Here is a 129,881-nt window from a genome sequence, read left to right as displayed (position 1 = left end):
ACACAGGGAGAGGAGCACCGCAGAGTAAATCTTTGCTGTAAGAATCTGCAGACCAGCTTCGGTGAGACTTACGTCAGTAGCCAGAGTTGATGCTCATAGACCAAGAGACAATGAGAAAGGCCTCACCTAAGCTTTTGTGATGGACTTGGATAGGTTCAGAAGCTTACACCATTAAGCTTAAGCCCGCTGCCAAGCCATTTTCTCTTGAGTGCCACGATGGGTCCTACTGCCACTCATGGGAAAAGTAAAAACAAAGAGCTGGAAAGGATGAAAATTTTATGGGTCATCAGCCATGTGGAGGAGCCTACGGTCATGTGTTGTGGCATTGTTGTAGCCCCAAAAAAGGACATCGACCAAGTGCACATATGCATGGATATGACCCCATTAAATGAGTCAGTGTGCAGAAAAAAGTTCATCCTACCCTCTGTAGACCAAACACTTGGCATGCTCACAGGTGCACAATATCGAGCTACATGCAAATATGGGCTTCTGGCAAATACTCCTGTGTAAAGAGTCTGCTCTCTACACCACCTTCATTGCGTCATTTGGGATTTCCACTTTAACATTTCAGTATCTCCTCAGCCCCAGAACTTATTCAAAACATGATGGTTACTGCAGGCCTAGGTGGGGTCATCTGCCACACAGATAGACGATATCCTCAGCTGGGGGACAACAAAGGAGCAACATGACGAGGGTGCATATTGTCTGGAGCAAGAAGAAAAGGCTGGGATCACACTCAACATGCCAAAGTGCAAATTTGGGGTAAGAGAAGTGAAGTTTCTTGGCTACATTGTCTCAGTGGATGGCATGAAGCCAGACGCAGAGAAAACCAGGGCAGTGCAGGAAATGAAGGAGCCATTGAACATGAGCCCAGGAGCTTCCTGGGTATGGTAAATCAGAATCCGAATCAGAATCCTTTTATTGTCATTTTACAGCGTATGCAATTCAAAGTATAATGAAATTTTTTTTTTAAGTAGCAGTGGTTGCAGTGGTTGATGATAAATAAGCAGTGGTTGATGATAAATAAATGATAGAATTGAAATAAAATAGAATAGAATAATAACAATAAAGGAAAGCAAAAACTGTACACAATATACAAATCAGGAAGGGAAATCTGTACCGTATTTGACTGAGAAAGACAAACCACTTAGAGATTTGCTGTCTATAAAGAATCAATAGTATCGGAGCAGAAAACTTTGGTCAGCCTCACGCAGGAGCTCTCATCCACACAAACAACTAAAAATATCAGCCGATGCATCATGCTACGGGCTAGGGCAGAATAATCACAAGATTAACACCTGAAATAAACTAACACATGAAAAGAGTAATCAATGATCACCCTGCAAAAAGAACTGAACCATAACTAAAAACTAATTCCAGGAGCATAAGTACAAAGTCAACATGGACTTAATAGAGAACAAACACCAGATAAACCTACTGAAACACATAATGAAAACTGATGAGCAAGAAAACATAAGGACATGGTGACCCGAGAAGGACATGATCACAACATAAACACTTCAAGAACTAATAATGACCAAAGCCAAAAACCAGAACTTAAGCAAAAAAGCAATGTGGAACTCCAACATGTGGAGGAGTGCAACAGGAAGACAAACAAGACAGACAGGTGAGGAAGCAGGGGTGGAACACAGGGGACCCAGACCACAACTGAATACAGAAAAGTGCACAGACAAGCATACCCACAACAATTTTGCATATTTGTTGTGTATGTTATGTCTCTTTGTGGGCCATGTTGTTGTGTTGCCTTCTTGGCCAGGTCACTCTTTGAAAAGAGATTTTTAATCTCAGTGAGGTTTTAACTGGTTAAATAAAGGATATATCTATCTATCTATGTATATACAACCCCAATTCCAATGAAGTTGAGACGTGTGAAATGTAAATTAAAACAGAATACAATGATTTGCAAATCCTATTCAACCTTTATTCAATTGAATACACTACAAAGACAAGATATTTAATGTCAAACTGATAAATGTTTTGTTTTTGTGCAAATATTTGCTCATTTTGAAATGGATGCCTGCGACATGTTTCAAAAAAGTGGGACAGTGGCAACAAAAGACTGGGAAAGTGATGAATGCTCAAAGAACATCTGTTTGGAGCATTCCACAGGTGAACAGGTTAATTGGAAACAGGGGAGTGTCATGATTGGGTATAAAAAGAGCATCCCCAAAAGGCTCAGCCATTCACAAGGAAAGATGGGGTGTGGATCACCACTTTGTGAACAACTGTGTGAAAAAAATAGTCCAGCAGTTTAGAACAATGTTTCTCAACGTTCAATTGCAAGGAATTTAAACATTCCATCATGTACAGTCATATATAATCAGAAGATTCAGAGAATCTGGAGAACTTTCTACACGTAATGGCAAGGCTGAAAACCAACATGAATGCCCCTGACCTTGGATCCCTCAGGCAACACTGCATTAAAACCAACATCATTGCGTAAAGGATCTGACCCGTGGGCTCAGGAACACTTCAGAAAACCATTGTCAGTTAACACAGTTCGTCACTTACATCTACAAGTGCAAGCTAAAACTCTACCATGCAAAGTGAAAGCCATACATCAACAACATCCAAATCCCGCCACCTTCTCTGGGCCTGAGCTCATTTGAAATGGACAGATGCAAAGTGAAAAAGTGTCCTGTGGACTGATGAGTCCACATTTCAAATTGCTTTTGGAAATCATGGACATTTTGTCCTCTGGACAAAAGAGGAAAAAGACCATCCAGATTGTTACCAGCGCAAAGTCAGCATCTGTGATGGTATGGGGATGTGTTAGTGCCCATGGCATGGGCAACTTACACATCTGTGATGGCACCATCAATGCTGAAAGGTACATCCAGGTTTTGGAGCAACACATTCTGCCATCCAAGCAACGTCTTTTTCAGGGACGTCCCTGCTTATTTCAGCAAGACAATGTCAAGCGACATTCTGCAGTGTTACAACAGTGTGGCTTCATAGTAAAAGAGTACGGATACTAGAATGGCCTGCCTGCAGTCAAGACCTGTCGCCCATTGAAAATGTGGGGCACATTATGAAGCACAAAATACGTCAGCTGAGACCCCAGACTGTTGAACAACTGAAGTTGCACATCAAGCAAGAATGGGAAAGAATTCCACCTACAAGTCTTCAACAATTAATGTCCTCAGTTCCCAAAAGCTTGTTGAGTATTGTTAGGTGATGTAACACAGTGGTAAACATACCAATGTCCCCGCTTTTTTGAAAAATGTTGCAGGCATCCATTTCAAAATGAGCAAATATTTGCACAAAAACAATAAAGTTTATCAATTTACAACTCAAGGATTTGAACCCCCCTTTGATATTCCCCCCTTTCACATTCCAATATACGGCCCTGCATATATATATATATATATATATATATATATATATATATATATATATATATATATATATATATATATATATATATATATAGTGAGGAAAATAAGTATTTGAACACCCTGCGATTTTGCAAGTTCTCCCACTTAGAAATCATGGAGGGGTCTGAAATTTTCATCTTAGGTGCATGTCCACTGTGAGAGACATAATCTCTATAAATAAATAAATTAAAAAAATCCGGAAATCACAATGTATGATTTTTTTTAATAATTTATTTGTATGTTACTGCTGCAAATAAGTATTTGAACACCTGTGAAAATCAATGTTAATGTTTGGTACAGTAGCCTTTGTTTGCAATTACAGAGGTCAAACATTTCCTGTAGTTTTTCACCAGGTTTGCACACACTGCAGCAGGGATTTTGGTCCACTCCTCCATACATATCTTCAGACCTCCATACAGACATCCATCCTCCCTTCAATACGGTGCAGTCATCCTGTCACCCTTAGCAGAAGAGCACCCCAGAGTATGATGTTTCCACCCCCATGCTTCATAGTTGGGATGGTTTTCTTGGGGTTGTTCTCATCCTCTAAACATGGTAAGTGGAGTTGATTCAAAAAAGCTCTATTCTGGTTTCATCTGATCACATGACCTTCTCCCATGCCTCCTCTGGATTATCCAGATGGTCACTGGTGAACCTCAAATGGGCCTGGACATGTGCTGGCTTGAACAGGGGGACCTTGCTGCCCTGCAGGATTTTAAACCATGACAGCATCATGTATTACTAATGTAATCTTTGTGACTGTGGTCCCAGCTCTCTTCAGGTCATTGACCAGGTCCTCCTGTGTAGTTCTGAACTTTCTCAGAATCATCCTTACCCCACAAAGTGATATCTTGCATGGAATCCCAGACCGAGGGATTGACAGTCATCTTGTGTTTCTTCCACTTTTATAAATAATCATAACAGTTGTCTTCTTCCAAGCTGCTTGCTTGTTGTCCTGTAGTCCATCCCAGCCTTGTGCAGGTCTACAGTTTTGTCCCTGGTGTCCTTAGACAGCTCTTTGGTCTTGGCTATGGTGGACAAGTTGGAGTGTGATTGATTGAGTGTGTGAACAGGTGTCTTTTATACAGGTAACAAGTTCAAACAGGTGCAATTGATACAGTAAGAGCAGAATAAGAGGCATTCTTAAAGAAAAATTAACAGGTCTGTGAGAGCCAGAATTCTTGCTGGTTGGTGGGGGTTAAATACTTATTTGCAGCAGTAACATACAAATAAATTATTAAAAAATCATACATTGTGATTTCCGGATTTTTTTTTTTTTTTTTTTTTTTAGATTATCTCACATTGGACATGCACCTAAGATGAAAATTTCAGACCCCTCCATGGTTTCTAAGTGGGAGAACTTGCAAAATTGCAGGGTGTTCAAATACTTATTTTCCCTATATATTAACCAAATAATGTATGTGTCAGGTAGGTAGGTAGGTAGGTAGGTAGGTAGGTAGATAGTAGATAGATAGATAGATAGATAGATAGATAGATAGATAGATAGATAGATAGATAGATAGATAGATAGATAGATAGATAGATAGATAGATAGATAGATAGATAGAGATAGATAGATAGATAGATAGATAGATAGATAGATAGATAGATAGATAGATAGATAGATAGATAGATAGATAGATAGATAGATAGATAGATAGATAGATAGATAGATAGATAGATAGATAGATAGATAGATAGATAGATGGATGGATGGATGCTGGCTGTTGCCACCTAGGGGCACTGGGATGAATACTAATTAAAGGGCTAAGAAAGAGTACCATTGATGACAGAGCACAATGGAGAAGCAACACGGGCAAAACCGGAAGAATCCTGTTATTTCATCTGTTTTCCGTATTGAAGTGTTTGTGTGACCACCGCCTGCTGTCACTGTGTGGGGACCTTGGCTCTCACAATGCAGCCCTTGTGCCCAGGGGCGCCAGCAGCTAGCAGAGTAAACCAGAACAACTGTTTCCTCTGCCACTGATTCCTGAGTGTGATAGGCAACAGCAACGATGGCTGAATGTGCACTGTAGTCTTGATTGGCAACAGCCTGCTAGGAAACATTGCAATACATAAGGCGGCTAGGTGCACATAAGGTCAGTGATGGGGGTCAGTACATGCACTGGATGAAAATATGTTTGATGGCTGGTGCCTATATAGCAAGCAGCATGCAAATAATTTATTGATTGATAAGATCAAAAAATTTTGTAATAATTTACAAAAACTGAGAAAACAAATTTGGTTGCATTTAAAAAAATTAAGACAAATAGAAAGGACAAGGATAAAAGAGACAAAAGAGATCGGAACTGCTGATTTTAAAGTAAAGTCAGTACAAAAGGAAAAACAACCAAGCAGGGCAAATCTGATGACAACATTCACGGTGTTCTGCCCCAGGATCAGGCAGAGCATAATCAGGTTTGAAGCTTGAAAGTTCAATGTTGTCATCAGGTAGAAGCACTGATTATCAAAGAGATCACCTATGGGATGAAAGATCTGGAGCTAACCCCTTCTGTAGGTGAATTGTGCTCATATGACATGTATGGTTTGAGAACAATGGATTAATTTTAGCAGGCAGAAAGGAAGCCAACATTACAGCCAAAGAGCAGTATTCAGAAAGTATAAAGCTTTTCCAAGAATTATGATGTTTGGAAATAAATTACCCTTACAGATAGGATGAGGACCTGATGAAGATAAAAGTTTTTCAGAAAGCATTTTAGCCCTTAGAGCGCGCCTAAGGTGAGACATTGTGTGTTTTAGCACTTACGAGGTCTGTTAGAAAAGTATCGGACCTTTTTATTTTTTCAAAAACCTGATGGATTTGAATCACGTGTGCTTGCATGAGCAAACCTTGAACCTTAGTGCGCATGCGTGAACTTTTCCACGCCTGTCGATTGCATCATTTTTTGGTAAGCAGTCTTTGTGTGTGATGTGTATCGTGCGCTCTGCGTTTTTTCATTCCAAGGAAAAAGACGGAATGACTGGAGCAGCGCCGCATCAAATTTTGCCAGAAAGTGGGCGACAGCCAGGTGGAAACCATTCAGATGATTCACACGGCTTTCGGTGACGATGCTATGAGCATCAAACAGATTAAGGAGCGGTACAACTGGTTTAAAGACGTCCGCACAATGGTGGAGAGCGAGGACCAAGCGCCGACCGTGGCTCCGGTTCTTCTTCTTTAACATCTTGGTCTACCCTTTACTTGGACTCAGTGTAGGTGGTCTTGTTCCCATCAATAGTGACTGTGCATTTAAACATTCAAATAATTTTGTCTGAGTTATATATATACACACACACACACACACACACACACACATATATATATATATATATATATATATATATATATATATATATATAGTGCATCTGCATCAATCAATCACACCTTTGCAAATTAATGTGTCATAAGTAGCAGTGACGTCAACAACTGCTCCTCAACAAGGTAAAGGTTTTTGTTTTAGGATATGTAGAAGTTCTCAGAGTATTCTCAGAATGTTTGTGCAACCAACCCAGGAAACCAGTTGGTACTTTGCAACTAGCTATCTCTGGGCCAGGTGGGATTGATGGACATGACTGTTGGGAAAGTGTCGGTACACGGACCCACAACAGGGGGCGCAAATGAACGGACAATGGAGGAAGTCAAATAACAACACTTTACTGTTGTGAATGGGCACAACAAATACAACAGATTACAACAATAGACAAAAAGCCAAATCACAAAAGGTGTCGTGTGGGCAGGCTCGAAGATAGAAGACGTCTGTCCAAAGTAGAACCGGAACCACACGATTTCCTCCGCCACCAGACCCCGGGAATACTGGAGCCGCCAAGTCCCGAACTCCCAGGTGACCACTGCCTCCGCGTGTCGGACCTGATACTGCTGGCGAGGAACAAAAAAACAATTAAATGTGGGCGCGTTTGCACCCAGCAATCCACACGGCAGGAAAACTACCTCCACCTCTCGTTGGAAAAAGAGTCTGCTATATAATGCACAAAGTCACAAAAGGTTACTGTAGAATGATCCCACAATCAGCTGAGAACGTTACCTTCCAGGTAGAGCGATATCTCGGCAAAGAGGTGGAGACGTCGTCCTGCTGATGTACCCCTGCTGATCAGGTGATTGGTAACAGCTGTTGCAGGTGATGCGTGACAGCTGTCACCCTGGCTGCTCCTGTGAGACGGCTGCGCCTCTGGTGCCTGGAGCCCGCACTCCAGACAGGGCGCCCTGGTGGTGGGCCAGCAGTACCTCCTCTTTGGCGGCCCACAAAAACATGAAACAATAATAAGACCAACCATTAAAGGTGTGAGAAGAAAAAACTTGGAAAAGTAATGTCTTTCAAGTTCCACAGTGGCTCCAATATGGAGCAATATGTTCTGGCGGCCCACACAACAGGACCCCCCCCTCAACGGGCGCCTCCTGGCGCCCGAACAGGCTTGTCCGGGTGGCGGCGGTAGAAATCGGCCAGGAGTTCTTCGGGACCGTACCCCTCCCAGTCCACCAAATACTGGAAGCCCCGGCCCATCCTACGGACATCCAAGAGCTAGCGTACAGTCCAAGCCGGCTCGCCATCGATGATCCGGGCAGGAGGCGGCGCCGGACCCGGAGTACAGAGGGGTGAGGTGTGATGCGGTTTGACTCGGGACACATGAAACACAGGATGGATCCGCAGTGAGGCCGGAAGCTGAAGCCTCACTGCAGCTGGACTGATGACCTTAAGGATCTTGAAGGGGCCGATGTAACGGTCCTGTAGCTTGCGGGAGTCCACTTTGAGGGGAATGTCCTTTGTGGATAACCACACCTCTGCCCTGGCCGATACGCAGGGGCCGGGGTCCGCCGACGGTCTGCATGGGCTTTTGCCCTCGTCCGGGCCTTTAGCAAAGCAGAACGGGTGGCACGCCACACCCGACGGCACTTCCGTAGGTGGGCCTGGACCGAGGGCACACCGACCTCTCCCTCAACCACCGGAAACAACGGGGGCTGATACCCCAGACACACCTCAAAAGGGGCGAGGCCGGTGGCTGAAGCCACCTGGCTGTTATGGGCATACTCGATCCAGGCCAAATGGGTACTCCAGGCCGCCGGGTGCGCGGCAGTCACGCAGCGCAAGGCCTGTTCCACCTCCTGGTTTACCCGTTCTGCTTGCCCGTTGGTCTGAGGGTGGTACCTGGACGAGAGACTCACCGTGGCCCCCAGTTCCCGGCAGAAGCTCCTCCAGACTTGCGAGGAGAACTGGGGACCGCGATCGGAGACGATGTCTGTTGGAATCCCATGCAGCCGGACGACGTGGTGGACCAGGAGGTCCGCTGTCTCCTGGGCTGTTGGGAGCTTCGGGAGGGCCACGAAGTGGGCCGCCTTGGAGAATCGGTCCACTATAGTGAGGATGGTGGTGTTACCCTGGGACGACGGGAGGCCCATGACAAAATCCAGGCCGATGTGGGACCAGGGGCGATGAGGCACAGGCAGAGGCTGGAGTAGTCCTGATGCCCTGCGATGGTCAGCCTTGCCCCTGGCGCAGGTGGTGCAGGCCTGGATATAATCCCGGACGTCGGCCTCTAGGGACGCCCACCAGAAGCGCTGCCGGACAACTGCCACGGTTCTTCGCACCCCTGGATGACAGGAGAGCTTGGAGCCGTGACAGAAGTCCAGGACTGCAGCCCTAGCTTCTGGTGGGACGTATAGTTTGTTCTTCGGCCCAGTTCCGGGGTCCGGGCTTCGTGCCAGGGCCTCCCGGACGGTTCTCTCTACGTCCCAGGTGAGGGTGGCCACGATAGTGGACTCCGGGATGATGGGTTCCGGTGGATCTGACAACTCCTCTTTGACTTCATCTTCATGTACCCGGGACAAGGCATCCAGATCTCTGGTTTTTGGTCCCGGGACGGTAGGTGATCCGGAAGTCAAAACGGCCGAAGAACAGTGACCAGCGGGCTTGCCTGGGGTTCAGCCGCTTGGCGGTCCTGATTACTCCAGGTTCCGGTGGTCAGTGAAAACGTGAATGGCACGGACGTTCCCTCCAACAGATGTCTCCACTCTTCAAGAGCCTCTTTCACCGCAAGGAGTTCTCGATTGCCGACGTCATAGTTCCGTTCGGCCGGGGTCAACCTGCGGGAAAAATAGGCACACGGGTGAAGGACCTTATCGGTCCTCCCGGTCTGGGAAAGCACAGCTCCTATCCCTGAGTCCGAGGCGTCCACTTCAACCACTAACTGGCGACTAGGATCGGGCTGCACCAGAACGGGTGCAGACGAGAAGCGCCGTTTCAACTCCTTGAACGCGGCATCGCAACGATCCGACCAGGTGAAGGGGACTTTTGGTGAGGTCAGGGCTGTCAGGGGGCTAACTACCTGACTGTAGCCCTTAATGAACCTCCTGTAGAAATTTGCAAAGCCGAGGAACTGTTGCAGCTTCCTACGGCTAGTGGGTTGGGGCCAGTCTCTCACCGCCGCAACCTTGGCCGGATCAGGAGCGACGGAGTTGGGGGAGATGATAAACCCCAGGAAGGACAAAGATGTGCGGTGAAACTCACACTTCTCGCCCTTCACAAACAGCCGGTTCTCCAACAACCGCTGCAGGACCTGACGTACATGCCGGACATGAGTCTCAGGATGGAGAAAAGATGAGTATATCGTCTAGATATACGAAGACGAATCGGTGCAGGAAATCCCGCAAGACATCATTAACTAATGCTTGGAACATCGCGGGGGCGTTTGTGAGGCCGAACGGCATGACCAGGTACTCAAAGTGACCTAAGGGGGTGTTAAATGCCGTCTTCCACTCGTCTCCCTTCCGGATCCGAACCAGGTGATACGCATTTCTAAGATCTAGCTTAGTGAATATTTGGGTTCCATGCAGGGGCGTGAACACTGAATCCAACAGGGGCAACGGGTATCGATTACGAACCGTGATTTCGTTCAGCCCCCTATAATCAATGCATGGACGAAGTCCGCCGTCTTTTTACCCACAAAAAAGAAGCCTGCACCCATCGGGAGGTGGAATTCCGGATCAACCCGGCGGCTAAAGAGTCCCGGATGTAGGTCTCCATTGATTCGCGCTCAGGTCGTGAGAGGTTGTACAGCCTGCTGGACGGGAACTCAACGCCTGGAACCAAATCAATGGCACAATCGTACGGACGGTGGGGTGGAAGGGTGAGCGCCAGATCCTTACTGAACACATCCGCAAGGTCATGGTACTCCACCGGCACCGTCCCTAGATTGGGCGGGACTCTGACCTCCTCCTTAGCCTGGGAACCGGGAGGAACCGAGGAACCTAAACATGCCCGATGGCAGGTCTCGCTCCACTGAACCACTACCCCGGACGGCCAATCGATCCGGGGATTGTGTTTTAACATCCAGGGGAACCCTAGAATCACACGGGAGGTGGCAGGAGTCACAAAAAACTCGATCTCCTCCCGGTGATTTCTGACACCACCAGAGGTTACTGGTGGTGTCTTATGCGTGATTAGAGGGAGTAGGGAGCCATCTAGTGCCCGCACCTGCACAGGCGAGGTAAGCTCCACCAGAGGGGGCCTATCTCCCTGGCCCATCTGCTGTCTAACAGATTCCCTTCAGAGCCCGTGTCCACCAGTGCTGGGGCCTTCAGGGTTAAATCCTCATAAAGGATTGTCACTGGGAGTCGTGTGGCAATATGGGTATGTCCCACGTGAATGTTTTGGCCCACCCCTAACCCAGTGTCTAGGGGCGGGCGTTGGTGTTTAACCGCTCGGGGCAGTCCCTCACTTGATGCTCTATTGAGCCACAAACAAAGCACGCTCCGCGGGCCAGTCTCCTCTGTCTATCTGGTGCCCTAAATGTGGCCCTGCTCGTGTCCATAGCTTCGTCAGCAGGGGGAGCTGTCACCACACGGAGCGTAGAGGCCGTGGAGCGTGGGGAGGGCGGAACTCGGTCGGAACCGGAAGGGAGAGGGACGGCGCGTGCCCGGCCACGCCCTTCGTCTCGTTCCCGACGGCGTTCTTCTAACCGATTGTCTAATCGTATAACGAGATCAATAAGCCCGTCTAAATCCCGCGGTTCGTCCTTGGCCACCAGGTGCTCCTTCAGGACCAACGATAGTCCGTTTACGAAGGCGGCGCGGAGGGCAGTGCTATTCCAGCCGGACCTCGCAGCCGCGATGCGGAAGTCGACTGCATAAGCAGCTGCGCTCCGGCGCCCCTGTCTCATTGACAGCAGCACGGCTGAAGCGGTCTCTCCTCTATTTGGGTGATCGAACACTGTTCTGAACTCCCTCACAAACCCATCATATGTCAGAAGGAGCCGTGAATTTTGCTCCCAGAGCACTGTAGCCCAAGCGCGTGCCTCGCCGCGAAGCAGATTAATCACATAAGCTATCTTACTAGCATCAGTCGCGTACATGACAGGACGTTGTGCGAAGACGAGCGAACACTGCATAAGAAAGTCCGCGCATGTCTCCACACAACCCTCGTACGGTTCTGGAGGGCTTATGTATGCTTCAGGGGAAGGTGGGAGGGGTCGTTGAACGACCTGTGGAACGTCACTATTGCGCACAGGATCGACAGGAGGGGGAGCCGCAGCAGCGCCCTGAGGGTGCGCTTCCACCTGCGCGGCGAGAGCCTCCACCCTGCGGTTAAGGAGGACGTTCTGCTCGGTCATCAGATCCAGCCGAGCCGTAAAAGCGGTGAGGATTCGCTGCAACTCACCGATCATTCCTCCTGCAGACGCCTGTGCGCCCTGCTCTTCCATTGGCCGTTCAACGCCGGTTGATGCCCCTCGGGGTCCATGACGTTGGCCGAGATATCCTGTTGGGGAAAGTGTCGGTACACGGACCCACAACAGGGGCGCAAATGAACGGACCAATGGAGGAAGTCAAATAACACACTTTACTGTTGTGAATGGGCACCAACAAATACAACAGATACAACAATAGACAAAAAGCCAAATCACAAAGGTGTCGTGTGGGCAGGCTCGAAGATAGAAGACGTCTGTCCAAAGTGAACCGGAACCCACACGATTTCCTCCGCCACCAGACCCCGGGAATACTGGAGCCGCCAAGTCCCGAACTCCCAGGTGACCACTGCCTCCGCGTGTCGGACCTGGTACTGCTGGCGAGAGGAACAAAAAACAATTAATGTGGGTGCGTTTGCACCCAGCAATCCACATGGCAGGAAAACTACCTCCACCTCTCGTTGGAAAAAGAGTCTGCTATATAATGCACAAAGTCACAAAAGGTTACTGTAGAATGATCCCACAATCAGCTGAGAACGTTACCTTCCAGGTAGAGCGATATCTCGGCAAAGAGGTGGGAGACGTCGTCCTGCTGATGTACCCCTGCTGATCAGGTGATTGGTAACAGCTGTTGCAGGTGATGCATGACAGCTGTCACCCTGGCTGCTCCTGTGAGACGGCTGCGCCCTCTGGTGCCTGGAGCCCGCACTCCAGACAGGGCGCCCTCTGGTGGTGGGCCAGCAGTACCTCCTCTTCTGGCGGCCCACACAACACATGACAACAATAATAATGACCAACCATTAAAGGTGTGAGAAGAAAAAACTTGGAAAAGTAATGTCTTTCAAGTTCCACAGTGGCTCCAATATGGAGCAATATGTTGATTTGGCACGTGTTCTACTGGATACCCTTTCTAGTACAACCCCAGTCATACATGGAGAATGGGGCAGTGGTGGCCTCAAACTGGGGAACCTTGTGATTGTGAATCCATTGCACTCACTGCTTGCATAACTGTTAACTATTCTGGCAACTGTTAATTGTCACTTTGTATTAAGCAAAGAAGACAGAGGTGAAAAAAACATAATGGGAGATGATAATCCCCTCTCCAAACTGAGAGAAAAGAGAGCGAGACAGAGAGAGAGAGAGAGCGAGACAGAGAGAGAGAGAGCGAGACAGAGAGAGAGAGAGATAGAGAGAGAGAGAGAGAGAGAGAGCACAGAGAGAGAGAGATTGGGTGCCATTCATGCTGAATACCAAACAGAGACACAGATAAAGTGTGGCTTGTGAATGCAGGTTTCAAGAACAATTCTCTGATCGTCAGCTTGAGAACATCTTACACCATGTGGAATAAGGCAGCAGAGTGAACGGATGGCACCGAAGACCTGAAACAAATTTTGCATGAAAAACATCTTTGTAAATATCCCATTCATCTCTGGTTTGGGATTGACATGTTGTGGAAAAAAAACAGTAAGTACATGGAACTTCCACTAACTGACAGTCTGATGTCGTTTGGTGTTAGAACAAAGATGAAGTTTGATTTGCTTGCCATTCAGAATCTAATCTGAGAATCCTGCACTGTGTTTCAGTTGTAGTTGCTGAGTGACATCATTCAAAATGAACAGTGTTGTGGTGTTCCTATTAACGGCAAGCTGCTTCACCTGTTCTTCAACGATACATACAGGTAGACTCCAAACAAAGGCATGCTACTCACAGTGATAAAGGTTGAGTAAAGTTGCCTTTAACAGGGGCCTAATGCTGCATTCAAGATGACAATAAACTCTGGAAACCCAAGTTGGGATTTCCAAATTCCAAAAAGCATGTGTTCATTGTTGACTTTACAAAGAAGACTGTGTGCAACTTGGGGATTAAGGACCACACCAAAATTTTTAATGGATTTGAAGTAAACATCGCTCATCTGTAGGTCACCACAGATGACCACTCGACCACCAGGCAAGATAGAGGACACTATGATTGTAGTTGCTATTATGTTTACAAAAACTGAGAGCAGGAAATTCAGTCTAATCTCAGGGAGAAAGAGATTCAGTTAGAACAACGTAAACTGGATATGGAAGAGGCACAGAGATGCGAGGCGGCGCATGTGTCTGGCATGCAGACCGTTAATCCTGGTGAAGCAGACGTTAACAAGTGTATTCGATTTATTCCACTGTTTATTGAGAGAGACGTGGATAAACATTTTGTTTTGTTTGAGCGCGTGGCATCGATGTTAAAGTGGCCGAGGGAGGTTTGGCCACTGCTGTTGCAATGTGTGTTTACAGGTGAAGCTCAGGAGGCGTATATGCTTTGTTGTCATTTGAAGATAGTTTGGTTTATGACAAAGTGAAATGTGCTGTGGAGAGCGCACATGAGCTTGTGCCAGAGGTATATAGACAGAAATTTTGGCGTTACAAAAAACTTGATCATCAAAATTATGTGGAGTTTGGACGTGATAAAACTGCGTTGTTTGATCATTGGTGCGCTGCACAAAATGTTAAAAATTTTGATCAGCTGCGAGATTTGATTTTGATGGAAGAGTTCAAGAACTGTGTACCAGAGAGGATTGCAACTTATATTAGTGAGCAAAAGGCTGCAAATATTTCGGATGCTGCTGTTTTGGCGAATGAATACATATTGACTCATAGGTCTTTTTCACAAAATGTGACTCCAAACCTGTGTCTTGGTTCCAGTGTGCCAAGAGAGGGGCGCTCTAAGGGCTTTGGTCGGTCTAGTTGGATGAAACGGGGAAGTAAAAAACTCGGTTTTGTCTGTTAGTGATCGGCTGTGTCATTATTGTCATAGGCACAGGCATAGCAGAGCGACGGCTTTCCATCCCGAGTCGCAAGGCACTTTGGAGCATTTTCACTAGTCCTTGAAGTCGCTGTTGCGTGCTTACTGTACTGAGTTGGGTGGCAACTGGGAAGAAGGTTTGCCTTGGCTGATGCTGGCTGCTCGTGAAATCACTCAAGAAAGTACTGGGGTTAGCTCAAATGAGTTGGTCTTCGCACATACAGTGAAAGGTCCTTTGGCTGTACTGGCAGACAGATTAAAGGAGCCAAACCCACCTAAAAATCTGTTAGATTATGTCAGTGGGTTCAGACGGCGCTTGTATGTTGCAAGAGATTTGGTCAAGTTGAAAATGACTGCTGTGTAGAATAAAATGAAGTCTCTGTTTGACAGGTGTTCGGAGGTGCGTTCGTTTTTGCCTGGTGATCAAATGTTGGCCCTTTGTCCGGTTATCACGTCACCTTTTCAAGCGAAGTTTAGTGGTCCGTACACTGTGCTTGAACAACTTTCTGATCAAAATTATTTAATCTCAATGCCTGAAGACAGGAGAGAGCAACAAACGTGTCATGTCAATTTGTTAAAACCTTACTATTCCAGAGAACTGTCACAGCAAACGGAGGGTGCTGAGGCTTCTGCTGTATGTATGGCAAGTAGATCTATTGGGATGCTTCACAGTTCTGGTACCTTGGACACCTCACTACGGGGGGGGGGGGGGGGGGGGGGGTGACAGTGAGGCTGGTACGTTTGGACAGTGCTCTTACACAGGGGCGTCTTAAGAACTCAGAAGTCTTGCCAAATTTGGATGTGTTGTTTGGTCAGGTTAGCTTTCTTACACAGTGATGCAGTTTGGACTTAGAAATGCGCCAGCTATGTTCCAAAGGTTGATGAATGCTGTTGTGGGCGATGCGTCTGGTTGCGCGGTGTACGTGGATGACGTGGTGGTTTAGTCTGACACCTGGGAAGAACATTTGCAGCGCATGGAGGAGCTTTTCACTCGTCTGGCGGGGGCGAGGCTGACTGTCAATCTTGCAAAGTGTGAGTTTGCAAGGGCAACCGTTACCTATTTGGGTCGTGTAGTTGGTCAGGGGGAAGTCCGTCCTGTTGCAGTTGAAGTTCAAGCCGTCAAGGAATTTCCGGTTCCTAGTACTAAAAAAGAACTTATGCTTTTTCTTGGTCTGGTCGGTTATTATCGTTGTTTTTGCAAGAACTTTGCTTCAGTTGTTGCACCGTTAACTAATCTGTTGTGCAAAGATGCTAAATTTGTCTGGTCTTGTCTTTGTCATCAGGCATTTGAAAGTGTGAAAAAGCTCCTCTGTGCAGCTCCGGTGTTGGCCACCCTACATTTAAACCAACCATTTCAGTTGTACGTGGATGTGAGTCACATGGGGGCTGGAGCGGTTCTGACGCAGTCTGATAATTTTGGTTTGGATAGAGCTGTTAGGTATTTTTCAAAGAAATTTGACAAACACCGGCTAAATTATTCAACCGTTGAAAAAGAGACACTTGCGTTGATTTTGGCCTTAAAGCATTCTGAATTGTACTTGTGTGGTGGTGCCAAAATTATTGTTTGTACGATCTCTGTTAAGGCGCCTAATCTGCATTTGGTGCAATGGTCTCTGTACCTCCAAATGTATAATTTGGACATAATACATATTAAAGGAGCAGAAAATCTTTGTTGCGTGCCCCTTTATAGGAGCCACATTGCACAGGGTCCTGGTAGGACCTGTGTTTTGGGGGGGGGGGGGGTGACGGCTCTTGTTGCCATCTGAATGTGTTTGTTGTGCTGCTGTCTTAATGTGTGTGTTGTGTGTCCTGAGGTCTCAGCCACCGGGAGGCGCTGGTCCTGTTTCCTGTCCCTGGGTGCTATAAAAGGGGGGAGTTCTGTTCTCTCCCTCGCACTCTTCCTCCTCTGGATTGCGGCGTGGGAACCGGCTGCGTGCGCTTGGTCCTGGCTTGGTCTTTTGTCTTATTCCGCTACGCCTTCCTTTCCTTTTCTTTTCTTTTTATTTTTTAAAATAAATGTCCTACCAAGGATTTGAAAAGTCTGTCGCTTCCGTGTGTGCCTTACTTTTTTTGTGGCTTCTGAGCCTCAGTCGTAACAGTCGGATAAATTAGAGCACTGACTTTCTACCCAAGTTTAGGTAAACAGGTAAAAAAAAAAGCAAACATCCCAACCATTAGTCTTATAGTATACAAATAATGGATGTTTATGAGTTCAATGGTAAAAACATTCATTATTTGTTTTATGTAATGGCTAAAATAGATCATTGCCATTTGATATTTATTAATTTATAAACAATAGAAAAGGGACTTGCATTTTGGTGTTCCACTGCTGCTAAAGTCCAAATTGTGACGTGTAGTCCAGTGATGCTGTGCACTGACTCCAGACTTCCATTAAAAAAAAAAGAAGACTGTGTAGTTCCTCACTCCAGCCAAAAATCACATCAGCTTTTCATCTGAACAGGTCTTCATGCATCCAGACAGCTTAGTGTGTATGTGTGTGTGTGTGTGTTACAAGAATTAACAGCGTCAGTTAGCTCAATCATATTGTCTCCGTAGAGTCGTTGTCCCCCGCGCATGCACACACACAATCGGATCGGCCCTTGGGCGCGCGCGTACTACCCAAAAAAAAAAAAAAAAGACTGTGTACATCTTCAGTGCAGCGAAAAAAAATCATGTCAGAAATTAGTCCAGCTTTTCATTCCAACTTCCTGCCAACAGCCTCCAGACAGCACAGTGGATTTGTTTTGTGTGTGCGTGTGTGTGTGTGTGTGCACGTGTGCAGAGTGCAATGGTACCAAACGTATGGAACCAAATTTGCACTCTAAATGGAACCAAACTGCACTCGAATGCAACATAAATGGGACAAATTAATCCATGTCATGTGACATCAAATGACAAGTATCCACTCAGCCATTATATAATACACGATTATCAAACCTGGTTTTGAGACTACCTTTTCAGTTACTCTGTGTCATCTTGGAATTGAAAGCATTTCTACTCAGTCTCAGACTAGAATGATATACTTATTAATTAAAAATGATAACAACCATATTAATACATTAATTCACATTATGTGACTGGAGGTATATTGGATGAGAAAAACCATCATGCAATGCTTTATTGAATCTGTTGGTCTCACTGCGCTCCAACAATGAATGAATGAATCCGGTTTCGTCAATCACACAAACATCATTTACAGCACAAATTTGAAAAAGAGGCACAGTGCAGAATGTAAGGTCAGACTTGTTTTTTTTTTTTATGTTTCAGTCTCCCCCTCCTGTAAAGACTCTGTATTGACTTGGTCTCGCCCACTCACAATCCCAAAATGTTGCTCTACCCTTTACTCGGACTCGACTTTACTCAGTCTTGTTCCCATTCCTAGTGACCATGCAGTCAAATAATTTTGTCTGAGTTGGACCTCAAAATTTCAAACTTTATGAAAGTAACCAACACCAAACCCACCACAGGGAGTTTGGATGCCATCCCCAGAAAATGTTGAAACTCAACATACACGCCATATGCCCTTCATGACACTTTTTCCGATGTACACAGAGATTGGGGCACAGGTTGGCTCTCACCAGGCGAGAGCACCATCACTGCACAGCATCATGCCAACCAACTAAAAAATATGCAAAGTCAAATATTTCTGAAAATGGAGGTTTACATTAAAACTAAAACTAAAATCATTAGTTCACGACATCTGACAATAAACACAGAGGTGTCACTGTTAATGGTACTGAGCTCCAAAATTTCGAAGCACATCATTTCATTCATGTTCTGTTGACAGGCTTTAAGGGTGCTTTTTTTTAACATTTTAAATTCTCTTGCCTTCAACTTATTCCTCTGTCATTTCTATATTCACACTCTAATCACAGTGGAGTTATTCAACCAAAGATGTTTCAAAACAATTTGTTATACACTATTAATATGCTAACAATTTATTTTCAATGACCTAATGTAAAGTCTATCAGTAAGATCCTTTTGGCTCATGCATCATTGGCACTTATGTATAAGAATGTGAGAAATCACTTTTGTGTCATTGTTCAACCTTGAGTTGATCAGTTTTAAGAAAAAAATAAATTTAAATTTTAATTGCATGTGACCAATCTATGTTATCTTATCTTATTAGACCCTACTTTCAACAAATAACAGAAAATTCACCTTCCAAGTGTTGTGTGTTGGGGGGGTGTGGCTGGACATTTTGGTGTTCTTTTCTTTTCTTTGCTCTCCAGGTGGTATGCAAACTGATTTATTGTCTGTGGAGAAGGTGCTGGCAGAAGAGTCCTTCACCCTCATCAACATGATGTGCAGCACCTGTGGATGGTGCTCACATGCAACCTTAAGACTTTCAGCGTGAAGCAGATAATGAGATGGCGTTCTGCATTTAAGTCGTGTGATTCAAGCAGAATTGCCGGGAACTCGACCTTGTGATGTTCGTTTGTGAGACGCTGAGGACCGTGCCTGGGTTTGACACATCGTGCCTGTGAAGGAGGAAGGGTGAGGGACACATGCTGTCAGCACACATCAGAGGTGATTGATTATCTGAATAATTGTTAACAGTAACTTGGTATTTTGTTACGCAGTATATTTGAACTTTGATGAGAGTTGTGCAGCTCACTTCTCACTGCCGTGGCATGCGGACTGATGATCCTCCACCTGTTGTGAGAAGCTGCTCATTTACATAAAGCTTGAATTCGGACCTGAATGTGTTGCTGATAGTGTGTGCCTTTTGAAGGATATTAGTTGTAGCTGCTGACTTACCTCACCTTTTCTATCCTTCGCAGAGTCGGTTTGTCGTGTCCACCTGGGGGGTGTTTGGCGGTGAACGTGGGTCCAGAAGCGCCGGGCTTCGATCCTTTTGGGCGCTGGAGAGCGTGCCGTCCTTCACTCCGCCAGACCGACGCAGTTTTTTGTTTGTACACTTTGTTATGCACCAAAGGGGGAAATAAATTGTTTTGTTATGGAACCGCTTTCTGGTGTTTTAGCGCTGGGTTCCGTCAGACGCAGGTCGCTCCTCAACCCGCGTCGACACATAACACCAAGCACAGCATTGTGATGCTCACCTGCAAACGCTCACTCTTATCCGGGTCATGGCACCAGTGTAACCTGCCAGCCAACATGACACATGCCCACCTACAGTCAGTTTCCTAATCTACATGTCTTTGGAAGTGAGAAGAAGCCAGATCACATGGAAAGAACCCAAATACAGGGTGGGTCAATTAAATGTTACCATTTTTTTAATTCGTACAATTCGAGAGTGTACTACAACAACCCACAGACCATTGAGGCCTGGAAGACCAACATCTGTCAGGAAATTCAGAGAATCCCTCTTGAGATGTGTGGCAGTGTCATCACAAACTTCAATGTGCATGTTGCAGCTGTAATCCAAAAAAGAGGAGCATGGATTGAACATGTCATCAGTTACTGAACTGTGCGGAAAACAAGAGACAAAGTGGGAAACCTTTGGTATCAAATGTTAATTTGATGCTTCTGTTACAAGTCTGTAAATAAAATTTTCAAATAAGTTCTCATTTCAAAAACTTGTGTTTGATCAAAACGTGGTAACATTTTATTGGCCCACCCTGTAAACAAGGGGAGAACATACAAACTCCATACAGAAAGGACAAGGTGGGAAGTGAACCTGGGACATTCTCACTGTAAGGCAGCTGCTCTAACCACTAAGCCACCCATGCTACACCTGCAGTACACACAGTACACACTCTGGCCACTAATTACCTGCTCTGCTGAGGTTTTTCCTGAAATTGTCAGCTCTTGATTCTTGTTAAGTTAAAATGAAATTCAAGCATATTGGGCTGTTTTTTTTTTTATCACATGAAAATTACAGCAGCATTGGCCATTTGATGCTAACGTAATTTTGACAACACTGACTGAGAGTTGAAAGCAAGAGCAAACAATATAAACCCACACGAAAATGTGACCGTATTTACTGTAATGCCATGATGTGTTTCACCTGCAGCTCCAGTCAACTGAAATATTCATCGAGCCACCTGTGTACGCAGAGGTCGTTGGCCGCAGAGGGGAAAACATCACCTGCCTGCATCTTGAAAACTAAACCCAGGAATTACAAAGTCAAATGGATCAAGCTGGAAGAAGACCTCACAGCACCAGTGAACACTGTCATGATATCCAATGCACATGCCTTCAAACGTTACGGCCACCTAGGACAGCGGGCTTCACTTCGGAATGCTCACACCATGGATGCATCGCTGCAACTCAGCCATTTGGAACTGGAAGATGGTGGCACATATAGATGTGAGCTAATCAGTGTATAGAGGATGAAAATGTTCTCATCAAGTTGAGGATTGAAGGTAATAAGCAAAATGACAAACCTTTTTTTTAAATGAAAAAACATCAGACAGGAGGAAGGCAGAGATCTCAGAGATCAAGTGTAATATTGCAGAACTCTCAACCTTTATTCAAATGTCAAATGAGACTTGTGTCAAGGCAAGCAAAATTATTTAAGACACGCGCGTCACAGTGGTCAGTTGTTAGTCCATGTCCGTCCAAACACAGTACTGTCCAGCTGGGATGCCCAGAATGACAGATCAGGGTGGGGCGAGGAGTAGCATTAGGTTATGGTTAAGGTTAGGGTTGGGGGTAGGAGTAGGGTTAGGAATAGTGAGTTTAAAAAACCCCATCACGAAAATTTGACTCATTTCGTGAAAGTAGCACGAAAAAAATGTGAGACTGGGCTGAATGGCCACACATTTTCAAAGTGCCAAACAAGCAGTGTTCGATGTTCGTGCGTGTTAGCTGGAATTTGTCTGACACCTGCTGCGAGAGTGTTCAATGGCTCTCACAGCGCACACTCTGTCTCTGCTGCTGGTGTGTGCAAATAGTTGTAGCAACAGGTGTACAAGGCGTTAGAGGCAGCTACGAAATTACACAGTTTGTATACGATTCCTGCTTCATGTGCACTTAATGTACTATTCAACCAAATTTGCACTGTGTTTTTAGGGGCCCTTACCAACATCTTGCTCAAAATGATTTTGAGCAAATAACAGTTAGAACTGCATCATTATGGTTTTTGAAGTTATCTAGATTATTAATTCGTTGTTTCGCAGTTGTGAATCTCGCGCTGTCTCGCTGTCTGTGACTTACGTGAGAGGTCGGTTTTAGCAGAGTTCTGATTTAGGGCACAGCGTAAACACACCTTGTGAAGTATGGACAACAAGACAACATCGAGGCACGGCAGAAGCTCATCACAGATCACAGGTACTACACCTGTTCTAGGTAACCCTCTCAACTTGGGAGAACTTGTCATCATCATAATCGCTTGTGAACTTGCTGAATCAATGTCATCCACATCCTCATTAGCTATTGTTTACATTGCATTGAAAGGCTGGAACTTTGCTGGTGCAGTGGTGCATTTTGGGAAGTGCAGGGAGATTAGAGGAAATGTTAAACCAGTGAATGGAAATAACAGTATGTCGATAAGATTAACCAAAATACATTGCTCCTCATCCATTAAAGTTGCACCAGATGCTCTTCCGGAAAAATAGGTGTCTTCAGCTATGCCATATCATTGGTGCACACCCAGTAAGATGACCACATTCTGGTTGTAACAGGTAGCATCCATATTTTGAAGTCAGCTTAGTTTGGTTCAAATCGCTATTCTTCATGGTGATAGTGTGAAGTCACATATCACTGTCAAAATTCAAACACTTAAAATACGTCTGCTGTTTTTTAGGAGTTGTGTTCCCATATGAGAGTCAAAAAGGCCACTACAAATTTACTTTCCATGAGGCTAAGGAGGCTTGTGCGGAACAAGATGCCACATTAGCCACATACAATCAACTATACAGAGGTACTTCATGAGCTTTTAACTTTTATTTTTTATGAGGGGTGATTCAAAAGTTTTGAGCCTGACCCAGAAAAGTAGGATGTGGTTCTCCATCTCTGCATTCTGAGAACCCAACATTTCCCTTCAGAATGTGTGAAATTTTGACTCATTTCAGTGAAGTGAGTAAGGGTGTGTCAGCTTGGCAAAATGGACAAAGCTGGTGGCTGTGCTGCTATTGAGTATCTCACGAAAAAGAGAATGTCCCTGAAGGAGATCTATGAGGACACGGCAATGACATCAGGGGAGGATGCTCCATCTTACACTTAAACACTGGTCAGCAGAATTCAAGAGGGGCAGAACATGATTAGCAAGACCCATGACTGTCATTTTGTCCGATATGACCTAGAAGATCCATGATATGGTCCTCGCTGACAGAAGCATAAGTAACCGTCACAACAAGTACTGTAGGCATTTCCCAGAAGAGAGTTCATTCGGTTCTGGTGGAAGAACTGGGAATGATGAAACATTCAGCATGACGGGTCCCAAGGCTTCTCATGGCCGATCAGAAATCCACAAGGCTCCAGACGTCCAGGCAGAACCATTGGCTTTTGAGGCAGAGCCGGATAACTTCATGTGATAATTCATGACAAAGGATGAGACCTGGGTCCATCACTTCAAACCAGAGTCCAAACAACAGTGGAAACAATGGAAGCATTTGGGTTCCCCTGCTGAAGAAAGCCAAAGCTGTCTCATCTGCTGAGAAGGTAATGGCCTGTCTTCTGGGATGCTGAGGCATCATAATGAAGGACTATTTCCAGTAGGGACAGACCATCAATGGACCTATTACATTTCCCTTTTGTGACAACTGCAGGAGAAAATAAAGCAGAAGCAGTGTGAATTGCTCAGATGAGATGTTCTGTTCTGCCGGCCACTAGGGTTAGTGTCCGGAGATCACCGTAATATTTCTTCTGTTTTCTTGTTGGTTAATGCTGACAAATTATACCATATTTGTTGTCTTTCCAATGCCTGATTCTGTTTTTTTTCTCTCTGTTTGAGGTGCTGCACCATCCAGAGATGGGAGTGGTGTCTCCTTCTGCAACCCACCGTCCTGTACTCCGACAAAATTTCCTGTATATTCATTTTGTAAATTGTTTTTGTCAATTGTGTCTGTAGCATGGCCCAAGCAGAGGGTCACCCCTTTGAGTCTGGTCTGCTTGAGGTTTCATCCTCAAATCATCAGTGGGAGTTTTTCCTTACCACTATCGCCTGTGTGCTTGCTCTAGGGGTTGGTAGGGCCCTCTCCACTGGCATTTAGGAGGATTTGCGCATGAAATGAGGAGACAAAAGCTGAGCATCCGCAACAAAGGTGGGCGGAAATGACAAATGTCCCGGGGTGGATCAGCGAATACATGAGGAAGAAAAGCGGATATAACAGGGAACAGAAGCGAAGGCGACCGCGGAGGCGCCCACATGAGGGGCACAGCGGTCGTGATGCACTTGCTTCATCCGTGCCCACTCTGTCTGCATTAGAGGATGACATTTTTCGTGAATTCCCGTGGGTCACATGATTCCTGCGTGATTCCTGCGGGATGGAGTCAAAATTTTATCAATCCCGTGATTGGGATGGACGGGAATAAAAATGAACGAGAGCGGACAGGAGCGGGAATGCCAAAAATAGATGATGATTTTCATCTATTTAATGCTGCGTTCACACCGGGCGCGATCAGACGCTACAATTCGCGGGGTCACGTGGCGACGGACGCGCCTCCTTCGCCCGGGTGTCGCTCTGCTTTTGCTGCGAAAATTTGCCCCGGTGCGTCATCAAATAGGAGGAGCTTCCATTCCGCTCGCCAGCTCCGGTTGTCAGTCAAGTTAACATGATGGACCTTGATCACACGGACGAGTTGTGAAAAGCTCCCAATACAGAGAGTATCATTTGCTGCAGGAGCTGAGTCTGGATGACGGCTTTCAGTGGTCCTTCCGCCTCTGCAGGACCCAGTTTGAGGACCAACTGTCCCGTTCACGGCGCACATGTAAACAATAAAAAAAAAAAAAAAGAAACTCCGCTGCTTGCTGCAGCTCGCTCTTCCACCAAAAAACTCTGTCATAATTGTTTAGAAACCAGTCACCATTTGTTATTATACATCTGTGTAGTTAATAAGTAAAATAACCTCCATTCACGTGCGCGCGCACGTAACATAAAAGAAAAAGAAACTCCGTTCCTGCTGCTGCTCGCTCCAAAAACTCTGTCATAATGTGAAATAAAGGCCAAAAGAGACATAAGTCCTGCTCACAGGCTGCTACCAGAGACAGGACTGTTCACATCTTCAGTCAAACTCCAGACATCTCCACGTCACTATATTCAGTCCCTGATGATCATCACGGCATGAGACATACGGGAGTGGGATGGAGTGGGGACTGATTTTGAGTGGGAGCGGGATGGGATTGGGATGGGATTTATTTTTTTACTCCAGTCCAGGATTGGGACATAATGGGACTTTTTTTTCTGGGAGCGGGATGGGACGGGAGTGAAAATCTACTCCCGTGTCATGCTCTAGTCTGCATGCGCGACATACCATTTTGCAACCGTGAGTGGCCGTGCTGGGCACGCGTCATATCTGTTTTGCACACTGTCCCGGTCCGCTGCCAAGCCGCGCCGACCCATCGGTTGCGGATATCAGCGGATGACAGGGATATGCGGCGCGTTGGTTGTGTATGTCCTGCGTATGTCTTCAGTATGTGTTCAGGCAGTGATGCAGATCTCATCCGCAGCAGGATTTTTGAGCTGCTCAAAAATCCTGGCTGCGGACATGCGTGCCTCTGCGGATGATCACGGACATGTTCGGATGGCGGCCGACTCATACAGGAATGTTACACAGTTATTGCGGTTGTTTGGCGGATGTGGGCCGCTTTTGTGCGCATTCTATCCGCAAATCCTCCTAAACGCCAGTGGGACAGGGCCCTAAGGTTAGACCTTACTTGTGTGAAGCACTTTGAGGCAATTTTGTTGTGATTTGCCACTATATAAATGAAAATAAATTGAAATTCTGTTTCACCAGGACAATGTTCCAATCCACACGTCAGGCATCATAATAGCTGTCATTCATGAAAGTTGCTTCAAACTTGTTCCGCACCCACTTTACCCCCCTGATTTAGCTCCTTTGGACTTCCATCTGTTTACAAACATGAAAAGGTATCTTGCTAGAACTCATTATAATACTGATAATGATGTCATATCTGCAGTGGATGATTTCCTAGGGCTCTAGGATAAGACCTTCTATGAGAATTGTATTAAGGCACTGTGTGTGGACTTACATGGTGGTTATGTTGAAAAATAAAGCAATATGTTAATTCAGTTGTGGTTTCTTCTTAGTTGAACTCAAAACTTTTCAGTCACCCCTCGTAAATTTCCAATATCAATTGTATTAACCAGGTTAATGTCCAGTAGTCTACCGTTTGATCTTTCAGCTTGGACGGAAGGTTTGGACTGGGTGTAATGCGGGTTGGCTCCATGATGGGACTGTTCGTTACCCAATCCTCATCCTCGACCTGCCTGTGGAGCAGAGCTGTTGTCTGGCATCCGCAATTATGGTCCAAAAGATAAAAACCTGGACCGGTTGACCGCGTTCTGCTTCACCCTCACTGACATCGGTAAGCCAGGAGTTTTTCCCCTCTCTTTGTATTATGCAGATCATGTGACTGTGGATATGAGTTAGGCTATCCAATATGTAGACCTGGGTTTGATTTCTGAACATGTAGCCTGTCTATGTCCATGGACATAAGCATTGTCCCAGTCCACCCTACTATAAATGGGCACCAGCCTTGGCTGGGGGAGTAACCTGCAATGGACTGGCATCCCATCCATGGGGAGTCCCAGACTCTCACCCATTTGAAGTTATGTAATCTGGGGATAAATTGAACTACCAACAGGCCCGATCGCCTATATCGGACTACCATTTTTGTATTATAGTACAATTGCCTCTTAGCTGTGATGTTTACCTCCAGCTTTATCACTTTATCTGAAAGCTGGAAGAAATTTTGATTTTTTGTGTTGAGACTGTTCAGGTAGCTTTCTCATATCAACAAAGAGTTCTAAACAACTCTGCAAAGGTTTTTTCAAGCATTTCAGCCTTGAGACAATTTGCATTGCTATACCAAAAAGCTAGTGTACCATATTTCTCTGGACTATATGTTGCAGCGAAGTGTTACTGTAATATGTCAAACAATGCATCATGAAGAAGAAAAAAATTGCATCAGTCTATGAGTTTCTGTGAAGAGCTCTCATTTTGTCCAGGTGGTAGTTTCCATAGTAAGAAGCTTGAATCTTCGAGTGGACTGGGTAGCTTGGACGCGGGACGTTTTGATTCAAATTGCAGAAGCTTCCTCAGCTAAAATTTCTTGCTCTGGTAGTCGGATTTCTGTCTTGACTCTTGTAGAGAAGAATAAACCTAAGCCACAAAAGCTGGAGTTTTAAACCTAACCAGACCCCTCCTACTGAGAGGCAGGACTGCTATAGGCTAGTGACTAAACAATAGCTCTAATTAGCACCTATTGTGCTCTAGTTAACATCCTCCTAATGACAGGGCAGCAGTCCCTCTATTGATGGGACGGACGACTCCCCTGATGACGTGAATGACTCATTACCATGACAAAAAAGACTGAAACTGCTTTTACAATGGTGTACTCAGGTCAAAGCAGCCTTCTTCTTCTTTTATCGTGTTTAATGGTAGCCGACATCCTTATAGGTGCAGTGCTGCCACCTTCTGCATCAATCCATTATACGCAGCTCTGTCCTTTACCAGCACCAGTGTCATGCGAATCTGGAAATTCAGCTGGTGATTGACCAGTCGATCGTGATCAACTGGTTGGGCACGCCAGCTTTACACAATGATTTCGGTTTTTAATACAGTGCCACCTGAGGGATCGGAGGTCAAGGGCATTCAGTGTTGGTTTTTGGCCTTGCCGCTTATGTGCAGAAAGTTCTCCAGATTCTTTGAATCTTCTGATGATATTATGGACTGTAGATGATGGAATCCCTAAATTCCTTGCAATTGACATTGATAAACATTGTTCTTAAACTGTTGGACTATTTTTTCATGCAGTTGTTCACAAAGTGAATGACCCTCGCCCCATCTTTTGCTTGTGAGCCTTTTGGGGATACTCCTTTTATACCCAATCATGACAACTCACCGGTTTCCAATTAACCTGTTCACCTGTGGAATGTTCCAAACAGGTGTTCTTTGAGCATTCATCAACTTTCCAGTCTTTTGTTGCCCCGTCCCAGCTTTTTTGAAACTGCTGCGGCATCCATTCAAAATGAGCAAATATTTGCACAAAAACAAAAAAGTCTATCAGTTTGAACATTAAATATCTTGTTTTTGTGGTGTATTCAATTGAATATAGGTTGAAGGAGGATTTGCAAATCATTGCATTCTGTTTTTATTTACATTTCACACAATGTCCCAACTTCATTGGAATTGGGGGTGTAAGTCAGAGGCCCACCCAACCAACAGTGTGTGACATACATATAGTTTGACAGATCCAGTAGACACAGGGCATTTTATTTGTGACAACATGCTACTGCTTGGTTCTCCAGATGTTTTTGTGTCTTTGCACAGGTTCTGTGTTCTACGTAACAGGGCTTTCTCCTTTGGACAAGCAGGGCATGCATGTCAACAACAGGGAGCCGAGCTGTCATTGGTTGGACAGCTTTACCGCCGCATGCGTTTTCCAGAAACTATGACCAGTGTGGATGGTGGATGGCTGAAAGATGGAAGTGTACGCTATCCATCAGCACACCTAGGAGCGTTGCGGAGGTGTTGCTGAAGCAGGGGTGCGATCCTTTGGGTTTCCGACAAAACTACACATCTCTATGGTGCATACTGCTACCGACAGGCTGAATAGCTATTTAATTTAGCTGTGGGTCCACTTTTAGACAGTGCTTTTAAATTTCTCTTGGTTTGTGGAAAATATACGAGGTCTGTCAATAAAGTAATGGTCCTTTTTATTTTTTTCAAAAACTATATGGATTTCATTCATATGTTTTTACGTCAGACATGCTTGAACCCTCGTGCGCATGCGTGAGTTTTTCCATGCCTGTCGGTGACGTCATTCGCCTGTGAGCACGCCTTGGGAAGGAGTGGTCCCGCCCCCTCGTCGGTTTTTCATTGTCTGGAATGGCGGAATGAAAAGGACTTTTTTCCATCAGAATTTTTTCAGAAGCTGTTAGAGACTGGCACCTGGAAACCACTCTAAAAATTTATCTGGCTTTCGGTGAAAATTTTACGGGCTTCACAGAGAATAAGGTCTGTTACTACAGCTTTAAAGACCCCTTTAAGGACGCTCAGAGCGCGGCGTCCCCTCCGACGAGGGGGCGGGACCACTCCTTCCCAAGGCGTGCTCACAGGCGAATGATGTCACCGACAGGCGTGGAAAAACTCACGCATGCGCACGAGGGTTCAAGCATGTCTGACGTAAAAACATATGAATGAAATCCATATAGTTTTCGAAAAAAAATAAAAAGGACCGTTACTTTATTGACAGACCTCGTAAATAACTGTAATTAATGAAAGCTAATAATAGTGTAAATAATCTACCTTTGTGTGCTCCTGTTTACTTGGGGTCACCACACTGGATCCAGATACTTTTCCTGATGCAACTTCACACATGCAAGATGATTGGGCATGGGTGGGTTTGAACCCAGGACACCACAGAACTAAATCATTTGTAAAAAATGAGCAATATATTTCTGATTGACAAAGGCTCATTTGAACTTTCTGTCTATTAGTGGGAAGCTTATAGCTCAAAATCATTAATTTCTGCCTCCAACAGAAAATTTCCAAAACTCATTGCTCAATAATAATTGTGCTGGTTATTTGTTCAGTATAAAATAATTTTGCTGTAGGCAGATTTAGTTTCTACATGGTGCGTTTAGTATGTCGACTGTGCCAAAATAGTTTAATCTCTGAAAGACAAAATAACTGAGATGTAATGTACTTATTTTGACCGTTGCCATCTGGTGTAACAGAGGGAGGGTGCAACTTATGTGACTGCTTTTGTCCATCTGTAGGTGCAATAGGTGAAATAGTGGTGGTTGGTTGGTGTTGTTGCCATTTTCTTGAAATGGTCTTTTTGTTCTGTAATATTACAAGGTATGTAATGCTTTCATCTGTTTAACATCTGTTATGTCATAAAGAGCTAACAAAAAGTCTGAATTCTGACTGCCCTCCTGTGGTTGGTGGGAGGCAATAATGATTGGGGTTATTATGCTGGCGGACACAGAGTGCTCCTCCAATTTGTGAATGGAATACTTATGAGTCAATATCTAACGCTTGAGACACATTAAACATAAATGCCATCCTGCAGCACTAAACCTTAATAATCTACCAGTATTTTCATGCTGTTCTGTAGCACATGAACAACGTGACAGTGAATATTTGTACAATATGTGAGGATTGGTTTGAATCCACTTTTTTCTTTTTTTTTTGAGCTTGGGACTCCGACGACGTGCGGTCACATCTCATCCACTCTCCCTTATCTCAGTTTTTCTGCTTTAACCTTCAAGTCCCTACTTCACAGACTGTGAATTCCTCAATTATATTGGATTCTGGATCTATTGGACTACTATTGGATAACCATGGAATTGATCAGCTGGTCTCTGAATGCTATTGACACCATTTTTCTACAAGAAGGTCAGGACCGGGGGATCCTCCCTGCTCAGATGGAACGTATCCTGCGGGCTATGTACTCAACTCCTGGAGTTCCTGGCATGTGGCATGCTTGGTGCCTTTCTCTGTTGAGGACGTCAAGGATTTATTCATTTTTGGTCTTACGGTCTTATGGTAGCAGGGCTGGTACTTTTTGGCTTATGTGCTGCCCGATCTACCGGAAAATTGGCAAAGACGGTGGCCTCAAGAACCACGGCCCTCGCTTGTCTGTCATGATTAACGAGGTTTGCAAGGCAGTGCATTCTCAGACTGCGTTGACTCTTGAACTCAGATGCAACTGGATGACATCTTGAAGCAGATGCGTGTCTTGCAGTTTGAAGTTGCAGATTTCAGAGGCCGGTGAATATTCTTAATTCATAATTGGGATTTGGTTGTTCAAGTGGAACTGTTAAAAAGTGTTTTTCACTGCTCAAACCATTGCAGGCTTATCAAGCCTGAAGGTCAAATTGCCGACTGTTTTCCTCCAGAGGAATTTATTTGGCCTGGGGATCATTTGGCTATTTCCTATTTCAATTCACAAAGACAATAAACTGCTTTTCACAGGACTGAAGCATGCTCCATCCTCCTATCCACCATCAACACTCCCCACACCGGCGCCTGCTCAAGTCACTCCTTTCTCCCTTCTGCCGGGGTGGTGCAGTTTTAGCTGCAGCTCCTGTTACTCCCCCCTAGCCGACGGCGGCGTGGCCTTCACCCACTTGCCTCAATTCGGATAACGGACGTCTTCAAACTTACTGCACATAAACAATGCCAACTGTGTATGTGCTGTCTTTAATTCTGATGTGTGCCATTATTACGGTAAACAAGTAATAATTGTGGACTAATTGCTGTCTGAGGTAACTGGAGTGTAACATCATTTCTCCATTGTGAGATCAATAAAGTATATCTCATATGGTGTGTGAACATAGTGCAAGTTTTAGGTTTGAATTGCCTTGTAGAAGACGAACTAACAGGTGTTTTTTTTTTTTTATCGGTACCACCTGCTGTTAGAAACAGGATGTTCTGTGAGCACTGCAATCAGCTGGCAGAGCTTTGTATACATGCATGCGCAGTCAAGTAATTATTTAAGTGCTATGAATTAATAATAACATAGTATGCATATTTGTATTTAAGTATATCTTTTCATGCAACAAAAGTTTTCCATTTTGTTTTTCACATGCATCTTTTGACTTCGAAAACGTTGGATACCAGTTGCATTTCGGCGACAAGGTGTGGTATATTGAGCATGGTGACCACCCTTTCTATCAGATTACATACATTTTTCACAATCTGCTGGATCAGATCAGTTCACAAGCTTTACATTTAGGAGAAGTGCACTAACCTCTGCAGATGATTCCACTTGGAAGACCCAGGGGCATCTGTTTGCAAAACGACTCAGCCTTTAGCTATATGACCAAACATCCCTGTGGCTGCACAGCTGAGATTTGCATTATTTTCTGCGTGCTTTCATGCAGGCCTCTTTACAGCAGTAACAATGTAAATATACTGTCGATTTTTTTTTATTTTATGAACTGCTGTCACCTTTTTTTGTTGTAATTTATCAATAAAGTGTCCATATCACTTTTGGTTTTCAATTAATACCACTTACACATAACCAAATGAGGCCGAATGGCGCACGGAGGAGGATTCAAATGGCACTTGTGAAAAATCCGAGCCACACTTGAACACCTCGTACAGCAGTTGGCCACAGCACATATGCAGTCCACATTTGCGTCGCGCTCATGCTGGAACCCAATTGACGGCGGACAAAATGAGGTCGTACTGCTGTGTGACCGTGGTCGCAATATTCGTACGGCATCGTCATGGTCTCCTACTACTTCTTGCATCAAACCATCACCTGCCCTGACAATTTAAGACTGAAGACAAAACTGTCCCAAATGTGGAAAAGCTCACCCAGCAAAGGTGCAGAACGCTGCAACTGGTAGTAAAAGGAGACATTATGGGAAAGTCTGCAGGTCACATAGACAGTGAATGAGGTGGTGAGGATATGGATAGACTGTTTTGTAAGACAGATGGCTTCAGTTGAAGATCCATGGATGGCTGATACTGTATCAATCTAGGAGACAGGAAAGTGACATTCAAAGCAGACACGGGGGCTGAGGTCACAACATTCCAGAGAAGTATTCTTAAAATCAGAGCGAGGATAAAGCTGGAAAAGCACAGAAACCATTCTATGGTCTGGGAGGAGCAAAACTAATGGTTCCTGTGGTGAACTCCTGAAACACTCTCACACAGGGAGAGGAGCACCGCAGAGTAAATCTTTGCTGTAAGAAATCTGCAGACCAGCTTCGGTGAGACTTACGTCAGTAGCCAGAGTTGATGCCATAGACCAAGAGACAATGAGAAAGGCCTACCCTAAGCTTTGTGATGGACTTGGATAGGTTCAGAAAGCTTACACACATTAAGCTTAAGCCCGATGCCAAGCCATTTTCTCTTGAAGTGCCACGATGGGTCCTACTGCCACTCATGGGAAAAGTAAAAACAAAGAGCTGGAAAGGATGAAAATTTTATGGGTCATCAGCCATGTGGAGGAGCCTACGGTCATGTGTTGTGGCATTGTTGTAGCCCCAAAAAAGGACATCGACCAAGTGCACATATGCATGGATATGACCCCATTAAATGAGTCAGTGTGCAGAAAAAGTTCATCCTACCCTCTGTAGACCAAACACTTGGCATGCTCACAGGTGCACAATATCGAGCTACATGCAAATATGGGCTTCTGGCAAATACTCTGTGTAAGAGTCTGCTCTCTACACCACCTTCATTGCGTCATTTGGGATTTCCACTTTAACATTTCAGTATCTCCTCAGCCCCAGAACTTATCAAAACATGATGGTTACTGCAGGCCTAGGTGGGGTCCATCTGCCACACAGATAGACGATATCCTCAGCTGGGGGACAACAAAGGAGCAACATGACGAGGGTGCATATTGTCTGGAGCAGAAGAAAAGGCTGGGATCACACTCAACATGCCAAAGTGCAAATTTGGGGTAAGAGAAGTGAAGTTTCTTGGCTACATTGTCTCAGTGGATGGCATGAAGCCAGACGCAGAGAAAACCAGGGCAGTGCAGGAAATGAAGGAGCCATTGAACATGAGCCCAGGAGCTTCCTGGGTATGGTAAATCAGAATCCGAATCAGAATCCTTTTATTGTCATTTTACAGCGTATTGCAATTCAAAGTATAATGAAATTTTTTTTTTTAAGTAGCAGTGGTTTGCAGTGGTTGATGATAAATAAGCCAGTGGTGATGATAAATAAATGATAGAATTGAAATAAATAGAATAGAATAATAACAATAAAGGAAAGCCAAACTGTACACAATATACAACTCAGGAAGGGAAATCTGTACCGTATTTGACTGAGAAAGACAAACCACTTAGAGATTTGCTGTCCTATAAAGAATCAATAGTATCGGAGCAGAAAACTTTGGTCAGCCTCACGCAGGAGCTCTCATCCCACACAAACAACTAAAAATATCAGCCGATGCATCATGCTACGGGCTAGGGGCAGTGATGCTACAGAAAAACAGAGAGACATGGTCACCATTACTCACGCTTCCAGGTCACTGACAGCCACATAGCAACTAGACCCTCACGTGGTCATATACAGATTTAGCAACTTCATTCTTGGTCAACATTTTAAGTTGGAGACAGATCACAAGCCACAGGAGGTGATGGTCTAGTGGTTAAGGTGTTGGGCTTGAGACCAGAAGATCCTGGGTTCAAATCTCCGCCTGGCTGGAAAATCACTAAGGGCCCTTGGGCAAGGTCTTTAATCCCCTATTGCTCCCGGTGTGTAGTGAGCGCCTTGTATGGCAGCACCCTGACATCGGGGTGAATGTGAGGCATAATTGTAAAGCGCTTTGAGCGTCTGATGCAGATGGAAAAGCGCTATATAAATGCAGTCCATTTACCATTTATCACTCATGAGTCTGTTAGTAGGCCAGAATCTGGATGCCGTCCCACCTAGGATCAAGAGATTCAGGATGCACTTTATGAGGTCCTCGTACACCATCACATACATGCCAGGGAAGAACCTCACAACAGCCCCACTCAAAAATAGTGGCACACAAGTTGATGAGGACCTGATGGAGGATACCAATAGTTACGTGGAGTGTGCACTGGACAATCTTCCAATGAGTGACTGGTATCTGATGGGACTGATCAAACATTAGGGGTATGAGTTGTTCTAAATGTGCAAAATGTCCTACTACTGAGAGGCACAAGGGTAATTATAGCTGCTATTATGAGAAATGATGAACTGGAGGAATGGTTCAGATTTGAACCAAAAAGAGCAGAGCGGCTGCATTTATATCAACCTAGTGATATTCACTAATTATGCAGCTGGTTTTTATTTTATTTTTCTCCACATCAGCAGCGCGATGTGGTGCAACACGTCCTAGCTGCTTGCTTGCTTGTTCTTAATTGTGCACGACACCGTCGCATGCATGAAACCATCACAGCCGGAACATTCAAACCTGCCCGTCAGCTTGATGTTTTCGCTCATATGAGCTGTTCCGCTGTGATTTGCCCTGATTTGTACTTATTTGAACTATGTGTGAAGGGGCCCTTACACATATTCAAAGTGGTTCTTTGGAGGTTCTCACATTCAGCTTGTGCTTCATCCTAAACTGCCTATAAATGTGCTTATAAATGTGACCTTCACATTTGCATATCGCACAAATAAACAAATCAGTGCAGGAATAAGTTTCAGTCAAATAAAATACATCCACATTCAACAGAGATCGAACAAAACATTTAGCTACTCATCACGAAAGATTTAACTGCATTTAGGAAATCTCAGATTACCAGTCAATCTGTGGAATTTAGCAGCTAATCTACACTGAGAAGAAGACAAAAAGCCGAAGCCAACATTACTGGTCATTAAATGTAACACCCCGCATCTTAGGCTCCGTAGTGTCACAGCAAAGTCAAATTCAAACTATTCTTTGAGGTTAATGTGGGAAATGTCCATGTGAACTTTGGAGATGATCCAGTAATCCAAGTGATATGTGTCATGTTTAGAAGGTCATGATGGACAAACACACCTGCAGCATTTGGGCAAAGAAGAGAAGGTCTTGTTGAGCCGCGGATATGTTCATCTCATCATCCGTCAGCTGCTGGTATATAATGAGGGCAGTAGTAAAGATGAACTCTGCTGCCTCATAATGTGGAACATCAAGTGAGTACTCTTCCTCATCTGGAAGAAAAGACAGATGTAAAAACACCCACAGTTTTATATTTTCATCCCATCATTGCACATGATTTACCTGAAGAGCTGAGCTCTTCTCTGTCACTTTGAGGTGTGACGTCTGCATCTGATGAGCAGATGTTCACAAACTCACTGTCAGGATCTTCTTCCAATGCAGAACCAGGAGATACCACTTCAGGACCATCTGACACAGATTTCTCACTGTCCAAAGTAAACAAGAAACATGTGACAGAAGTCCTCGTTCAGAAATTTGAGGTATAACTTAAAGTTAAAATGAAAGGTATCAGTGGGATGATGCATTCGCTGGCTGCTCTCGGACACCTAAATCCTCAAATATCCAAACACGAGGTGTGATTACCAATCCAACAATACTACAGCAGTAATATATTATTATCTGTAAGCCTTTAGAGTCATTTGTCAATAGTTTGAGTAACACATTTGAGTTAAAATATATTATTTTTAAATGTGATATTCTACTAATATACTCACAGACCCCCAGGGGTCACTCACAGATCACCAGTGGTCTATGGACCACTCTTTGGGAAACACTACTTTCGATCATAGCCTTATTGGTGGTGATGTACAGAAAAAGCATGTTTCCTGAACCATGTTTTCCTTAACCTTGACCTTTGGCCAGATTACTCTAAAATCTGACCACCTCTTGAAATCAATCCAAGTTTTAATCCACCAGCTATGAAGGAAATATGTCCAGATGTTTTTGAGTTATCTTGTCCACAAACACGTCAGTGAAAACAACATATTTCCAATTTTCTGTCATTTTTTTTTTTTTTTTTTATGGGAAGAGTTTTCTCTTAAAAGTAGTCATATTACACATCAGACTTCTGAACAGCAGGTCATGTTTGCTGTTAAAACTACAGGTAATGGAGGTCATGTGTCCTTTAAAATAAAAATTATCTGGTGTGTACCCAGTCCTCTCTTTTTAACTGGTCAAAAATATACAAAAAAGAAAGTGTGTACTTAAAATACATCAAATTACAGGAAACATTCACTATGTTAGTTAACCTTTGCTTTGTAATTGTGTGACATGACTGCCACCTAGTGGTCATCTTTCAAACATGTAGCCTTGGAGCTTTGAGGAATTATGACAGATTTTCTAAAATGCAGAACACAAATCCAGTTTAGAAAACCCCCTGAGGACGCACAGCGGGATAGATTTCTACAGCTGCTGATATGTAAATGAGGATTGTTTTACTAGTGTGCAGAGAACAGCAGACAGGTGTGTTTATGTGGGGTTGCCAGTTACTTACTATTAATTTTACAGTTTCCTACAGTTATCTATTTACAGTATGTTACTGTAATCATAGCATCCACTGAATTACAGCATATTACTGTATTTTCTTGAATTCACAGTAAAATACTGGCGTTAGGGTTGCCAGTTAATTACTGTTTTCCCAGTTTGGTTACTGTTAAAGTAGACCTGCATTGAAATAAATGCAGTCAGATCTTTGGACCAAAAAATGACTTACATTTACACATAAGATCCTTCTGAATGTAATAAAGTAAATCTGGAAGCCCAGATCTGTCATTCAACAGAGAAATCTTCATTTAAAAATGACAAATTTACAGCTAACATTTAGCCCTCCGCAAAACTGTCCCTCTCATCATGGACGCTGCCGAGACGTCACGGAGAAGACCCTCTCCCAGCATGCATTGCGCGCCAACTGTAATTTGTGGATTTACGTCAGTTTGCATCTGCACCTTTTTCTTGTCTTATACGGAAGGATCTACTTTTTTAAAACTTCATATTGTCTTGCGGCACGTTTGGTGAGTACACATTTCTTTTATTTGTGCGTGAAAATTATTTTGGGGGACTTTTTCATACGCCCGTTTGATTGACTGGTGTCGCAATGAAAATCTACTGTCTTTCGCCTCCGGTACCATCGCGGGATATGGAGGCGAGACCTGCAAAGAATCCCAGTCATTAAAAATATATAAACCTCTCTCAGCGTCCGTGGAGCTCTGGGGCTCCGATTGCCGAGACGTGCGGTGCAAGAAGTCTGTCCTTGCAGCAACAGGTGTACCGGCCGCTTCGCATTAAAACAGCAAGTGTAATCTCAGGACTTGTGCCAAGTGTCCTGCAGCTCCATTCAGTAGACAGAGAGGTGATGCCGGTGTTGTGTGCTGAATCTGGCACAACACCGGCTGCAAAGCAGACACGGGCGGTGTGAGTGTTTCACGTCGGCGGTTAATGAGCTCGTTAACGAGCCCGCAGACTTAATAAGCGCAGAGGAGGCAGAGAGCGGGAGAGGAAGAACGGCGCCCGCTGTCGATGTCGTTGCTGATCTGAGCACACAGATCTGTATCTCACATTCATTGCAGCTTACTTTTGGATGTTGAAACCAGGACGTGTATAAGTAACATTACTAACAGAAAAAATCAATTTCAATGCAGATCGACTGAAGGCGGGAGTGCGTCGTCTTGTCCCTGACGTCATGGAAATGTTACGGCTGTACAAACTGTTTTCACAGAGGGCTAAATTTTAGCTGCAAATTTGTCATTTTTAAACGAAGATTTCTCCGCTGAATTACAAATTTGGGCTTCCAGATTGACTTTACTGCATTCACAAGGGTCTTATAAATACATATCAGCTATTTCTTTCTGAAATCTGACCACATTTATTTCAATGCAGGTCTACTTTAAGTAATTTACAGTAAATAAGTAATACTAAGTACTAAACATGACATCATGCTGTGTTTTATTTAATTTATAATATGCTAATGGCAGGATAGAAACAATATTCTTTTATCCCCATTAGCAATGGAATATGACTATAATCTCAAATACAGTACCATGCAGTATTTCCTTTGTAAATAAAGATTACTGTCAGTATTCTTGACAACCAATTAAGCACTGTTTTTACTGTAACTTTGATTAGCAATTTTAATGTGTATTCTTTATTCTATACAACATACAGGTGCTGGTCATATAATTAGAATATCATGAAAAAGTTTATTTATTTCGGTAATTCCATTCAAAAAGTGAAACTTGTATATTATATTCATTCATTACACACAGACTGATATATTTCAAATTTTTATTTCTTTTAATTTTGATTATTATAACTGACCACAAATGAAAATCCCAAATTCAGTATGATTTTCTAATTATATGACCAGCATCTGTATAACCTACTGAAATTAATTATTCAACTAAAATGAAGCCATACAAATTCTACGGAAGAGACTTTCATGATTAATTATAACATGTATTAAAGTAATGCATTACTGTCATGACCAGCCCTGTTCCAAGCCTTGATCCCTTTTTTGCCCCTTTCTTTGCAGCATCTTCTGTTCCCGCTTTGATTTGTTAGTGGTTTATTTTCATCATGTGTTTCTGCTATGTTCTATTTTGCTTTGTCACTTTCTTTCTTTGCTACTTTTATACTTTAGCCATTGTCCAGTTTTGTTCTTGTTTTGTTCAGCCATTTTGTGTTTCCATTGTTTACCATTTGTTTATTTTGTCCTTCTCATTTGTTATATTATCTGTTGTGCTTTGGTGTCAGTTTTCATTAGTCTGTTTTTATTTTTGGTTTGTTTTACCACTCTGTTTTCTTAGTCAGTCCAGCTTAGTTTTATCTTTGTCTTCTTTCAGTTTTCATGTTCATGCCTGGTTTGTCATTGTATTGTTTTCTGCCCAATGATTCCCATTGTAGCTCGGTTCTGCTTTTGCCACTTGTTTCCACTCCGCACCTCCCATCAAGTCTTCTCGTCTCATGCCCAGTTATTTATGTTACTTCACTTCACTACACCTGCCCCATGTCTTTGTCTTCCATCTTGTTTATGTCTGCTTTGTGTTTCCATTCACTCACACTCTTGCCGCCAGCTAATGTGTCTTTGTCTGTTACATCACTCCACTCTGTGTTCCCCTTCCTTCACTATCTTGCACAGTGCTTACTCTTTGTCCACTAGCCACACCCCCTTTCTAGAATCTTCCCTCCACACATGCACCTTGTTACCCAATCAGTCTATACATGCACTTCATTTACTCCACCTGTTATTTAAGCTTCCACAAAGTGACAGCTCACTGCCAGATTGTTGTCTTAGCACACTTTCCAGCGCCCATTACAGTCCTGTTTTTGTCTTGCCGTGTTTTGGAACCTTGCTCTGTTACCTTGACCATGCCTTTTGCCTTATCCCGGATGTCTGGTATTGCTCGTGCCTCTGAACCCTGCTCGTTTGTGACTACGTCTCAGCCTGATCCTGTTTGTACCTCTGCCACGCTGACTGACCACATGTGTACTGAACCTTTGCCTGAAATAAAGACCATGTTTTCTCTTACACCTAAGTCAAGTCTGGGAGTCTGTATTGCAGGTCCAACCGCTCCTGGTGATGGGCTCCCGCCTGTCCTGACAGTACAATCTGGCCTAAACATGGACTCCGCAGACTCCACTCCTGCCATGGAAACTGCTGCTGTACTCCCAGATATTGAGGTGATTAAGAGGATTTTTTCTGACCTCTCTTTTTTTTTTGTCTGTTTTCGTGACTGTTATGCTCCAAGAAAAAAGTCTGATTACCTGGATCAGGCTTGGAATCTAGTGAATTCAAACTCATGGCTGTTTGACTATTTCCCAGAGCTGCTGAGCCTGGACGATGTATTTTGTGAACAGAAGTGTCCAGATTGGATGAAGCATCCGGAGACCTATCTGCCATCAGAGGACGACGAATCTGACTGGACGGATATGGACGAAGATGAAGATTGTGAGTCCGAGCAGGTAGTTCTACAGAACATGGCTATGGAGTCTGTATTGCGGGTCCAGCCGCTCCTGGTGATGGGCTCCCGCCCGTCCTGACAATTACTTTGATCACAGGGGGTCGTTTTGACCGTTGGGGTTTTACATCATTATTGTATGGCCTTGCCTTACAATATAAAGCGCCTTGGGGCAACTGTTTGTTGTGATTTGGCGCTATATAAAAAAAAAATTGATTGATTGATTGATCAATCAGCAACTCCATCAACCAATAATTTAATGCTTTAATCTATTCTCTTTATCTATTTATCTTTTATGGTTACTGGGCAAACTGACACTCTGGATGACCAGGTCAAGCTGCCCTTTGGTCACACTGTTCATGACATATGTGAGTTGGTGGTCAAAGTCTTTCAAAACCTCCACCGTAACTACCAGAACCACAACTGGCTGAGTGAGCGTGCTATCCTTGCTCCAAAGAACTTGGCAGTGGATGACATCAATGCTAAGCTTCTGGCCCAGCTTCCAGGACAGGCCTCCAGCTACATGTCAACTGACACAGTACCTGATCCAGATGAGGTGGTTAACTACCCAGCTGAATTCCTTAACAGCCTGGCACCAGCAGGCCTCCCACCACACAGCTTGGTGCTCAAAGTTGGTGCATCAGTCATGCTCCTGCGGAATCTCAACACACCCAAGCTCTGCAAAGGAATGCGACTCACAATTAAGAAGTTGATGCCAAGAGACCTGGAGGCCACAGTAATGACAGGCAAGGCCAAGGGAAAAGATGTCTTTATACCAAGGATTCCACTTATCCCATGAGACATGCCATTTCCGTTCAGGCATCTGTAGTTCCCAGTCAAACCCAGCTTTGCAAAGTCCATCAACAAGGCTCAGGGACAGTCCCTTAAGGTGGTTGGACTGAATCTGGCAGAGCCTGTGTTCTCCCAAGGCCAGTTGTATATCGGCTGCTCCAGGGTTGGTAACCCAGAACAGCTGTACATCCACTCACCAGGTGGCATGACAAGGAACACTGTCTATCAAGAGGCTCTTCAAGACTAATGGTCAGAAAACACTAAGTGAATTTCATGAAGAAATATCTCTCCATTCTAATATTTACATTTACTGTTTAAAGCCATTTTATGTTTGTAAAATTGCAATGTAAAAACAGTGAAATACACCACTACCTCAATTTTAATTCATTGATATTTACATTTACTGTTAACTACCTTTTGTGTGTAATTTTGTTATTAAATATGATTGCAAAACAAAGTCTGCATTGAACTTGAACTTATTTATTTGGCACACAATTCGTCAATAACAAAGACTGATATACAAGACAATTCCACAGTGACATGTGTGACCAAAAAGGGGTGAGCAGAAGCAAGGCTTATAAATGCCCACCCCCTATATACATACATATATACACATTACCTACCCCCAGAGCAAGCACACAGGCGACAGTGGTAAGGAAAAACTCCCTCTGATGTATTGAGGAAGAAACCTCAAGCAGACCAGACTCTAAGGGGTGACCCTCTGCTTAGGCCATGCTACAATACATTTAACAACACAAACTCAAATCCCATTATCATAAACATATCAAGTGAACACCATGTCTTCGTCTACATACATATTTACATACATATACACCAACATACACCTTCACATACATACATAATTATATACACATATACATACACAAATGAATGTTACTGATTTCACAATTACAACTGACAACACAAAACTCACCGTACCTCATTAGATTATGCATGTATGCATGAAGGACTTCAAATGTGTGTCTTTTAACCAAGTATTTCCACTTAGTTTGGGGAGTCCACCTCTTATAGTTCTGCTGGACAAACTTTAGCCCATTAAATATTACATTTATAAGACATCTGCATTACAAAAACAAATGTTGGGCAATTGTTTTGATTAAAATGATTGGCATTTGGCTTATGTCTAAAACAGGTTAACCCCAGCTAGTAAATACATAAACTGAAGTCAAAATTCAAACATGCATTTAAAAGTGAAAACTTAAAACTGAATGTTCACACCTTAAAAGTCAAAATTCAAACATGCATTTAAAAGTGAAAACTCAAAATGAAGTTTCACACCATAATATACTGTATATATATGTGTGTGTGTGTGTGTATATATATATATATATATATATATATATATATATATATATATATATATATATATATATATACAGTGAGGAAAATAAGTATTTGAACACCCTGCGGTTTTGCAAGTTCTCCCACTTAGAAATCATGGAGGGGTTTGAAATTTTCATCTTAGGTGCATGTCCACTGTGAGAGACATAATCTAAAAAAAGAAATCCGGAAATCACAATGTATTATTTTTTAATAATTTATTTGTATGTTACTGCTGCAAATAAGTATTTGAACACCTACCAACCAGCAAGAATTCTGGCTCACACAGACCTGTTATTTTTTCTTTAAGAAGCCCTCTTATTCTGCACTCTTTACCTGTATTAATTGCACCTGTTTGAACTTGTTGCCTGTATAAAAGACACCTGTTCACACACTCAATCAATCACACTCCAACCTGTCCACCATAGCCAAGACCAAAGAGCTGTCTAAGGACACCAGGGACAAAAATGTAGACCTGCACAAGGCTGGGATGGACTACAGGACAACAGGCAAGCAGCTTGGTAGAAGACAACAACTGTTATGATTATTTACTAAAAAGTGGAAGAAACACAAGATGACTGTCAGTCTCTCTTGGTCTGGGATTCCATGCAAGACCTCACTTTGTGGGGTAAGGATGATTCTGAGAAAGTTCAGAAGTACACAGGAGGACCTGGTCAATGACCTGAAGAGAGCTGGGACCACAGTCATGAAGATTACATTAGTAACACATGATGCTGTCATGGTTTAAAATCCTGCAGGGCAGCAAGGTCCCCCTGCTCAAGCCAGCACATGTCCAGGCCCGTTTGAAGTTCACCAGTGACCATCTGAATGATCCAGAGGAGGCATGGGAGAAGGTCATGTGGTCAGATGAGACCAGAATAGAGCTTTTTGGAATCAACTCCACTTACCATGTTTAGAGGATGAGAACAACCCCAAGAAAACCATCCCAACCGTAAAGCATGGGGGTGGAAACATCATACTCTGGAGGTGCTCTTCTGTAAAGGGGACAGGACGACTGCACCGTATTGAAGGGAGGATGGATTGGGTCATGTATTGCGAGATTTTGGCAAACAACCTCCTTCCCTCAGTAACAGCATTGAAGATGGGTTATGGCTGGGTCTTCCAGCATGACAATGACCCCAAACACAGCCAGGGCAACTAAGGAGGGGCTCCGTAAGAAGCATTTCAAGGTCCTGGAGTGGTCTGGCCAGTCTCCAGACCTGAACTCAATAGAAATCTTTGGAGGGAGTTGAAACTCCAAACCTGACAGATTTGAAGATCTGTATGGAGGAGTGGACCAAAATCCCTGCTGCAGTGTGTGCAAACCTGGTGGAAAAACTACTGCAAAAGTTTGACCTCTGTAATTGCAAACAAAGGCTACTGTACCAAATATTAACATTGATTTTCACAGGTGTTCAAATACTTATTTTCCTCACTGTATATATATATGTATATGTGTGTGTGTGGGGGGGGGGCCTTCAATCTCACTCAGAAGATTTTCTTACAGAAGTTATTCATCACTTTAATCTGATTCATTTAATCTATTGGCCCAAGTTATTCAGTAGTGAAATCTTTTTGACTACTTGTTGGCCTGTGGTTCAGCATACAAATAATGAATGTTTATGAGTTCAATGGTACGAATATTTCATGAGGTGAAAGCTGGAACATACCATTCAAGGAGGCAAAGATGAGTTGAACGGTTTCTTCCAGCTTTCACCGATTTAAATATTCGTTCCATTGAAAGAATGTAAAAACATTCATTATTTGTTTTATATAATGGCTAAAACAGATACTTGTCATTTGATATTTTATTAATTTTACTCATTTTATTAATTTATAAATTAAACAACAGAAAAGGGACTTACATTTTTGTGTTCCACTGCAACATGTAGTCCAGTGATGATGTGCACTGACTTCGGACCTCCATAAAAAAAGACTTTGTGTAGTTCCTCAGTCCAGCCAACAATCACATCAGCGTTTCATGTGAACAGCTCTTCATGCATCCAGACAGCTGATCGTATCGTTGTCCCCCGTGCGAGCGCACACACACACACACACACACACACACACACACGCACAGCCGGGTTGGTCGACTGTGCACGCCCTCAGTGCAGCGAAAAAAAAATCACGTCAGAAATGTTTCCAGCTTTTCTTCTCTCTTCCTGCTAACAGCCTCCAAACAGCACAGTGGATTTGTTTTGTGTGTGTGTGAATTAGCAACGTCAGTTAGCTCAATCAAATTATTTCTCGGGAGCGTCATTGTCCCCCCCCGTGCACACACGGAACCTGGTCGGCACTTGTACATGCACTATCAAAAAATGACTGTGTACATCCTCAGTGCAGCGAGAAAAAAAAATCACATCAGAAATGAGTCCAGCTTTTCTTTCTCCCTGCTAACAGCCTCCAGACAGCACAGTGGATTTGTTTTGTGTCTGCATGCGCGTGTGTGTTGTGTGTGCGCGCACACGCAGATGTGTGGGTGCGCACATGTGCGTGTGCGATAACGTGCACAATCGCGTGCGTGCACGTGCATGTACAATTATGTGTGCGTGCCTGCATGAGGACGTGTGGCACATGCATGAGGACGTGTGCATGTGCGTGTGTGTGCAGAGTGCAGAGTGCAATGGTACCAAACATATGGAACCAAATTTGCACTCTAAATGGAGCCAAGCCGCACTCTAAATCCAATGCAACACAAATGGGATGAATTAATCTATGTCATGTGACATACAAAGTACCAATCAAATGACAAGGATCCACTCAGCTGTTCTATTATCTGGTTGTTAAGTGTGCTGTAATGCATCATGTGATTTTCAACGTCCCGGTCCAAACAAAAAGGTGCGCTGTCAGTAACATTGAGAACTGCACTGGGATGCTCTGATCAGGCTGCACTTAAACCATTGCACACGGACAACAGCATGAACATCGCAACATAAAACTCTTTGTATATTGTGCCTAAAACTCTCCTGGATATATTAACTGGGTTTTTAGATGTTGTTATTGTGTTTAAGTAAAAATGCCAGAAGCTCAGGCCGTTTCTCCATTATTTTCAATGGGAGTTGCTGTGAGCTGCGATTCCTGTTCATGTCGTTCGGTGGGAAAGTGAAGTTTGCACTTAAACATCCTGTTTATTGTCCTTTACAACACTGTTTGTCCTCTTTGTTCCAGAGTAATATATATAAGATGTTTGAAATTCGGTTTGCGTTTTATTACAACCCCTGACAATAATTATGGAATCGCCGGCCTCGGAGGATGTTCATTCAGTTGTTTAATTTTGTAGAAAAAAAGCAGATCACAGACATGACACAAAACTAAAGTTGTTTCAAATGGCAACTTTCTGGCTTTAAGAAACACTATAAGAAATCAAGAAAAAAAGATTGTGGCAGTCAGTAATGGTTACTTTTTTAGACCAAGCAGAGGAAAAAATATGGACTAAATTATGGAATCACCCTGTAAATTTTCATCCCCAAAACTAAAACCTGCATCATATCAGATCTGCTCGTTAGTCTGCATCTAAAAAGGAGTGATCACACCTTGGAGAGCTGTTGCACCAAGTGGACTGACATGAATCATGGCTCCAACACGAGAGATGTCAATTGAAACAAAGGAGAGGATTATCAAACTCTTAAAAGAGGGTAAATCATCACGCAATGTTGCAAAAGATGTTGGTTGTTCACAGTCAGCTGTGTCTAAACTCTGGACCAAATACAAACAACATGGGAAGGTTGTTAAAGGCAAACATACTGGTAGACCAAGGAAGACAACAAAGCGTCAAGACAGAAAACTTAAAGCAATATGTCTCAAAAATCGAAAATGCACAACAAAACAAATGAGGAACGAATGAGAGGAAACTGGAGTCAACGTCTGTGACCGAACTGTAAGAAACCTCCTAAAGGAAATGGGATTTACATACAGAAAAGCTAAACGAAAGGCATCATTAACACCTAAACAGAAGAAAACAAGGTTACAAAGGGCTAAGGAAAAGCAATCGTGGACTGTGGATGACTGGATGAAAGTCATATTCAGTGATGAATCTCGAATCTGCATTGGGCAAGGTGATGATGCTGGAACTTTTGTTTGGTGCTGTTCCAATGAGATTTATAAAGATGACTGCCTGAAGAGAACATGTAAATTTCCACAGTCATTGATGATATGGGGCTGCATGTCAGGTAAAGGCACTGGGGAGATGGCTGTCATTACATCATCAATAAATGCACAAGTTTCCCATCTCATCAATTGAAAGGATGTTTGGGGATGACAAAATCATTTTTCAAGATGATAATGCATCTTGCCATAGAGCAAAAACTGTGAAAACATTCCTTGCAAAAAGACACATAGGGTCAATGTCATGGCCTGCAAATAGTCCGGATCTTGAACCAATTGAAAATCTTTGGTGGAAGTTGAAGACAATGGTCCATGACAAGGCTCCAACCTGCAAAGCTGATCTGGCAACAGCAATCAGAGAAAGTTGGAGCCAGATTGATGAAGAGTACTATTTGTCACTCATTAAGTCCATGCCTCAGAGACTGCAAGCTGTTATAAAAGCCAGAGGTGGTGCAACAAAATACTAGTGATGTGTTGGAGCGTTCTTTTGTTTTTCATGATTCCATATTTTTTTCCCTCTGCTTGGTCTAAAAAAGTAACCGTTACTGACTGCCACAATTTTTTTTCCTGATTTCTTATAGTGTTTCTTAAAGCCAGAAAGTTGCCATTTGAAATGACTTTAGTTTTGTGTCATATCTGTGATCTGCTTTTTTTCTACAAAATTAAACAACTGGATGAACATCCTCCAAGGCCGGTGATTCCATAATTTTTGCCAGGGGTTGTAAGTTCCATGCAGGTTAAACGTAGCAGGCACAAGTTTTCAGGGTCTCATAGATGCAGTCTCTTATTAATGTGATGAAAAGCATAAAAATTACATTTTAGTAGTACAGTGGAACCTTGATTTACGAGTTTAATTTGTTAATTAAATTAAATTAGATTAAATTTAATTAAATTAGAGGTCAGCTCCAGAATGGCTCCATATCTGAAAATAAACATTAATTTAGAATACAGTAGTGTTCAGAATAATAGTAGTGCTATGTGACTAAAAAGATTAATCTAGGTTTTGAGTATATTTCTTATTGTTACATGGGAAACAAGGTACCAGTAGATTCTCTCAAATCCAACAAGACCAAGCAGTCATGATATGCACACTCTTAAGGCTATGAAACTGGGCTATTAGTAAAAAAAAAAAAAAAAGTAGAAAAGGGGGTGTTCACAATAATAGTTGTGTGGCATTCAGTCATTGAGTTTGTCAATTTTGTGGAACAAACAGGTGTGAATCAGGTGTCCTCTATATAAGGATGAAGCCAGCACCTGTTGAACATGCTTTTCTCTTTGAAAGCCTGAGGAAAATGGGACGTTCAAGACATTGTTCAGAAGAACAGTGTAGTTTGATTATACGCAGGTGCAAAAAATTATAGGCTGTTCATCTACAATGATCTCCAATGCTTTAAAATGTACAAAAAAAAAAACAGAGACGCGTGGAAGAAAATGGAAAACAACCATCAACATGGATAGAAGAATAACCAGAATGGCAAAGGCTCACCCATTGATCAGCTCCAGCATGATCAAAAACAGTCTGGAGTTACCTGTAAGTGCTGTGACAGTTAGAAGATGCCTGTATGAAGCTAATTTATTTGCAAGAATCCCCCACAAAGTCCCTCTGTTAAATAAAAGACGTGCAGAAGAGGTTACAATTTGCCAAAGAACACATCAACTGGCCTAAAGAGAAATGGAGGAATATTTTGTGGAGTGATGAGAGTAAAATTTTTCTTTTTGGGTCCAAGGGCCGCAGACAGTTTGTGAGACGACCCCCAAACTCTGAATTCAAGCTACAGTTCACAGTGAAGACAGTGAAGCATGGTGGTGCAAATATCATGATATGGGCATGTTTCTCCTACTATGGTGTTGGGCCTATATATCGCATACCAGGTATCATGGATCAGTTTGGATATGTCAAAATACTTGAAGAGGTCATGTTGCCTTATGCTGAAGAGGACATGCCCTTGAAATGGGTGTTCCAACAAGACAATGACCCCAAGCACACTAGTAAAGGAGCAAAATCTTGGTTCCAAACCAACAAAATTAATGCCTTGCAGATGTTAAGAAATCATGAAAAACTGTGGTTATACAACTAAATACTAGTTTAGTGATTCACAGGATTGCTAAAAAAGCAGTTTGAACATAATAGTTTTGAGTTTGTAGCATCAACAGCAGATGCTACTATTATTGTGAACACCCCCTTTTCTACTTGTTTTTACCGATTTCATAGCCTTAAGAGTGTGCATATCATGAATGTTTTGTCTTGTTGGATTTGTGAGAATCTACTGAATCTACTGGTACCTTGTTTCCCATGTAACAATAAGAAATATACTCAAAACCTGGATTAATCTTTTTAGTCACATAGCACAACATCATGAGATAGAAAACATGCATTAAATGGTCCTTGTTTTCCTGTATTTCTTCAGTGGCATAGACGGCCACAATGAGGAGAGGGTGGAGAGTGAAGTGAGCAGATTCCAATCAGAGGAAGGTGATGTTGCTACTTCAGCAGGTATAAGAAGCCAAATGAAAGGAGCTGTTAACTTTAATTATGTTACAAGTAGAAGCCAAGAAAAGTAGCTGTTAAATTTGGGTTTATCAATTAATTTATGAATTGGTGAGTTTATATGTTAACTGTCTCTCACAGTAGAGGGGTTGTCTATGTCTGAGAAGGATGATGACAGCAGAAGCCCAATTGAGGAAGGCGATGCTCTTTCAGAGCAAGAATCCCTTCCAAATGAAGACATCCCACCAATGCTGGATGAAGAAGGTACGAGTAGAAGCCAAGAAAAGTAGCTGCTATATTTAGGTTTATCAATTAATTTATGAATTGGTGAGTTTATATATTAACTCTCTCACAGGAGAGTGGTTAACTTTATTTGAGGAGGATGAGGACAGCAGAAATGAGGAAGATGATGCTCCTTCAGACGAAGAATCCCTTCCAAAATGAAGACACTCCACCAATGCTGGATGAAGAAGGTACGAATAGAAGCCAAGAAAAGTAGATGCACCTTTAATTTTCTGCCAGGCAGTGAAAGGGAATATTCGTCACTCACCCACGGACAACCACACGGTCTCTCCCCAGCACAGAAACCGACGTCCTTTTGCTTTTTTTTTTTTTTTTTTTTTTAGCAATTTCATACAGGATTTCTTGCAATAATATATGTTGCATGTTGAAAAGAATGTTGCAGTAATTAAACCAAATTTGCAAAGATCATGCATTTGATTCTGTTAATCAATTAATTATGTTTTTTAAAAAAATAATTTATTCTACTTTAAAGTGCAGCAGCGAACATGAATATATCAATAACACAGGCACACCTGCACACCTGTAATGCAGTGAGAGGGCATAGTCGTCTCACACACACACACCAACAACCACACAGTCTCTCCCATGCAGTGAGCGAAACAATAATGAGATAAAATTACTGAAACGTGCGGCGCTGTGGATTTTGCTGCAAGAAGTCTGTCCTTGCGAGCAACAGGTGTCACTGGCCGCTCTGCATTAAAACGGTGAGCGTAATCTCTGGATTTGTGCCAAGTTGGCTGCACCTCCATTCAGTAGACAGGGGGTGTGAGTGGCCCGCAGCAGCATTTAACGAGCGCATGCACTCGGTAAGCACATCAGGGGCAGTGAGAGCGAGGCGTCGGGGAAGAACGGCGCCCGCAGTTGATGTCGCTCGCTGTTGATCTGAGCATGCAGACCGGGCATGCAGAGCTATATCTCACATTCAATGCAGCTTACTTTTGGATGTTGAAACCAGGATGTGTATAACAATAACATTACTAACAGATAAAATCAATTTCAATGCGGGATCGGACTGAAGGCGGGAGCGCATCGTCTTGTCCCTGACGTCATGGAAATGATACGGATGTACAAACTGTTTTCACAGAGGGCTAAATTTTAGCTGCAAATTTGTCATTTTTAAATGAAGATTTCTCCGCTGAATTACAAATTTGGGCTTACAGATTTACTTTACTGCATTCACAAGGGTCTTATAAATACATATCAGCTATTTCTTTCTGAAATCTGACCACATTTATTTCAATGCAGGTCTGCTTTAAGCTAGGTTGCGTTGGCTTTGCTGATTTGATGTAGCTTTAAACGCTAAACTTAAACGCTTTAATAAATAGTAACGGTTTGAGTAGAACTTTTGTGTGTGTGTGTGTGTGGGGGGGGGGGGGGGGGGGGGGGGGGTTCTCTTGTATGGGGGTGGGGGGGGCCTCCCTAACCAGTTATGCTTAGGGCCTCCAAAACCTTAGCAGCGGCCCTGATTAAAGCGCACCTTACCAGAACCGTAAGTTGGTTCCACTCCTCCAGCCAATGCAAAGGAGTCGGTATCGGGTTATTTCTGACATTTTGCTGATTGGCTGAGACCCGCCGCTCTCTGATTAGCAGCAGCCTTTGTTTACAACGTTAGCACTGGTACCACAGTCTCTGGAGGAGTGGAACCAATTTACATTTTTGGCGGTTACGCCACAGCCAATCACAGAGCATGGCATGATAGCCAATAGCGGCCGACATATCAGATGGACCAATCACAGCCGTGTTTTCAAAAACATGCTACCTCTTTGTATAAGAGACTGTGGTACCTGTGCTACCAGCACCGAAGGCGTCCCTCTTTTGCTGGGAATGTGCACCTTCCTCCTGCATATGCTTCTGTGTGTCTCATTAATTAAAGACTCCCCACTACAACAGGTAACGCGGAACTAATAAACTCATTTTCAAATTCGCACTCAAAGCAGCTTAACGCAACACAGAAATAGCCCTTATGACTATTTTAGACAGAGAATATAGGAAGTTAGTTTTAAGAATGTTCATAAGAATAAAATAGCCAAATAATGTCAAATAAAATATCTGCTCAGCTACATACCCCCCAAACTTCTCAAAACAGTACAAGAATTAATCAATAGTTTTACAACAGGTAACATTAACCACTATGCGACACAAATGTCTCCAACCAAGAGGGAAAGCAAAACAAAAGAAGCTGGCCAGACTCCTAAATTTCACTTGCCAAAGAATTGACAATACACACTTCCAAACCGATGACTGAAAAACTGTTACCCAGTGTGTATTTGGTCTCACACACACACACCACACACACCACACACACACACACCACACACACACACACACACACACACACACACACACACACACACACCACACACACACACACACACACACACACACACACACACACACACACACCTAACCTTACTAAGCCCCAGAGCAACAGTGGTAAGGAAAAACTCCCTCTGAGGAAGAAACCAAGCAGACCAGACTCAAAGGCGTGACCCTACTTGGGCCATGCTACTGACAGAAATTACAAAACAATTCACAAAACAAACATACAGGAAATGTTGCCGGTGCACAGGACAGGAGGGTTTCCAGAACAGTCACCATACCCATCTCTGGATAGAGCCGCACTTTAAACAGAGAGAGAAAAAAACAGAATCAGGCATCAAAAAGACAACAAATACAGTATAATATGTCATCTTAGGCCATCTTAGGAGGCATCGGTTGTCAGGATTAAAGGATGGTTGAAATCGGGGTGCACTAATACAACTGATTCCAGAAGTGCAGCTTTCAATTGCTCAACTAAGTTGCAGTGTTCCTCTTTCCAGTTACTTGAATGTAACTTTTTGAATGCAGCAGCACCTTTCGCATTTCCTTTTTTCCTTTAGGTACAGCAGACAGTGCAAACAGTGGCTTGGCCTGGTGGGAACAATAAGGTATGAATTGCTGTTAATGCATGACCATGCCCAGAAATGACTTGATTTTCTTTTAGGAGGATGCAACACCATCCTGTATCATGAGGTCATGCTCTGTTATGGAAGTGATAGACTTAACTTTATTTGGATGAGTTGCAACGCCACTTTCATCCACTACGTGACCAAGAAGTCTTAAAGAGTCTGAAAAACTGGCTCTTTTTAGGAGCATACACCAGAACATCATCCAGATAACAGAGTAAAGTCAGGGAGTTCTGGTCACCAAATATGCACATCATGAGACACAAGAAACTCACAGGGCTGTTACACAAACCCTGTGGAAGTCTGTTGAACTCATAGAGTCCCATTGGTGTGGTGAAGGCTGTCAGTCTTTTTTATGCTCTTTGGCCATTGTGATGTTATAAAATCCCGAAGTGAGGTCCATAGTGCTGAAGATAGCACTACCTCCAGGAGCTGCCAGACAATCTGACTGGTGGGGCAAAGGGTCAACATCCTTCACTGTGTGGACATTCAACCAACGATAGTCAACACATATCCTGAGGTACCCATTTTTCTTCCATACAAGTACCAGAGGTGATGCCCACTCACTGTTGGACTTGCAAATGATGTCAAGCTCCTCCATCTCTGAGAGTACTTGTCTGAGCTTATGATACTCTCCAGGTGGAACACGTTGGTATGGAAGACTAAATGGTCATGCAGGAACAAGACATCACCAGACGAAAAATACCATGAGTACACATTTATAGGCAGTTTAGGATGAAGCACAAGTGGAATGTGAGAACCTCCACAGAAACCACTTTGAACACATGTAAAACATTCACACAGAGCTTTGAATGTCTTTAATAGAACATCAGATCATTTCTTCAGGCCGTATTGCAAATATCAACATTTCCTTTTTTAAAAAGACATTCTAATCATTCTTTTAAGAGCTTGTCCTTCATTCTCAGCTCTATTTTTAGATGTCATGTTTTCAGTTGGGACAAAATGAATTTTAACTTGTGCATTATTTATGTAGAACAACTGTGGCGTCATGAAGAAGCTAACTGGCTAATTTATGTTATTGGAAAAGGCAACACAAACTCAAGAGTAAACCTCCAAGATCATCTGAGACCAGCCACTCAAACAGCTGCTGCAACAATCGGCTTGCAGAACTAAAGTATTTTTGCACAAACTGTAAGAAACCGTCTCAGGGAAGCTCATGTGCATGCTCGTCGTCCTCATCGGGGTCTCGACCTGACTGCTGTTCGTCGTCGTAACCAACTTGAGTAGGGAAATGCTCACATTCGATGGCGTCTGAATGCTGATCAACTCTATGCAAAGGAGATGTTGCCCTGTGTGAGGCAAATGGTCGCCACACCAGATACTGACTGGCTTTCTGACCCCCGCCAATAAAGTAAGACAGCCCTCGTATGTCCCCGTCAAAGACATAGGTCGATCGGATGTTCGGTTCATCCCGCAGCGCCAGTTCTGCTTACCAAAAGTGGCCCACTAGGCGGCTCGCATTCCACGCCCGGCTCCAAGCCAGCGAGCCGGGCTTCTTACCCATTTAAAGTTTGAGAATAGGTTGAGATCGTTTCGGCCCGAAGGCCTCTAGTCATTCACTTTACCAGATAAAACTGCGAGCATCTGAGCGCCTGCTATCCTGAGGGAAACTTCGGAGGGAACCAGCTACTACTGTAGATGGTTCAATTAGTCTTTCGCCCCTATACCCAGGTCGGACGACCGATTTGCATGTCAGGACTGCTGCGGGCCTCCACCAGAGTTTCCTCTGGCTTCACCCTGCACAGGCATAGTTCACCATCTTTCGGGTCCTACTGTCCCGGGGTCCTGATTTTCGGGCAAATTATTCAGCAAACAAAGTGAAAAAACAAAACAAAAGCCTCATTCTTTGCACATTTGTTCTGAAACACACATTCATCATAATATCTGCCTAAATCAAGTCTCACAGTAAAAACTGATTTATTTCCAGTCTGCCTATGGGATGGACAATTAACTTTGGATATGAGGTGAGGGCTTGTTAAGTGGCTCTGAAAAAGTAGTGAGCAAACTCTAGTTTCTTTACAAATTCCTTCCTTTGATTAGACATTATAACTGGAAATTATGAATATAAAAACTGTAATTTAAATATATTCCAGGCCCCAGATAGGATCCATATGTGAACACAGGTTCAAACATTTACTGTGAGAAATTAGCTGTATTATAGCAAACTATTTACATGTGCTTCATTTTGTAAACCCTCATGGGGGTTGGAGCCTATTCCAGAGTCACTGTGCGAGACAGGCCATCGGTTCATCGCAGTCGTCACACAAACTCATTCACACTCACATCTATGGTCAATTTAAATTTTCCAGTTCACCCAACCTGCGTGTCTGGAGAACTCTGAGAGAACCACACAAACATGGGAAGAATAGACAAAGTCCACACCAGGACCAGGGGACGTGATGGGCTAGTGGTTAAATCATTGAGCTTGAGACCAGAGACTTTGAGCGTCTGCTGCATTATATAAATGCGCAATACAAATGCAGTCCATTTAACTCAGATTCACACCCAGAACGTTTTCACAGTGACACAACATCACCCACACGATGCATAGTTTAAGTGTATTTTGGCAGAGTAAAATCAATCAGCACAAACACAGAATCATGTTGCTTTTACCACTCTGCTGTGGCGAGTGCTTCTTTTTTTAAATTATTAATTCCACAGGATTCTGTTGCACCCTTCTTTTTTCATTACTGTCAATGAAATTCCACTTTCTGCTGAAAGACAACCAGGAAAGGGAGGAACTGTGGACCTTACTTTTTTGGTGAGTGACAACTTTTTAATCCAACATGTGCTTATCATTAGCATTTTTGAGTTGCATGTTTCAGACAGTGTGCTGGATCTTTTCTTTTTTTGGGATGCGTTTCCTACCATTTACTGAAGAAAGGTCAACGTCAACCAGCAGCCAGTCTTGCTTAAAGTTTAAATTTTTAATTTGACTAAATTAACAAATTCCATAAAGCTTCCACAAGTGCTTCTTCACTATTAAACATCACCAGTAACAGATTAACAACTTCAGACACAAGATGGCTGTAACACGGAACATGAGTCTGATACAGTACAAATTAATAGGAGTCTGATACAGTACAAATTAATAGAAGTGTGAAGGACATGAGAAAAGTAGTCAAACAGGAGGAATACTGTTAAACAAAAAAGACAGGATGACTTCAGACTCAAAACTTAATGTCCAAGAACTGTGCAGAGGCTTTCTTTGACACTGTGTCCACGTTCTCCTAGTGCTGGTCATGATGTGAGGTCACGGATGTTATCTCCTTCCAGTGGACTTAAGCTGGAGGAAAAAAGTGATAAAATTTACTGTTTCACCAACACAGCAGAGCTGTTATTCAAAACATGCACAGGATTTAGTTTTAAGAGTTACTATATTCCACATAGGTTTGTTCTGTTGAAGCTCTTAAACATTACAACATCTTCAAATGCAAAGGTGTGCTGGACAAAAAAATGAATAGAAACTTAATGTTAATTTTAGTGTAGTACTTCTGATTTTAAATGTTTTCATTTCATCAACAGAGCACTGAACAACACATGCATGCATTCATTTTGTTATCATTTCCATTATGCATTCTAACCAATGGGAAATTGTGCTAGTTATGAATAAATATTGAAATAAATCCATCTTGCAACTCTTATTTTTGGAAATTGTTTTAGAAAGTAGACAATCTAACTGACTAAACACACACATTAACACAAAGCACAGTGCCTTAGTGGGTAGCACTGTTGCTGGAATCATCAGAAGGTGCTGGAATCAAATCCCATCTGGTCATTTCTGTGTGGAGTCTGTGCATTCTCCCCGTGTTCATGTGGGTTCCCTTCGGGTGGTCCGGCTTCCTCCCACTTCCGAAAACATGCAGGTTAGGTGACTGGAAACTTTAAATTTACATAAGTGCGTGAGCTATATGTGGCCTGGCAATAGACTGCCATCCTGTCCAGGGTGTACCAACCACACCTCTTGCCCTGTGACTACTGGGATAGCCCCCCCCCCCCCCCCCCGACCCTTCATAGGAGTAAGCGGATATAGAAAATTAATGAATGTAAACATATATCTTTAATATACATAACATTTCTGAAATTAATCTCCCTGCCCTCCCCCTTCACCATGAAACAAATAACTTTTTGTTAGGAGGTTGGTTAACTTTTTTTTAACTATAACCCCAGTTATAATGAAGTTGGGACGTTGTGTAAAATGTAAATAAAAACAGAATACAATGATTTGCAATTCCTTTTCAACCTATATTCAATTGAATACACCACAAAGATAAGATATTTAATGTTCAAACTGATAAACTTTATTGTTTTTGTGCAAATATTTGCTCATTTTGAAATGGATGCCTGCAACACATTTCAAAAAAAGCTGGGACAGTGGTATATTTACCACTCAATAAGCGTTTGGGAACTGAGGACACTAACTGTTGAAGCTGTGTAGGTGTAATTCTTTCCCATTCTTGCTTGATGTACGACTTCAGCTGTTCAACAGTCCGGGGTATCCATTGTCATATTTTGCGCTTCATAATGCGCCACACATTTTCAATGGGCGACAGGTCTGAACTGCAGGCAGGTCAGTCTAGTACCTGCTCTCTTTTACTACGAAGCCACACTGTTCTAACACATGCAGAATGTGGATTGGCATTGTCTTGGTGAAATAAGCCGACCACCAAAACAACACAAAGACAGCCAAGAACGAGAGACAAGTGGTGAAGACAATAACTGTGACATGAGACACTGAGGAGACGGGGCCCCAACCATACAACATACCATGACAAACAACCACACATAAATCAATCAAATCAAATCAATTTTATTTATATAGCGCCAAATCACAACAAACAGTTGCCCCAAGGCGCTTTATATTGTAAGGCAAGGCCATACAATAATTACGTAAAAACCCCAACGGTCAAAACGACCCCCTGTGAGCAAGCACTTGGCGACAGTGGGAAGGAAAAACTCCCTTTTAAACAGGAAGAACCTCCAGCAGAACCAGGCTCAGGGAAGGGGCAGTCTTCTGCTGGGACTGGTTGGGGCTGAGAGAGAGAATCAGGAAAAAGACATGCTGTGGAGGGAAGCAGAGATCAATCACTAATGATTAAATGCAGAGTGGTGCATACAGAGCAAAAACAGAAAGAAACACTCAGTGCATTATGGGAACCCCCCAGCAGTCTACGTCTATAGCAGCATAACTAAGGGATGGTTCAGGGTCACCTGATCCAGCCCTAACTATAAGCTTTAGCAAAAAGGAAAGTTTTAAGCTTAATCTTAAAGTAGAGAGGGTGTCTGTCTCCCTGATCTGAATTGGGAGCTGGTTCCACAGGAGAGGAGCCTGAAAGCTGAAGGCTCTGCCTCCCATTCTACTCTTACAAACCCTAGGAACTACAAGTAAGCCTGCAGTCTGAGAGCGAAGCGCTCTATTGGGGTGATATGGTATTATGAGGTCCCTAAGATAAGATGGGACCTGATTATTCAAACCTTGATAGTAAGAAGAAGAATTTTAAATTCTATTCTAGAATTAACAGGAAGCCAATGAAGAGGAGGCCAATATGGGTGAGATATGCTCTCTCTTCTAGTCCCTGTCAGTACTCTAGCTGCAGCATTTTGAATTAACTGAAGGCTTTTCAGGGAATGTTTAGGACAACCTGATAATAATGAATTACAATAGTCCAGCCTAGAGGAAATAAATGCATGAATAGTTTTTTCAGCATCACTCTGAGACAGACCTTTCTAATTTTAGAGATATTGCGTAAATGCAAAAAAGCAGTCCTACATATTTGTTTAATATGCGCTTTGAATGACATATCCTGATCCAAAAATGACTCCAGATTTCTCACAGTATTACTAGAGGTCAGGGTAATGCCATCCAGAGTATGTGTTGTTTTGGAGCATGTGTTGCTCCAAAACCTAGATGTACATTTCAGCATTGATGGTGCCATTGATGTTATGGGGGTGTGGTTTTCTGAAGTATTCCTGAGCCCACACAGGAAGATCCTTTACACGATGATGTCGGTTTTTAATGCAGTGCCGCCTGAGGGATCGAAGGTCACAGGCATTCAATGTTGGTTTTCGGCCTTGTCGCTTATGTGTAAAAAGTTCTCCAGATTCTCTGAACCTTCTGATTATATTATGGACTGTAGATGATGGAATCCCTAAATTCTTTGCAATTGAACATTGAGGAACATCGTTATTAAACTGTTGGACTATTTTTTTCACGCAGTTGTTCACAAAGTGGTGACCCTAGCCCCATCTTTGCTTGTGAATGGCTGAACCTTTTGGAGATGCTCCTTTTATACCCAATCATGACACTCACCTGTTTCCAATTAGGGTGTTCTTTTGAGCATTCATCAACTTTCCACTCTTTTGTTTGCCCTGTCCCAATGTTTTTGAAATGTCTTGCAGGCATCATTTCAAAATGAGCAAATATTTGTGCAAAACAATAAAGTTTATCAGTTTGAACATTAAATATCTTGTCTTTGTGGTGTACTCAATTGAATATAGGTTGAAGAGGATTTGCAAATCATTGTATTCTGTTTTTATTTACATTTTACACAACGTCCCAACTTCATTGGAATTGGGGTTGTAGGAAAACAACATGTTTATTTTAAAAAATGTGTCCAACATACATTATATGGAAATGGAATATCAAATTTTTAACTGTTTAATTGCTGTGAAATGGGAATCATTTTAAACTGAATTAAAATTGTGTGAATTAAAAACATGCTTTTAATGAGTTTGAAACCCACAGTTAGCAGTTTAAATGAGATTTAATACAAAGAGACATAATACTACTCATTTTTTAAATGTTAAAATAAAAAAAAATTGATATTTGCAACTAGCAACAAAAATGAAAAGCCATTTTACAAAGTATTCATTCATATTTGTGCTGTTGCCTTCATTCGTATTCCATGAAAATAGTTTTGTTAGAATCACTAGAGCAAGTGTCTTTCAAAAATGATTTAATGTGAAAACAAGGACAAATTGTTTTTGCATGAATTTACTGCACATATTTAATTAACAGCAGCCAATGAATGCACTTACCTGGGATGCACATAATCAGAGGCTCCTCCCACTGGCCGCTGGGGAGGCACTTAATGACAGGGTTGAGTTTCTGCACAAAACCGTGGTCACAGTGGTACCGCGCCTTTGTGTTGGTCTCATAATGTACCCGCTTCTTGCCAAACACCTTTGCATGTAGAACTCTGGGGGGCTCACCACAGGATGCTGACACAGTTGGAAAAGCAGCTGTTAGAGGCTGTAAATATTACTGGATACCAGCAAAAACATGAAGAGAAAATCCCAGCCCTACAAACTTTATCTTTTTATTACAACAACAAAACTTGATCACAGAGCCACATTACTTAAAGCATTTAAATGGATTAGCTCTTGTAGTTTAGCAGTGGTTAAATGTTAATTAGAACCTTGTAACACCTTTTACAATGATAAAAGTTGTTCTTTTAAATCATTATGGTTTTGATTACAATTACAGCTCCACCTCAGATGTTATATTTTATCAAATGTTATATATTTAGTCTTTCACGTTTTTTTTGAGATTTTAGATTTAGTGTCAAATTTATAATGTCAAAAATCCCCACAAAGGAGAAAACACAATATTCATAGAATGGACACTATTTGCTAAAAATTCAATAACACAATGCTTCAACCTTATGTGGCACAACTCCTGTTTGTCCTAGATGTATGTACAGTTTTGACTGTATGATTTCAGACAACTAAAAATAACTTAAAACTTAAATTACTTAAAAGGAGGATTATATCATGGCGGTTTCCATGCATCCGTCCCAAAACGGGTATAAGCATTCTGAACTAAACTACTCTCGCATTTTTAGGAGGAATTTCAAGAAACTTGGTCTTTGTTATAGGTTGTTATAGGTCAGCCTGAACCGGCGAACGCCAGCAGTTTGTGCCACAACAAGAAAACATAAGTTATTTTAAAAGTTGAACGAGTCACAGAGCCTCACTCATTCATGCCAGCATTTACCACAGGCATCAGTCGATTCTCTAGCATTCTGCATGTGATAAAAGTAATTCCCATGATCCGCCAAGACAAAAATAAAATAAAAATTTTAAAATGTTAAATTACTCTATTTGGCCTCCATGTGGAGGGGCCGAGGCCATGTGACAGCGTACACGTGTTCAATGACGTGCTCATGTTCCACTTGCCCAACAAAAGGGATTTGCCAGTGCTGGACACGCAAAACAAGCCAGACTTAACTGTTCCGACCTGCACCATACCGACCCGAACCACTTGCTGGACATAGGGCTGTCAGCATATGCTGGCTAAATCATCATGGTGTGACAGCTACATAACGTATCCGACATATCCACATAATCTGTGCATTTTTCATATGCTGGCTAAATTGTCAAGGTGTGAAAAGCCCTAAACGTCTGATCGCAATTGTGGACTTTACTGCTGACTTTATAAGCTGTCTTCTCATAGTTTGATTTTAATCTCAAACCCAAATGTACTCAAGCGTTTTGCAAAAAAAAAAGTCATGTTGTTCCAGTACTTTCAGGAAGTACTGTGTGTACAACATCATCATCTCAACGGACTTCAAATGAATCGTGTTTGAATTCCTGGTAGAAATACAAAATCCTCTCTGACATAAATAAGGTGAACTTACAGATGCCCTTCTTGCAGGTATAGGACAGATGGTAGTTGCATGGTACGTCACTCCAGTGGCCTCCGTCGTGCCACACCATCACCGCACAGTCTTCCCCGGACAGGAAGTAGCTGTCAGGCTGGCCTCTGAACCAGTTCTCGTACAGCTAAGATTGAAAAAAGAATATTAAATGCGTTTTTGAAGGTGATGACCTTAACTTTGGTACTTTTCTCTCAAAAATTCTTGAAAGGGTAGTTGTAAAACAGCTAACTGAACATCTGCAGAGGAATGGTCTATTTGAAGAGTTTCAGTCAGGTTTTAGAATTCATCATAGTACAGAAACAGCATTAGTGAAGGTTACAAATGATCTTCTTATGGCCTCGGACAGTGGACTCGTCTCTGTGCTTGTTCTGTTGGACCTCAGTGCTGCTTTTGATACTGTTGACCATAAAATTTTATTACAGAGATTAGAGCATGCCATAGGTATTAAAGGCACTGCACTGCGGTGGTTTGAATCATATTTGTCTAATAGATTACAATTTGTTCATGTAAATGGGGAATCTTCTTCACAGACTAAAGTTAATTATGGAGTTCCACAAGGTTCTGTGCTAGGACCAATTTTATTCACTTTATACATGCTTCCCTTAGGCAGTATTATTAGACGGTATTGCTTAAATTTTCATTGTTACGCAGATGATACCCAGCTTTATCTATCCATGAAGCCAGAGGACACACACAATTAGCTAAACTGCAGGATTGTCTTACAGACATAAAGACATGGATGACCTCTAATTTCCTGCTTTTTAAACTCAGATAAAACTGAAGTTATTGTACTTGGCCCCACAAATCTTAGAAACATGGTGTCTAACCAGATCCTTACTCTGGATGGCATTACCCTGACTCTAGTAATACTGTGAGAAATCTTGGAGTCATTTTTGATCAGGATATGTCATTCAAAGCGCATATTAAACAAATATGTAGGACTGCTTTTTTGCATTTACGCAATATCTCTAAAATCAGAAAGGTCTTGTCTCAGAGTGATGCTGAAAAACTACTTCATGCATTATTTCCTCTAGGCTGGACTATTGTAATTCATTATTATCAGGTTGTCCTAAAAGTTCCCTAAAAAGCCTTCAGTTAATTCAAAATGCTGCAGCTAGAGTACTGACGGGGACTAGAAGGAGAGAGCATATCTCACCCATATTGGCCTCTCTTCATTGGCTTCCTGTTAATTCTAGAATAGAATTTAAAATTCTTCTTCTTACTTATAAGGTTTTGAATAATCAGGTCCCATCTTATCTTAGGGACCTCGTAGTACCATATCACCCCAATAGAGCGCTTCGCTCTCAGACTGCAGGCTTACTTGTAGTTCCTAGGGTTTGTAAGAGTAGAATGGGAGGCAGAGCCTTCAGCTTTCAGGCTCCTCTCCTGTGGAACCAGCTCCCAATTCAGATCAGGGAGACAGACACCCTCTCTACTTTTAAGGTTAGGCTTAAAACTTTCCTTTTTGCTAAAGCTTATAGTTAGGGCTGGATCAGGTGACCCTGAACCATCCCTTAGTTATGCTGCTATAGACGTAGACTGCTGGGGGGTTCCCATGATGCACTGTTTCTTTCCTCTTTTTGCTCTGTATGCACCACTCTGCATTTAATCATTAGTGATCGATCTCTGCTCCCCTCCACAGCATGTCTTTTTCCTGGTTCTCTCCCTCAGCCCCAACCAGTCCCAGCAGAAGACTGCCCCTCCCTGAGCCTGGTTCTGCTGGAGGTTTCTTCCTGTTAAAAGGGAGTTTTTCCTTCCCACTGTAGCCAAGTGCTTGCTCACAGGGGGTCGTTTTGACCGTTGGGGTTTACATAATTATTGTATGGCCTTGCCTTACAATATAAAGCGCCTTGGGGCAACTGTTTGTTGTGATTTGGCGCTATATAAAAAAATTGATTAAAAAAAGAAACAGCATTAGTGAAGGTTACAAATGATCTTCTTATGGCCTCAGACAGTGGACTCATCTCTGTGCTTGTTCTGTTAGACCTCAGTGCTGCTTTTGATACTGTTGACCATAAAATTTTATTACAGAGATTAGAGCATGCCATAGGTATTAAAGGCACTGCGCTGCGGTGGTTTGAATCATATTTATCTAATAGATTACAATTTGTTCATGTAAATGGGGAATCTTCTTCACAGACTAAGGTTAATTATGGAGTTCCACAAGGTTCTGTGCTAGGACCAATTTTATTCACTTTATACATGTTTCCCTTAGGCAGTATTATTAGACGGCATTGCTTAAATTTTCATTGTTACGCAGATGATACCCAGCTTTATCTATCCATGAAGCCAGAGGACACACACCAATTAGCTAAACTGCATGATTGTCTTACAGGCATAAAGACATGGATGACCTGGTTCTGCTGGAGGTTTCTTCCTGTTAAAAGGGAGTTTTTCCTTCCCACTGTTGCCAAGTGCTTGCTCACAAGGGGTCGTTTTGACCGTTGGGGTTTTTCCGTAGTTATTGTAAGGCCTTGCCTTACAATATAAGGCGCCTTGGGGCAACTGTTTGTTGTGATTTGGCGCTATATAAATAAAATTGATTTGATTTGATTTGATTGATTTATGTGTGGTTGTTTGTCATGGTATGTTGTATGGTTGGGGCCCCGTCTCCTCAGTGTCTCAGGTCACAGTTATTGTCTTCACCACTTGTCTCTCGTTCTTGTCTGTCTTTGTGTTGTTTTGGTGGTCGGCCCTTCCTGATAGAAGTTGTCGGTTGGCTTTGAGTAGGATGTTGTAGGCTGATCGGGATGGGTGGATGGGGGTCACACACACACCACATTCACTCACGCACTACCTACCTTCTGTCTTGCAAGAATAAATTGCATATATGGGTATTAATGTTCATAAATGGTTCTGCCAGTGTGGCATTTACCATTACTATATATGCAGACAGGGAAAAAAAAACAACAACATGAAAGTGTTACAGAATTACAAAAATACCTAGCTGGCACAATCATGACAGTACACTAGTACATTACATTCTATTACACTTAGTAGACTCCAGCCAAATTAATCTAGGCTAGAAAACAATTTAACTTGGGATGGCACAATACTACTTTTTCCATGACCAATATGATACTAATAATACAACATGGGGTGCAGTATTATTATCGTAACATACACAAAAACCATGAAGGGAGAAGAAAAAATGTGACAGACTAATGTTTGGACAATTATCTGTTCTTGAAAAAAAAAATCTTAACTGGTTTAAAAGAGTATCGAACTAAGAATAAATGATATGTATATTCAGAAGTGGAACGATAATGTTCAGAATAATAGATTATGTTCTCCTTACTGCCTTTTTTTAAACAACATGCAATTGAAAATGATCTGTTATTAGATCTGAATGATGCAGATAAAATGACCCTAGCTAAATTCAGAAATGGTAACCATAATCTACTAAATAACGCAACTCTGTTTACTAGTATTGAAAAAAATGCAGATTGTGAGCTCTGCAATTTGCATGAAATTGGTGACAAATTCCATTACTTATTTGTTTGTCCATCTCTTAACTCATACGTGAGAAATATTTAAATTGTTATATTATATCAATTCAAATACTGTATTTCCAGACTATAAGCCGTGTTTTTTCTTACTAGTTTGAGAGGTCCTACGACTTATAGTCTGGTGCAACTTATATACTTTGTTTTTCTTCTCTCAAAAACAGGCATTTTTAGACCAATGTGACTTATACTACAGAACATGTGGTGCCCAGAAACTGTTCAACACAAAAAGTCTGAAACAAACTTGTTTAACTCAATATATTTGTTCAAATTATCATTGAAAAATTTAGGTAAGTTTCCTTTCCTAACATGTTTAATGCTACATCTGCTCTTAGAAGGTTTTTCTTTTAATGATGTTCCTTTATATGTATCTATATACATAAATGGCTACTTTTGTCTTTCTGTCTGTCCGGAATAGGCTCTAAAACTACAAAAGGTGAACTCCCCAAAGTTACATATTCTGAACCACCATGACATGGGCTACAAACCTGGTACTATTTTCAAACAAAAAAATTAATATTAAGACAACAATATTAACAATAATCTGATACATACAGTTGAACCATATGTACCTCAGTGGCAGTTGTACTGCAGCACAAATCTCTCAGCTTTAATAGCTGGCCGCTGGCCCTATGCATATATGCAGGAGCTCAGTAGCCTGCCTACTGCTATAAACAGAGCCCAGACTCCTGGGCTATCTACTGCTGGCTGCTAGCTAGCACACATATCGTGGGTGTGCATGCCAGCTTGGTTGTATAACCAAGCAGATTCAAATATCCCCCTTGATATGAATGGATCCTTTCTCTGCACATGCTGCACGTGGGTGCTACAAACCTGTTTGACTCTCCTTGAAAATATTTGAACAACTCTACAAACTTTAGTTTTTCAGACCTGTTTATAGTAAAAACAAATGCGAGTATTCTGTCATTTACTGACTAATCATATACTGAACATTTTAAAATACACAATTCAGTACAAAGTAACTTTCTTCCATGTGCTTTGTTATCCCCATACTCCCCTCTACCAATATTATACCCATGATATTTGACACGATGTGTGAATGAGTAGATATGCCATCCTACTTAAAAATAGTCCTTAAATCTGGTTTAATCATTATGGCAATATGCACCCTCAAATTGAGATTTTTCTGTACCTAATGGCCAATACTGCGTTATGTTTATCAACTTCAAAATAAATACAGGGTAAACGCTTCATAATGCTGTCCCCAGGAACAAGGATTTAGACCTGCAGATAAGGTGCCAGCTCAGAGATGTAAATGGGTTCTCCCCATGCCAAGCATTGGTGGCTGAGAGGGGATGGGGGTGGGGGGTGGTGTCAATCCACATGAATTTTGATAGTTCTCCCCATGCCAGGCATTGGTGGCTGAGAAGGGGTGGGGGTGGCTGGGGGGGGAGGTCAATCCACATGAATTTTGATAAAACTTATACACAATCACTACGATACTTATCAGAATACAGCCTATTCCTTCTTGGAATGAAGGTTTTTAAATTAAACTTTAAAAGTTTACTGGAAGGCTGTAAATTAAACTTTAAAAGTTTACTGGATAAAATATCAAGCTTTGTCTTTTCTTGCAATTTGTACATGTATTTCTAAACATTTGCACATTTTCTAAAAATAAAGGTGTAGAGTGTACGTGATGTGTATCACTTGCCTAGCGTTGATCATAATGTATCAGGCAAACGCATGTTTTCTGTATCACAATGGCACTCTGCAGATCATTTGAAAAAGTGATGTAGTTCTAACTGCTGATGGGGCAGCACCCTTTCAATCAGCCAGTAAGCGGGCATAGAGCCTGTGTTCTCCAATGGCGTGTTGTAAATAGGCTGCTCATTATGATGTAAATATCATAAATTAAATTTTGTTATTTATCAACTCTTCACAACCTGCTGTCCTATTATAATAGTGCACTAGCTTTGGGGTTGATCTAATAGTTTTGGTATGTTGATGTTTCATGGCTCAAACTGTTTTTAGTGGTCAAACTTCTTTTTTTTACAATTGAAAAGATTGTTTGTTCTCTAAATATACCAATGAATGCATAACTTTAAGAAATATGCAAGGCAATATTTATACCATTTAAAGATGGAATGCCTCAAAGTGTGCAAAAAGAAACCACTACTTTTGGCTTGGCCTGAATATGGCACAACCTGCGATCTTCCACAGTTAGTCAGATGCTCCAGAGTTGGTAACCCCAATCAGCTGTATATCCACTTTCCTGACAGAAGGACAACGAACATTGTCTACCAAGAGGCTCTTCAGAACTATTGGTCAGTAAAAGCTACATTTAAATATATATTCAACATCTCAAATCCAAAATTAACATTTGCATAAAAGCCATTTTATTTTTGTAGCATTCTTATAAACTAGATTTGCAATGTATCAACACTTATAAAGGTCATAACATCAATTCTGATTAATGCTTATGAGCATACTTGATCTGCAATATAAAGTCTGAAGAACTTCATTGTTGTTTCTTGCATGTAGCAAAATTCAGTTTTCTCTCTTGGTTTGGGGATTCCACCTATTTTGGGTTTTTTTGTTCAAACATTTGCCTATTTGGACTACATATATACTTATAAGATATCTACAATTATGACAAAATATAAACTTTGGAATATTTTGTAGATTATATCTTAAACAGGTCAACCTGGGCAACGCCGGGTACCCCAGCTAGTATATATATATATATCAATCAATCAATCAATTTTTTTATATAGCGCCAAATCACAACAAACAGTTGCCCCAAGGCGCTTTATATTGTAAGGCAAGGCCATACAATAATTATGTAAAACCCCAACGGTCAAAACGACCCCCTGTGAGCAAGCACTTGGCTACAGTGGGAGGGAAAAACTCCCTTTTAACAGGAACAAACCTCCAGCAGAACCAGGCTCAGGGAGGGGCAGTCTTCTGCTGGGACTGGTTGGGGCTGAGGGAGAGAACCAGGAAAAAGACATGCTGTGGAGGGGAGCAGAGATCGATCACTAATGATTAAATGCAGAGTGGTGCATACAGAGCAAAAAGAGAAAGAAACAGTGCATCATGGGAACCCCCCAGCAGTCTACGTCTATAGCAGCATAACTAAGGGATGGTTCAGGGTCACCTGATCCAGCCCTAACTATAAGCTTTAGCAAAAGGAAGTTTTAAGCCTAACCTTAAAAGTAGAGAGGGTGTCTGTCTCCCTGATCTGAATTGGGAGCTGGTTCCACAGGAGAGGAGCCTGAAAGCTGAAGGCTCTGCCTCCCATTCTACTCTTACAAACCCTAGGAACTACAAGTAAGCCTGCAGTCTGAGAGCGAAGCGCTCTATTGGGGTGATATGGTACTACGAGGTCCCTAAGATAAGATGGGACCTGATTATTCAAAACCTTATAAGTAAGAAGAAGAATTTTAAATTCTATTCTAGAATTAACAGGAAGCCAATGAGAGAGGCCAATATGGGTGAGATATGCTCTCTCCTTCTAGTCCCCGTCAGTACTCTAGCTGCAGCATTTTGAATTAACTGAAGGCTTTTTAGGGAACTTTTAGGACAACCTGATAATAATGAATTACAATAGTCCAGCCTAGAGGAAATAAATGCATGAATTAGTTTTTCAGCATCACTCTGAGACAAGACCTTTCTGATTTTAGAGATATTGCGTAAATGCAAAAAAGCAGTCCTACATATTTGTTTAATATGCGCTTTGAATGACATATCCTGATCAAAAATGACTCCAAGATTTCTTACAGTATTACTAGAGGTCAGGGTAATGCCATCCAGAGTAAGGATCTGGTTAGACACCATGTTTCTAAGATTTGTGGGGCCAAGTACAATAACTTCAGTTTTATCTGAGTTTAAAAGCAGGAAATTAGAGGTCATCCATGTCTTTATGTCTGTAAGACAATCCTGCAGTTTAGCTAATTGGTGTGTGTCCTCTGGCTTCATGGATAGATAAAGCTGGGTATCATCTGCGTAACAATGAAAATTTAAGCAATACCGTCTAATAATACTGCCTAAGGGAAGCATGTATAAAGTGAATAAAATTGGTCCTAGCACAGAACCTTGTGGAACTCCATAATTAACTTTAGTCTGTGAAGAAGATTCCCCATTTACATGAACAAATTGTAATCTATTAGACAAATATGATTCAAACCACCGCAGCGCAGTGCCTTTAATACCTATGGCATGCTCTAATCTCTGTAATAAAATTTTATGGTCAACAGTATCAAAAGCAGCACTGAGGTCTAACAGAACAAGCACAGAGATGAGTCCACTGTCCGAGGCCATAAGAAGATCATTTGTAACCTTCACTAATGCTGTTTCTGTACTATGATGAATTCTAAAACCTGACTGAAACTCTTCAAATAGACCATTCCTCTGCAGATGATCAGTTAGCTGTTTTACAACTACCCTTTCAAGAATTTTTGAGAGAAAAGGAAGGTTGGAGATTGGCCTATAATTAACTAAGATAGCTGGGTCAAGTGATGGCTTTTTAAGTAATGGTTTAATTACTGCCACCTTAAAAGCCTGTGGTACATAGCCAACTAACAAAGATAGATTGATCATATTTGAGATCGAAGCATTAAATAATGGTAGGGCTTCCTTGAGCAGCCTGGTAGGAATGGGGTCTAATAAACATGTTGATGGTTTGGATGAAGTAACTAATGAAAATAACTCAGACAGAACAATCGGAGAGAAAGAGTCTAACCAAATACCGGCATCACTGAAAGCAGCCAAAGATAACGATACGTCTTTGGGATGGTTATGAGTAATTTTTTCTCTAATAGTTAAAATTCTGTTAGCAAAGAAAGTCATGAAGTCATTACTAGTTAAAGTTAATGGAATACTCAGCTCAATAGAGCTCTGACTCTTTGTCAGCCTGGCTACAGTGCTGAAAAGAAACCTGGGGTTGTTCTTATTTTCTTCAATTAGTGATGAGTAGAAAGATGTCCTATCTTTACGGAGGGCTTTTTTATAGAGCAACAGACTCTTTTTCCAGGCTAAGTGAAGATCTTCTAAATTAGTGAGACGCCATTTCCTCTCCAACTTACGGGTTATCTGCTTTAAGCTACGAGTTTGTGAGTTATACCACAGAGTCAGACACTTCTGATTTAAAGCTCTCTTTTTCAGAGGAGCTACAGCATCCAAAGTTGTCTTCAATGAGGATGTAAAACTATTGACAAGATACTCTATCTCCCTTACAGAGTTTAGGTAGCTACTCTGCACTGTGTTGGTATATGGCATTAGAGAACATAAAGAAGGAATCATATCCTTAAACCTAGTTACAGCGCTTTCTGAAAGACTTCTAGTGTAATGAAACTTATTCCCCACTGCTGGGTAGTCCATCAGAGTAAATGTAAATGTTATTAAGAAATGATCAGACAGAAGGGAGTTTTCAGGGAATACTGTTAAGTCTTCTATTTCCATACCATAAGTCAGAACAAGATCTAAGATATGATTAAAGTGGTGGGTGGACTCATTTACTTTTTGAGCAAAGCCAATAGAGTCTAATAATAGATTAAATGCAGTGTTGAGGCTGTCATTCTCAGCATCTGTGTGGATGTTAAAATCGCCCACTATAATTATCTTATCTGAGCTAAGCACTAAGTCAGACAAAAGGTCTGAAAATTCACAGAGAAACTCACAGTAACGACCAGGTGGACGATAGATAATAACAAATAAAACTGGTTTTTGGGACTTCCAATTTGGATGGACAAGACTAAGAGACAAGCTTTCAAATGAATTAAAGCTCTGTCTGGGTTTTTGATTAATTAATAAGCTGGAATGGAAGATTGCTGCTAATCCTCCGCCCCGGCCCGTGCTACGAGCATTCTGACAGTTAGTGTGACTCGGGGGTGTTGACTCATTTAAACTAACATATTCATCCTGCTGTAACCAGGTTTCTGTTAGGCAGAATAAATCAATATGTTGATCAATTATTATATCATTTACCAACAGGGACTTAGAAGAGAGAGACCTAATGTTTAATAGACCACATTTAACTGTTTTAGTCTGTGGTGCAGTTGAAGGTGCTATATTATTTTTTCTTTTTGAATTTTTATGCTTAAATAGATTTTTGCTGGTTATTGGTAGTCTGGGAGCAGGCACCGTCTCTACGGGGATGGGGTAATGAGGGGATGGCAGGGGGAGAGAAGCTGCAGAGAGGTGTGTAAGACTACAGCCCTGCTTCCTGGTCCCAACCCTGGATAGTCACGGTTTGGAGGATTTAAGAAAATTGGCCAGATTTCTAGAAATGAGAGCTGCTCCATCCAAAGTGGGATGGATGCCGTCTCTCCTAACAAGACCAGGTTTTCCCCAGAAGCTTTGCCAATTATCTATGAAGCCCACCTCATTTTTTGGACACCACTCAGACAGCCAGCAATTCAAGGAGAACATGCGGCTAAACATGTCACTCCCGGTCCGATTGGGAGGGGCCCACAGAAAACTACAGAGTCCGACATTGTTTTTGCAAAGTTACACACCGATTTAATGTTAATTTTAGTGACCTCCGATTGGCGTAACCGGGTGTCATTACTGCCGACGTGAATTACAATCTTACCAAATTTACGCTTAGCCTTAGCCAGCAGTTTCAAATTTCCTTCAATGTCACCTGCTCTGGCCCCCGGAAGACAATTGACTATGGTTGCTGGTGTCGCTAACTTCACATTTCTCAAAACAGAGTCGCCAATAACCAGAGTTTGATCCTCGGCGGGTGTGTCGTCGAGTGGGGAAAAACGGTTAGAGATGTGAACGGGTTGCCGGTGTACACGGGGCTTCTGTTTAGGGCTATGCTTCCTCCTCACAGTCACCCAGTCAGCCTGCTTTCCCGGCTGCTCGGGATCTGCCAGGGGGGAACTAACGGCGGCTAAGCTACCTTGGTCCGCACCGACTACAGGGGCCTGGCTAGCTGTAGAATTTTCCACGGTGCGGAGCCGAGTCTCCAATTCGCCCAGCCTGGCCTCCAAAGCTACGAATAAGCTACACTTATTACAAGTACTGTTACTGCTAAAGGAGGCCGAGGAATAACTAAACATTTCACACCCAGAGCAGAAAAGTGCGGGAGAGACAGGAGAAGCCGTCATGCTAAACCGGCTAAGAGCTAGTAGCTACGCTAAGCTAGCGGATTCCTAAAAACACGCAAAGTGAATAATGTGTAAATAATTTAGAGGTGATTCAGCAGAAGGAGTGCTTTAGTTAAGGCACGTAAAGATTACACTGGGAAACAAATCGTAATCTAGATAACTAGATCAATCTAACTGCACAGATTAAACAGCTAACAGATACAGAAAAACACCGCTGTGCTCCGGAACAGGAAGTGATACAATACCGCAGTGAGAGCAAACCACCAGTAGAGGCAAGCAAATTTCTGATCTAATGAAAAAAAAAAAAAAATATATATATATATATATATATATATATATATATATATATATATATATATATATATATATATATATATATATATATATATGAGAGAGAGAGAGAGAGCAATAATTTATGTGAATTGTCTCCTTTTCAAATGACAAAATAGAAGTAAAGATACAATAATAACTAGGACTGCAAGCAGTCATATACGGGCCCTCGTTTCGCGCGACTGCCTACCCAGGCCAGTGGGAGCCCTTTTGGCCACATGTGGGCATGTGCATACAAGGGCAACTACTCATCACACATTTAAAATTTTAAACAAATCACACAATGCATCAAGGAGTTATAACATGTTGAAGGTTCATCCACTCGGGGGCGCTCAGTGTACAAACAGAGGGGCCAGGTGTGTTCAGGGGCCAACCGTGATCACACATGTTAAGTTTCAAGTCAATCAGGCAAAGCATGAAAGAGTTATCATGACTTGTTGTTCCATAGCGAAGGGTCAAAATGGCGGCACCATAGCGGCCACACCCTTCAACATAGCGAAAAGCTTTCGATAACTTTTGATCAGTATCATCTCTGGATGATGTGGAAGAAATTTGAAGTGCATTGGACTTTTTTGTACATCTATGCAAGTCACACGTGTACCAATTTTCATCTCCCTACTCCAAAAAAACCCCTTTTGAAAGTTTCAAGGGGGCGTTTTGCCATTGGGCTTTTGCCCCGCCCATGGGCGACGCCCCTATGACTTGTAAGAGGTTGTCGTGCTTGACCTGTGTATCAATTTTCATGATGATGTGACAAAATTAAAGCCATCAAAAGGAAGAACGTAATTTCATGGCGAAAGGTCAATATTGGACACGCCAGCACATGGACGCCGTTACTCGTAACTTCACGGCGTTCATTGCCTACGTTCACCAACTTGTTCTGCATGTTTTAGAAGTGGAATGAAGTTGATTGGGTTAAGTATGTGACATCAGGAGCTCTTAATGTAAAAATAGGACATTTCCCACCACCACCGGGGGGCGCTATGGCGGAGGTGGGAACTTAAGATATGTAGACGTTCAGGGCAGAGCCCTCATCATGTCCAGCAACTTTGAAGGATCTACGATGAAGTATGTGGGCGTGACAGCCGTTCGAAGTGAAATGGCGTGCTCCGAAAAGCTCGCCAAAGTTTGACGACCCCTAGCAGCCACGCCTTTTGACTTAATTAGAATCTTTTGATAACTTTTGATCACCATTGTGTTGTGATGATTTTGACCAAATTTGAAGACGATCGGATGAAATCCCTAGGACAAGTTCATTCAAATGTAAGTAGTGGAAATGGCCAGAAATGGCAAAAATTTGCTCAAAATCGAAACTTAAAATCAAAATGGCCGACTTCCTGTCGATATTTCACCATGACAGTATGAGACTTTTTCGTGCGTCCTGGCATGGTAAATATGTGTACCGAATTTCGTGAGGTTACGATGAAAAAAGCCCAAGACGGAGGGGTTTTTGAAAATTTCTAGGGGGCGCTATTTCGCGGTTTTTCTGCAACCATGTGCGACGCCCCAAAAATATCGAATTTCGGATCCGGCCGGATGACTTTGGAAAGTTTGGTGAGTTTTTGAGCATGGGAAGAGGCCAAAATTTCGATTTCAAAAGTGGCAAGAATAATAATAATAAATAAATAAATAAATAATAATAATAAACAGAGCAATTACAATAGGGTCCTCGTAGGACATTGCCTACTGGGATCCTAATAATAATAATAGTGTGTATATGATAAAAAAGAACCTAAACAATTTATAAATACATTAAGACAGTAACTTAACATTAAAACATTAAATCATTAACAGGAAATTAAAGGGTTGAGTTCTTCTAAAAACTGGTGAGGTCTAGGTTCTGAGGTTCTAAAAACATTCTGGACTCACACACCATTCCAAATCATTATGGAAAGTTTGTACAATTTATTACCACCCTTGAAAAATGTCAGCTACCTATTTTATAAACACTACCTAATCTAGTGTCCATGGATCCCCACAGGTAGCATGCTACTTTGATGTATATTTTGTAAATAATAGTTTCACTTTTGTAGTTCCATTTTTGGGAAAGGTGTATTTTATTTTATGTACAGCCATACTAAATATTATTATTATTATTATTATTATTATTATTATTAATAGTAATAATAATAAAGACAAGAATAAAGACCTTTCAGTGTCTGATACTGACATTAACACCAACCTTTTCCCTTGTCTTAAACCAGCTACTCTGTTATTAAATACATTTGTCTGGATGTACTTTTCTAACCTATCCATCAAAAACAAAAAAAAACTAAAAAACAAAACAAACAAACAAAAAAAACCCATACCAACTTAAACTGTGAAAGAACTATTCAACTCTTCAAAAGCAACAAAAAAAAAAAAAGAAAAAAAATACATCAAGCACAACAAGACTCAGATGTGCAACAGAAAACCCCATGTCGCAGACCGAGCGGGCCCCCCCATAAAAATTGGTCTGCCCTGCCTTCATTGCGCATGGGTCATTTGAGACCACAGCAGTTTGTCTGAGACGGACCAGTCGGTCGGTGACACCGGATCAGAAAGGATTTTTTTTTTTATTCCGAAAAGATACGGTAATATTTTCCAATATCAGTCCGATTTTAATCAAATTCATGACATCTGTGTTCGTGCTAAAATACCCTTTGTTTCTTCATGCACCTCTACTCATGTTTCTGTGAAATTGGTTTAATGATTAATTGAACAGGTGTACAGAATAATGTGGCCAATAAGTGTATAAGCTCATTTATGCTTACCAGGGGGTTTCCATCTGACCATCGGAAGTCTCCTTCAATGGTCCTGTCATTAAGGCCAATCCACTGGTATTCTTTGTATTTGTCTAAAGATAAGAAGATATGATGAGCGAAAGGGAGGGATCAGTGTCTATGAACAGATGAAAAGAACAGGATAAACTGTTCCAAGCTCCAAGTCAAAACCAAAAGCAACCTAAGGGTTAATATTGTCAGGATTTGCTCCTGCTCAGGTCTTGACCTTTTATTTTCCATCAGCCTTTCTATATATTTACTTGGTTTTTGATCATCTGTTTATTTTGCTTTTTTCATAGCTTGTTTCTGTTCTTCACACATCAGCCACACATTTAGTGCCATTCTAGTTTTGTTTGTCTTTAATCTACTGTTTTTGATTTTGTTCATGATTGCTTTGGTCACAGTTTTTATTTGGCACATTTATCAGTGAAGTGTTGGTTTAATTGTGTTTTATACTTTTTCCACTCATCAGCTCTGTCCTAGTTTTAATTTTTGAATTACCTGTTACCTTCTTTTCAGTTTTAGCCATTTCTCACCTGTCATTCTGTTCATGTTAAGATTCCATTCTGTCTAGAGTTTGTTTGTTTCGGTCTGGATGTTTTAGTATTGTTAGTTTATGGATTCTGGTTATGCCACTGCACTCCCCTGTCAGTTCTGCCTCATCTTTGTTCCTCATCCTTCACACCAGTTTCATCTGCATTACTGTCACACCCTCAGATCACTATACTCTCTTGCCCTTCACCAGCACCTCCTTATTCCTGTTGGCCACGCCCCATTTGTTTGTCTTCTCCTTTCCCATTTGTCACTATACTCTCTTGCCTTGTCTCTTATCTTTGTTTGTCCACGCCCACTTCCTGCCAGCTCACCACACCTGTTTTCCATCACTGCCTAATTGTTCACCATGCATTTAAGCCCTGGGAGTTCTGTTTGAAATTGCTAGTTCGTTGATTCTCATGTCTTCGTGCCAGCTCGTCTGCTCTAGATCTGTGTTCCTTGTTTTGTACTTTATTGCCTCACTGTGCCTGACCGTGCTTGTTTCCTGGACCTCGTTTTTGTCTCTGCCCACTTACTACTGTTTGCTATGCTCTCGACCTTAGCCTGTTAATTTTTGACAACGCCATTGCCTTTCGCCTGCCTGTACCTTCACCTCGCTGACTGCTTCTTTGTGTACCAGATCACTGCCTGCATTTACTATAAAGTCCTTGATATCCTACTACCTGTTTGAGAGCCTGCATTGTGCCTCCTATCATCTGCTGTGCTCAGCTGCTCTGAAAGCCTGACAAATATAAAACAACATGACTGAATCAGATCAGATTTCACAAAATTTTAGAGTACGTTATGATAAATATTCCATGAGGTACCCTAAAATTTTGTCTTGCCCATTTGCAGCTCTCTTGCCTTATAGTAAGACATCTACCTGTAACTCACTGTCGTTGTATATCTGGAGTTGCATCAGGCATAAGCAATCAAAAAGTGGATCCACACCAAATCTGCTGTTGCAACCCCAAGCAAAACAGACCAAAAGAATCATACATATCCATACTGTTTATCAATGTTTTGAGGATAACCATCTAGTACAAGGACCCAAGACAGTTTGGTGGTGTCACAGATACAGCGAAGCAAAGCACCAGCACGTGCATTCAGACTTAACTTGAATCTTCTTGTCTACAAGTTTAGTGTTCTAAATACAGTTTAATATTTGCAATGTGAAAAATGATAGTAATACTGTCTGATGAGTAGATAAAGATTTGTTGGTAAGAAATTTAATTTTTAACCTGAGATGGAAAAGTAGATGTATTATTCTGCGTGGACCAACCCGCAGTGTTTAGTACAAATCACAAGGAGAAAGCATATAACTATCTCAAGGGCCGCACTAAAATGGTAAATGGACTGCATTATAGCACTTTTCCATCTGCATCAGACGCTCAAAGAACTTTACAATAATGCTTCACATTCACCCGATGTCAGGGTGCTGCCATACAAGGTGCTTACTACACACGGGGAGCAATTAGGGGATTAAAGACCTTGCCCAAGGGTCCTTAGTGATTTTCCAGTCAGGCTGGGATTTGAACCGAAGATCTTCTTCTCAAGCCCACGCCTTAACCACTAGACCATCACCTCCACAAACGAAATCAAAACCACAATATTTTCTTGGACAAACCTGAATGAGAAAGACAGACGTGAAAGGCTGATGTTATGCCTTCCCCTTGCAACACCATTTGGTCCTTGTGTTTTAAAAAAGAACAAAAAAAAAAAAAAAACGACAAGTCAAACTTTAGTTTCTTCAAAGTTCTGAATGACAAGAATGCCATTTTGGGGAACAAAAAGATTTTAAGATGGATCTTGCTAAAAACCTTTACAAAATCAGTGTAGTGGCTTTGAAGAAAACATGGCGTTCACATAATTAACGCTCAGCAAAGCCGACAGGGAACATTGGACTTCAATCTAAAATGGACACGACATTCTCCTGTGACAAGTGGATGTTATTAATATATAAACCCTGCAATTCTTTTCACTGCATAAATACAGTAATAATGTTAATACAAATTACAACTGTCCTTTAAATGCACAAACAACAGATTATATTAACTTGATAAATTGCACTCTGATAATCTTTCTGGAGGACCTGGTTGCCCACAGATGTCCAACAAATTAAATTTTTACCACCAGTGCACCTCTGTCTTGAAGATGACTAAATGCTAAACCAGTTAATGTAAACCACATTCTGTTCATCAGACAGTTGATACCATTGATGTAATCCTGCTCTTCGGGGGTCATTACAGAAAGCAAATGTCCACCGCACATGCGACAGTGCTGCTCAGCTGCCTCCCAATTCTGCCGCTTGGTGAAGCGACGGTAACAGAAGCTCTGAAACTTGTCCCATCCTGGCTCACACAACTCCAGATCTGACCAGGACAGAGAGACTGTTGAAATGTTTACAGAGACTTAACAGGAGGAAAATATGTCCAACACTGTGTCAGACAGTTGATACTGAACCTGTTTGGCAGAAATCTCCTCCATACCCGGGCAGGCACAGGCACCGTGTTGATCCACTTTCAATACAAGTACCCCCATTAAAGCACGAGGTCTCCAGGCACAAGTCTAAAGCAGCATGAAGACAGTTGGATTTCACCCATAACAGAGGTTCTTATAGTTTAAAACAAAACTAAAGGAATACAAAAAAATATGATTTAATACAAAATAATATTTATACATTAATTTATACACTATACCCACTTATGCCCTGTGACAGAGTGGCATCCTCTCCAGGGTGTACCCACCTCATGCCATATGACTGCTGGGACCTCCTGTGACCCTTAATCACATTAAGTGTGTATAGACAATAAATAAATTAATACTTATTCCAGTTAAGGAACTCGAGTCTGTCCCAGCAGTCACTGGGCAAAAGGCAGGGGACACCCTGGACGGGTCATCAGTCCATTGCAGGGCCACATATGAACATGCAAATAAATTCATTCCTACGTTCAATTTAAAGTGCTCAGTCCAACTAACAGACGTGTCTTTGGAGGGGGGAGGAAGCTGGAGCACCTGCAAGAAACCCACGCAAACACGGGGAGAACATGCAAGCGCCACACAGAAAGGACCAAGTGGGAAGTGATCTCATGACCTTTCTTGTGAGGCAACAGTGCTAACCACCAATTCACCATGCTGCTATAAAAATATTTATTAAATAATTTAAATTACTTAATATTTTATATTTAAAGGTGGACGGCCTCATATATATATATATATATATATATATATATATATATATATATATATATATATATATATATATATATATATATATATATATATATATATATATATATATATAGTAGTGTTCAGAATAAGGTACCAGTAGATTCTCACAAATCCAACAAGACCAAGCATTCATGATATGCACACTCTTAAGGCTATGAAATTGGGCTATTAGTAAAAAAAAAAAAGTAGAAAAGTGCTGTGACAGTTAGAAGACGCCTGTGTGAAGCTAATTTATTTGCAAGAATCCCCCGCAAAGTCCCGCTGTTAAATAAAAGACGTGCAGAAGAGGTTACAATTTGCCAAAGAACACATCAACTGGCCTAAAGAGAAATGGAGGAATATTTGTGGACTGATGAGAGTAAAATTGTTCTTTTTGGGTCCAAGGGCCACAGACAGTTTGTGATACGACCCCCAAACTCTGAATTCAAGCCAAAGTTCACAGTGAAGACAGTGAAGCATGGTGGTGCAAGAATCATGATATGAGCATGTTTCTCCTACTATGGTGTTGGGCCTATATATCGCATACCAGGTATCATGGATCAGTTTGGATATGTCAAAATACTTGAAGAGGTCATGTTGCCTTATGCTGAAGAGGACATGCCCTTGAAATGGGTGTTTCAACAAGACAATGACCCCAAGCACACTAGTAAACAAGCAAAATCTTGGTTCCAAACCAACAAAATTAATGCCTCGCAGATGTGAAGAAATCATGAAAAACTGTGGTTATACAACTAAATACTAGTTTAGTGATTCACAGGATTGCTAAAAAAGCAGTTTGAACATAATAGTTTTGAGTTTGTAGCGTCAACAGCAGATGCTACTATTATTGTGAACACTCCCTTTCTACTTTGTTTTTACTAATAGCCCAATTTCATAGCCTTAAGAGTGTGCATATCGTAAATGCTTGGTCTTGTTGGATTTGTGAGAATCTACTGAATTTTCTGGTACCTTGTTTCCCATGTAACAATAAGAAATATACTCAAAACCTGGATTAATCTTTTTAGTTACATAGCACTACTATTATTCTGAACACTATATATATATATATATATATATATATATATATATATATATATATATATATTCTATTTCTACCTCATTTCTTATGTCTTGTACTGTTACAAGTATTATTATTATTGCTTATCCTTACACACGCTGTTTGACAGACATTCTCTAGTACTTGCACCCATCTTGTGTGTTTTTTAAGAGCTGACGTAAAATGTGAATTTATCCTCTGTGAGATCAATAAAGTTTATCTTTATCTTATGGAATTCCCTCCTGGTAAATGTATTCTCTTCATTAAAATGAGCTGTAATTTTGCATCACTTTTCAAAAATAAATCGATATTATTTGGGATTTCAGTAGAAAGTACATTTTCTTTCAATTTTGTGAAATTTGAAAGGCCGTACAGCGTTATGTTTTAGATGTATTTAAGCATTTAATTTTACACTCAGCTCAGATATATTCAGCAGCAAATATCTGGAGGCATACTAAATAATACCTCTTATGACAAGAATTGTACTTTTAAAAATTGCAGTACTTTGCAGCCACTTTGTTTTCTTAAGTTATTTTATCACTGTCCTAAAATTCAATAAGGCCATATAGCAGGGGTAGGCAACCTGTTCCAGAAAGAGCCATGAGGGTGCAGGTTTTCTTTGCAGCCACTGACTCCACCAGGTGATTTCACTGATTAACTGATTCCATCTGCTCAAAGTGATATTAATCAGTAAAATCACCTGGTGGAGTCAGTGGCTGCAAAGAAAACCTGCACCCTCATGGCTCTTTCTGGAACAGGTTGCCTACCCCTGCCATATAGCAAAACTCTTCCAGCCACAGGATTGTTTCCTCTGAACTTGTATATATGTATATCTGAACATACATCTGAACATGTATATATGTCCGCGCTGACATCTGTTAGACATTGTCCAGTTACTTGTGTGCAAATGCCATAGTTCCAAAACCACAAAGATTTCTTATTCAGTGCAATGAGCCACAAAACTAAATCTGAAATAATTTCACATGGATCAGTCAATGAACGTTTCAGAGCTAAAATGAATTTACTGTGTCTGAAGTATTGTGGAAATATTTGATTAAAAAAAAGATCACAGCTTTGGGGATGCAAGCCACAGAACATGAAATTCATTGTTTTGAAGAGTGACTAAAAGAACATGAAAAACATTGCTCCGTGGACAGCTCTTGGCGGAAGTCAAGGTATCATTATTTGAAAATGATCTTCATCAAAAGCTTTGTAGGGACCTGCTGTACCAGTGAAATAAATACACAAGTCTCAGATGACACAATAAATTATAAAGATAACATCAGTTAGCCTGTTTTTATCTTTGCACCACAAAAACGTTGAACAAAATGCATGATTTGTTTTCCCTAATACATAGATCCTGAAGTTGGAGATCACAATTTTTCAAATGTTTCTAATGTTATGAACTAGCTTTCGCAGTAAATCTACATTTAAGTCCCAACCTAATGATATAGTATAGGCTAAATTGTAAGACATCTTTCATTATTGTAGACTTATTTGTCATTTGCTGACATGTCATCAATGCAGCATTACACTCAGATATCTTGTTCTGAAGAACTGAGTGCAATGTGACTCAAAAGAGTATTTGTGGAGATGAGAGTGATCACTCCACTGCTCTTTAAAAATACCAATAAGACGGTGCCTGGCAGCAAAACCTCACATACAACAAAAACACAGACTGCTACCGAAAGCAGTCTGTGTTTTTGTTGGATCATCATATTCTACTCAATAGGCTGGAGAATCATTCTGGGATTACTGGGAGTGCCCTTGCATGGTAGACGTCATACCTGACCAGTCGGTCTCACCTTGTTTTGTACAATAACAATACCTCTGACCTTAGTAACATGAAATTTGGGGTTCCACAGGAGTCTGTCTTAGGCTACCTGCTTTTCTCCCTTTATATAGCACCCCTTGGGCACATATTGCAACTTCCTACTTTTAAACTCTGATAAGACTAAAATAATGGTTCTTGGTCCAGTGAGAGACTGGCATCAATTGACCAGTTAATGCTTAGCCTAGGCTTGTGTGTCATACATCACACTGACAAAGTGAGGAACTTTGGAGTAATTTTGATCCTACGTTGTCCTTTGACCTCCACATTAGAGATATTATGAGGACTGCTTTCTTCCACCTGTGAAATATAGCGAAGATTCATCCCATCCTGTCTATGGCTGATGCTATGACCCTAATGATGCTACGGCCTCAACTTTATCTAAATTTTGGATGTTTTAGTGAAACATAGGACTAGTGGCCGGCGATCACCTTAGTATTTCTCCTGTTTTTCTTGCTGCTTAATACTGACAAATTACACTGTATTTGTTGTCTTTCTGATGCTTGATTCTGCTTTTTTTCTTTTCTCCCTGTTTGAGGCGTGGCTCCATCCAGAGATGGGTGTGATGTCTGTTCCGGAAACCATTCTGTGCACTGGCAACATTTCCTGTATGTTTGTTTTGTGAATTGTTCTGTAATTTGTGTCTGGAGCATGGCCCAAGCAGAGGGTCACCTCTTTGAGTCTGGTCTGCTTGAGGTTTCTTCCTCAGAGGGAGTTTTTCCTTACCACTGTTGCTCTGGGGGTTGGTAAGGTTAGTCCTTACTTGTGTGAAGCACCTTGAGGCAACCTTGTTGTCATTTGTCGCTATATAAATGAAAATAAATTGTAATTGCAATTGAAAGCAAATGAAAGTGGCTTGAGATATATTTATGGTACTAATCAAACTTGTAGCGACCATGAAAACATTCCAGGACAAAATGTAGGTCTGAACTCCCCCAGCAAAAACAAACAAACAAACAGAAAAATCTGGGAATTCCCAGAAATCTTTGATTGCTTTGGTTATCATCAAGTGTGCAGCATTTGTTACCTGAAATGGCTCCATGTTCTACTGAAGAAACTTTGACAGCTGGTAATGAGGCCGCCATGACTTCTTTGAAATAATCTGGGGTGTGAGATGTAATGGCCACATCAATGCTGTCTGTGGTGACAGCTGGACTCAACGTCTCGCTCTCATCTCCATTTCGTCTGTGCTCTGCTGAGACAACTCATTATAGTATGTTTATGTGTTAACATTCAACAGATTACAAAGAATTTACTCTGAGTTCATGATGATTGATGTAAAGAAATGTGTCAGAACATATTTATCAAGAAAATGGCAAATAAAAGTATTTTAGATTGCCTCCACAAACAGATAGAGGAGAGCAGCAGTGCAACCTTCAGGGCAGAGGAGGAAGTCATACTGTTAAAAGTTATTTCACTAAACTAAAGAACATGAGCGCTGTTAGTAATACATATTTGAGTTTACTCAAAGTTGTATTATTGTGTTCACCTCATTTAAAATGTTTCCATCTGATCTCTTGTAGCATTTTAAATGCATGCTTTACTTTTACCAATGCATTCTCCACTTTGACAACAATGATGTTGTTATCCATTATTACTCTGTTGGCAGATGACATAGGTATGTGCTTTGTGGATGCCTTTCTTGTTTATGTTCAAACAAATGCAGATGACACACATAAGGATGCAATAACAGTGCAACAGAAACATGTTTCAACATGGACATATTCAGCAAAAATATACTAAGAATATGGGGACTTCTATTCAAAAGCTTCCTGTCTCACTGTATGGTTGTTATACACTAATCAGTGACCTAAGGTGATGACTTCATATTTTTGGTATGAGGTCTTTTCAAAGGATCCTTGAATACCACTGGAATAACTTTGTTTAAAAAAAAAAAGTTACTCTAAGGGAAGCTCAAATGTTGCGTATCACTTGCAATGTAAGGAAACATCAGCTATGACATTTTGGACGTGTGGCACTTTCCTCTAGGAATGATCCAGCACATAGGTGTCTAGGATCCCAGCAATAGGAAAAGGCCAAGGGGACACCATGTTTCATCTGGCACAGGCAGATAGATAGCTACTTTCAAAAGGTGGAGATGGAACAGTTGTTTGCCTGGGTGGTTGCAATCCAAGACCCAAGATGGTTCCATAGTGCGGTGGATGCAATAACACACGGACAAGCGCATTCTCCCAAACTTGACATGACTTGATTTCAAAACCACTTTTAAACTAAAACATGACTGAGATATTTACTGTGGAAAAACACTATTGGATTTTAGAGAAATCTTTGAATGTTCTCTTATCACAAAATTAGGATCATCTCTTTAGTTGTGGGGTTATAATATGTTACATTATATCTGACGGCTGAGCAAGGCCGTACTACATGACATAGTATGGACATTAACAAATCAGAATAATTCACATATAATTTGTCGCTCAGACTAGCAGGGCTCAGATAATGTTAAACATTTGCATATAGCCCGTAACAACAATCTGTTTTTCTCTCATATCATTTTGTGAGGGTTTGAAAGTACATTTGAAATAAAAGTATTTCATTAAACTGACCATTAACGTTGTTGGTGATGGCCTCCAAGGGATCCTCAGTGACACAAGGCATATGTTCCAGATCAGAATGGGACTCCTGTGGCTCAATGGACAGAGACCCAGGATTGGACTCTGGTGTGTGGGTTCCATGATGCAGCACTGTAATATCTATGCCTGCAGAAGGAGTTGCATGAATGCCTGCTTCACAATTACATCCTTCAGAACTTTGGTCTGTTGAGTTTGGAGGGTTGACCAGAAGGACTTTGGGTTTCACCTCTAGACTATCTCCAGAGGACTCACCAGATCCCCCCTCAGAAACAGAATGTTCCTCTATCACATCATGCCCACTTCCTTCTGGATTGCCATGGTCCATGCCGTAGGTTGTGTCTGTGAGATTTTGCTCTGAGCCAAGGAATACCGCTGGACTTGCACCTAATCCTTGTTCAAGTTGATCCTGGATGTGTTGCAGAGATTCAGCCCCAAGTGGTTCACTGCTTACAGGGATGAAGGTAATAAGCTCTGGGGAACTAGCTTCTACCTCCACAGGAGTGGGAGACAGGGTTACTGACACAGGAGATGTCAACAAAATAACTGGATCATTATTTACATCAAGAGCATCTACAATGGAGCCTGAGCCATCTGTGATTGTCATGACCTCTACTGGCTGGATAACACTATGTCTACTTTGGTCAGTATAACAATCTTGTGTAGCTTCTACAGAAGACTTCTCATTACTGTGGTCGAATGGGATGTAAGGCTCAACTGTTATGCCTGAGTGCTGAATGGGATCATAACCTGTCAATAAAATGAAAAATCCAAGATTATAAGAATGTTTTTGCATACATAACCTTCTATTATTATGCCACTTCACCAATGTGTGGCAGAGGTTATGGTTCAGTGATGATGGTCATTATCTCTGTAATATTTACTGCACTTACTTGACTTAGCAGTAGGCACCAGGGCAGAGGTAGTATCTGTGGCCACATCAGGCAAACTTGTAGTCACTGGGTGTAGTTCCTCATCTGTTTGTTCATCTGTATGAGGAATTGTAGTCTGTCTTGCAGAGTTGTCAGATGGGTGTTTCTCATGTGTACTGTTGTCAGTGTATGGCAATGACACGGTGGAGTAAATGTCTACATCCTCACTGTAGACTGAAGTGGCTACCACTGACATCTCAACACTACTAGTGCTTGTGTTCTGTGGCTGTCCTGAAACATCATAAGAGGTGTTTGTGTAGACCACTTCAATATCTGTGGCCTGTTCCAAGATGACATCAGGCGTGTGGTCATCTTGTGAACTGAGGGAAGCATTGTCCTGATGCACCTCTGGAATGTGACTGAAAGGCTCATTTGCAACAGTTCCAGATGATTCATGAACATCTGTGGTATTTTGGATTTCAGTTTCTTTGTCATTGTCAGAAATGTGATGCTCTGAGAGTTCTTTGCCTGATTTCCCATCACTTGTGGATAAGGTAGAGTCTTCACCAACAGTTAATACATCATCAGTCTCTGTTGAAGATGTTGACGGTACATGAAATTGTTCATGAGGTGTAACAACCTCTGTCTGAAAGGACTCGGGGTGGCTGGTGTTTGCTATTAACTCCCAGGAATTTTTGGTGAATGCATACTCTTGTGGTTGAGAAGGAAGTGTGACAGACTCATGAATGTTTGCAGATTCTAGTTCCTTGTCATTGGCCTTGTCATTACCCTCCACAGGGTCTTGCTTTAACTTGTTACCTAACGGAAGATTACCAGTTGCCTGGGCATGCTTGGCTTCAATGCCCTCTACTACTGTGGCCTCAGTCAAGCTGATCTCTTTTCCAGGATTAGATGACAAAACAATGTCCTGGCCAATGTCCTCTGGCTCAGTGGCAAGGGAATCCTGGGGAGATTCTGTGTATGGGCCATTATTGCCTGTAAAAAAACAAATAGACAAACAAAAATAAAAACCACAGCAAATTAGGAAGCAATTAGGATTTCATTTGAAATATAAACCAAACCATTAATCTCACCTACAACAAAGTTTAACTGCATATAACAATGCCAAAAGCTAGCTGTAGCACAACTTTCAAAACAGGAACAGACACTACTTGTTGTTTTAACTGAAAATAAAGAGCAACCATCTTGTCCATTTTATGACCTAGCATCTACAGTCAGGCTGTGACAATGTCACATTGTGACAGTGACACCAATTTTTGTAACTTTCCAATGGAGTTGAAATGAAGTAATCAAGATGTGACTGAAGCGCAGACGTCCAGCTGTAATTTGGGGAGGGAGAAGTTAGTGTGTAAACGAACAAATCGCATTAACCTTTCTGGAATTACAGTCATTTTTATACAGAGTCCCTGTTCTTTCAGAGGCCAGGTGTAATTGGATAAACTAAGCAACTTCATGTAAAGATGACTGGAAATCCTTTACAGTCAATGACTGCCTGAAGTCTGGAACCCATAGACATCAACAAATGCAGAATGTCCTCCCTTGAGATGCTTTACCAGGGTTCGACTGCAACCTCCCTCAAATTGCTGTTTGTTTGAAGAATATTCATTTTTGTTTCATCTGAGAAGCATCAGCATCTAGCAGAATGTTTTGAGTCATTATCCATCTGCATGTTGCAGCTGTGGTATCAGTTTGGCAGTTGAATCGAAGCAGAGAGTACAGCCCTGTACAATTCAAAATTCATTATGTTGCTTCCATCAGCAGTTATAAACACAGTGACCCGGTTCCATGAGAATACTTCCATTTCATTTCTATTCCATTTAGCCATACTAAATGCCTAAGTCATAACATTGATGATGTACAGTTTGGATTATGAGTAGTTCCTGTTCTTCTCCACTGTCTTCTCTTTATTTTCATTCTGCTATATATTAATCTTGGTTTCACAGCCAAAAAAATCTTGTTCCAGAACTCAGCAGGCTGCTGGGGATTTTTGCTTTTTGCATTTCTTTTCTGGACAAGCTTATCTGGCCTTCCTGTTCTTGAGTGTTACTGGTGGTTTGCACCTTGTTGTAAACCCTTTGTATTTACTGTACATGTATGAAGACATCTCTTGATTGAAGACTTTGGCAGTGATAGCCCTATCTCCTCCAGTGTGTTCTTGATGTGTCTAGATGTTATAGAGTTTTTCTTAGCATGGAGGTCTTTCAACTTTTTCTTCATCCTTGGGGTGCAAGAATGAAAGAAAAAAAAAAAACCTTGTCTTATTCTTTTTCCTGGTCCCTCAAGTTACTGAGTTACAGGTGCTGTTTGATGCAGTTGGTGAGTGTGAAGGTTCAAGTGTTGGTGTCCTTTTCTGCACACCTTTACTTTCATCTGATGAGCTGTTCCAGAAGCATGCCTGTAAGTATGCGACATAGGACACAGACCACCAGTCCCAACACCCCACAGACAGAGCAAGCCAATGACCCAAGTGGGACAAATGTAGGGTCCACAGCTAGAGAGGCCTATATCATTCAGAGATGTCGGGGTATCTTGGTGGCTTCCCTTAATAGTCTCCTTGCTCAGTCACTCAGTTTTTGAGAACTGTCTACTCCTAACAGATTTACCATACACAGCGATACTGTTTCTATTTCTTGATGATTGATGTAAATAAAGTCCAAAACATATTCAGTGACTTGAAAGTGTCCATGTTTCTAACGGCTGACTTGTCTAAAGAAAACTGTTTGTAAAAGTGGTGATTTGTATTAAAATAGTACTTATATTTTGTTTGTTCAATTACCTATAGCCTCCAATGAATAGGAAAAACAAAGCTGCCTTTTCAACTGATCTGGATCATCAAAATTAGCCACCATCTAATCACATTATCTTCATTACTTCATTACATCTTTTTAATTTGGTGATAGTATTTTTGTTGTTCTTTTTTATATGCAGAGTAAAGCTTATCCCAGCGGCCATGAGCAAGACGTCATCACTGTAAGAGGTGGGGTGCACCGTGGACTGGCTGCCAACATATCGCAGGGCCGACACATATAGACAAAACACTTTGCCATGTAGAGTAATGAATGGTATAACGTCACATTTTCTGACATACAACAGAAGGAAATTACTAGTAATTTATTTTCATACAGCAAAGGCATTCAGTTTGGTAGGTTTCAGATCCCGGGGACTTACTTCTAAAGCAGTAAACATCATGCCGAGTGTGAGCCTCAGGGAAGCCAGTCTGGTTGAAGTATCGATAGACAGTTCTGACCCCAGGTTCACCACCACCACAGCGCTCTCTAGGGGTGACAATAGAGTATCGCACACTCCCGTCTGCTAACCATCCGGGGCTGCAGTGGTTCAGTCCGTCATTCCAGGCTACGTAGAGTTGAGCTGTGGTGGCCAGCTCTGCCCCGTGACTCACACAGTAGGCCTTAGCTTCCCATAAGGTGAACCGTTGAGGCGCGGTTGCATGGAACACATCCCCTTTTCACAGTGAGAGAACAGGAGGGTTAATCTTATACATGTATGGTTTTGCTTTTGTTGATTATAATTTGATTTGTGCTACAAGAAGCCAGCTCTTTAATAAAACATAAATCAAGAGCAGTTGTTTGTACCACCTGGGCTTTCATTTTGACAGTTAAGTTCTTCTTCATTATATTTTATTTATCATCACACTGATGTGTTTTAAGTGTGCAGCGACTCCATTAATGCAGCAATACAAATAACATCCTTTAAGTTAAACAAAAATTTCTACATTGACTTACCACAGTATCTGCAATTACAAATAACAGTTTTTCTTTTATTTATTTTGCCATTTACTTTTAGTCTGCGTGAGCAGGGTATTGTATAATCACTTTGTGTGTGTGTGTGTGTGTGTGTGTTTGTGTACGTGCGTGTTTGTACTGCTATCTTTGTGAGGATCATCACGGGGGAGAGGACCTGTTTAGTGAGGACCAATTTGGAAAGTGAAGATATTTAAGCCGATCCTCACAAGGTTTTTAATGAAAAGGCTTCCAGAGGCCGTAAATATGCTCCTCTCAAAGTGATTCTTTAAAATCTGAGGTAACGACTTAAAGAGACATCTAGAGTTTAAATGCAGTATCAGTTTATTTCTAAGTATAGCAAAAACGGTGGTCCTCACTCCCAATGGGTATTTTCCTGGACCTCACTTTGGTGCCCATACAGAAAGGGGTGTGTGTGTGTGTGTGTGTGTGTGTGTGTGTGTGTGTGTGAAAACAAAATAAAACAACAATAGCTAACCTAGTGGGAATATTACTTAGGTTAGTGTTTCCGGATTATTAACTAGACCTAGACCTTGACCAACTAAAGATTGGTCAAGCAGAATGTAGCCAACATCTCAAATTGATGACTAAAATATTTGCAATCAGTTGGTATCAATGACTTCATGAAGTCACAGTCGTAATATGAAGTCATGTACAAAAAAAAAAAAGTCCACCTTACTGTCACAGTTCACACTTTGTTCTGCTCCCTTGGTTATTGTTTTCCATATGTTGAATTCTCTTCTGTGGTGCTTTAAATCTGATACATCTGTTCCTTGTGTGTTTCCACAGGCTTTACTGTTCATGGGATTACGGTTTCACATACACCCTTACTTCCACTTTTGAGTCAGTCATTCCCTATTTAGCCATCCACAGCCTCTCACTCCAGCGCCAGATTGTCTTGTTTCCATGCCTGCTTTCTTGTGTTTATTCTCTGTGCTTGACGTCCTGTTGCCAGCCCCATCCAACATTGCTCCTTGCTGAGGGTCTTGGTGAAACACAATTATGCTCAAATTTTAACTTATCTGAGACACACTCATTTAGGATATTCAATTCAATTTTGGTGAAAATTCAGTACATCTTTTCAAGTTATCATGGGCACAAGAAAATATGACTGACACACAGGTGGATGCATGTATCCACTAGAGGTGGGCAATACCGGGAATTTTGGTATTGATCTGATACCAAGTAAATACAGGCCCAGTATCGCCGTTATCGATACTGATACTTTTTCATACTTAAGCTTCATAGATCCAAAGGATCCAAAAGACCTAGGATAGAATTTCACCAAACATTGTATGTGACAACAAAATACTTTATTATCACAATCAACATTTTTGTAAAAAAAAAAAATCACTCAACACAACTTAAAATCTCCTGAGGTAGAGGGCTGACAAACCACAATACAAGGGTGCGCTGCTCTGTGTTGTGTGACACAGCGCAGCGCTGCTCTTACAAACAGAGTAGAGTTTGATGAATCTGCGTGCACAACAGTCAGTGCTTGCGGGAGAAAAAAAAAGCTTGAGTATCGATCTTTTTACACGATGATCGTTCAATATCAATACCAGCGCTGGTACCGATATTATTGATATTAGGATCGATCCGCCCACCTCTAGTATCCACACTTTAGTTTCTTCTTGTTTCGATTATTGTAATGGTTAACAAATCAGTTTTGGAACCGTTTCAGACTGCGCATAATGCTCCTGCGAGACTTTTAACTGGCACTAATAGAAGAACTCACATCACTCCAGTTTGGCCTCACTTCATTGGCTGCTGGGAAATTATAGAATTCATTTTAAATATTTTTAGTAGTAACTTTTAGGGCCTTACATGTACAAGCTCCCCAGTACATCGCAGACCTGCTGAAACCTTATTCTTGTTCCCAGGCCCTTAGGTCATGGGTCAGAGGGTGTTGATGGTTCCTAACACTCATTTTCAAGCTCATGGGAAGAGATTGTTTCAGACTCTGGAATGTTCTCCATCTGTCTTTACGCTTCACAGACTCCACTGACTCTTTTGAAAAGCAGCTGAAGACACTTTTATTTCGACAAGCTTTTAGTAAGACTTTTCTTTTTATTCCTGTTTTCTATTTTATCGTGTTTTATATAGTGTGATACGTTATGACTTTATTTTTGCTGTTTCTTGTAAAGCACTTTGTGATTTTTTTATCTGTGATAAGTGCTATATAAATAAATATGACTTACACATTACACACCAATGGGGCACATTTCAATATCCCCTTTCTGGCCTTAAGTCTGACAGGAGATATATGTCTGAACACAACTGATGTTTATCAGGAACATTTCAGATCATTCCGCTACTGGTTCCAAGAAATCTTTTGAGGAGTGCATTAAACCTGCATATGAACTGTATATATTGCATGTCTCATTTCTCCACCTTTGTGGCTTGTATTGTTTTTGTTAAATATTGCAGATGTTGTTATATGCATTTATCAGAAGGAAATTTAAAACTTTCCAAAACTGTGCCTATAAAGCCCAGGTTGTAATATTTAAAAATAAAACTGTATTTGTCCATACCATCATGATTCTCCACATAGCAGTAGACGTCGTACAGCTCATCAGGCTCTAACTGTCCATAGTTCCTCACTCCTGGCAGACCATCCATGTCCCCAAAACAGCCCTCTCTTGGCATCTGAATGGGATACCTATGAAGAAAGGTTAAAGCTCTTTCTTAACAGCATCATACAGTAACTGTACAGTAGAATCACTTGTTTGAATGATCGCTGCTGTAGTTTGTCATCAGATTGGTGCAGATTCTCATCTCAAGATTTGACACCCATATCAAAGTTCGCATGGTTGGGTGCTACACTACCATCCCATCATAATGACTGACCTTCAAACCGGCTGCTACCTCGAGAGGCACATAGGCAGTTTTTCAACATGGAGCATAAAGAGGTGCAGCTGAAAGTGTATCCTACAATGAGGCTTTTTGTTTGATTGCTAGTTTACAGCTGTCCATGATTTGATCAGCCAACAAGTGGGCACAATAAATAAACAAATATAAATATAATTTCAAGTTTGTCATGAAATACTGAATTTTCAGTCAGTCCATTTTCTCTCAAATTCTTACCTCACTGACTGGTCTGACAGCCATCCCGCATCACACTGCTCGTACCCACTGTGATAAGCGGCCAAAAGCTGCTCTGGAGTTGCAATTTGAGCTCCGATGTCATTACAGGCTTTTCTGGCCTGCTCAAAGGTAAAGGCATACCTGCTGGATGCATCCCGGTAGTGGAACACCACCCCTGCAAAACCCACAAAAGAGTTTTTTCTACAGAATTTTTTCTGCAATATAGTAATAGATAGAGGGTAATATACAATAAAATATATAATAATAATTAAAATAATAACAACAATAACAACAACAATAATGCTCTTGCCTGGTCCTTTCTGTGCTTCACATGTTCTCGTGTCCAGATGCTCCGGCGTCCTCCCACTTCCAAAAACATGAAGGTTAGATGAAATGGAAATTTTAAACTGACCGTAGGTGTGAATGTGTTTGTCTGTTTATATGTAGCCCTGCGATAGACTGACATCTTGTCCAGGGTGTACACCACCTCATGCCCTATGACTGCTGGGATAGGCTCCAGCCCCCATGACCCTTGATTGCACTAAGTGGGTATAGAATATGTATAAATAATTTCAAACAGCTCAGGTTAAAATTTGTGCAAATACGGTTTTATTGTTAGTTTTCATGTTATGTAATGTATTAATTTACACCATCAATAATTTATAAAGCTAATGTACACCTTTAATAAGTGATTAGTAAGGCAGTAACTCTTAATTAATTGTTAATTAATGTTTATTACTGCATTCACTAATGCAGATTAGTGTACAATTATTGTAATGTTTTACCTGTTAATACTGATATTAACTTGCTAGTATTTGAAACATTCTTGACATGATATTTTTTGAAAATTGAGTAATTTTAGTACTGTATTTTTGTAGTTCCTATAGTGTGCAATTAGGATGAGTTTATTGTCAGAATATAGACAGTGCGGTGGCGCTCGTGCACTTGTGTCCAAACACAAGGTTCCAGACCACCTGTGCCCATTCTCCATGTAATGTGGAGTTGCATCAGGAAGGGCATCCTGCATACACCTTCAAAAAAGAAAGAAGCCAAAATATATGACCTTCTTTAGCTTATTTTGAGGAGATTTTCTGCGTTGGTGTGATGAGAATTAATTTTTGAAAAATAGACAATGATGCAATATGGCATCAGTAATTAATCTATTAATTTTAATCTACTTGTGTTTGTTGCTTTGGTTGCAGAATTATTCAAAATACATATATTCACTGATACACACACATACACACAAATCAATGTTTGGAAGCATACTGAATATACAAATATATTTTATGGCGGATCTGGGCAAAAGGCACATCCAGGAATTCAAAGAGCCTTTTAAACATTTTGATTAAAAAAAAAAGAAGATATTTTGATCTTTGGCAGATGTGTCCACTCAAGTGTGCCATCCTACTTGGAACCTTAATGTTGAATCTTATTCTTTTTTTGTTTCTGTTGTTGAAGACCAATTTGATTCAATTCATCCCTCATTGACTGACTGTTTGAAAAGTGAACATATACAACACTCCAGCCAGCTAAAAACCAGTTACGCACCACCGATAACACAGCAGTTTACACAGGAAAACAGTTGCCCTCCTGACCTCTCCTTGAGCAGTGCTTTGGATCACCCACCGGGTCTAGCAGGGGTGATCCATGTTGATGTGACACTAATCTCGAACCTTCTCTTTTCAGAGAAAGCAGAATGTCCTGCTATAAATGTGAATCTACCAAACCGGTGTTCATATAAATTTGAAAACCCTCATAGTTGTGTTACAAAAGATGCAAATGAGAGGCACAGATGGACTAAGAAACAGGTCTACTGGGTGCACATCCAGGGGTACAAGTACTGGGGAGCTACGTCAAAGCCTTTTTGTAACATTTTTTCAAAAAAGGAAGCAAACATGACACAGCATGCAGGGCAATTACATCCAGTGCACTTTATCACAAGTATTTTGCCAAGCAGTTGTGCATTACAGTACAAATTCCTCTGAAAGAAATCTAGAGCTCTATCTTGATCTTGAGCCACAGCAAATGGAAGTTTATAATGCAAATGCATCTGGGTCATGGCACATAATTTGATCACAAGGCACAAAGGGGTTAGTCTCTTAACTGTGAGTGGGTTTTCACCATCAAATGAACTAAGTCAATAGTATTGTCACCTGTCATTCCCTTTAAGGGCTGTGACGTGCTGGAACCTGGCAGACTCAAAGGAGAGGTTTTCTGGTGAGTTAATGATTCTCCATACAACACATTAAAGCATGCGAGCAGACAGCAGCTATTAAGGTAAAGAAGGAAACTGAAGTTTAGTATTTTTCCGTGAGGGTTTTTGTTTGTTTTCCGTATTTTCCAGATTATAAATCACACCTTTTTCTGTGTCATCAGGTGTTTAATTAGGGTTTTTGTGCATCGTTGGAGTGTATACTCTTTTTTATTGGCATTTATTCTTTTGTTATTAGAGGTTATTTAGTATAGTGCTTTGATTCCTGGGAAAGTCCAACATAAATAGTCATTACTAGGAGCCCAAGCCCCCAAGGGGCAAAGACCCCTATTGTTATTGCAATTATGATTAATAATAAAAAATGTGTTTTTTTTGCTATAAATCACACAACAGTATAAGCCACAGGACCTGTTTTCAACTGAGATTCATTGTGTGTGCAAGCAGACTGCACGTGCATTGTGAACTTCCCTGTGCAAAGTGAATCTGAATAACAAATAATAGAAAAACAAGCGCATGTACACATATATAAGTGCAAGTGTACCTGCTATTTAAAGACTGTGTATGTCATGAAAATGACAAATGTTTTGGTTGGAAACCAGCAACAACACATACTGTGTGCTGTTCTGAGTCAGAGCTTGGGATCAATGCTCAGAGGCCCATAACTACACAAACTGGCCATGTCCACAGGATGGAAAATATATTCTGCTGCTTGCAGATTAATGTTTTTCCACAGTACACAAATCATAAAATGTGGAGGCCTAATTTATTTGCTTTGTTTGTTATTTATTGTTGCCCATGGGGATCCACAGGCTCTAAATTGGGTAGTGTTTATAAAATAGGTAGCTGACATTTTTCAAGGGTGGTAATAAATTGTGCAAAGTTTCTATAATGAGTTGGAATGGTGTGTGAGTCTAGAATGTTTTTAGAACCTTGAACTCAAAATTTTGTAGAATTAGAACCCCTTTTCCCTGTTAATTACATAATTTTTTAATGTACTGTCTTAATGTATTTACGTATAAATGTTTAGGTTCTTGTTATCATATACACATTATTATTATTATTATCATGATTATCATTTTATTTTATTTTTACTTCAATTTTGTCATTTGATTTTTAAACAGACCACAGTGGAAATAAGTGTTTTTGCTTTCTTGTGTCATTCATGTATTTTTAACATATTTACAGTTATATTCTGTACTTACACTGAACTTACTAAATAAAATCATGCACACACACTCACACTTTAATATGAAGATGATTTACTGCCCCCTGCTGGAATGGTGTGTTAGTTCACAATGTAATTAGCAATGTTAGCTAATATCTGTAGTTTCTCCAAAAATATTAGTCCCATCAATGTTCCGTTTTGCCAGCGTTCATCTTTGACCCAAAATACACAAGCATACCAAACGGCAAATGTCAGCTGTCCTCAGTTTGTCCGTGATCTAACTTATACACACGCATGCATGGAGAGGTCTTTGTCTTTTCTGCATTCTGCCACAAGCAGGTGCTTCTATTTTTAGACACAAACAGAGACAGTGGTGGAAGACATCAAAAATACACATTTCACTCATGGTAACAGCAACATGACACTTTACTAAACTGACTAAACCAATTGAAGTACAAAGACACCTAAATCAATAACACTAACAACACTGTTAAACTAACATGAACCACAATAACAACATTTAAAGCCCCAAAACCCCAAACTCACATGGTGCATTGCAGCACAATGTTCACTATTTACTGGTTAGCTATAATCACTATTTTTTCATAAAATATTTGTTCTATCAACTTTCTGTTCTCACAGTATTCACCACTGACCCAAAATACATAAGCATACCAAATGGCAGATGTCAGTTCTTCCTCATTTCTCTGTGATCGAAGCCATATATCAAGCTTGTCTGACAGAGCAGGCTGGGCACAATTGCAGGACACAACCACACAGCTCTGTAGGCTTAAATTGTTTACTGGGGTTGGTACACATTACGGCACGGCAGTCAAGAATGAGCAACAGTACAAAAAAAATCAGGCTGAAGGCATGGTCGAAGAAAGCAAGCAGGAGGTCAAAAACATGATGAGGCAATCAAAGCAAGGCAAAAATACAAACAGAGCTGGAAGGAAGGCGCAAAGTCGATCTGGCGAGGGACTAGAGCACACTGTGAACCTTAAATACACCCAGGTGATGAGCTGCAAATTAGGAACAGGTGTGAGTAGAAACTTCCAGAACCGGGGTGTGGCAAGACAGAAGGAAACACCCACCACCAAGCACCAAGAGAAAGACAAGAGAAACAGAGAAAGAGAAAACCCAAGCAGAAAAAGACAGCATGAGAACAAAAAAATGACAAAAGCAAACAATGAAAATAAAACAGAACAAATGCAAAGCAAAATTCTACATCCTGACACCATACACATGCACGCACGCACACAGAGGCCGCTTGGCTGTTATTATGTGCATATATATATATATATATATATATATATGACCACTTTGGCTTTTACCTGAATGGTCTGTCTGTACCTCACCTTTGACCTTCACTTGCGTTACATCATATGCATCCTCCAGGCCTTGTTGCACCTCACATCGGTAGAAGCCAGTGTCATTTTGCCTCAGGCTCTCCAGCCGCAGGGTGAGGTCAGCAGGAGAGGAGGCGTAATTAAGTAGTGAGGCTCTGTCTTTGTAGGCCTCACTGAGTCGCACTCTGTCACCACGAGCGACCAGGATTTCAGTTTCATGTCCATCAGTCAGTACGCTCCATTTGACACGAGGCAAGGACAGCACCACGTGGCGGCCATTGGTGGACGGAGATGGTGGCGGGTGGGCCAAAGACACCAGGCAGGGTAACGTGAGAAAGCCACCCAACACAACATAAACAGGTGAGTCGCTGGGAATGGTCACCTGCAGAAGCTTTGAATCTTCTGAAGAACAGAAGCTTTAATGAGGAGGTGGTTCTGCTAGCCACAGCCTAAACAGTCTCTTTAGTACATTTTGCAAATCCATAAATTGTCCTGAGAATCACTAGTTTGACAAATTTGGAAATCTTGAAGTCATCATAACATCTCGACTTTCTCTGCACATGACAAAACGCATCTTAATATTTTGCTGGTAAATGTAGACACCCTGAACAAAACTTCCAGTATGAACATGTCAGAAAACAACAAAAGAGTGCCCTGCTGACCTTTACAAACAGACATTATATGTAACTTAACAGAGTACAGTGTAGGTGGGTGGTAGTGGTGAACGTGACTGCAACAGGTGTGAGTCGTACCTGGCTCATCTTGGGTGACAGAAGACAACGGGAAGACAAAGACACATGTGGTACAATGGAGCAGCACAGGCAAAAGCACATGCAGTCTGTAAAGACAGGAAAGGTGAAAGAATTTTAAGCATTTGAAACTGCAATGACAAGGAAGGAAACAAGTACCAGCATGTGCTGGTATATATATATATATATATATATATATATATATATATATATATATATATATATATATATATATATATATATATCCTGGTAGTCAGGAAGATATGAAAGGGAGAACAAATGTGTCTTTAATCTGGATTTGAATGTGTGACCAACAAAGATAAAACTGTAATGTGATCACCAAGTTTGGTGTATCATGCAATGGTTTTGGCATAGGACCCCAACAAAAGGTAGGTACAAAACAGGTTTAAAAAACAGGCCTTTCTGAGGGAAAAGCAAGCAGGTTACCCAAGATGCAAGCAGGAGGTCAGTACAGAGATTCAGGGATGTAGGTCCTTTTTTTCTTGCAGGTCTAGATGGAAACATTGCAGCTATTCCCCTTGTCCCAAAATGTTCGAAAATTCTTAATGCAAGATGGTGCAATCTGGTTCATTCCAACAGCCTTAATAAAGGTGTTAGACAGTACCAGATACACCCTTTGGAACATAGGATTTTACAACTTTTCTGAAATTTCCTGCAACTTCAGACAAAATGTCGAAACCACTTCAACAACTACATGTACATGCAGCTTAAGTGGATGTTTTGCACATTTTACATAAATGAATACTGTCAGCATTGATTTAACATCAAACTGACAAAACAGAGGCTGAAAGCCCAAGATGAGAGTTCAAGCAATGTGATTTATCATTATAGATTCTTACTCAAATTTGTACATGTAAATGTGTTGAAAATGAAACTGAAAAACCTTCAGCCAAGATGAGTTCAAACAAAAAGAGACTGATTTTTCATAATTTTTTAGTCAGTTTGAGAATGCAAACGTATTATTTTTACTGAATTTGTACTGACATTTTATTTCAATTTTAATTTTTTTGCTTAGCAACCTTTGCTGCCAGTCATTTGACTTTTTTCAGTGTCTTACTGCTGTGGCTAAATTAAAGAATTTGACTGCTTTATATGAAAAAAAAAAAGACCAAAACAAAAAACTGCACTTCTCCAATTCAAACATCACATTAGAGTACCCCGTGTTTCCCAAGGAATCCTTGCCTGGTAAACCAGACTCACTCCCTTAACAAATAAATTTGCTTTGCAAAAGGGTGGGGTTCCCCTCCCATTCAGTTAAATTCAAATTATTTTAATATCACCAAATCACAACATAAGTTGTGTCAAGGCACTTAACAAGGGTGAAGACCCCTGGTTGGTTGGTTATTAGTCATACATTATACTATTTAATATCACATTGGTTAAAATGGTTAAAAGCGCAACGATTGAATTGATTGATTGATTGATTGGTTGGTTGCGCTTCTTTCGGATGAGCGGAGACTGTTGATTGTTGCCATCGGTTGAGTGGAGCGCGCGGCTAACAGCTAAGTGCAGTTAAAAACAACACGTTATCATGCCGCCGAAGAAAAATCCAGCAGTGGAAGAGAACGAGGATTTTAGGAAAGCACTGGACTCTCTCGCACTGGACATGTGTGATGTTAAATCGAAACAAGACCAAATTTTGAATCTTGTGGAGGAAGTCACAAAGCTGCGGGCGCAGGTCGAGGAGAGGGACAAGAACATCACAGTGCTGGAGCGGAGAGCTGATGATTTGGAACAATATACGAGAATGAACGACGTAATTGTGACCGGGTATAAGATTAAACCCCGGTCATACGCACATGCGGTTAGAGCGGGGAGCAAGGACGGATCGGGCGAGCTGGAGGTGAGCTGCGTGGAGGGACAGGTGGCAGCTTTTCTGGCGACCAGGGACATTCAGCTGGATGTGGACTCTATCAAGACTTGTCACCCTCTACCAGCAAGAGACAACAACACACCAGCGGTCATCATGAGGTTTGTGAACAGGAAAGGCAAAACTGTACTCATTAAACAAGGGAGAAAGCTAAAGGGCACAAATGTTTATTTGAATGATCATCTGACAAAAAGGAATGCAGACATTGCTCGACCTACGACGACAAAACAAAATACAGAATACATGGACTATGAACTGCAAAGTATACATCAGACTTAATGGCACACCTGAGGAAACTAAAGTTCTGCTCATCAGCGATATAGAAGATCTTAAAAAAATATGAATGAGTAATACATCCCTAGTTGTCTCATACAATGACATCCAACAACCATTCATTAGTATACAGCAAAGGATTCTGGACTATGATCATGTGGAGTTGAAACCTTTTGAGTACACTGAGCATAAGACATTTGATTTGGAAGATGAACTAGATCCTGGTAACCTGTTTCTACTGTCTAACACAATTGACTGTGAGTACTTTTCTGAAGATGATTTTAATAATTATGTTAATTCTGAGGGAAAGTTCTCAATTATTCACTTTAATAGTATAATTATGTACTGTAATTTCACTTCCATCAAAGAATTTTTGCAACAGTTCACGCAGCCATTTCACATTATTGCAATTTCAGAAACATGGTTTAATAATGATAAAGGCATAGATTTTGAATTAGATGGTTATAACTTGAATTACGTAAACAGAACAAACAAAATGGGAGGTGGAGTTGCTTTATATGTCCATAAAAATATTAAATTTAGAGTAATAGAAGTATGACAATGACAATAAATGACATATTAGAATGCATATCCATAGAAATAATTAACGGAAAAAAGAAAAACATTATTGTTAGCTGCATTTACAGGTCACCAGGGTCGAGTTTAGAAATATTTACAGACTGGGTGGAAAAAAAAATCTCAGTATTAAGTAATAAAAAAATATTTATCGGTGGGGATTATAATATAGATTTGATTAACCCAAATAATCACAAACCAACTGATGAATATATTAATAGGATGTACAGCATGAGCCTCTATCCAACTATCACCAAACCCAGTAGAATAACATCTCACAGCGCTACGCTCATTGATAATATCTTGACAAACAATATGGAGTGTACAAATACTTGTGGTATGCTGATTTGTGACATTACCGACCATTTACCTGTCTTTATAGTACATGATGACAACTTTAGCACCTGTAAGGCACCCCAAAAACCTATATACAAACGAATACAAAACAAAAAAAAATATTAATGCTCTTCATCAAAATCTGCTACAGCAAGACTGGAACACTGTATAGTGAAAGTGATGTGGATGTCTTATTTAATAATTTTTTTGAAATCTTTACTGCAATATATAATAAATGCTGTCCAATTCGCCAAATTAGTAAAAACAATAGAGTAATAAAATGTCCATGGATGACGAACGGATTGCAAAATGCTTGTAAAAAGAAAAACAATTTATACAGAGAATTGAAATCTGAGCACAGATATAAAAGCTATAAAAATAAATTGACTGAAATCAAGAGAACTAGCAAGAAATTCTATTATACCAATTTATTACATAATAATAAAAATGACATTAAAAAGGTTTGGGGAATTTTGAATAGTGTTATCAAAGGACACAAAAATAATTATTCATATCCTGACTATTGATAATAACGGTAATAATTATAATATGTGCAATGTTGTTAATAAATTTAATAGTTTTTTTTGTAAATGTTGGGCCAGACTTGGCGAGTAAAATTTCTACGGGTATGGATAATCAACTTGACAACGCAACTCGACAGTTGAATACAATTTCAAGTACAATGTTCCTGTCTGGAGTGACTGAGGAAGAGCTAATAGATATTGTTAACAAATGCAAAAATAAATCATCTATGGATTGTTATAACATAGATATGACTGTTAAAAAGAATTATACATACCATTTCAAAACCATTAACTTATATATGCAATCTATCATTCCAGACAGGAACATTTCCAAACAAAATGAAAATAGCTAAAGTAATACCGCTCTATAAAAACAGAAACAAGCACATCTTCACCAACTACAGACTGGTCTCTCTACTCCCTCAGTTTTCTAAAATATTAGAGAAACTGTTCAATAAAAGACTAGAGAATTTTATAGAGAAACATAATATAATTGATGAAAGTCAATATGGTTTTAGGTCCGGAAGGTCGACATCAATGGCAATAATTGAATCACTTGAGGAAATCACAAATCAATTAGATAAAAAGAAATACGCAGCTGGGATTTTCATTGACTTAAAAAAAGCTTTTGACACTATCAACCATGGAATTTTAGTAAAAAAGCTGGAGAGATATGGCATTAGGGGAGTGGCTTTGAGTTGGATTCAAAGCTATCTAACAGAAAGACAACAGTTTGTGAAGATGGGTAAATTTGAGTCTGGATATTTGAACATAGCGTGTGGGGTCCCACAAGGTTCTGTATTGGGTCCGGTTCTATTTAATCTCTATATAAATGATATATTTGGTGTCTCAAAGTTATTAAAATTAATTTTGTTTGCTGACCATACAAATATATTCTACTCTAGTGACAGTTATCATGACCTAATACTTACTATAAATAATGAATTATATAAATTTAAATTATGGATGGATATTAATAAACTTTCACTAAATTTAAATAAAACCAAAGTCATATTCTTTGGACACTATAAGGAAGACCAAAAAATAAATATAGACGGTGTTGATATAGATACTGTGTCAGAAATAAAATTTTTAGGCGTTATTATAGACAGCAAATTGAGCTGGAAACCACACATCAGACACATACAATCCAAAGTATCCAAAAGTGTCTCAGTTATTTATAAAGCAAAGCATTTCTTTTGCTTCATTGCTTTCTGTTTGAGGTTCGATCAACAGATAAATTCTGTTGTCAAAGCTAGTTTTTTCCAACTTCGCCTCTTGGCTAAAATAAAGCACTTTCTCAGTAGACGTGATCTTGAGACGGCCATTCATGCTTTCATCAGCTCCAGACTTGATTATTGTAATGCACTTTATGCGGGCATTAATCAGTCGTCTCTTGCGCGTCTCCAGTTGGTGCAGAATGCTGCTGCTCGTCTTTTGACAAACACTTCTAGACGTGAGCATATTGCGCCCATCCTATACTCACTCCACTGGCTTCCAGTTCGTTTTAGAATTGATTTTAAAATTTTAATGTTTGTTTTTAAAGCTATTTATGGCCTTGCACCTCCCTACTTGTCTGAAATTTTAACTTTGCGCACCTACAGTAGGACGTTAAGGGCGTCTGGCCAGCTTTACTTAGATGTTCCAAGGTCAAGATATAAACGCTGGGGTGATCATGCTTTCGCGGTAGCTGGCCCCAGACTGTGGAATGAGCTACCTCTTGAGTTACGTACTATTCCTGACCTAGCACTTTTTAAATCTAAGTTCAAGACTTATTTATTTAAACTGGCTTTTAACACTTAGTGGGGAGGTGACATGTTCCGTTATTTTTATGTTTTTTTATGTGTTTTAAAATTTTATTTTATATGTGTTTTATTTTGTAAATTTGTGTTTTTAATGTAAAGCACTTTGGACACCAGTCGGTGCTGTAAAGCGCTTTATAAATAAATGTTGATTGATTGATTGATTGATTTCTTGGATTATAATTCACTGTATTTATTGTATTGCTCATTAGTGTTGCCTTACTTATCATATTGTATCAAGATCTGGGGCAACAACTATAAAAGTTCACTACAATCCCTCTTCATCATCCAGAAACGGGCAGTGAGAGTCATACATAAAGTAGGATTTTATGATCACACTAATAATTTATTCTTGCAGTCCAAATTGTTAAAATTTTATGATTTAGTTAATTTTTATACAGCACAACTTCTATATAAAGCAAGTAAAAGCATGTTACCTGCAAATGTTCAAAAGCTCTTCACAACCAGAGAAGGAGGTCATAACCTGAGGGGCTGTGGTAACTTTAAGGTCCATCCTGTAAGGACCACGAGGAAAAGTTTGTGTGTGTCTGTGTGTGGTGTTAAACTTTGGAACTGACTGGGGCTACAACTTAGGCAGTGTTCAAATATCCATCACTTTAAATCAAAATATAAGGAAAAGGTATGGTCACAATATATGGGTGTTGCTAGGGGATGGGAGGGGTGAGTGCAATATAATATAATATAGTATATAATACAGTAAGAATATAATATAGTAGAATATAGTAATAGTATAATATAATAAAATGTGATATTAAATAGTATAATGTATGACTAATATATATATGATACTAATCATACGAAGTCTATTAGAAAAGTATCCGACCTTATTATTTTTTTCAAAAACCATATGGATTTGAATCACGTGTGATTACATCAGACATGCTTGAACCCTCGTGGGCATGCGAGAGTTTTTTCACGCCTGTCGGTTACGTCATTCGCCTGTGGGCAGTCTTTGAGTGAGGAGTCGCCCACCCTCTCGTCGTTTTTTTCATTGTTTAGGAATGGCTCAGAGACTGCTGCTTTGTTTGATCAAAATTTTTTCAAAACTGTAAGGCACAACTGAGTGGACACCATTCGATAAATTCAGCTGGTTTTCGGTAAAAATTTTAACGGCTGATGAGAGATTTTGGTCTGGTAGTGTCGCCGTAAGGACGGCCCACGGCGCCTGACGGCGATCTGCGCTTCGAGGCGGCAGCGTCTCGCTGTTTCAAGTTGAAAACTTCCACATTTCAGGCTCTGTTGACCCAGTAAGTCGTCAGAGAACAGAGAACTTTCAGAAGAAGTCGGCATGAGGAGTTTATTCGGACATTCCATTGTTAACGGACATTTTGTAATGAAAGAACGTGCGGGCAGAGCCGCACGTCGGGCCGGACCCGACCGCGGGGGGTCACGACAGGAAAAACACCTCCATTGGAAACCTTAACGGGCAAGTTGGAACATGCCCAAGCTGTTAATTTTTCAGTTACTCACTTGTTGAAAGCCATCAAAAGCCGCCTGAATTTTACAAATGGTTTTCAACACGGAGGTGTTTTTCCTGTCGCGGCGCACACAGATTCGCCGAGTCGTCACGGAAACGACTCGGCGAATTTGCGCGCACGTCTTTCATTAAAAAATGTCCTTAAACAGTGGAATGTCCGCATAAAGTCCTCATGCCGGCCTCTTCTGAATCTTCTCTGTTCTCTCACGACGTCCTGGGTGAATTAAGCCTTAAATTAGGATGTTTTCAGGTCGAAACAGACCGACGACGGCGCCTGGAAGCGCTGCGCGACGTCCTGCTCCGTGGGAAGTCCTTACACCGACAGAAACATCCCATAATCTCTCATCAGCCGTTAAACTTTTCACCGAAAACCAGCTTAATTTCTCGAATAGTGTCCACTCGGATATTCCTCACAGGTTCAGAAAAAATTTTGATAAAGCGAGCAGCGTGTGAAACAAAAGAATTCAGCCGAGAGGGCAGGACCACATCTCACTCAAGGCCTGCCCACAGGGAAATGACGTCACCAACGTGTGAAAAAACTCACGCATGCGCACGAGGGTTCAAGCATGATTGGTGTAATCGCACATCATTCAAATCCATATAGTTAAAAAAAAAATAAAAGGGTCGGTTTATTACCTAATAGATCTCATATATTCAAATATAATGATATGAATATAATACATAGTAGTTTAATAATTAACATGTGTGTGTATGTCTTGTCTGTCATCTGTCACTCTGCCTGTACCAAGTACCAATCTATGAGATCCACACTCTGCAGGACTTAAGAGTAATGGTACTTCGGGTAGTGTCTCGGCCTTGAGAGACCATCCAATTGTAAGCCCTGACATATCAATGCAACATGACATATTAATGCAACAACCCCATACCTTTACCGGGTCTAGTGGGCAGTGACGTCTCAGGGCATCTCGGGATGTGACCTCACAAAAGCCCTGTGTTTTTAATGCACTCAACACAAGCACCTCACACCACACATAGTTAATAATGACAATAACAATTTAAATTAATTAATTAATAATAATATAAAGTTAATGATAATAAGTTAAAAATTATGGTAGGTGGCTCTGGAGTGTTTGTTTTGTTCCTTGTGTGTTGTCTGTTGTCCATGGGTATTATTATTATAGTTATTTAATATAAAAGTATAAACTGAATTACAATTAACTGTATAATTATATATATATTTAAACTGAATACTTGTGTGTACGGATGTGTATACATATAAGTAGGTATATATATATATATATATATATATATATATATATATATATATATATATATATATATATATACACACATATATCACATACCAGGTATCATGGATTAGTTTCGATATGTCAAAATACTTGAAGATGTCATGTTGCCTTATGCTGAAGAGGACATGCCCTTGAAATGGGTGTTTCAACAAGACAATGACCCCAAGCACACTAGTAAACGAGCAAAATCTTGGTTCCAAACCAACAAAATTAATGCCTCACAGATGTCAAGAAATCATGAAAAACTGTGGTTATACAACTAAATACTAGTTTAGTGATTCACAGGATTGCTAAAAAAGCAGTTTGAACATAATAGTTTTGGGTTTGTAGCGTCAACAGCAGATGCTACTATTATTGTGAACACCCCCTTTTCTACTTTTTTTTACTAAAAGCCCAATTTCATAGTCTTAAGAGTGTGCATATCATGAATGCTTGGTCTTGTTGGATTTATGAGAATCTACTGAATTGACTGGTACCTTGTTTCCCATGTAACAATAAGAAATACACTCAAAACCTGGATTAATCTTTTCAGTCACAGAGCACTACTATTATTCTGAACATTACTGTATCCATAGAAGATCTGCAGTGCTGAGCCAGAGCAAAGAAGGAGAAGCCAAAATTATTCACTCGTATTTCAAAGTAAAAGACAGGATGCTCATGTGATCACTGGCCGCTGGCCCTGTGCTTCACTAACGGTGCCAGAATTTACACATGATGACACTGAGTCCTGCTCCATTCATTATATACAGTTGAGCTCAAAAGTTCAATTACATATATATATATATATATATATATATATATATATATATATATATATATATATATATATATATATATATATATATATATATATATACATACATACACTCAACAAAAATATAAACGCAACACTTTTGGTTTTGCTCCCATTTCATATGAGATGAACTCAAAGATCTAAAACTTTTTCCACATACACAATATCACCATTTCCCTCAAATATTGTTCACAAACCAGTCTAAATCTGTGATAGTGAGCACTTCTCCTTTGCTGAGATAATCCATCCCACCTCACAGGTGTGCCATATCAAGATGCTGATTAGACACCATGATTAGTGCACAGGTGTGCCTTAGACTGCCCACAATAAAAGGCCACTCTGAAAGGTGCAGTTTTATCACACAGCACAATGCCACAGATGTCGCAAGATTTGAGGGAGCGTGCAATTGACATGCTGACAGCAGGAATGTCAACCAGAGCTGTTGCTCGTGTATTGAATGTTCATTTCTCTACCATAAGCCGTCTCCAAAGGCATTTCAGAGAATTTGGCAATACATCCAACCAGCCTCACAACCACAGACCACGTGTAACCACACCAGCCCAGGACCTCCACATCCAGCATGTTCACCTCCAAGATCGTTTGAGACCATCCACTCAGACAGCTGCTGAAACAATCGGTTTGCATAACCAAAGAATTTCCACACAAACTGTCAGAAACCATCTCAGGGAAGCTCATCTGCATGCTCGTCGTCCTCATCGGGGTCTCGACCTGACTCCAGTTCGTCGTCGTAACCGACTTGAGTGGGCAAATGCTCACATTCGCTGGCGTTTGGCACGTTGGAGAGGTGTTCTCTTCACGGATGAATCCCAGTTCACACTGTTCAGGGCAGATGGCAGACAGCGTGTGTGGCGTCGTGTGGGTGAGCGGTTTTCAGATGTCAGTGTTGTGGATCGAGTGGCCCATGGTGGCGGTGGGGTTATGGTATGGGCAGGCGTCTGTTATGGAGGAAGAACACAGGTGCATTTTCTTGATGGCATTTTGAATGCACAGAGATACCGTGACGAGATCCTGAGGCCCATTGTTGTGCCATACATCCAAGAACATCACCTCATGTTGCAGCAGGATAATGCACAGCCCCATGTTGCAAGGATCTTTAAACAATTCTTGGAAGCTGAAAATGTCCCAGTTCTTGCATGGCCGGCATACCCACCAGACATGTCGCCCATTGAGCATGTTTGGGATGCTCTGGACCAGCGTATACGACAGCGTGTACCAGTTCCTGACAATATCCAGCAACTTCGCACAGCCATTGAAGAGGAGTGGACCAACATTCCACAGGCCACATTTGACAACCTGATCAACTCTATGTGAAGGAGATGTGTTGCACTGCATGAGGCAAATGGTGGTCACACCAGATACTGACTGGTATCCCCCCCCCCCCCCCCAATAAAACAAAACTGCACCTTTCAGAGTGGCCTTTTATTGTGGGCAGTCTAAGGCACACCTGTGCACTAATCATGGTGTCTAATCAGCATCTTGATATGGCACACCTGTGAGGTGGGATGGATTATCTCAGCAAAGGAGAAGTGCTCACTATCACAGATTTAGACTGATTTGTGAACAATATTTGAGGGAAATGGTGATACTGTGTATGTGGAAAACATTTTAGATCTTTGAGTTCATCTTATACAAAATGGGAGCAAAACCAAAAGTGTTGCGTTTATATTTTTGTTGAGTGTAAGTATTCACAGCCTTTGCCATGAAGCTCATTATTGAGCTCAGGTGCATCCTGTTTCCACTGATCATCCATTAGATGTTTCTACAGCTTAATTGGAGTCCACCATTCAGTTGATTGGACATGATTTTGAAAAACACACACCTGTCTACATATCAGGTCTTCTTGGACGCACTGTAGATGGTAGTACATAAAATAAGGAATACGGAGTGAGTATATGCAGCCCAGTCTTACTGTTTTTTATTAGCCTATCACTGAATAGGATTCTCTGTGCGCTGATAGCAGCAGTGGCGGCGACAGGAAATTTTTGTTGGGGGGGCTGAGGTAAAAGTTGGAGAGGCTCCACAAAATTTCGTCGAAATGAACAATATATAGTAAATTGCTTTAGAAATACCGAGGTGTATGTTTTAGGCACCCATGCTCCTCTAAAATATGGTATCAACGCACACGCACATCACTTAGAATGATTGCATTCATTACTTTGCTCAGTTACACAATACTGAGACATTCTCAGCGCAAAACTGCAGTTGAGATCCACAGATATGTCAGTCGCTATTCACATTAATGGCAGAATTATTGGGGGGGCTGAGTTTGGCTCATTATTGGGGGGGCTTAAACCCCCCAAGCCCCCTTTGGCACCGCTACTGGATGGCAGTATGCAGAGAGTGACTGGCATCATCCATGATGGCCAGTACATGTAGAACATCCTCAGGAGTTTCCTGCAAATGTTAAAAGATTGCAACCTCCTCAGGAAGGACAGTCTGCTGCTAGAATAGAAAGCCTTTATTGTCATTATACACAGCAAACACAGTCTGCATAGTACAACGAGATTGCTGGCCCCTCTCGTACAGGTGGTATAATCTACAAAGTATTTATTTATTTTTAGAGCAAACGTTTTTGCAGTTAAATAAAAATGTGAATGAGAATCACACTGTAAAGAGAGACCCCAAATTTGGATGACCAAGCGGGATCACTGTAGCAACAGTGACCTGATTCGCATATTAATTTGGCCACGGGGTGAATGAGAAAAATAAATTCACTGGGTGATAGAGACTATATTACTTGAAAAGACAGACAATATTTTGACACAACCCACACCCTGAATCCAAAGTACCCAATGACCACACTACCTAGGTCAAGAAGCCATCCACTGCACAATTTTCTGTGCAGTATTACAGTATAAAACGTCAAATCTTTTCTCTAGTCAAGTTTTGGAAAATATATCCATGTTTCATACACAGACTGGAAGTGAGGACAAACACAAGACTATTTTCTGGTGTCAGCGACATGGTCTTCAATACCCACATAACACCACAATGAAATACTGCAAGAGAACTGTGTTTTTACTCAGACTGCATTGTGAGCTCGATGGTCAGGCCAACCAAACCGCAATCCTCCACAACACCCCACTGCCACTCTTCAACCCCCCTCTGACCGTGTACACAGGTTGGCTGAAAAGTTCTGTCTCCAATGCATTTATTCCAGTAACATGCAAAATATCAACGTGAATCTGCTACGTGACTAATTCTTTATTTACTGACCACTGCTACACCAAATAGTTTTTTTCCTGCAATTTTGAGGCATGTGTATTATCACCACTGACGTAGCACATTCTGTTCACTGTCGGTATAAGAAAAGGAAAATCATGCCGATACATGCGGAGTTAATGCTCAGAGCAATTTGTCAAACTTGGAACAGAATACAACAAAGAAAGAAGTGACAGGTTTTCATGACACAGTTACACTGCTAAATTAAAATCCATGGAGCAAACACTGCTGGCATCTGACTTGGAAAACAGAATGATGATTTTATTAATCAGAGAGGATCCCAAGTGTCACCTTGTGCCGCACGCCCGCTGACTACAACACAGACCGACTGCTGCAGAGCCCAGCACCAGATGTTTGTTTTTGACAGAAATTACTGAATGGATTTGCAGCTTAAGGCTGAAACAGACTGAATGATGTTTTAATCAATAACCAAAATGTAATAATAACCACTGCTCACACTGCTGGAACACCGGAAATATTTAAACAGTGAAATGCAAAGAAATATGACTATGATTCTGAAAATGGTGTCAGCAGTAATATAGATGAATGTTTCAAGAAAATATATGTGTGTGAGAGAGAGAGAGAGAGACACACACACACACACACACACACACACACACACACACACACACACACACACACACACACACACACACACACACACACACACACACACACACACACACACACACACACACACACACACACACACACACACACACACAGACTGCTTTGTGTCCTTGGAGCTGCTGTGGGTCACACTTGAGGCGCTGCAGCGTGAGCTGAATCCTGATTCACTTAAAACTGCCTGAAGAGTTGGAAACAAACCCAAATTACAAAAGTAGATTTATCTTTTATTACCCCTGTTGACTGCTGGTTATATGTTTATTTTTTGTGTCAAGCACATAAATGTTCCAACAACTAGGTTTAGCTGTAAACTTTCCCTTTATGAAGGAACTGGAAATTTCTTTAATTTGTCTTTTCCTCAAACTCAGGCCAAAATAATATTAAACTTAATCTAAATTCAGCGTTAAACAAAAATTCAAAGTTTGACATTAAAAATCGACAAGAAAAATGTACGAGGTCTGTCCATAAAGTATAGGTCCTTTTTATTTTTTTCAAAAACTATATGGATTTCATTCATATGTTTTTACGTCAGACATGCTTGAACCCTCGTGCGCATGCGTGAGTTTTTCCACGCCTGTCGGTGACGTCATTCGCCTGTGAGCACTCCTTGTGGGAGGAGTCGTCCAGCCCCTCGTTGGAATTCCTTTGTCTGAGAAGTTGCTGAGAGACTGGTGCTTTGTTTGATCAAAATTTTTTCTAAACCTGTGAGACACACCGAAGTGGACACGGTTCGAAAAATTAAGCTGGTTTTCAGTGAAAATTTTAATGGCTGATGAGAGATTTTGAGGTGATACTGTCGCTTTAAGGACTTCCCACGGTGCGAGACGTCGCTCAGCGCTCTCAGGCGCCGTCATCAGCCTGTTAAAAGCTGAAAACCTCCACATTTCAGGCTCTATTGATCCAGGACGTCGTGAGAGAACAGAGAAGTTTCAGAAGAAGTCGGTTTCAGCATTTTATCCGGATATTCCACTGTTAAAGGAGATTTTTTTTAATGAAAGACGTGCGGACGGGTCCGCGCGTCGGGACGCAGCCGACGCGGTGCGGCGGCACAGGAAAAACACCTCCGTGTTGATAACCATTTGTAAAATCCAGGCAGCTTTTGATGGCTTTCAGTGGAGTGAGTATATGAGAAATTGTTTAACAGCTGGACATGTTTAAACTTGTCCTTAAGGCTTCCAACAGAGGTGTTTTTCCTGTGCCTGGATCAATAGAGCCTGAAATGTGGAGGTTTTCAGCTTTTAACAGGCTGATGACGCCGCCTGAGAGCGCTGCACGACGTCTCGCTCCGTGGGAAGTCCTTAAAGCGACAGTATCACCTCAAAATCTCTCATCAGCCATTAAAATTTTCACTGAAAACCAGCTTAATTTTTCAAACCGTGTCCACTTCGATGTGTCTCACAGGTTTAGAAAAAATTTTGATCAAACAAAGCGCCAGTCTCTCAGCAACTTATCAGACAAAGGAAATCCGACGAGGGGCTGGACGACTCCTCCCACAAGGAGTGCTCACAGGCGAATGACGTCACCGACAGGCGTGGAAAAACTCACGCATGCGCACGAGGGTTCAAGCATGTCTGACGTAAAAACATATGAATGAAATCCATATAGTTTTTGAAAAAAATAAAAAGGACCTATACTTTATGGACAGACCTCGTATATGATCGCTCTGAAATAGGACCGACCAAAGGGTGTTTTTGAAATTGTTCAAAGTTGAAAAGCAGGTGAGCTCCACCTTGAGGACAAGTAGATAGCATCAGACTCCTGATAATCGTATGAACTCCTGATAATCCTTGAGTATGACAGTGGTTCGATTACAGAATAAACAAGAGCAATCAGAGATTTCTGACGTTAACCAATCTGTATCCAGATCACCTCCAAAATTCAGTGGAGTCTTCCATGCCCTAATATGTATCTGTGGTGCAAATGTAGTGAGAATCTGTGAAGTAGTTTTGATGTAATCCTTCGAAGCCTATGTAAAGTGAAATCTTGATCCAGAATCCAATGTCGCAGACCGAACGTTCTCCCTAAAACTTGTTCCCCCATAATGGATTAATGGATTATCACCTTGTTTCTGCTTAAAGCTGCACTCCAGTCATCATCTATCTCAGCGACAGATATCTGAAGCTTTTGTACAATAATCATTTCCACATAAATTCAGCATTATTTCATCATAAAAGGTGGCAGAAGTGATCAGAGCGCTGCGGCTAAACGAGCTATGTGAAGAAATCATGAAAAACTGTGGTTATACAACTAAATACTAGTTTAGTGATTCACAGGATTGCTAAAAAAGCAGTTTGAACATAACAGTTTTGAGTTTGTAGCGTCAACAGCAGATGCTACTATTATTGTGAACACCCCCTTTTCTACTTTTTTTTTTACTAATAGCCCAGTTTCATAGCCTTAAGAATGTGCATATCATGAATGCTTGGTCTTGTTGGATTTGTGAGAATCTACTGAATCTACTGGTACCTTGTTTCCCATGTAACAATAAGAAATATACTCAAAACCTGGATTAATCTTTTTAGTCACATAGCACTACTATTATTCTGAACACTACTGTATATATACATATATATACACACACAAGGTCTGTTAGAAAAGTATCGGACCTTCTTATTTTTTTCAAAAACCTGATGGATTTGAATCACATGTGCTTGCATGAGCAAACCTTGAACCTTCATGCGCATGCGTGAACTTTTCCACGCCTGTCGATTGCATCATTTTCTGGTAAGCAGCCTGTGTGTGGGACGTGTGTCGTGTGCTTGGCGTTTTTTCATTCCAAAGAAAAAGACGACTGGACCAGCGCCGCATCAGATTTTGCCAGAAACTGGGCGACAGCCAGGTGGAAACCATTCGGATGATTCAGACGGCTTTTGGTGACTTTTCAGTCGTGTGACTATCCGAGAAATTGTGGAAGAGGTGGGCATGTCACAACATGTCCTGTGAGACTTCAACACGGAGGCGCTTCTGCTCCGCCATCAGAAGCTTCAGGAAAGAATTTTGCCGCCACTCTTTTCATGGCAAAATCTTCTTTCACACTGGAATGTACCGAAAAAGTGCTGACGTCCACCTCTTCTGCAATTTTCAGATAGTCACACGACGGTCCTGCATCACCACAGCGTTCACTTCGGAATGATCTGGTCATTTCAGCATTTTGATGGCCGACCGGAGCGTGGCTCGCTCTCCACCGTTGTGCGGCCGTCTTTAAACCGGTTGTACCACTCCTTAATCTGTGTGATGCTCATAGCATCGTCACAGAAAGCCGTCTGAATAATCCAAATGGTTTCCACCTGGCTGTCGCCCAGTTTCTGGCAAAATTTGATGCGACGCTGCTCCAGTCGTTCCGTCTTTTTCCTTGGAATGAAAAAACGCTGAGCGCATGACACACACCTCACACAAAGGCTGCTTACCAGGAAATGATGTAATCGACAGGCGTGAAAAAGTTCACGCATGCACACGAAGGTTCAAGGTTGGCTTATGCAAGCACATGTGATTCAAATCCATCAGGTTTTTGAAAAAAATAAAAAGGTCCGATACTTTTCTAACAGACCTCGTGTATGTGTATATATATATATATATATATATATATATATATATATATATATATATATATATATATATATATACACACACACACACACAGTTGTATGTAAAGGTTTGGGCACCCCTGATAATTTTCATGATTTTCTTTTGTACGTAAATCATTGGTTGTCTGGATCAGAAATTTCAGTTAAATATATCATATAGCAGATGAACACACTGATATTTGAGAAGTGAAATGACATTTATAGTATTTACAGAAACTGTGCAATAATTATTTAAACAAATTGGGCGAGTGCATAAATTTGGGCACCCTTGTCATTTTATTGATTTGAATACATTTAGCACTCATTATTGGAACACAAAATTGGTTTGGTAAGCTCACTGACCCTGGACCTCCTTACACAGGTGAATCCAATCATGACAAAGGTATTTAAGGTGGCCATTTGCAAATGATTCTCCTCTTTGCATCTCTTCTAATGAGTGGCAACATGGGAGCCACTAAACAACTCTCAAATGACCTGAAAACAAAGACTGTTCAACATCATGGTTTAGGGAAAAAATACAAAAAGCTATCGCAGGGATTTCAGCTGTCAGTTTCCACTGTGAGGAACATAGTGTGGAAATGGAAGACCACAGGCACAGTACTAGTTAAGGCCCCAAGTGGCAGGCCAAGAAAAATCTCAGATAAGCTGAAGCTAAGGATGGTGAGAACGGTCATAGTCAACCCACAGGCCTGCTCCAAAGACCTACAACATAATATTGATGCAGATAGTGTCTCTGTGCATCATTCAACTATACAGTGCACTTTGCACAAGGAAATGCTATATGGGAGAGTAATGCAGAGGAAGCCTTAAGCCTTTTCTGCGTACACATCACAAACAGAGTCACTTGATGTATGCTGAAGCACATTTGGACAAGCCAGCTTCATTTTGGAATAAGGTGCGGTGGACTGATGAAACTAAAATTGAGTTATTTGGACATAACAAGGGGCAGAAAAAGAACACAGCATTCCAAGAAAAAACACTTGCTACCTACAGTAAAATTTGGAGGTGGTTCCATCATGCTGTGGGGCTGTGTGGCCAGTGCAGGTACTGAGAAGCTTGTTAAAGTTGAGGGTCACATGGATTCCAGTCAATATCAGCAGATTCTTGAGAACAATGTTCAAGAATCAGTGACAGACTTGAAGTTGCGCCAGGGCTGGATCTTTCAACAAGACAACAACCCTAAACACTGCTCAAAATCTACTAAGGCATTCATGCAGAGGAACAAGTACAATGCCTGCCTAATTTTGTTTAAACAATTATTGCACACTTTCTGTAAATACTAGCAACTTCATTTCACTTCTCAAATATCACTGTGTTTGTCTGCTATATGATATATTTAATATATTTAACTGAAATTGCTGATAACAACCAGTGATTTATAAAGGAAAATCATGGAAATCATCAGGGGTGTCCAAACCTTTACATACCACTGTGTGTGTGTGTGTGTGTGTGTGTGTGTGTGTATATATATATATATATATATATATACGAGGGCTGTCAATAAAGTATAGGTCCTTTTTATTTTTTTCAAAAACTATATGGATTTCATTCATATGTTTTTACGTCAGACATGCTTGAACCCTCGTGCGCATGCGTGAGTTTTTCCACGCCTGTCGGTGACGTCATTCACCTGTGAGCACTCCTTGTGGGAGGAGTCGTCCAGCCCCTCGTCGGAATTCCTTTGTCTGAGAAGTTGCTGAGAGACTGGCGCTTTGTTTGATCAAAATTTTTTTCTAAACCTGTGAGGCACATCGAAGTGGACACGGTTCGAAAAATTAAGCTGGTTTTCGGTGAAAATTTTAACGGCTGATGAGAGATTTTCAGGTGATACTGTCGCTTTAAGGACTTCCCACGGAGCGGGACATCGCGCAGCACTCCCAGGCGCCATCATCAGCCTGTTTCAAGCTGAAAACCTCCACATTTCAGGCTCTATTGATCCAGGATGTCGTGAGAGAACAGAGAAGTTTCAGAAGAAGTCGGTTTCAGCATTTTATCCGGATATTCCACTGTTAAAGGAGATTTTTTTAATGAAAGACGGTGCGGCGGCACAGGAAAAACACCTCCGTGTTGATAACCATTTGTAAAATCCAGGCAGCTTTTGATGGCTTTCAGTGGAGTGAGTATATGAGAAATTGTTTAACAGCTGGACATGTTCCAACTTGTCCTTAAGGCTTCCAACAGAGGTGTTTTTCCTGTGGCGGAGCGTCGCAGCAGCTGCGAGCCGATGCTGCAATGTGGAGGTTTTTCAGCTTGAAACAGGCGCCTGGGAGCGCTGCGCGACGTCCCGCACCATGGGAAGTCCTTAAAGCGACAGTATCACCTCAAAATCTCTTATCAGCCGTTAAAATGTTCACCGAAAACCAGCTTAATTTTTCGAACCGTGTCCACTTCGATGTGCCTCACAGGTTTAGAAAAAATTTTGATCAAACAAAGTGCCAGTCTCTCAGCAACTTATCAGACAAAGGAATTCCGACGAGGGGCTGGACGACTCCTCCCACAAGGAGTGCTCACAGGCGAATGACGTCACCGACAGGCGTGGAAAAACTCACGCATGCGCACGAGGGTTCAAGCATGTCTGACGTAAAAACATATGAATGAAATCCATATAGTTTTTGAAAAAAATAAAAATGACCTATACTTTATTGACAGACCTCATATATATATATAAAGGCTCAATGTGGGCATAAGAAGAGGAAAAATCACTCCCATCTCTCCCATAATAAAAAATTATTTGAATCAAACGAGCACTACGAGGTCTGTGAGAAAAGTAATGGACCTTATTATTTTTTCAAAAACTATATGGATTTGAATCACGTGTGATTACATCAGACATGCTTGAACCCTCGTGGGCATGCAAGAGTTTTTTCACGCCTGTTGGTTACGTCATTCGCCTGTGGGCAGTCTTTGAGTGAGGAGTGGCCCACCCTCTCGTCGATTTTTTCATTGTTTAGGAATGCTCAGAGACTGCTGCTTTGTTTGATAAAATTTTTTTTCAAAACCTGTAAGGCACAACTGAGTGGATACCATTTGATAAATTCAGCTGGTTTTCGGTGAAAATTTTAACGGCTGATGAGAGATTTTGGAGTTTTACTGTCGCCATAAGGACGGCCCACGCCTGATGGCGATCTGCGCTCTGTGGACCCAAGACGTCGTGAGATAACAGAGAACTTTCATAGGAATTCGGGATCAGGAGTTTATCCAGACATTCCACTGTTAAAGATTTTGTAATGAAAGAACGTGCGGGCAGATTCACGTCGGGCCGGACCCGACCGCGGGGGGTCGCCACAGGAAAAACACCTCCGTTGGAAACCTTAACGGACAAGTTGGAACATGCCCAGCTGTTAAACAATTTCTCAGATACTCACTTGTTGAAAGCCATCAAAAGCCGCCTGAATTTTACAAATGGTTTTCAACACAGAGGTGTTTTTCACGTCGCGGCGCAGACGGATTTGCCACGTCGTCACGGATCAGACTCGGCAAATTCGTCCGCACGTTCTTTCATTACAAAATCTCCTTTAACAGTGGAATGTCCGGGTAAACTCCTGATGCCGGCTTCTTCTGAAACTCCTCTGTTCTCTGACGACGTCCTGGGTGAACAGAGCTTTAAATTAGGATGTTTTCAGCTCGAAACAGCCAGACGGACGCCACCTCCGACCGCGCCGCGCCAATCCGCGTTGTGGGCTGTGCTTAAAGTGAAAGAAACTCCACAATCTCTCATCAGCCGTTAAACTTTACACCGAAAACCAGCTGAATTTCTCGAATAGTGTCCACATGGATATCCCTCACCGGTCCTGAAAAAATTTGATAAAGCAGTGCGCGCTGTCTCCCTGCAGCGTCTCAGACAGAGATTCCGATGGGAGGGGGAGTCCACACCTCACTCAAAGCCTGCCCACAGGCGAATGACGTCACCGACAGGCATGACAAAACTCACGCATGTGCACGAGGGTTCAAGCTTGTCTGACGTAAAAACATATGAATCAAATCCATTTATTTTTTGAAAAAAATAAAAAGGACCGCTTTTTTTATCACAGACCTCATAAACAGGATTAAAGGCTTTTTTTTCAGCCTCTGCAGACATTTCTAATAAAAACCGGATTAATAAATAATCACACAAAGCGATCAGCTTTAATACCTAAAGAGCTCATTCTCTCAGTGGAGAGTAACACCCCAAGAGGATGGCTGGGCTAAGGTGAAAGCCTAACTGCAAAAAGTTGTATTTACATTCAAAAAGAAAAAGGTGCACCTTTAATTTTACATTGAAATGGTCCAAGTTGCAGCCACAAACTTCCAATGATATTTTTGCCTGATCATTGGCGATAAAAAGTGATTTACTCTGAATACTTCTATTCAGTAACATTCATTGATTTTCTGTATTCACTTACGAAAATCAAGGGTCATTGAGGGGCTGGAACCTGACCCAGTGTCGCAGACCGAACGGTCTCCCCTAAAAATCAGTCCGCCCTGCCTCCACTGCGCATGCATCACTTCGGAGCTCTGAGACAGTCTCTTCACCCAAAGCGATCAAACGCATTAATGGGATTATTAACCATCAGATGACAAGGTAAAACCTCTTAAATCATTCTAAAGTCAGTTTTAAGCAAAAACAAGGCCGTTTTAAGCAGAAACGAGGCAATACTTGGTGACTCTTTGAAATGACAGACGCGCAGTGAACGCATCAGCAAGCAGCTTGTATAGCTGCGGTGCTCTGATCACTTCCTCTGTCTTTTATGGTGAAATAATGCTGAATGTGGAAAATTATGTGGAAATGATTGTTGTGCAAAAGCTTCAGATATCTGTCACTGAGATAGATGATGACTGGAGTGCAGTTTTAAGCAGAAACGATGTGATAATCAGTGAACCACAACTAATGACATGTGCAGTGAAGGCAGGGTGGACCGATTTTTAGGAGGGACCGTTAGGTCTGCGACGCCAGTTTCAAGACATATATGAGCGCTGGGAGGACCTCTGTGACCTGCAGACTTTTTATTCACCCTAGAGACACAAAAGTAGTACTGCACCCTGAGAACGCAATGCCCGGGCCGGTAAGTAGGATTTAAATAGGTCAGCTAGTAGGTAGGGAGGTGCTAGTCCGTGAACAGTTTTATAGGTTAGTAGCAGAACCTTAAAATCTGATCTCACAGGGACATGAAGCCTGTGAAGGGATGCCAAAATGGGTGTAAGGTGGTCAAACTTTCTGCTTTGTGTCAAAAGTCTGGCAGCAGCATTTTGAATCAATTGGAAACCCCTGATGCTGGACTAAGGTAAACCAGAAAATAGAACATTGCAGTAGTCCAATATACACTCAACAAAAATATAAACGCAACACTTTTGGTTTTGCTCCCATTTTGTATGAGATGACCTCAAAGATCTAAAACTTTTTCCACATACACAATATCACCATTTCCCTCAAATATTGTTCACAAACCAGTCTAAATCTGTGATAGTGAGCACTTCTCCTTTGCGGAGATAATCCATCCCACCTCACAGGTGTGCCATATCAAGATGCTGATTAGACACCATGATTAGTGCACAGGTGTGCCTTAGACTGCCCACATTAAAAGGCCACTCTGAAAGGTGCAGTTTTGTTTTATTGGGGGGGATACCAGTCAGTATCTGGTGTGACCACCATTTGCCTCATGCAGTGCAACACATCTCCTTCGCATAGAGTTGATCAGGTTGTCAATTGTGGCCTGTGGAATGTTGGTCCACTCCTCTTCAATGGCTGTGCGAAGTTGCTGGATATTGGCAGGAACTGGTACACGCTGTCGTATACGCCGGTCCAGAGCATCCCAAACATGCTCAATGGGTGACATGTCCGGTGAGTATGCCGGCCATGCAAGAACTGGGACATTTTCAGCTTCCAAGAATTGTGTACAGATCCTTGCAACATGGGGCCGTGCATTATCCTGCTGCAACATGAGGTGATGTTCTTGGATGTGTATGGCACAACAATGGGCCTCAGGATCTCGTCACAGTATCTCTGTGCATTCAAAATGCCATCAATAAAATGCACCTGTGTTCGTCGTCCATAACAGACGCCTGCCCATACCATAACCCCACCGCCACCATGGGCCACTTGATCCACAACATTGACATCAGAAAACCACTCACCCACACGACGCCACACACGCTGTCTGCCATCTGCCCTGAACAGTGTGAACCGGGATTCATCCGTGAAGAGAACACCTCTCCAACATACCAAACGCCAGCGAATGTGAGCATTTGCCCACTCAAGTCGGTTATGACGACGAACTGGAGTCAGGTCGAGACCCCTATGAGGACAACGAGCGTGCAGATGAGCTTCCCTGAGACGGTTTCTGACAGTTTGTGCAGAAATTCTTTGGTTATGCAAACCGATTGTTCCAGCAGCTGTCCGAGTGGCTGGTCTCAGACGATCTTGGAGGTGAACATGCTGGATGTGGAGGTCCTGGGCTGGTGTGGTTACACGTGGTCTGCGGTTGTGAGGCTGGTTGGATGTACTGCCAAATTCTCTGAAACGCCTTTGGAGACGGCTTATGGTAGAGAAATGAACATTCAATACACGAGCAACAGCTCTGGTTGACATTCCTGCTGTCAGCATGCCAATTGCACGCTCCCTCAAATCTTGCGACATCTGTGGCATTGTGCTGTGTGATAAAACTGCACCTTTCAGAGTGGCCTTTTATTGTGGGCAGTCTAAGGCACACCTGTGCACTAATCATGGTGTCTAATCAGCATCTTGATATGGCATACCTGTGAGGTGGGATAGATTATCTCAGCAAAGGAGAAGTGCTCACTATCACAGATTTAGACTGGTTTGTGAACAATATTTGAGGGAAATGGTGATATTGTGTATGTGGAAAAAGTTTTAGATCTTTGAGTTCATCTCATACAAAATAAGAGCAAAACCAAAAGTGTTGCGTTTATATTTTTGTTGAGTGTAGAAGGAATAAATGCATGAATCAGGGTCTCAGCATCAGCCATAGACAGGATGGGATGAATCTTCGGTGGGGGTGTCTGGTTTATTGCCATGACCACATTTCCATATGCCAAGGAGGTGAGGGGTGTGTTTCCTCCAAGGAAGGAGAGGCTGCATCCTAGGCAACATCAGAAGTGTTAAGACATGCATCACAAGTGGCTCAACAGTTGATGCCTTCATGTTGAGGAAAAGGCAGTGGGGCCTAACACAGAGGATGTTTGACTGCACAACTCGTGAGAAAAGGTCATTTCAGGCTGGAAGAAGTAGTTGGATAGCAGGCGCATTTTTCTTGAATGGCTTCCTCCTTAAAAAAAATAAATAAATAATAAAAAAAATATATATATATATATATATACGAGGTCTGTTAGAAAAGTAACGGACCTTTTTTATTTTTTTCAAAAACTATATGGATTTGATTCATATGTTTTTACGTCAGCCAAGCTTGAACCTTCGTGCGCATGCGTGAGTTTTTCCACGCCTGTCGGTTGCGACATTTGCCTGTGGGCAGGCTTTGAGTGAGCACTGCTCCACCCCTCTTGTCGTTTTTTCATTGTGAGGAAATGGCGGAATGATTTGGGCTTTTTTTCCATCAGAATTTTTTCAGAAACTGTTAGAGACAGGCAGCTGGAAACCATTCGAAAAATTTATCTGGCTTTCGGTGAAAATTTTACGGGCTTCACAGAGAATAAGGAGTGTTACTACAGCTTTAAGGACGGCCCACAATGGCGCACGGTGCGCCATTGTGGGCCGTCATGGTGCTGTCATGATGCTGTCATGGTTTAAAATCCTGCAGGGCAGCAAGGTCCCCCTGCTCAAGCCAGCACATGTCCAGGTTCGTTTGAAGTTCACCAGTGACCATTTGGATGATCCAGAGGAGGCATGGGAGAAGGTCATGTGGTCAGATGAGACCAGAATAGAGCTTTTTAGACTCATCTCCACTTACCATGTTTAGAGGATGAGAACAACCCCAAGAAAACCATCCCAGCCGTGAAGCATGGGGGTGGAAACATCATACTCTGGGGGAGCTCATCTGCAAAGGGGACAGGACAACTGCACCGTATTGAAGGGAGGATATGGGGTCATGTATTGTGAAATTTTGGCAAACAACCTCCTTCCCTCAGTAAGAGCATTGAAGATGGGTCATGGCTGGGTCTTCCAGCATGACAATGACCCCAAACACACAGCCAGGGCAACTAAGGAGGGGCTCTGTAAGAAGCATTTCAAGGTCCTGGAGTGGCCTGGCCAGTCTCCAGACCTGAACTCAACAGAAAATCTTTGGAGGGAGCTGAAACTCCAAACCTGAAAGATCTAGAGAAGATCTGTATGGAGGAGTGGACCAAAATCCCTGCTGCAGTGTGTGCAAACCTGGTGAAAAACTACAGGAAAAGTTTGACCTCTGTAATTGCAAACAAAGGCTACTGTACCAAATATTAACATTGATTTTCACAGGTGTTCAAATACTTATTTGCAGCAGTAACATACAAATAAATTATTAAAAAATAATACATTGTGATTTCCGGATTTTTTTTTTTTTTAATTATGTCTCTCACAGTGAACATGCACCTAAGATGAAAATTTCAGACCCCTCCATGATTTCTAAGTGGGAGAACTTGCAAAACCGCAGGGTGTTCAAATACTTATTTTCCTCACTGTATATATATATATATATATATATATATATGATAGACAGGCTTGCTAATGATTACACAAAACGTATAAACTTTGATTAAAGAATCATAATTTTTAGACTGGAGTATTTGTCCCAGTGAGATATGAGTAACTGAGAATAGAAGTGGAGAATGACCAGGGTACAGCAATCACACTGGTGTTGTGAGATGTGGACGGCACTTTAGTACCTATCAAGAGGGTGTTGTATTATATTTTAAAATATTGTTTTGGACCCTTTCTTTCCTCCCATTCAGAAATATAGGCAAAAGGCCCTTGTTTTAACTGCTCTTTAAGTTCTTTTTAAAAATGGAAACTGTTGTGTGGGCCGCCCGAAGAGGAGGTACTGCTGGCTCACCACCAGAGGGCGCCCTGCCTGTTGTCGGGTTTCAGGCACCAGAGGGCGCAGTTGCCGCAGGAGTCCACCATGAGCCCGGAGCTGACAGCTGTCACTCATCAGATCATCACCACCACCTCCGTTGGTGGTGAAACATCGTGGGTCCCGGCTCTTCTCTGGTTAGGCGTCTCCTACCCTCAGGCCTGCCCACGCGTCATCTTTGGTTCTATTGATATTGACAGACTAAAAGCATTATTTGACCTGTTGTGCACATTTGCAGCAATAAATTGTATTTATTGGATTCTCTATTGGCCGTTCATTTACGCCCCCTGGTGTGGGTCCGTGCATTTCACTTTCCCCAACAGGAAACCATAGTGATTGTTGTCTGCAATTTTTTTCTTTAGTGAACTGAAAATTATCCAATCACTCACTTAAAAAAAAAAAAAAAAAAAAAAAAATCCAACCTGAACCACAAGTTTTGTGATCCGTTACACTCCTACAGTCTGCTGTGGTCTTTCCTGTGTACTCAAAACAATTTTTTCAAGCGACAGGGGCTGAATCTTCACAAATTCATGGATGACTTGAGTCTCCACTCGGCCACCTGAGTCTCCCCGATGCGTTTCAAGCTTTACATGCAAGCATTCAGCCAACAAAGCCAATCCTGATTTGAGAATGGGGTGGAAAACCTTTTGTGAGCCATTACCCCGACATCAAGCTCTCATTGTGTTGTCCTCTTCTCTTTTCTCACAACGAGGACCATTACCCTTCCTTCCCATCTTGGCAAGTCCTACATCACACCAGACCATCAGTCCCACATCATGCCACCTTGAATGGCTTGGTGTGCCTGGTTTTCCCATCTCCTGGGGCAACTCCGGCCCCCCTGACAGACACAGTCTTACAGGATGAAAGGGGCAGCTGGGGAGTGCTGGAAGGACACAAGACCTCTGAGAGAACAGAGGACTAGTCAAGAAGAAAGAGAAGGTTCTGTACAGCAACACTAAGTGCTGAGAGACATGATTTGAAACTATTTACCAGTTGCCCTGAACCAGCAGCCCTGCTGGGAAAGAAGTGAAAGTGTTTGTGTGTGCGCATTGTGAGCTGCATGTCACAAGCTGATTAGACAGAATTATGTTGTGTTCTTTAAAAGATTTTATGTGTCAGCCTTGGTGATTATAAGAGTAACAGAAAACATAACACTGCCTATTTAGTGTGAGTATGAGCACCAAAGAAGTTACAACCAAGTAAATGTGCACAATCTACACTGTTCACAGCATTACCTGATGGACCCACTGACAGCAACTGCATCATCACTGTCTGCAGTGTTGGAAGTAATACATTTTAAAAGTAACACAATCACAGTAATGCATTACTTTTTGCAGTAATGTAAGGCATTACTAATAAATTAAAGCACATTACAACACACATTTAACCCAAAACAGCTTCATCTGTGAGATGCAGCAAGCAGCCAGTGTTTGCTGCTGCTGGGATCAACGCACAGTGTTGCGTGTTTAAAAGAAACACACACACAAATATCCTGCTTCGCTTTAAATGCATCTGTCATGCTTTTTGACAACTTGGACACGTCCAGCCGATACAGCGATTTTAAAAACTAGTGAGCCCTCTTTCTTTTCAAGTCTGTTGTGCAGTTCACACACAGACTGTGCAGGGCCAAACCACAGGGGTATGGGGTGGAATCCCACCCCCCAACCCCTCAATGGACCTGTTTAAGATGTTTTAAAGACAATTTTTGCACATAACAACAACAATTTTAATGAGATTCTACTGCTTTGAAAAAACAATATGTGTAACTTATTATTATTTGTAATATTTAAGAAACAAGTAATGCAGTGGAAGCATGTTGACTTTGAAACCAAGCCAGGTTTTGACCGATTTTGGCTGAGCCTACTGAATCGAGGGTGTGCAGCAGAGCTGGCTGAAACTCCACAGCTGTGGCCAGAAGACTATGCAGTCACATTTTCATGGTAATAAATGACTCTCAAAAACCAGTATCTACATTGTCAGATGGTTTCCATCTGATTTGCTTGTTTGTTTTAATATTTTGGCCTAGTATGGTTATTTCTTAGCTAAACACTGTGTTTAGCCTGTCTTAATTTTTGTGAAGTTGGACTAAAATGATGGAGTCCATGAGGCTGAGTGCTAATCCTCCAAGTGGACTTTATAATTCTGTCCACCATGAAATGCCAACTCTGGTTGAAAATGAATCTGACGAGTCAATGCTTTGCCTCTATTGCCTGCAGCTAATGTGACCAGTGGGGTTAGAGCGGCGCGTCTGTGAAAGCGCCTTTACACAGTCAGAGAATGATGTGTTTTACATTTGAACTAATCCTGACCTTAAAAATAAAACAAACAAACAAATAAATAAATCAACAGCCCACCAGGTGCTGGCAGACGTATGCTCTCTGAGTGCTGTTGTAGTCCATGTTGAATGAAACAGATTACAGTGTTTTAATTCTGCTGTAATACTTTCAATGAAAACCTCAAGTTTCTCTGTGTGTATGCATATTTTTTCTTGTACCGTGCTCTATAATAAAAAAGTGAGGATCTTTGTAACATATAGAATTAATTAACAGTAAATGTACTTTTTTTTTGCTGGGATCTCTCAGATTTTGGATCTTTTTGGAAACGTGCAGTGATGCTGCAGCAGGTGTCTGTGCCATTTTAAAACACCACCTTCAACAAAAAAAAAAAGAGAAAAGTGAATAAACACCAAATAAACTGATTTCTTTTAAAATATAAGCTCTTCCAGCTACCGAGGCACACCAAACAGAATGAGAGTTGAGTTTTCTCTAAATTAATTCCAAACGAGAGTGAGCATGATGAGCTTACCTCATCTTCATCAGGGGCAGCTGTGGGCTTTTGGCTTCCAGAAGTTCTCTGTTGAGCTCCTCTGGACAGCTGCAGCTCTGATTGATGACAAAATAAAACCAGCACGATGTCAAACGTCGTCTGTCGTTGAGCGAGTAGAGACAGCTTGAAGTGTGCCCCGACTGCAAAGAGAACAAACCGGGATAAAGGCAACAAACACCTCCTTCTCCTCCTCCTACACCACTTTCTCCTGCTCCTGCCGGGGAGAGCTCAGGGGGCAAAGACTGAGTCCTGTGCACCCAGAACAGGAGAAAAACACATCCATAAGAACAAAGTTATTAAATGAAAAGAAGTACTGCTTTAAAGTACAGAATATCTTGACACAGTTTCCCTCAAACTATTTCAATTTTAAAGGGGCCATAATGGGCAAAAGTCCATTTATCTACCTCTGACAGTCACATATGGGTGGGCTTTTATGTTTAACACCCCCAAGGTCCAACAATCCTGTGAGCATGTCATATGATGAAACTAGCGCGTTGCCCGTAGGGATCCATGGGCTCTAGATTGGGTAGCATTTACAAAACAGGATATTTTTCAAGGCTGGTAATTAGACAAAGTATGATTTGGAATGGTATGCGAGTTCAGAATTTAATTATCAATGTCCATTGTTCACAGTTGTTATGTAATGTCTGTAATTTCTCCAAAAATATTAGTCCATTAGGCGTTCATCCTTGACCCAAATTACAAAAGCATTCCAAATGGCAAATGTCAGCTCTCCCCAGTTTGTCCGTGTTCAAAGGTGAACACACACACGCACGCACATATATGCGTACATAGCGGCCACTTTGCTTTTAATATATGGATGATTTACCGCCCCCTGTTGGAATGGTGTATGAGCCCAGAATACAATTAGCAATGTCCATTGTTATGTAATATCCATAATTTCTCCAAAAATATTAGTCCTATCAACATTCTGTTTTGGCAGCGTTCATCCTTGACCCAAAAAACAAAAGCATTCCAAACGGCAAATGTCAGCTCTCCCCAGTTTGTCCCTGATTGAAGGTACACACATGCACGTATACACGTCCACAGAGACCACTTCGCTTTTAATATATAGATGATTTACTGCCCCCTGCTGGAATGGTGTGTGAGTCCAGAATGTAATTATTGTCCATTGTTCACTGTTGTTAGTTAATATCCATAGGTTCTCCAAAGACATTTGTCCTAAACGTTCTGTTTTTGCGGCGTTCCTCCTTGACCCAAAATACATAAGCATACCAAACAGCAAATGTCAGCTCTCCCCAGTTTTCCGTTATGGAAGGTGTACACACACACACACACACACACACACACACACACACACACACACACACACACACACACACACACACACACACACACACACACACACACACACACACACACACACACACACACACACACACACACACACACACACACACACACACAGCAAGTGTCAGCTCTCCCCAGTTTTCCGTTATGGAAGGTGTATATACACACACACACACACACACAGCAAGTGTCAGCTCTCTCCAGTTTCTCCATAATTGAAGCCATACACATGCACACATACAGTAAATAGAGGCCACTTGGCTTTAAATAGATTATGCTATTCTTAAAGTCCATTTCTGGACATTTTGTTGGGAAAGTGTAGTGACACGGACCCACAACAGGGGGCGTAAATGAACGGACAATAGAAGGAGTTAAATTAGAACACTTTACTGTTGTGAATGCCACAACCAAACACAGCAGATTACAGAATGGATACAAGTCAATCAATAAAGGTGTCGTGTGGGCAGGCTCGACGATAGGAGACGCCTGTCTGGAGACGAACTGGAACCACACGATTTCCACCGCCACCGAACCCGAGGGATACTGGAGCCGCCAAGTCCCGAAGTCCCCAGGTGGCTACCGTCTCAGCGTGTCGGATCTGGTACTGCTGGCGGAAAACAAAGACAGTCAAGTGTGGGTGTGTGTACACCCTGTAACAATAATGGTGGGAATTCCACCTCCACCTCTCACTCAATATGTGTATGCAGTGATCCCTCAGAGGAAAAGAGTGCCGTCTTGCACTCACTCAGTTTCCACAAAACTAGGGACCGGTACTCCTGCAAACACTCACAATCGACAGATTATAAGATTACCACAAATGGCTGAGGATATTACCTCTCACTGAAGTCGATATCTCGGCGATGTGGTGGAGGTGTCTTCCTGCTTTTATTCCAGGTGTGATGCAGATGATCGGTGACAGCTGTCATAGTTGATGGGTGACAGCTGTCACCTCGGCTGTTCCTGTAGTGCGGCAGCGCCCTCTCGTGCCTGAAGCCCGCACTTCAGGCAGGGCGCCCTCTGGTGGTGGGCCAGCAGTACCTCCTCTTCTGGCGGCCCACACAACACATTTGCTTGCTGTGTGAGACATGCCTACATGGTCTGTAGGGAAGAGATGAACAAGTAGCACCTCTGGCTGATTCCCTCCTTTGCAGTTTTTTTTGCAAGTGAGATGTCACACACAGGAAGGGAGACATTTATTTATTTTTTTGCTGTTCTGGCTTAATTTTCTGCAATACAATGGCATGTTGTCCAGGGTGTACCCCACTGCATGTCCACTGACTACTGGGAGAGGCTCCGGCTCCCCATGACCCTTGATTATAGGAAGGTATAGAAAATGAATACTTTAATTTTGGTTAATTCTGCTTTGTTTTCCACATCCTGGCTGTACAATACTAACTGCTGTTGCCCATTTTGATCCAAATCAGATCTACTATGAACAATGAATATTATGTTGCCTAAAACACTTGTATTACAATTCAAGTAAGTGAAATCATACAGTTGTTACAGCTGCGTTTTCTGAATTTTTGTTTTTCTTAACCGCTGCAAAATTCAAGCTGATGGATAGTATGTGCCTGAAATTACAGTGGTGATCAGTTTTTGCACAGCAAATACGGTTTTTCCATGTCAATGAAAGAACACCTAATGCTTGGGCTAAAAATGATTTATGAATGGAATTTTATTCAGCAAAAAATAAACATGAATATAAATGAACACAGTAGCAAATTAAACAATTCCTCCAAAGAAGGAGGAAACCAGGAGGGTAAAGATGTGAGAAACAGAACCATCAGACAGGGACCTTCATCATTCTACAAAAGTATCTACATCACCAAACTCCAGTCCAGCCACCTCAATATTCAGTGAGGTCTTCCTGGGTGTCCCTCAATCACTTCAGATAGCTGAATCTAAGAGTCACTGATCTTAGTCTTGAACCAGGATAATTACAATCTGACTCCCCACTCAGCTTTTCAGTACTAAAATCAACATATCCATTAATTCTGCAAAGATCACATCATCTGTTTAGCAAGGAAAAATTTACTGAGTGACCTTGACTTCGCAAACACACCTAAGCTGCTGGTTTCCACAACCTTGTATTGTGCCTTCTATTCACCCTCAACAGAATACCTATCACAGATGACCACCTAACTGTGTCTAGACTGCTTGATGAAATAATAATAATGATTAAAAGATTAGAGAGTTTTTCCTCTTACCACTGTCACCAACACACTTGCTCCTGGGTTTGGTACAGTCTCAACCTTACTTGTGTATAGCACTTTGAGGTGATTGTTTTGATTTTGTGCTATATAAATGGAACTGGTAACATCTTTTTGAGCTGTAATATATAAATAGTGAAAGTTCATGATTGAAATGGTAAGAATCTTTCACTGAAAGAAATATTCTTTTCATTGAACAAATTTAAAAAAACATTCATTCTTTGTTTTATATAACACCTAAAATAGAGCATTGATATTTTATCAATTTATAAATAATTAAGAGAAAAGGGACCCTTCTCTACCTGGTGTCATTTGACGGAGTCTGCTGTGCCCCAGTGGCCCCCCACAAGCCCCGAGCTGTGGCAGGGCCAACCCGCCCTGCGCGGCTCTGCCTCTGGCAAGCACTGCTTTCTCAGGACCCCACTCCGACTCTCTCTCAAACCCCCTCGGCACATCCAGCCTTCCCGGCCATTACCTAGCAAGTCTAGGCACTGTGTCGGCCGCTGTTTGTGTTCAAGATAAGCACCGTCGCCATTAGTGTGAGCGCCAGCCACAAAACATATGGAACCATGCACTGTAAATGGAACGAATAATCAATATCACATGACATTCAAACCACCAATCAAATGACAAGGATCTATTTAGTCCTTATATAATAGGCTCCAATCAACACATGGAACCCATCCCAGCAGTCATAAGGCATGAGGCAAGATACACCCTGAACAGGGATGCCAGTCTACCACAGGGCCACATAGACAAACACATTCTCTCTCTCTCTCTCTCTCACACACACACACACCCCTAATTTAGGCTCACCAGTTCCTCTAACCTGCATGCAAGTGGGAGGAAGCCGAAGCACCCAAAGGGAACCCACACAAACATGGGGAGAACATGCAAACTTCACAGAAAGGATGAGGTGGGATGCAAACCCACAACCTTCTTGTTGAGGCAGTGGTGCAAGCCAAAGTGCCGAAAAACAATGTGAAGGACAACTGATGTAAG

The 129,881-nt window shown here is 41.5% G+C and overlaps 1 protein-coding gene and 1 pseudogene across 1 annotated transcript; one reads left to right on the top strand and one right to left on the bottom strand.

Moving 5' to 3' along the window:
• Window positions 1-20,029: 20,029 nt before the first annotated feature.
• On the top strand, window positions 20,030-28,742 carry LOC117513458 (annotated as a pseudogene).
• Window positions 28,743-55,242: 26,500 nt separating this feature from the next.
• bcan (brevican) lies at window positions 55,243-125,495 on the bottom strand. The gene is made up of 17 exons (XM_034174385.1): window positions 125,338-125,495; window positions 97,116-97,201; window positions 96,373-96,765; window positions 91,635-91,809; window positions 91,082-91,209; window positions 87,955-88,248; window positions 84,787-85,761; window positions 84,376-84,643; window positions 84,149-84,342; window positions 83,870-84,022; window positions 82,330-82,506; window positions 77,668-77,772; window positions 77,418-77,576; window positions 74,662-74,744; window positions 60,976-61,120; window positions 59,375-59,557; window positions 55,243-55,622 (listed from the first exon to the last, which is right to left on the bottom strand). The coding sequence occupies exons 1-17, from the start codon at window positions 125,346-125,348 to the stop codon at window positions 55,618-55,620; spliced, it is 3,534 nt and encodes a 1,177-aa protein (XP_034030276.1). The 5' UTR covers window positions 125,349-125,495; the 3' UTR covers window positions 55,243-55,617.
• Window positions 125,496-129,881: the final 4,386 nt, after the last annotated feature.

Source organism: Thalassophryne amazonica, chromosome 7, assembly GCF_902500255.1.
Source record: "Thalassophryne amazonica chromosome 7, fThaAma1.1, whole genome shotgun sequence".
NCBI classification, from domain to species: Eukaryota; Metazoa; Chordata; class Actinopteri; order Batrachoidiformes; family Batrachoididae; genus Thalassophryne; species Thalassophryne amazonica.
Note: the sequence above shows the minus strand (reverse complement) of the source record. Positions and strands in the feature narration are given on the sequence as shown.

Coding starts and splice junctions, on each gene's coding strand:
- bcan (XM_034174385.1), bottom strand. Junction 85,762..87,954: donor TGATGTTTACTGCTTTAGAA/GTAAGTCCCCGG, acceptor GTTTTTTTACAG/GCAATAATGGCCCATACACA. Junction 84,023..84,148: donor TGTTTCTGAGGGGGGATCTG/GTGAGTCCTCTG, acceptor CTCCTTCTGCAG/GCATAGATATTACAGTGCTG.